Source organism: Mytilus californianus, unplaced genomic scaffold (genome assembly GCF_021869535.1).
Source record: "Mytilus californianus isolate M0D057914Y unplaced genomic scaffold, xbMytCali1.0.p SCAF_4, whole genome shotgun sequence".
NCBI lineage: Eukaryota > Metazoa > Mollusca > Bivalvia > Mytilida > Mytilidae > Mytilus > Mytilus californianus.
The window spans coordinates 67,131,101-67,272,548 of NW_026262690.1; the positions used below are offsets into that span (position 1 = coordinate 67,131,101).

The 141,448-nt window shown below is 32.8% G+C and overlaps 5 protein-coding genes across 6 annotated transcripts; 3 read left to right on the top strand and 2 right to left on the bottom strand.

Moving 5' to 3' along the window:
• Positions 1-3,597: 3,597 nt before the first annotated feature.
• Positions 3,598-40,355, bottom strand: LOC127738408 (methanethiol oxidase-like). Of its 2 annotated transcripts, none has more exons than XM_052249649.1 (11): positions 40,234-40,355; positions 25,009-25,175; positions 22,490-22,675; positions 18,316-18,436; positions 17,765-17,941; positions 10,126-10,307; positions 9,404-9,482; positions 9,047-9,168; positions 6,194-6,259; positions 4,825-4,970; positions 3,598-4,356 (listed from the first exon to the last, which is right to left on the bottom strand). In XM_052249649.1, the coding sequence occupies exons 1-11, from the start codon at positions 40,235-40,237 to the stop codon at positions 4,167-4,169; spliced, it is 1,440 nt and encodes a 479-aa protein (XP_052105609.1). In that variant the 5' UTR covers positions 40,238-40,355; the 3' UTR covers positions 3,598-4,166. The 2 variants fall into 2 exon arrangements, with proteins under 2 accessions (XP_052105609.1, XP_052105608.1); XM_052249648.1 differs by lacking the exon at positions 40,234-40,355 and adding an exon at positions 25,818-25,923.
• LOC127738413 (uncharacterized) lies at positions 29,282-34,218 on the top strand. Its single transcript, XM_052249655.1, has 2 exons — positions 29,282-31,110; positions 31,758-34,218. The coding sequence occupies exons 1-2, from the start codon at positions 30,768-30,770 to the stop codon at positions 32,408-32,410; spliced, it is 996 nt and encodes a 331-aa protein (XP_052105615.1). The 5' UTR covers positions 29,282-30,767; the 3' UTR covers positions 32,411-34,218.
• Positions 40,356-44,099: 3,744 nt separating the features above from the next.
• On the bottom strand, positions 44,100-78,838 carry LOC127738395 (cullin-4A-like). Its single transcript, XM_052249630.1, has 21 exons — positions 78,436-78,838; positions 72,429-72,649; positions 67,879-67,947; positions 63,871-63,944; positions 63,131-63,293; positions 62,524-62,613; positions 61,278-61,360; positions 59,577-59,644; positions 59,033-59,151; positions 57,894-57,969; positions 57,298-57,426; positions 56,613-56,650; positions 55,817-55,883; positions 55,343-55,453; positions 52,678-52,871; positions 50,739-50,849; positions 49,790-49,898; positions 48,506-48,579; positions 47,076-47,174; positions 45,025-45,177; positions 44,100-44,512 (listed from the first exon to the last, which is right to left on the bottom strand). Exons 1-21 carry the CDS (start codon positions 78,713-78,715, stop codon positions 44,417-44,419), a joined length of 2,424 nt encoding a protein of 807 aa, XP_052105590.1. The 5' UTR covers positions 78,716-78,838; the 3' UTR covers positions 44,100-44,416.
• Positions 78,839-82,781: 3,943 nt separating this feature from the next.
• On the top strand, positions 82,782-86,291 carry LOC127737013 (uncharacterized). The gene is made up of 3 exons (XM_052247566.1): positions 82,782-83,165; positions 83,770-83,866; positions 85,806-86,291. The coding sequence occupies exons 1-3, from the start codon at positions 82,826-82,828 to the stop codon at positions 86,284-86,286; spliced, it is 918 nt and encodes a 305-aa protein (XP_052103526.1). The 5' UTR covers positions 82,782-82,825; the 3' UTR covers positions 86,287-86,291.
• Positions 86,292-102,012: 15,721 nt separating this feature from the next.
• Positions 102,013-108,197, top strand: LOC127738418 (thymidylate kinase-like). Its single transcript, XM_052249660.1, has 5 exons — positions 102,013-102,414; positions 103,140-103,248; positions 104,162-104,252; positions 105,247-105,435; positions 107,032-108,197. The coding sequence occupies exons 1-5, from the start codon at positions 102,183-102,185 to the stop codon at positions 107,143-107,145; spliced, it is 735 nt and encodes a 244-aa protein (XP_052105620.1). The 5' UTR covers positions 102,013-102,182; the 3' UTR covers positions 107,146-108,197.
• Positions 108,198-141,448: the final 33,251 nt, after the last annotated feature.

A 141,448-nucleotide genomic window follows, 5' to 3' on the forward strand; every position in this document is an offset into this window, starting at 1 on the left:
ACGAATAGAATATATTTAATATATTTTCAAATAAATTTTATCATTCCTCACGGAACAAATGTGTCTAAATTAGCATATGTGACTCTAATAACATATTGTCAGTATTTGGGAAAAACTGTAATCAATGCATTTCACTCTTTAACAAACATTTTGGCGCTAAATCTGATACTCAGAATTAGAAAAACAGTAAACATCCATTAAGAACACTTATTTTCAAAAATTCGATATTTCATTTATGGGCGAAATATAATTAAACTTTCACAATATTTTGGAGTAAAGTGGAGGATTTGACAAATATTAAGTTTATTCGACATTTATCGATAATATAATTTTAATTGGAACTGAGCAAAAAAATTAAGTACTTCAACACTGGAGCACTATATTAAATATTTGGTGTTAATGCTGATCTAAATCTGTAGGAAGGAAAAATTGACAATTTGAATATCCAACTTGAAAATCTTACCAAAATGTATTGTAAATAACTTCCATTAGATGGACACTATTTCAGTCCCTCTAGTATTATAAATTTGATAGTCAGTTAATCTTTGGAACTGATGTAAATGACATATAATTAAAGACATGAGCCACTCATATCTTGACTTACATCTAGAAATTGACAATGAGGGTCGGTTGAAAACAAAACTTGACGACAAAAGAGATGATTTCAGCTTCCCAATTGTGAACTTTCCATTTCTATGTAGCAACATTCCAGCAGCGTCTGCATACGGAGTATATATCTCCCAATTGATACGATATTCCCGGGCTTGTGTTTCCTAGCATGATTTCCTTGATAGAGGATTGCTGCTCACAAGGAAGCTATTAAACTAAGAGTTCCAAATGGTGAAGTTGAAATCATCCCTTCGTAAATTTTACGGACGCCATCACGAGTTGGTTGACCGTTATGGAATAACCGTTTCACAGATGATATCGGATATGTTCCTTATGTCGTAACTACAAAACCCTTCCCTTTTCACGAATGTGACTTACCGAATTAGACTATTTACCGGATTTGTAATAACATAAGCAACACGACGGGTGCCACATGTGTAGCAGGATCTGCTTCCCCTTCCGGAGCACCTGAGATCACCCCCAGTTTTTGGTGGGGTTAGTGTTGCTTAGTCTTTAGTTTTCTATGTTGTGTCATCTGTACTATTATTTGTCTGTTTGTCTTTTTATTTTTGGCCATGGCGTTGTCAGTTTGTTTTCGATCTATGAGTTTGACTGTCCCTCTGGTATCTTTCGTCCCTCTTTTTCAATGAATATCAGAAGTTTTACTTAAGTTATAAACACCTTATAAAATTGAGATAATTTTGGTCCTTTTGATTATTCTGTTAACAATATTTCATAATTCATTGGGTATCAAAACAGCTTTATATAACTGTTTGTGGTCAAGGAAAACTTATAAAGAAAATAACATAGTATCTATAAGTTTTGATCAGAACCAAATTATAAACGAGGAGCTATTACTAACTCAAAGTTGTTAAATAAATGTGTTGAAAGTAAATGAAAGATTCAGCATTGCATAACATTCTAACGCAAGTTGGTGCAACCTTAGCTGTGTTATAAAAATATGATGTGGCATGACTTCCCACAAGATAACTTTCCACGAAAGACTAAATGACTTAGAAGTTAGCTCATCTGACACAAGACCCATATGGGCTTTTATCACTCATGAACGTCGTCCGTCTGCTGTCTGTAAACTTTTTTAAGATCTTCTCCTTTGGAAACCAGTGAATCAATTGATATACTTCTTGACTTGGTCGTTCCTAAAGGCAATTGGATTAAATTCAATTAATTGTATTTCTGTCTATAAGCATGAACAGTTGGGGGCAAAAATGGACACAATATTCAAGCTTGATACAGGTCTGAATTTGGATTGTAATTAAATATTTGACACATTATAGGTTTCTGACACAGAATAAATAGGGTCAAAGAACTTGAAATTGGTTGTATGATTTGAATTTATATTCAATTGAAGATTTCTTGCTGTTGTGTAATACACTGTGCTATTGTCCGTGGCTAAAAATATATCTCATAATGCTACAATGCAAGTCACTTTCTCATATCTTGTAAACCATGATGGAAAAAAAGGGGACAAATGTTAAGAATGTCAAGATCTCCAACATGTCTAAGCCTTTCATTTTAACAAAAATTATCAGACGTATAGTTACAAGATTTAATGCCTTTAGTTGACGATTTAAACCAACTATAGCGTTTAATTGCTAATAAACTTGAAAACTGTAATAGTAAGACAGGAACTGAAGATATCAAAAATGATTAGAAATACAAGATCTACTAAAGTCTTGGTATGACTGAAATCATTTGTTGATGTGTGATGGGACATAAATAGAGACACTGTAAATAGCAAAACTGATCAGCAATACAAGTTCAACAATTTTCCAAATAAATGAAACCTTAGCATTACCCCTGATTGGAGGTATTGTCCTTAAATGACATTTTTGTCGAATCTTTGCATTTTTGCCCAATAATTTGAAAACTAAAAAAGAAAGAACTATTATGCTTAGAGTAAACAAAATAAGAAATACACTCATGTGATACTCCTCTTTGAAATTTTTAATAGCCGCTATATATTTCTTTGGGAGAAAATATGCGAGATTAATCTATAAATTTCATATAACTTTTGTTTTTAATTTTCTCATTTTTAACTTTCAACTTAAAATACGTTCAAGCAACACTTATATAGAGCATCAGTTTTGATTTTACTGCTGGTACAGCCCTGAGGTGCAGTCTCCAAGGGTATCATTTGCCCAGTAATTAATGTTTCACAGTTGAATATTATCTATCCGGCACATCTTTTGAAAAGATTCCAGCTGATAGATTTTCTTGTAAAAATTAAGGTTTCAACTCATTTAGAATTTATCGTCAGGTGGTTTTGGATATTAATTTTAGGTACCTTTTGGGGACACTGAGCCCTTATGTATGTACCCCTTGTTTTTATAAACGGTTCCTCGTTATTACAGATTAAATAATTAGAATGAAACGAAAATTAACGTTTTACCTTAACTCGTTACAACTGGAGCCATATCACAGCTGTTGGACTGTTTAGAGCAAGACGGTTGCATCTGCTCATTAAAGTTTTGACAACGGTTATGATTTATATCTTTTATTCTCATAAACTCCAAGTAATTAGATAACAAAAAAGACCTCAGTAAAAGTTGACCTAATATAGTTTTGACTTTTCAGTTAAGATCCTTTTCACCAATATAACTCATCATATATTTATCCAAAGTTGGCCGGCTCAATATTTAACTTAATTTTGATTGCCAACTTAAATTTCTTCTATATTTTGTGTTATTTATTTAGGCAGCAAACACTATCACATTCATTGAACTTGTACCATGTCATATGTTTGGAAACCGAGTTAAACATTAATCTTTCTGATTCATTCTTTAGGCATCTACATGTATATTACCAGAAAGATTTTGTTTAGTTGAATATAAAATCTGTTCTTCTGATGTAATCTCCATTCTTTCGCGTCCTTTTGACACTTACAAGATATTCAATGACGTTTTGTATGACATAAACCAAAACTTACCATAGCACGAACCATGAGATATTAAAGATATATTTCGCAAACTGAAAATACTTCTTTTATGTATTTAAATGTACATGTCATATAATATACGATACAAACAACATCAGAATCTAATTGTATTTTTTATAAATAACTTTTTATGTTCAGTTACTTTGTGTTTCGATACAGTATAAAAATAAAATTTGTAATTTATGAAAAACATTATATCCAGTAAAGATAACTCTACAACAATTAGATAATAGAAGATGCATTGGCCACTAAATAAAAATATCAACAATAGACCTTACATAATGATATATGTTACAGGCAACATCAATTTCATTTCTGTGTCGTTTCAAAGTTAGTTATTCTGCATTTCGATACATAAATGTGACTACTGGGTTAAACAAAATGATAATTAATTTATTGAAAAAAAATACTTATCCTGTAAAGTTTTAGTTGCAACAAATACATACAACAACATACATTGGCCCTTAATTTTTAAAATATGAAAGCTTCTGTATAAAATATATATCTAACAAGCAACAGCAATTTCATTTTATAAATTATAAAAAGTAACTTTTGCTTCTAAACTATCAAAGAATGTCAGGTAAAATGTCTGCGTAAAATTTTACAGCTTATTTTTGCCAGCCGTGCTGGCCAACCAGATATCAGAACTGCAATCTCCTCCGGGATATCGGACTTCATGTGCCATAACAGGTCCGTTTGGTTCATCTCCAAAGTCAACCAAGAAATTCTTATCCAACGTCATACCTCCATTAACTGTGTCAACATCAATTTTAAAAAGCTGACTACCTTCCCTGTTAAAGAAAGGAATAGAACTTTTGAAAATATATTTTTTTTTAAATCTTTGATTGTTTTGTATTCATATATCGTCTCATCTTTCTTTGTTTCATCAAGGACAAATCAAATACTAGTATTAAGCCAGTTCAGAAATGTTTTAAATCTTGTTTGTTTTTAGTAATTTTTTGTGTTTGTTTCTTGGATTTTTTGGGTAGATTTGGTCCCTATGTCTAGTTTTAATTTGACTTATTTGTTTTAAGAATAGCAAAAGTGCCAAACATACAATGAATAAACAAAAACAATCAATCAGAAATGCAACACGATTTTGATTTAGTTGTTGATTAATAATAAATGTGTGGTAATTAAACGCGATTAGTTTGCATGTTATTTCGTATTCTCTTTGACTTTCTTATAACTTAAACATAAAAGCAACCATGAAATAAGCAAATAAGTGTGTTCAAATGTAGATAATAGTTATTTCTTACGTAATCAATTCAGGATAAAACTGTTGGTCCCAGGAACTGAATAAAGATGATGTTACGTACAACCTCTTTCCATCCAAACTCAATTGAATCATCTGAGGACCACCTCTAACCAAACGCCCTTTCACGTAGACTGGGTCTGGTTGTCTCTGTAAAATAATATGAAATTAGAACGAAAACGTTTTTGTCTTATTCACCCTAGAATTAATTTGTCCCATATGATTTACCTAAAAGGTCAAAACGCTTTTGTGTGTCTTTTAGTATGAATGAGTTTAGAATGCGATGTATATCAAAATTACTTACATTGAATGTTTAATACCAGAAATCAGTGTTGAAATTTCAATAAGATAGGTAATTTTTTTTTTAATTTAGAAAAAGAATCTGTTTACAGACGTACTTATATACTTTGAGGTCCGTTTTGGTTTTATCAACTCTTCAGGGTTTTTATAAGGAATTGAATTTTCAAATATTTATGACTCGAGCATCACTGAAGAGACAGAAATTGCCGAGATGCGCATCTAGTGCAGTAAAATTGATACTGTTGGTAATGTCATTATATGATTATGAAGCCATTTTTTTTGCTTAATGACATCTTACTTCTAGCAAACCTGATATGTCCTCCTTTTAGATTTTCCAATAATTGTTTAAATATATACTAGGTTTTTTTTATGACATTAAATAACCATAAGGGTCTCGCACGGTCGGCTTTAGATATAGATGCAATGGCTTTGACACAAATGATATTTTCTGTGTTGACATGAAATATCATTGATATAAATCAACTGTTTATAAAATTGAATTGTTCTAAATACTAAAGATTGTCAATCCCAAGAAAAGATTCCCTTAGCTGTATTTTTGCAATAATCTTTTGGAATTTGTAGGTCTTCAATGCTCTTCAATTTTTCACTTTATTTGGTCTTTTAACTTTGTTTGATTCGAGTGTCACTTATGAGTCTTTTACAATATTATAAACCTAGAAATTTTTGTTTTTTGCCAAATGATTTGTTATTCAATAAAAATGAGGAGATATGGTATGATTGCCAATGAGACAACTATCCACCAGATATAAAATGAAGTGGTAGTAAGAAATTATATGCCACCGTTGTTGACGTTAGTCAAATATCTTTTTTATAAGACTGTGTCATTCTAATCTTAACGAAAACTTTAAGTCAAGGACTATTTTTTTTACCAAATATATCAATTGTTGTATGTTTATTACGTCATAAGGATATTTCAAATAATATTTCTGCGCTTGAATTAAGACTACTATTTTTACAATTTTAGGAGCCAAATAATGCCATTTTAATAGTTTTTTTTAAAGTCATAAAACATTTAAATAGAAAATTCATTAAAATAATCACTCTTCACTTACTGTCATTTCTTTGTCCTCTGTAACTTTTACTTTGCCTCCATTCTGGATACTTCCACCAAGCCAAACCTTTATGTACAGCAAAAGTGATACTCATTATTTTGAAGAAGACAAAAAGACAGATATCCCTAAATAGGGGAAAATACTTTCCTATGATAACCATAAATGAACAATTTATTTTGATTGCCCCATGGAATCTTTCTTTCACACCTTTGTTAACTAATTTCAAAGCACTTGATTGTTCTTTAACAAATTTGTCGTCTGTAACTTTAACTTCAGATAGCTGTAATTCTTTTACTTTTAAGATATATCATTTGCGTAAAAATGTTACAATCGGTAAAGTTTCAGAATAGACGACGACCTGATATCTAAAGATCTTAGACTGTCCATCGATTGTATTTACATATCGAGTTCATTAAAATAGAAGTGCTTTCACAAAAAAGACTGCCCTAACAGAGTTATAAGAAAGAAGTAAAATAACAAAAATACCGAACTCCAAGAGAAATTCAAAACGGAAAGTCCTTTGTTAAATGGCAAAATCAAAAGTTCAAACACATCTAACGAATGGAAAACAACTGTCATATTCCTGACTTGGTACAGGCATTTCCTTATGTAGAAAATGGCGGATTTAACATGGTTTTGTAGCTAGCTAAACCTCTCACTTGTATGACAGTCGCATAGAATTCCATTATATTGACAACAATGTGTGAGCAAAACAAACAGACATAATAGGTAAAAACGTTAAAAATTGGGGGCTTGAAATCGATACAACATAAGTTTTACGGTTACCGTTACGAATGTGTGGGCCGATGCGATATGTCTGTGTCTTAAATCACTAGCGACATGTTTCTGCAGTCTAAGATATTAATATACCCTGAGAATATACCATAATAGTTAAATCTGTAATTTAACTGCTTGTGTGGTTTGTCAGATTGTAACATTTTGACTGAGTATTAATTCGCATTGTGGATGATACATGCATAGCAGGAGACCCTAACCTTGTCTACACAACTTGTCTTGCTCGTTATAAATTTCATGCGATTCCCTGCGTTTTAGTTTGTTACCTTGACTTGTCTTCTTAAACGATTTAAGAGATTTAAATACAAGAAAACTACTGTTGCCTTAATTTATGTCACTTTAGGAAATTGTTCAGGATATGAATAAAAAAAAACAATGTAAACCACATCGTTCTAACTTTCTTTTTTCTATGGATAATTATGTATTGTTATCTTGAAATAAATATAATAAAGCATACCTCTTGATTTTTTATAGAGTCAAGAATGGTTAATATTCCTTATCTATCACCATGTTTACAACTACATTTAAATAGTATTGCTTCTGGAAAACTTTTTGAAATGTTATATTCACTAGTTAATTGTAGTTATATATTTTATTTCTTATTTTCACAAATTTGCATATATTTTAGGTCCATTTTGGTTTTATCAGCTCTTCATCGTTTCTAATAGGTTTTGAATTTTAAAATAATTTGACCTCGATCATCACTCCAGAGACATTAATTGTCGAAACGTGCATCTGGTGCAGTAAAATTTGTACCTTTATTGTTATTGCAACATTTGTAATTGAAAGACATCATAATTTCGATCTCCATGAATATTGTTTAAAACAAAACAAATACAAACATTTTCAATTATAAATAACTGAGAAATTCAAAACGGAAAGTCCTTTGTTAAATGGCAAAATCAAAAGTTCAAACACATCTAACGAATGGAAAACAACTGTCATATTCCTGACTTGGTACAGGCATTTCCTTATGTAGAAAATGGCGGATTTAACATGGTTTTGTAGCTAGCTAAACCTCTCACTTGTATGACAGTCGCATAGAATTCCATTATATTGACAACAATGTGTGAGCAAAACAAACAGACATAATAGGTAAAAACGTTAACAATTGGGGGCTTGAAATCGATACAACATAAGTTTTACGGTTACCGTTACGAATGTGTGGGCCGATGCGATATGTCTGTGTCTTAAATCACTAGCGACATGTTTCTGCAGTCTAAGATATTAATATACCCTGAGAATATACCATAATAGTTAAATCTGTAATTTAACTGCTTGTGTGGTTTGTCAGATTGTAACATTTTGACTGAGTATTAATTCGCATTGTGGATGATACATGCATAGCAGGAGACCCTAACCTTGTCTACACAACCTGTCTTGCTCGTTATAAATTTCATGCGATTCCCTGCGTTTTAGTTTGTTACCTTGACTTGTCTTCTTAAACGATTTAAGAGATTTAAATACAAGAAAACTACTGTTGCCTTAATTTATGTCACTTTAGGAAATTGTTCAGGATATGAATAAAAAAAAACAATGTAAACCACATCGTTCTAACTTTCTTTTTTCTATGGATAATTATGTATTGTTATCTTGAAATAAATATAATAAAGCATACCTCTTGATTTTTTATAGAGTCAAGAATGGTTAATATTCCTTATCTATCACCATGTTTACAACTACATTTAAATAGTATTGCTTCTGGAAAACTTTTTGAAATGTTATATTCACTAGTTAATTGTAGTTATATATTTTATTTCTTATTTTCACAAATTTGCATATATTTTAGGTCCATTTTGGTTTTATCAGCTCTTCATCGTTTCTAATAGGTTTTGAATTTTAAAATAATTTGACCTCGATCATCACTCCAGAGACATTAATTGTCGAAACGTGCATCTGGTGCAGTAAAATTTGTACCTTTATTGTTATTGCAACATTTGTAATTGAAAGACATCATAATTTCGATCTCCATGAATATTGTTTAAAACAAAACAAATACAAACATTTTCAATTATAAATAACTGAGAAATTTTTAAGTAAAACCATGTCAAACCGTACCTGACCAACTAATTTTGGATTGCGTCTGTCTGTGATGTCATACTGCCTAATGTCACCATGTATCCAATTACTGAAGTATATAAACCTATCATCCAATGACAGCAAGATGTCTGTGATCAAACCTTTTAAAATAATTGTAACTCGATCACAACTTGTTCATGTATGTGCCAACTAGTGTTTCATTTTACCATATTCTTTAATGAGCACACTCATTATTTAAGGAATTATATATTATTATATACAGATACTTAAAATTAAGTTAGTTTTGTGAGACATAAATCAAAAATGTCCTATCTCTTTTTCAAATTAAAATTTCATGAAATCATTTAAGAAAAAAGGGATAAAATCCTTTCAAACCTGGCATATCCGGTAGGGCCCAATTCTGAACTTTTTTAGATGGAACATCAATCACTTTTTCAGCGTCCCATCTACCATCCTGTATATAACATTTTTGACAATCAATATTATTATGCAATGTTGTACTTGGATATTAAATATCATGGAATTACTTTTTGATAATTTTTCTATAAGAAATTTATAAAATAGGACATTTATTACTTTGTTTGTGTAAAACCACTACTACCTTTGAATAAACAGATCTGTGATTCACTCCTACTGTATGGTTGAATTTTTTTCAGCTTGTTTAAATATTCTCGTTCAATCGAATAAATGTACTTTTTCTATCAAGAGCAATTTGAATTTTCTTGTAATGTTTGTTTAAGATATATAACATTTGATGCTTTCATGAATATATGTTTTGATATCGCACACTTAACATTTTGTCATTACTCATTGATCTGTATATGTGTACTTGTACTTGTGCATCGGGAATACTTGTTGTGTACTAAGATTTTTTTGTTAGTCACTTTAATCTCGACAATGAAAATAAGAACCTGAAAGGGTTAACTCTTATATTAAAGCCGTTATTCCTAAAGGTATAGACGGAAAAAATGATAAAAATACGATTCAATCAAAGAAAGGGAATGCAATTAAAAGAAATTAAAAGAAAAAAAAAGATCATTCAACACGAATTGAAGCAAATAACACGACTACACTCATTAAAAACTATTTGTACTAACGGGTTTTCTCCAGAATCTAAATACATTGGTACTAAGAGCACATCCAACAAAACCCTCTGTTGCTTCCGGGTCATGAAGGAATCTTATCTCGAGTGGGATCCAACCTTCGTCTCCAAGGTCAATTCTTTGAATTCTTTCATGTTTTTGCCAATCCCACACGTTCAAACTTCGTCCATATAACCCTGTATAAAAAAAGCTTTTATATTTTACCTTAGATTACACTACTGTTTTAGTACAAGTGTATGCCATATCATACGCATCATATATGTTTGTAAATGAAAATTAATTTATAAATTTCGTGCATCTGAAGCGCTTTTCTATATTTGTATCCATAGGGATACGCTCAAACGTCAGGGTTGTATAAGTATACAGAAACGTTAGGAGCAAGATGACCTAAATTTATATAATAGATCATTCAAGCGATACAAATCCTGTTTTCGGATTGATGATTTGAAATTTCAGCACATTATGTTACGAATCATTTAGCATTTTAAACGTCTAGCTATGGATAGTACATGAAAAACGAAATCTGTGACATAACTTATTCTTACATAAATTTAACTTATTTGTGGTAATAATATGTCTTTGTTCATTTCACTTTCACACTTTCATTTTTATAAAGTTATTTAGCTTTATCGTTGATGAGTTTTTGTTAATCAAACTTATTAAAATAACATTACGGTCCCAATTCATAATGGATTTGAAATTTTCGAAAGCTAAACCTTGTTGTGCTAATAAATATTCTAATATGAATCTGATAGAAATAAACAATAGAGGACTAGAAAAATTTATACTAGTGAATCTTGCGCAGTTATCGATGGGGGCACAAACTAAAACACAAAGCCCTGTCTGAATCAAAGGAAGGTAAATTTTACAGTTTCAGGTGCAAAATCCTTTTCAATTTAATTTTCCGAAACAAATGGTTTGAATAAAAAAAAAGACTTATTTGTTTTTTTATGATACAAAAAAAAATAATAATGGCAATACGAATCGTCCTCTTGTATAGGCAACACCTGACCCATCTCATTCATTACTACATGCATACATTTTATGATTCAATTTGAAAAACAAATGTATTACATTTCTATGTTATCTTTCGATTTTTGTTCACTGTGGAAACGGTCTTTAAAACAGCCAGGAAAAATCCTTCTGGAAAAGGGCATACACGCAATTGACAACGTTTGGTCCCGACGGACAGCACAAAAATAGTATGTTAACCCTATGAAAAAAAGGAGAGTTATCTGGCAAAGTTTAATTCTACTTAATCAAAATGTGTTTTGAGAGTTTTCATGTGTTTTACGTATAATAATGTCTATTAATAACTACTCCCAATGCGACGTGAATCAACGTAGATATTTAAATACTCCAAATATCTGTTAGAATACATATAATCGCAGTCTCTTTCATCTTGAAACAGTATACAAACAATTGACATCTCTAAGTTTTACAATAGTAACACCAATTCTAAACTTCAAGACAGACTTAAAGAATTAGTCTTAATTTGTTTCATTTACAAGAATGGCCAACTTAGATACAAATATGTTTTAGAAAGGAATACGTCATACTTTGTTAAAAATAACTCTGATTTAAACAAAACAATTTCTGAGTCTGACATCATCAGGATGCTTGATTTGTTTCATTGACCACATATATGTCAAATTTGCAGGACGTGTTTTTCAACAAACGATCTGCATTCCTATGGGAAATAACTTTGCTCATCTTCTTACCGACTTATTCCTTTAATCATATTAGACATACTTCATACAAGATCTTCTTCGGAAATGAACTAGCATTATCCTATAACTTCTTTATCGCTATAAAGATGATGTACTATCACTAAATACTTTCTTTAAAGTCTGGTGACTTTGTTGGGCGCATCTACCCAATCGAACATGAAATAAACACATATTATTCCATTTTTCGTAAAAACAATTCTGTCCTCTTTTGTTCGGTTTCATCGAATGGGACTCTTTATTGAATTTGAACTAACCATGATTAACACAACGAATGCCACCAATGTAGCAGGATCTACTTACCCTTTCAGATCACCTTCGTGTTGCTCGGTCTGTTTTACTGTTTTATGTAGTGTTTAAGATTTTGTTTGTCTTTTCGTCGACTCCTTTTTTTCCATGGTTTTCTCAGTTTCAATCGACTTATGAGACTGGAATGTCTATTGGTATCTTCCGCCTCTTTTTTGAGGACGGTAAGACGCAATAAATTTTTATCTTTTTTTTTAGAGTTGCCGTCGTAGGCTGATTGAACATAATTAAATACATTTAGATTTTGTTTTTGTTTTTCACCTTAAGAGTCAATCCGATATTAAAATATGGTGTGTTTTTCGGGCAAAATGAAAAAAAAACAATAAGAACATGAATTATCATTCAATATCGATATAAATCAAACAGTAGCAACTCTGTTATTACGTCATGTCAAGTGACATTACCAGCATGTCGTCATTAAGAACAAACTAAATATCAGCGTTACAGCAATCATTCTAAATCATACCCAATTCCAATAAAAGCAACACTGAACCTCATATTACCGTATAAATCATGGTGTCAATTACTATACATTTGCAAAAGGAAACGATACTTTTTTAACACTTGATTTGTACATTGACCTAATTTTTCTAGAATCATTTTTCATTTCTGCTTCAAAATTTAAAAGGCAAGATGTGACCAACTTTAGTTTAAGATTCAATCACCAATTATTTTCTTTATAACAATGAAGTAAACCCCACATCCCTTTATCATGTAAATAAAAAAAGTTTGTTGATTTCCTGAGACTGTGTGATGGGAAATTATGTGTCTGCAGAATCTACAAGGAAATCATCATTAATGTAACAATATTCCGGCGCTTTTTTCCCGTTGCTGAAAAGAAGATGTCTTAGCTGGTAAGCAGGTAAGCGTTCGGTTCTTTTCAAAATTCTTAATTATCGGTGTACTCTAAATGTCACAAATCTAACAATGCTTTATACTGTTATAAAACCCGTAAAACACATGCACACACAACAAAACGTGTCAATAGAACAATAAAAATAGAGAAGATACGATAGACTAGAAATTTAAACGATTTAAAGCACACTGATTTAAAAACAAGTTTTCCGAAAAGACTTTTTAAGCCTGTTATCATTGATGAGTTTTTTTTAGATTAACTTAAAGAACACCAGGAAATTGAGTTTATTAAAACAAGTAAACGTAACCTGGCAAAAATGTTTAGAAATATATAAATAATAGAGATAATTTCCACGCAAAAACATTAAAAAAGGATTGCATTATTTCAAACCTTTCACAGATGATAGCGGATATATTCCAAATGTCGTAACTACAGTCCCGTCCCCTTTTCCCCGAATGTGACCTACCAATTAGACTTATTACCGGGTTGAACTTAGATGAGAAATACGACGGGTGCAACATGTGAAGCAGGATCTGCTTACCCTTCCGGAACATCTGAGATCACCCTCAGTTTTTGGTGGGGTTCGTTTTGCTCAGTCTTTAGTTTTCTATGTTGTGTTTTGTGTATTTTTTGTTTGTCTGTTTGTCTTTTTCTTTTTTTGTCAGTGCATTGTCAGTTTATTTTCTACTTGTGAGTTTGAATGTCACTTTAGTATCTTTCGCCTCTCATTTAGAATACGAGGCGAAGGGAAACATTTTTCCGCGTCTACGTTTTTGCTTTCGTTTGTCTCCCTGATCTTTGTCTGTTCCTTTCTATGGCCGTGCTTGCCTGTAAATCACTTCATTTTTGTAGAATTGTTTTTTTTTCAAATTCAGGCAAAAAAGGTGGCCAGTTGGCGACAATATTTGGTAAAAGAAAAAAACAAATATATACAATTGGACAAAAATTGCGATCAATACATTAATGGGCAATTCCTGCATAGTTTCCAAATTTTCATCGTATCATTATATATATTTATTTAAATACTCTAATAATCTTTTAGTATCAACCAAATTTGTTCGGGCATTCTTTATTCCCCTCTCTACAATGTTTCGGAAATATGTCAATATTAAAACAAACATTCAGATGTTTTAGCATGCATCCGAAAAAAGAAAGAAAAACAAACGAAAATCGTTTCTGAAATAAAGACTATAAAATACTAGATGTAATGTGTTTGCCAATGAGAGACTATCTATCAGAGAACACATAACGAGGATGTTAACAACTATGGGGCACTGTATGAGCAAAACCCTTAGCATATAGTAATCTATAAAAGGGTCAGCATCACAAAGTCTGAAACAATTTCACAGAGAAAACAAACCACCTGATTTATGCTTAAAACAGTAAACTAAAAAAATGATAAACAGCAACCAACGGAAACCACTGAACTGCAGGCTCTGGACTAGGTTCAGGCACCTAATGAATGAGGCAGGGTTAAACATATGTGTGACTCAACCATTCCATTACCTGGGAAAGTGGCGTAACAGTACAGCATATTAATAAACTGTTGACACAAAGATATGTCTCGCCTGGCAGCATATAATTCAGATCAAGACAATTTGATGAGCAGCAACATTGGTTATTAATTCAAAGTCACCGGACCATGTCCTAGGGGTAGGGCCTCAAAATAGTCGTCAAACTAATATGAACTGATAGTGATGCAACTTCCTACAAAATATCATTGATATATCACAAGTATATCCTATCAAACTAACTTAAGCAGAAAACTTAACATTGAAAATTTGTAATTAATTCAAAGTCACTGGACCATGTCCTAGGGGGTAGGGCCTCAAAAATAGTTGTCAAACTGATGTGTACTGATAGTATTGCGACTTCATACAAAATGCATTGATCTATCACAAGTAGATCCTATCAAACTAACTTAAGCAGAAAACTTAACATTGAAAATTGCTAATTAATTCAAAGTCACTGGACCATGTCCTAGGGGGCCAGGGCCTTAAAATAGTCGTCAAACTGATGTGTACTGATAGTAATGCAACTTTCTATTAAATTTCAATGATCTATCACAAGTAGATCCTATCAAACTAACTTAGGCAGAAAACTTTAAGTGGCATTAGCTGTCAAATTTAGGTTCACCGATTTAACTCAAATTCGCATATTTGATTTATAACAAACTAAAACGTTTATCCAAGTTATAAAAAGTCTAAAATAAACAATTAACAATGCATGGCTCGATAATATGTATCAGCATTTCGTGTGTATTTTAGTCTAGACTCCATCTAATTAACCATCGAGGTGACCTCCGAAGACTGCCGACGGTCATATAACCCGATGTAAACATAAATATAGATATAAATAGATAGCTAACTCGCGCAATTGGATTTTTCTAGGTCTATTTGATTTCATATTATTGGTTACAAATATATGTTAATCATCGTGTTAACCTTATAAGAATGAGTTTTTGTGGATCGAATCAGTCAAACAAATGGTTTACCCTTGTTTCATTTTCATGAACACGCCTAATTCATGCATAACCCAACTCTAGATAAGGGGTTTAATTGAAGGTCACATAAATACAGATTCAATGAGGTCGAATTATTCACTTGCAAGTGAATAATTCATCAGCGATGTTTCTTTACTTATTTTGACAAAATTGAACCAAACTGGCTGCTAAAAGCGAATTATTATTTCACTTTCATTAAAGATTGAACAACCATAATCATATTTTAATATTTTTTTTATATCTCGTAGCTAATGCCCCTTTAACATTGAAAATTGCTAATTAATTCAAAGTCACTGGACCATGTCCAAGGGAGCAGGGCCTCAAAATAGTCTTCAACCTGATATGCACTGATAGTAATGCAACTTTATATCAATGATGTAGTTTCTATCAAACTAACTTAAGCAGAAAACTTAACAATTGTTGACGCCGTCATCACCGCAGCCGTCGCCAGAAAAGCAATCCCTATGTCTAGTTCAAGTAATTAAAGACTTTGTTTCAATATCAAATTAAAAAGTTCTACTATACTACAATTAACCTATTTGTTTCATATACATCAATTATCAAGTTACATTATATACATAAAAGACTGATGTGTTCTAAATGATTATCTACTTTAGGAAGTTAATTTCCTCTATATACAACATTTGCTAATGTAATTACATATATCAAACCGAAAAAAAAGTAGAAATAAGTTCTACTAAGTTTCGTCACTAAGTTAATACATCAACGTGTAATTCAAGTTTAGAAGAAAAAAATTACAATTTCTACACAAGCTGCTGTGTAAGTGTGAAATACAACCCCAAGGCGGACGTATGCAGCAATAAGCTAAGGATGGTAAAATTTCCATTGGGATTACTAACGTAAAACTTGGAGATGTCAAATCAAAATGACAGTACAGTACGGTGGACTACACATGATGACAAACAATCTTACTATGTTAGAATGTTTCTTGTAACCATCTTTAAAGAGTTGCGTTCACAAGGTGCTACTTATAAACAATATTTTTTTAAATGTAAATCCATCAATCCCGCTAAAATTGTCAAATCGAAATAACTGAATAGTATGGTCAACTGCGCATTATGAGAAACACTCCAACTATGAAAGCATTTTGTCAGACGGTCGCAAAAGAGTTGCGTTCACAAGTTGTCATTATGTTAAATTAGTCCAGAAATTGTCGACGAAAAGTTTTCAAATCTTAATAATGGTCTGACAAGATATCCTATCCAATTTGAAAGCAATCTGGCATAAAATCTCATAGTAGTTATTTTGACAGTATTGCATGAGAGTCCAGAGGATATTATGACAAATTATCTTATTGAGTGTAAAAGTTTTCTAGAAAAAGCTCTCTTGGTATTTCTGTGTTTCGGACGGACGAATGACGACTATAATTGTATATGTTACTCTTGGCGAACGCAGCGAGGGACAGAAAGGGCTAAATCATATGATCATTTGTTATCCTTGTTTCAAAAAGATATTGTTTTCATTCCATATATTGAATATATTTAAAGCTACACCTTTTTGTACATTATGAGTGTGTGCATATTTCATCAAAGTCTTCTTCTTTTAAATACATTCGTATCAGCGATGTAGGACACGCTTGTGAAGAGGGATGGCCACTGTAAAGCTATAAATGCGTCCTAAATCGTTGAGCGTGTATATGATTTTATTTTTCCTTATAATTTCCTTTTTCTTGTCATTTCATTGTCATATTTAACACAAAAAAAAACAAAAGCCATCATAAAATACAAAGAAAAAGAGCATGGGGTATATTCAACTTGATAAAATCAGAGAATCGGGAAGAATAAAAAAATAACCTTTCGATGGCCTGAAATTGTTTATATCCTTTTCCTAATAATACCACACAAGGTGAACTTGTATTGTTCTTTGATAAAGTAAAGATAAGTAATTAAAACTTCTTCTGTAGACATTGTGGTATTCAGAAAATAGACTTGAACCTCCATCCTCTTTTCCTAAGCTCTTTGTGACATTTTGACTTAGTGTACATTCTCATTGCAGGAGGCGCTAATTCTGTCGACCACCCGGTCTCGTTTCTTTTGGTGATCACGCGATTTTTTCAGTTTTTGTTTGTTATCATGATTTGTATCTTCTGAAACGATTTGAATATCGTAAACTACTGCTGCCATAGTAGCTTGAAGTCATTAGTATGCATCAAAATAGCAATAACACATTTTAAATATTAAAATAGGAAATATAGTTGTATAAACAGCCCTTATGTCTTACCTTGTGTCACATGCGCAGGATTGAATCCGCTCCTAAATGCTTTTGGTGAACCCCACTCAGTACTGATCATAACGTTATGATACGGCTGATACCAAAAATCATAACCCATTTCAATAGATTCACGTTCCCATTTTTTCTTAATTGAAAAACTTTTGCCGTCGACCAAAACAAAACCACCTTAAAGTAATAAATAGAAATATTTTCAGAAAACACATACAGAAATATAGGGACCGAAACTGCCCTATTAGTTTTTGTTTTGCACGTCAAGGAAACTGCAGTTAGTGTTATCAGTTATGTAATCAGTTTTATCGTAATCTCTATACTTAAAAAAAACGACGATAGTTGTTTCATTGGCAATCATACCGCATCACCTTTTTTATAGTGTATTTTTTTATGTTACTGTTTTGTAGTTAGTTTTTTTCACGACAACATCCATGAATTTAATGTCCTTAAATAAACGATTTTAAAGATTTTTCATCTTAGACAAATAGATGCCATTAAATATGCAAATAAATTTTTGGGGAAAATCTATCTTGTTGTATAGAACATACCTTTGGCGTCTCCTTTTGGATCTCCCATACAGCTGATCATTATATCACCGGAACCAAGACAATGTGTTGTGTGAGGAGCTGACATGCCACATTTTTCTGTCATCTCCCATGGCTCAATACTCTTAATAAAATATAACACTTAATACGTAATACTTTATTTTTAAAGTTTGAAATCTTTATTTTGGTAAACTAAAATAAACTTCCGCTGATTTAAAGTCATATGGCATTTCAAATTTAACAAAAAAAAATGAATATGATTTATACACTTGAAGTTTTACTATAAAAAAAACGTGCACATAGACTTTATTTTAAAAGAAAATCTTTTATTTTATCCAAATATTCAGAGATGTACTGCTATCGATTTACTGTCTTCCCGTACTCTTATTCGCCGACAGCGTTTCCGTTTGCAGTGACCTATTCTTTGGCACATTTCGTTAGAAATTCGGCAACCGCACAGCGCAAGTGCGAGGGGAAAAGCCGTGATAAAATAAAAGGTAAACAAACGTGAAATAAATAACTATTAGTATTAACCGATTGTGAAAGAAAACTTCTTAATACACCGACTCTTTTAACAACTGTTGTAACAAAGTTTAATAAACAAATTGGAAAGCATGAAGTACATATTAAAAAGGAATAGATATCGCTATATTATTTCACTTATTTTTCACGTGCTCCATGATTCTGTGTTGGTTTGTATCAATAGTAACGATCGGTTAACCTCGACACCAAAACCCGAATTAGCAATTCAACAATCACAGAGTAAAATATTGTTTTGTCGATGATATCTAATGGATTCGTAATAATTGTATATGCATATGTTGTGTACAAGTTATCATTTTGTAATTGTAATTCGTCCAAAAAGTGCATGTTTACTTATTTTGTGTTATATCTCGTCTTACTATTTTTAATATGTACCACCTTTGATAAGTATTTAGTATGAAAAAAAAATATCACTTCTGTACTCGTACTATGAATAACAAATTTATTTTGTAAAAAATGTTTCTGTACTCCTAACAACGAAATTATTATATTTGAATTTACCTGTGTACGTTACTTTATTTAACGCCATTTTGTCCTAGGTTAAAGTTGTCTTTTTGACATTGAAACATCTTTTTTATTTATATTGTGTGATAGATCAAACTTATTCGTTCAGTGTATACTTACTTGTTTTTGTGTATTGTCTTTTTATCGAGTTAAGACTTTTAAAATTGATATTTTATTGTGTGTCTTTTTATGTTGTAATGTTATACCACTGTTTCAGGTTAGGGTGAATGTTAAAACGTTTAAACCCGCTGCATTTGTATGCACCTGTTTTTCATTGGTTGTCGTTTGTTGGTGTGGTTCATAAGTGTTTCTCGTTTTTTATATAGATTAGACAGTTGGTTTTCCTGTTTGAATTGTTTTACACTAGTCTTTTTGGGGCCCTTTATAGCTTGCTGTTCGGTGTGAGCCAACGATTCGTGTTGAAGGCCGTATTTTGACCTATATTACTTTTTACACATTGTGACTTGGATGGATAGTTGTCTCATTGGCACTCATACCACATCTTCTTATTTATATTGTACAAATTACCATTTGTACAAAAATTTTACTAGAATTCACTTATAACTTGTACAAAAATTTATAATATGGACTTGGTTAAAAAAAAAAGCATTGATACACAATATAGCATTTCTATAAAATGACCACACAGTAAACCTTACAAAATACAAAAATAGTTCTGTATCATTTCTTTGAAAATGTGATAGAATTGTGGGATCGGGAATTGCACAACATCTTTTACATTTAAACAAGGAATTATTTGAATCTGGAATAATTTTAATTTCTGGAAAATTGATAATAAATGTATGATGAAAACTAACCCATCTTTAGCGCATGGCTTAGGTTCAAGTTACTTTCACTGATATTTCAGTATGAACTAACTAACCCCCGTAACCTTAATTGGGTTAGTTTTTATCATACATCCCTTTCCTGGATCTTGATATCTATATCTTTAACGAGAAGCTTAATACCAAAATTTCCGATAAAAGAGATGTTTTTTTTTCATTTCCTATTGTTAATTATCCATTTTTAGATGGTGACGTTCCCTTGTCACCATCTTATGGTGTTTATATATCTCAACTTGTTCGATTCGCTCGTGTATGATTTTAACGAAAGAAATCTCTGTATTACTGAAAATAATTACACCAGGTTTTTCGATATCACAAACTAGTCAAAACATTTACTAAATTTTATCATCGGTACAATGACATCATTCGTAAATACAAATCAACATGCAGACATCGTATACGATCAGGTATTTCACATCCAATCTTTTATGGGAATGTTCTATACAAAGCAAAAAAAAAATGCCGTCAATCACCTCAAAAGCTAACCAAACCTAATAACAGACTTATTCAGAAGGGATATAGTTACGATACTGTCGTCAGGTCATTAAAGATCGCATAATTATTTTGGAATTAATATTAATTCACTCATAGTGTCTTTGCATCGGAAATAAACACATTTATTCTAAAACCAGTTGTTGACATGATACGGGTTATGTTCTTCTCATATATTTTATGATGGTATGATACTAAACCCCTAATGGGAGGCATTGTGCTTGATTTTCATATGATGAAGACGCAATCTTTCAATCAGTTTAATTGAGGTCTGGATCTGGCATGTAATTAACTGCTAGTAGTCCTTTGTTAATTTATGTATCATTGTCATTGTTGCTTAGTTTCTTCTATTACCTATTCTGACATCGGACTCGGACTTCTTTTAAACTGAGTTTCACTGTGCGAATTGTTGTGTGTTTGTTTATTTTACATTGGCTAGAGGTAAAGGGGGGGGGGGGGGGGGGTTGAGATCTCACAAAACATGTTTAAGCCCGCCGCATTTTTGTGCCTGTCCCAAGTCAGGAACCCCTGGCATTTGTTAGTCTTGTATGTTTTTTTAATTTTAGTTCATTTATATGTTTCGGAGTTTAGTGGGACGTCCATTTTCACTGAACTAGTACACATTTTTGTTTAGGGGCCAGCTGAAGCCCGCCTCCGGGTGCGGGATTTTCTCGCTGTGTTGAAGACCCATTGGTGGCTATGGGCTGTTTTCTGCTCTTTGGTCGGGTTGTTGTCTCTTTGACACATTCCCCATTTCCATTCTCAATGTAACTTATCAATAAATTTTCCAGAATTTTAAACTATTACAGAGAGCTGAACTCCTTTGCATTTATAAAAAAAGAAACCCCTGACCACCAGTTTTTTAATGGTTTTTAAATGCTTCACGTAGCGAAAGTTGAAGCTCATGAACCGTTGCTGCGAATAAACATGTGTTTTTAACAGCTTCAATTTGAATTGTAGACAAATATCCTGTAAAAATTCCTACATCTGTTCCAATGTGTTACAAATAATCCTTGGTGAATACAAGATTGTGCTTTCATGTATTATTCTCTACTAGGTTCAGAATTTCTAGGACAAATGTATCCTGCTGATCAACAATGCTGGCCATGTTTACACTATTTCATCAAATAAGTAAACGACCTTTTTTTAAGTGTTCACAAACACCGGCGATATATATCTTTGACAACTCATTAAAACAATTGACCCCAAATAATGAACATTCCAAAAGAGTTGAATGCAAAAAAATGTTTTCCTTAAGCCAATTAAAATGTATTACTGTTGAAAGTATATAAAAGGCCATCTATTGTATCATGTTAAATTATCATATATCCTTTGTACAAGTTATAAGTGAATTTTAGTCAAATTTTGTTCAATTGTAATTTGTACAAGCATTTTTTGCAGAAATTATAATTTGTACAAAATGATAACTACTTGTACACAACACATATATTGGTTCATTAACTTCCTTAACATTATAATTACCAGAAACTCGTCTCACATGACTTTTATTCATGTTTTGTTGCGACACACACCGCGTGATTTGCGAAAATGGTTAACAAATATCAGTTTTCAAATGTTTTTTATCTACATTTTTCTCCGCTAAGCAAGCGGGATTGATGAGTAAAAGCAAAGTTTGGTCGGCTCGGAGTCAGAATAATGTGTATCGGTAGGGTAACAAGTCTTCCTGCAAACTGTTCCCTTGTGAACTAGCAAGTTAAAATTCCGACTCCGTGTGTCGGTCATGTACAATTCAGGGTTAAAATTCATATCGCATTAACATGTTTTCGAATTACCGTGTCTAGTGAAGGTTTCCTTGGATTTGTTCCTGTGTCAACCACATATATTCTGCTACTGTTTACTGATGGCAGAATAAGTCGATTTCTAGATCTTGATGGATCGTCATGACAACTGGAACATGCATTCCATCCTGAATGATGAAGTTCGTCCGCTACATTTGGCATGTGCAGTCTGTGGACAACCTTAAAAAGATAATCAAAGATAAAATTAAATATCCAAGAAATTTTGTAACTGAAACATCGGTGCATGAATCATCCTTTAAAACCATTCATCTGATTTGGCATGGCCTTCTAGTTAATACTTTTGTCAGTAAAGTAGTTTTTATTTAAAAAGCCATTAAACGCCATCATGCGCAAGTGTTCAGTAATAATTTGTTATGCAATTGTATGCAGCTAATACTTTAGTAGATAGAAATAAGAATTGCTATTCACCCTTTTCGGGAAAAAAATGTTGCAAAATCATGTATCAGTTGAAAATAATTGAATAAATTAACGTAACAATGCCGAAAGAATGTGATTGGTATTCTCTAAATCTCAACATTGAGATTCACATAATGTTGATGGCAAAACAATAGCTATATATATATATATATATATTGCATATAATTACCAGAAACTGGTAAATATATATATTATATATATGAGTGGCTACAATTTAAAATATTACATTGCTACTGGCATACAGAATGATGTTTTGACGCTAAAAGACATCGAGACTGGACCGTGGGGCACTCGTTTAATCCATGAGTCGTTCGGTCACGCGTTGTCTTATTTTTGATATTCGAATACAGCGAATAGTTATACTATAATCATAACTTTACTTGAAGCTGTGTTTTTGTTGTCTATGACACCTGTATTACAGTGTTAAGCGTGTTTTTTTTTATTTAAATGATTCCATCGTAAGTTCTTTCGTGTACCTTCTGTGTTTCAACAGATTGTGATTAAAAATAGAAGGTTAACCCATAAAAGACTACTTTTACCTAGCAACATGTTCATATGCCTGTCCAAATTCAGACAAACTGTAAGTGTTTGTTTCCTTAATTATTTCTTTGAGTCGTTGGGGGTCGACCGCATATAGTCTCTGTTGACTTGTTTCGACACTTGTCTAGACCCTTGGTTAGTTAGAGCTTGACATATAGTATGGAAGTTTGTCTATTTTTGAAGACCGTATGTTGACCTCTTACTAGATGTCTTTGTTTTGTGTGTTGTTGGGTTACTGTTTCATTGACGTTAACCTAAATCTCCATTAATTTAGAGGATGGAATTATCTTTAATTGACACATAGAACAGTAAAACCAGTCCACAGCCTAAGATTTAAGTCTTGACATCGAATGACGAATTACTAGATAATTAAAATGGGTATTTCTCAAAGAGGAACGGAATCATACATGGGAATCTCAAGAATAAATTTCTGCTTTTTTCAGTGCTCTTCTCGTCAATTCTATTCGACACAAAAGGTCAGCAAAATAGTATAAGTTACAAGTCTGTATTGTGAATACCCGATCCTACATCTTTTACAAAACATTACACTTCGATAAACATCTGAAAAAAAGATTAACCTAATTTTGAGATACCTTTGACAAAGTATCATTAGAAATTCTATGAAAACAGATTAAGGTATTATTGTCACTTTCAAACTTAAAACTGGGAAATATACTAATTCATACTTATCATACTATTGTCCTACATAACATATGAATATTGACAATGCATTTCAATAAATATTGTGAACATTTTTAACCTTCATTACACTATCTCAAATCCTATTATCAGATATTAATAGGATCTTAGTTCCCGATTCCCACCAAAACAATGGTTTTGCTATCGTGAACAGCAGCTGTGTGTCTGCGTTTCCGATTGCCATTACAAAACAATGGATTTTGCCTTAAGTACAGAAGATTTTGTTCTGTGTTACCTGCATGTTGCATCTGCAGTATTGTTGAAGAAGATTCGTTGTCTGAACAATAGCAGGCATAAGAAATTTACCAAGTATTCATTTGACATTCTCGGTCGTAGCGCAGGTAATTTGAAACATCTCGATCAACCAGAAAGAGAGATGTGAGTGTAAAAATAAATTTACAAAACCTTGAATTGTCCGGTAATCAGAAAATCCTTGGTTTGTTTGCCCCTTTTTGGTCCCTTTTTCCTAAACAGTTAGAACAATAACCCCGAAAATCAATCCCAATCTTCCTTTTGAGGCATGGAATCTTTAGGTAAAATTTCGAAGAGTTCCATACACTTTTACATTTATATTGTCCTGAAAGAAGAAACATGCTTATTTTTTTGGCCCCTTTTTTGGCCCATAATTCCTAAACAGTTAGGACAATAACCCCCAAAATCAATCCAAACCTTTCTATTGTGGTATGAAACTTTGTGGTACAATTTCATAGAGATCCGTACACTTAGGTTCAAGTTATTGTCTGGACATCGCCATACCATTGTACGTTCGAAAATTTTTGCGGTCGTATAAAAAGCTGTTTTTTTTGTCGCAAATATGATTCAAAGTATGAATATACCTTGCAGTAAGTAGGTGATTTTGGATCAACATCTACTGTTACCAGGTAATCTGGCTCAACATTTCGTCTGCTTGGTGGGATGATACAGGGAATATATACCAAAGTTTCCCTAGCCCCACTCCGCATGGCAGAAAGTGGTGAGGCATATCCAGGTCCTCCACAACAAGCTGTAGGGAAAAATATAAATGTGTTAAAACGATATAAATTTAAGAGAAAAATGTATATTAGAACTCATGGTAGTGTGACTGTACAAAAAAAAAATTCTAGACTGAAGTGTAGAGCAAAGATAATTACCAATAAAATATCGATACATTTGGTTATATTCCATGTCTACCAATACTCCATACCATTCAAACAGTCAAAAAAGTAATGAATACATCAGATTTATTAATATATAAGCATTTCAGGACGTTGTTAAGATATGTATTTAAAATTATGTAATTTAAAATGTGGTTTATTTTACCTGACAGGAGAAAAAATAATACTGTTCAAAACACTATATGTGCACACCAAATTATAGCTAATACGATATAAATTATTTATGAATCATCTTTGTAACAATAACAGTAATCAAAAACAAAAAAACAAAAAAAAACAACAGAGAAACTTAGATAAAACTCATAAAGAAGATCGTACAGACGTATTTTTTAATATCATCAATTGCCGATTTTTTTTTAATTACGGATATTAAACGAAAACATCCATGTTATTCAATATAAGTGCTACACAATGATCTATAGACATTCGCAATCACATCTTATAGAGCGGTCTATAGAAAAATTAAACATTATATTTTAACTAGAACTCACCAGTTTCGTCTTCACAGTCCGACATTTTAAAGAAAGTGTAAATTCTTACAGGTAGCAGATGAACCAATCGTAAAAAAATAAATTGTGTTCCGGATGTAAAAATAATAAATGGTTGACTGGTTATGAATATAATATTTGACTGACTGGGTACAAATACAATGTTATTTCATTTTGTAATATTTTTTTTTTCGAAGAGGAACAATATGAGTAATAAACCTCTCTTCAAGTCTTTTTCTATCTTAAGTCGAACGAAAGAGGGCGGGTTGAAGACTGCTTTTGTCATAAATTTGCTTTAGATTTATACACCAAAAAAGTTGTTTAATAAATCCTGTGCAACTTTGTAACTTTCAAGGACAAACTATTTGCCATTATTTTTTAAGCATTTTTTTCAGAATAATTTGTTCGATTGCATAAAAAAAAGTTACGTAAATTGTGATAGATGATTGCCAAACAAACTTGTAGTTTTTGCAAAAAAATGGATTTATACATCAGTATTCTAAGCAAAACTGCGTAAAGTTGAAAACACTTGCAAAATATTAATCACTTTTTATGCCTTTCTACGATATGGGGGAGGGGCAGGGGGTATTATTTTCTGATCTTTCCGCACGTCCCGTATCGTGTTCAAGTTTAGTTTTAAAGTAGTTTCAATACAGTTGTGGTCACACAAGGCAGTTTACAATGATGTGAGCTTTTGAAAATATCTGCCAATTTGACACAGATTTCGTGTCGTTAAACGTGAAAATGTGATAGTACGAGTGGGGCATGATGTCCTAATGGCTATATACTCTTGTTTTTAATTCAAGTTCAGTCTTGTACAGTATTTAGTTATCATGGAGTAAAATAAAACATTTAATGTTTTTTGTGACAATACTAACCAGTCGTATCTATTTTAATCTACTTTCATAATTATGAGACCAGTACATTACACATTTCTATTTTGAGATAAAAAATTGACATAAATGATAAAACTATATTGCACTTTAGTTTGATCTTATTTGATATCATATATACACACTATTATATTTTCTACTCTTCTAATTTATTTTTACGTTTTTATACAGGGTATAGATCTAAAGGACAATAACGATTTACTTTTAGAAATACATAAAATTTTGTTTAAAATTAAAGCATCTGATACAATACAATAACTCTTTGCTATTTCTTTAAACTGTACTAAATTGTCAATAAAAGGTGATGTAGACTATACTTTTAGGGTAAAACAAACCAACGACACAAACAAAATCAAAAGACTCAATTAACAAGTCTCCAATCTGATAACCTTAGAATCCCTAGAATTCATAAAAACATTCATAGAATTGCCTTACTGACAAATAACTTTAAGATATAACAAAAGACAACCCCTGGCGTGAATCCTGACACGAAAATAAAAATGTGGCGTGGTATAACAAGTTTTCAGATACCAATCCTCACGCTTTTAAACTCGAGCACAGAGAACCCCCGTTTCTTAGATATTGTCCAATATACATTATTATGATTCATTATGCTTTTACGCATAAAGATAGACAACAGAACATATTTATTTGCACAAACACATTTACATTAAAGGGCTAGGGCATTAAATACAAACAATAAAATAGATAATTGTATAATTATATAGGAGTGATAGTGGCCTTCGTATTAAATTAAAAAAAAAACATGGCTACAGCTATTTGTGTTTTATTGTATTATCATACATGTGTATGTACAAGCATGTAAAAATACTTTAAATTCTGTCAGCTTTTCTTTAATTTAAAGAGAAAATCATTTACATGTATAAATATCTATGTTTTGAATTGACTTTTATAATGACTGGCAAACATATGCATTTGAAATATTACTGAATGCAAATTAATAAAATTGAAGTAAGTGTTTACTTTTTTGTATTTGGTTAGTGTATTTTAAACTGGTTCTTTAAAACGGTTTACAAACACTTAGGGAAAAGGATGTAATAACTATATAATTCATCCACATATATTTTATTAGTTTTTACAATACATGTACGATGTATTTATTAAACATTGCACACCAATGATAAATAACAACGTAAGTTTCAATACCTAGGTGTACATACTGTAACATTTGTTTGATTGATTGGTGGTGTTTAACGCCACTTTTAGCACTCTTGGTAATATCGTGGAGGCCATATTTCATTGGTTTAGGAATCCGGAGTACCCGGTGAGAACCAGCGAGCGTCGGTAGGAAAACAGGCAATCCTAGTTGTTACATAAGATAAATGTTTTCAACAGATTAACTTCTGTAAAAAGTATTACGAGCTGGACAATTAAAGTGCGTATCCAGTACATTTATGTTTGCTTAACAATAACTTCTTTATAAGCTGGCATATTGTGAATAAAAGAACACTGATTAAACAGGCTTTTCAATGAATTAAATAACTCGAGCTGATATCAAGCGATAGATAACCAATTCTCACTAGTTATGAAACCTTTAATTTCATAGTCCACCTGACAATCAAGCAAAGTTCAACGATAATTTAAAGCCTTTATTTCAGTGCTGGTCGTTGGTTGCTGTCTTTCATATTTGTTTATTGTTTGTCATAATTCGGACCCTTGGTTTTTCTCGTTAGATTTGTTTCACACTTTGTTATTTCGGGGTTATTTATAGTTGACTATACGGTATGTGTTTTGCTCATTGTTAAAGGTCGTACGGTAAATCCACTTGCGAGGCATTTGGATTCTGCATGGTGGTTTGTTGCCTCATTGGCTATCATACCACATCTCTTTATTTTTACATCAATTTCCCTTTTCAGCTAACACACTCCAGTGACCGTTGTTATTTCAAATCCTTCATTCTTGTCGAACCAGTTTGATAACTCACATATTGGATTTATAATTAATTTTTTTTCTCGTCCTGGATATGCCCTGAATACTTGCCACTGGACGCTAAGCAAACAACAATCAACAATCTTTGAACACATTCAGTTATAGACTGAGCATTTTCACACAAGCTTATTGTAAGACTGTTTAACGCTTAAGAACAGTTTCTTTAACAATTTTGTCGTGGTAATGAAATATTGTGTTAACTTTTTTAAGACTAGTAAAATCACGAGATTCGCAAACTTTAATTTACAATAACTTAGTCAAAATTTAAACAGATTTCCAAAAATTAATGTGAATAGTAAAAATGTATCATTCAAGTCATTCAATTAACGAAGCACTATAGTTACTTGGCGGAAGGTACCCTTGGGAATAACAATCTATCAGTGGTAGTTTTGATAAGCGCATTCATGATACCGATTTCAGAGCGCGATATATGTTTCTGGGAAAAAATTTCATAAAGTACGATCGATACCTAAATTTTAAAAAGCCAAATATATACATCACGTGTGAGCATTATAACAACATGGGAATAAACAGAATCACCAAAACAGTCATATGTTTACACGTTATGGTTTACAAGGCAATCTTATTTTTCAGATAACGTCGTCATATGTAAGTTCTGAAGCCAGGTTATCGTTTCACAAAAGATCGTAAATCGTACGATTTACGACTGGTCGTAGAATAATTTACCGACCAAGTTAACGAGTGTTTCACAAACGTTTCGGAATCTCTCCGCACCGACATCCGATTACCGACCTCTGTCCCAAAGCTCTTTTATGTGAAGGTCTGAAAATGGAGTCAACACGCACCTGTCAGTTCGTAAATAAACGATTTTTGGATTCTCGATTGTACAGTTAATAAAAGTAGGACGTGCTGGTTGTACGAGAAAAGGTTGAAATGATAGCCTCACGGGTAAATATGTGTTATGTCTCCTTTTTATTGCTGCTTTAATCATCTGGTAAAACAATCCCGGGTAACTTTCGTAGATTTCAAGCAGACGACACACTAAACCGGTAGCTGAAAAGGCCATAGGAGGGGGGTTTAGGGGGTCCTTTATTCCCACTTCTCCATAACCCAAGTCCCTCTTCCCTTCCCTTGCTCCCAGACGAAAATCGGACAGAATATTTTTTCCAACATATCCCATTTTTACCCCCCTTTTCTTCTCCCGCTGCCCGTTCCTTCATTTCCATGCCCAGACCTCCCATACGAAAGGTCAGTCTTTTGTCTCGATAAGGAATAGACATACTCATGATACTGGTTTTACTGATTAAGTTACAGAAAACATTCAAACTTTAAACATTTTTATGAAATGGAAACCCTATCATTTGCCAATCTCTTACCAATATTATATATACAAGACACAGAAAAGATACTGCATGGGATATGACAGTGGTGGACAGGATGATTTTTTTGCAGTTTAATCTAATGCTATGCAAGTTGGTTTTTTTTTTCGACTTGACTTTGGTACAAATCAACATACAAAAAGTTTTGTACACATAAAAAAATTCCTTCATTTTTGTGTTGCAGATAATTCATTTTTATCCGGTTTTGGGCAATATTTTATCAGGTCCTTCCAGACTGGGATATTCATTTTCAAAATCCTCCTACCCCCCCTTTTTTCCCACCCAAGAAAATCAATTGGTTGTCCCTTAAGATGGTGATGATCCTTGTAATCTAGTATTACTGCAAACCAGGGATCAATGCAAATATTAATGTTATCATTTACACCTGTAATATGATCATGTTTTATATTAAAATTGAAAAATCTCAACACATTCTATCTCTTAATAGATATAAGAAGATATGGTACGTATGAGTGCCAATAAGACAACTCTCCATCCACTTCACAATTTATAAAAGTAAACCATTATAGGTCAAAGTACGGTCTTCAACACAGAGCCTTGGCTCACACCGCACAGCAAGCTATAATAAATGGCCCCAAAAATTACTAACTGTAAAACCATTCAAACAGGAAAATCTATATAAAAAACGGGAAACGGGAAACATTTATGAACCACATCAACAAACAACAACTACTGAACATCAAGGCCATTTACTTTATTTATCTTGTTTTTAAAAGTGGAGACACGAAAGTATTGTTCAGTTAGAAATCATGGGCTTATTGATATCATTTATAATACTCTTCTCTCTTGTTCTTTGGACTAACGCGGGTGGTGTTAAAAAGGTGCTGCTGTTTGGTGGAAATGGTCTTATTGGTGCAGCCAGCGTAAATAAAATGCTAGAAAATGGACACGATTTGACTTTGGTTACCAGAGGAAACTGGTACTGGGACACTGACGATACTATCAAGCCACGGATAAAGCATTTGAAATGTGATCGAATGAAAAGTTTAATGGATTGCTGGAGTGCAGAACAGTATGATTTTTATGATGCAATTGTAGATTTCAGTGGTTTTGATCCGTATATGATCAAGGATACATTGAAACTTCTGCAAGGTAAGTCGACTTCATATTTTTACGGAGGTTCTGTTCGGATGAAAAGAACCTCAATACTATTTTAGGTCATATAATAAACACATTCCCCATTTCTGTTCTCAATTTTATCTTTTTTATAATGTATCATTTCACATGTGAAATTATCGGTTTTCATTTCACTGAGAAATCAGGCAAGGTAATTTATTGCAACCAATGTAATAAATATATCCAGTGAATTTCAATAAATAAAAAAAAAATAATAAAAGGATGAGGTGCAACACTGACTAATTCCGCCGGTAACTTGCATCGAGATCTTAGTTTGTTATGTACATGGCACATTTATCCTTTAATCTATATATCTATATTAGTTATAAAGACTCGTATCAAAGTCAATTAAAAACATGGATAACAAAATTTATGATAATTGCAATAAACCTTCAAACTTCAGGCGCGGATCCAGCCATTTTAAAAGGTAGGGGGGGGGGGGGGGGGTCCAACCTTAAGTCCCGTTACAAAAGCATTAGTTGTCAAACAAAAAGGAACCCCCCTTTTAATACATGCAAACCAACTAAATGCAGAAAATGTTGCCATATGCAAAGCATTTGACAAAAAAATAGCTATTAAATACGTGTCTTTGGCGTGCACAAATATGATTTTTTTAATTGCAGGACGAGTAGGGCGTTATATCTACATCAGTTCTGACTCTGTATACGAGGTCTGCACGAAAAACCATACTCGGCCAACGGTAGAGACCGATTCTGTACGACCGGGTGATATACCAGAGCAGGAGATTTTGAACAAGAAAGATGATTACGGACATCGGAAATTTTCAGGGGAAGAGGTTTTGGTAGAACAGAGAAAGCAAGGTGGGATGCCATACTTCTTCATCAGATTGCGTGATGTTATTGGATCACGTGATAACACGTACCGTTGGTGGATATACCAGGCTTGGTTGCGATTATCACCATACTTAGAGACAGAAATATCTATTCCGAAAAATCTTGTTAACTTTCCGATGAGCTTCGTTTATGTTGAAGACGTTGCAAAAATTGTATCACAAAGTTTGAATTATGACAAAGACCTTTTAGACGAAGCATACAACTTTGCTTTTGATGAGACGCCAACGCTGCCAGAAGTTCTTGAAATGATGAAAAAATATATGGAAAAGCAAGATATTGATATTCAAGTGTCTGACAATGAAGATGTTGTTCACTTATTTCCGTCCGTTACAAGAGGTCCAATATGCTGTGAAAAAGCAAAGCATAAACTTGGTTTTAAGCCCACGTCTTTCGTTCGAACAGGCTGCAAAGGAAACGGTTGATTTTTATGAACAAGCAATGTTAAGTAACAAGTTTGAAAGAGAACGGTTAAGTGTATTAACAACGTTGGAAACATTTTCACCTAATAATCCTAGAAACGTTTATATAGGACTCCGAAAAGAATATGGTTTAAATATAAAAAGTAGAGAAGAACTGTAGTATCGGATCCAGTTGATATCCTTGTTCATTCGAGCGTCACTGATGACTACTTTGTAAACGAAACACTCGTTTGGCGTGCAAAATGTTAAATTGAAAAAGGATTAAAATCGAGAATGATGTAATATATTTTTTTATAAAATACAAATTTCCTGACATATTGACAGCATCATGAAAAAAATTCCAGGATTTTTAAGTAGTATTATAATTTCAAATGCTGGAATTCCAGAAAATTCTGGCAATGGTGAAAAATATTTCCATGGATTTTTTTTTTCACAACTGATGTCTTCCATAGGGGGGTATGGTTTATTTCTGGAATAGCCCATTAAATTGACCACCAAGAAGATGTAGAGAACCACCTCTGGAGAACCTTAACATTAATAAGTAATACTCACCAAAGTTTCTCTATAATTAACGCTATTTTCTGTTGGATAATTTCAGAAAGATGCTGATAAACTTATTTTGTGACACAGATTATTTTCTTGTTTTGGCGCGAAATATATTCTTACTCTTAATGCTTGACGTAACAAAATTTGTATAGAATTATATTTAACTAAAGCTCAGCGTAAATATGCAGAAGCATGACAATACATTAATGATAAAATGTGTAAATATTTCTGTAAAAGAATATAATTTTACTTTACCAGTATACTTCACTTAGAATTACATTTGAGCGCAAGAAAATCTCTATGTGAATCGGCTGAAGGTTACCTCGGCTGAATCCCGGGGTCGAAGTTCAACATATCAACGGAAATTTTTGCGTGTGCTTGATCGAGGCCACAGTTATTCAACCAATCGGGGAATGTTTACTTGGGGCATACATCTATTTTTACTGCAGGTTTCGACATGTTTAAATCGGGATTATAGAAAAATGGAATGTTGTTGGTAGATACAAAACAGAAAATGATGAACACTTTTAGCAAAAGATAAATTGGATCGGGGGTCTGTGAATTCACATTATTTGTACAACTCTCCTTACTCTTGGGAAGCGTGTGCTTTACATCGAGGCTTGCGTTGCTTTACATCGAGGCTTGCATTGCTTTACATCGACGCCATAGTAGTTCAACCAATCGGGGAATGTTTATTTGGGGCATACATCTATTTTTACTGCAGGTTTTGGCATATTTTAATCGAAATTAGAGAAAAATGAAATGATGTTAGGAGATATAAAACAGAAAATGATAAATATTTTTAGCAAAAGATGAATTGGATCGGGGTTCTGTGTATTCACATTATTTGTACAACTCTCCTTACTGATGGCAAAAAATGGAATTTCCGTGACCTAAATGGTTCGCGAAAATTAATATTTTTATATATATATAGTAATAACTACTTTATTTCTAAAGAAAAATGTAAATGTTCATCGCTTAATGTTTTGACATGCATTAAATCTAATATTGGGTTTACAGACATACGTGTACTTTAAAAGATAACATAAGAATCTTAAGAATATTTAAACAAAATTATCAAGGGGTCTATACTTTCAAATGTTCGATTTAATTTTAATGTTATATATGTATACGTATAAAACAACTTCAGTCAAATCTAGACAAAACACTGGTCTGAACAGTGTTTCAAACTGGTCAGAGTTGTCTTTGAAAGTGGTCCGAGTTTTCTTAAAATTGTCCGAGATGTCTTGGTCCGATTTGTCTTTGGTCAGTTGTCCTGATTCCGACAACCTACTGAAAGGTGTTAAAAAGGTATTTACATCTACTGCATTTCATAGATTTGTAACATTTCTCCACTTTTTTTATTTGTTTCCAAAAGAAATCTGGGACTGGGACAAACTAACTTGCAAAAATTGTTTACTTTACATGTTTACTCATTATAAAAATCTAAACAAAACGCTCAGTTGTTTTCGGCGATGGTCTTTTTCTCAAAGTCTTCTGCAACCGGCCCGGTATTTTGTTCCGAACTTTTACATATTCTGAGTATTTTTTACTTGAAAAGAAAAATAATTTAATTATTAAAACTATTTGTCGCTTTGATTTATAAGGTTGACTCAACCGGAGGGACAATACACGTACCTTATCGCTACCTTTAGACCAATCCGGAAAAAAAACAGTCACTTAGACAACTTCTTGTTTGGGTCAAGTGTTGCAAAAACAAAGGTCATCAGTAACGAGCTAAGTGAGGAAAAAGTTTAGAAAGCAAACATTTTGAAACTTTGATAAATTATATTATGATTCACTTTTTTTAAACACAAATTAAAGTAATAAAAATGCTTTGTTTGTAATGTTTACGATTGTTTAAACATTTCTCTTTGATATTATCTGGCTTACCTAGTTAGTTGCATCTTTTTCATTGAACTTGCAATAAAGGACTTCGCCACAAAAAAGCTCAGGTCTGCGTCATACTGGATAACGAAAGTTGGTTGAGATTTAAACTTTACAATGCTTATAAAAGTGATGATTTGAAGCAGAGGCAGATTTGCAAGGGGACAAGGGGCCTGGGCCCCCATTATGAAGCTACACGTATGGTTAATTCATAGACTTTTTACATGGCCCCGCATAACGTTGCCTAGTTTGCACCCCCCCTGAATCCGCCACTGACCGGGCAATACCGACATAAAAATTGGATGCGAACGAACCTAGGGACAACGTGTTATGGGACCGAACGGAGTCGATACCATAGGGGTTAAACGTCAATAAGACAGCAATCAAACAAGAAGAAACCACATAAGCACACTTAGAGGGCAACATATAGTATTCAACATTAGACAAGTTCTAAATCGTCACGAATTTATATAAAAATTGTGAATAAATTTAATAGAAACAATTAAAGATCGGCATTAAATGCAATTCTCCAAATAATGTAACAATCTAAGAGAAAGCCTGAAATATAAAAAAAAAAGTCACTAGTAACATTTTAAAAGCTACAACCTTTTACAACGAAACTTTTTAAGCGTATTTTCCCCTTTATTTACTAAACAAGAAAACTTACACAGGAGCCGTGGAGTATATCCTTTAATCTGCACTGTCGGGATGAGCCAAAAAAAAAAAAGATCGAAGAAGACTTTTTGTAACAAGATTGCCATGATGTGAAATAAATTCAGTGGAAATTGTTGTCCTTACCTCTTCGCAATTTTGTTTCTAAAGTCTTCAAGACATATGAAAAATGTTGAAAAATGTATATACAAAATATTCCAATTTAACGATTTTCAGATGTTGACCTCGTGGGATAAACAAATACAGGAGATTTTTTTTTTTTTTAGTTTTGATGATTGTTGTATCTTTGACGTATCACCCACATCTCTACATTCTTATCTCTGTGCATTTTAAACTTAATTTGTTCAAATATCAATGTTCAAATTTCATTGTCTGGACCTTTCTCCGGCACTACTGAGCATTTGTTATAAGGAGTACAATCCATGTATTTTAAAAAGAGTAAAGACTTTCAACAAATATTCAATCGTGAGATGAATAACACGTTTCATAATACATGACCGTTTATCGTTTTGTTTCTTATTTTTGAATATAAAAAAGAAGATGTCGTATGATTGCTAATGAGAAAACTCTCCACAAGAGACCAAATGACACAGAAATTACTAGTAACAACTATAGGTCACCGTACGGCCTTCAACAATGAGCAAAGCCCATACAGCACAGTCAGCTATAAAAGGCCCCGAAATGACAAAGTAAAACAATTCAAACAAGAAAACTAGCGGCCTAATTTATGTACAAAAAATTAACGAAAAAGAAATATGTAACACATAAACAAACGACAACCACTTAAAGTCTTTCAAGGGAGATAAATTGTTTGTTGGGACAGAATGGTAGGAGCTCAAATTATTCAAAAATAAAAGGATGTAACAACCGCAGAAGGGCTGGAATTGCATGACTTCTTAATGTTAGACTGACAATTGAACATCTCGCAAGTCTACGAATTCCATTATCGTAACCCTCTGTACGTTCATCAATTTATTCAATTAACAATTTACTGTAAAATTTTACATCTCAAAAACTCGCGGTGTAATGATTCCTTTATCTCTTGAAGTAATTTTTCTTTTAGATGTTCGCGTAAAGCTAAAGTAAAAATGCAGCCATTGTTACATGACATGACACATATTTCCCCGCTATTGGCAAACTTTCCGATTTACGACTGCTTATACCCAGTCGGGAATTTGCGACCAATATTTATAGTAAATCGTAAATCGTAAATATTTGTGAAACGGTCGCATATCGTCAACATGGTCGTACGACCTATTTCACGATCTACGACCTTTTGTGAAACGGTGACCAGGATCAAGGAAACGTTTGTAATCAAACCCAGTCTAAATAGAACTAGCTCAGACAATAAAAAAGAATATGTTTGTTTGCCCTTACCCTACCTACCCAGAAAATAGCTGCCTACTCAAAATGTTTTATCGTCCTGATGTGAAAATTTTTAACGTCAAGCAGATAAGCATGAAGAGTAAAAACATCTGACACTTCAATTCAAAACTGCCAACCTACCTTCCCAGTGTCTCTACCTTTGGGTAGGGTTTGGGCAAACCAAAATATTTTTGAGTGTGGCCTCACTACACTTATTCAGATTTCCAATATTTATTCATCACAACGTGTAATAAATGAATGATAAAAGAAATTGGGTTTCAGTGCAATAAATACGATTGTCTACTTTTAACAAAAAAAATTATAAGAACAGTCAAGATCTTTATATAACGTTAGCATATACTAGATTTCAAGGTCACAGTATTTTTTGACGTGCTAATCTTGTGATGAAAAGTCCGATATAGACATTTCAAAAAATATCACAAAACAAAATAAATTACATTGATGCCCTACTTATTCAATTACGTCAATACACCTTATCGCTATTTGTCCGCACAAAGGTTCCCGTAAAATGTTGACATCATTATGGAAAATATCTGACGCCACATTGGAAAAGTGATTGTTGTATGACGTCAAATATATGGTTCAAGAGGCGCAGATTCTCGGGTCAAGCGGCGCAGATTTCCAAATAGCGATAAGGTCTATAGTTGCTAGAGTTTAGAAATATGGCTTCATTGATTACTTCCAGTGATTACCTACGATCCTTCGTTTACCTGTGAGTAAAATATACCAAGTAGAAAATCTCAGGCATTTTATGAAGACGCTATGATAACACAAGTTAAACGGAAAACTTAAATATAAACAAAGACAAGTCAACCATCAACATGACCCTAACTTAATAAGTGCATATAAGCATGGACATTGATAGAACTAGTGAGTACTCAACGATTTCCTTTTTCATCCAGATCTGTGTAATAACAAAAGGGCACACAGAAAAATGCACAATGAAAATAATCCAGAAAAATCTCTAAGTTCAATAATTCCGGAACACACATCTTCACGAAAAACAACAAAAAAAAAAAGAAAAATCCTAATAGCGTTTTAAAGAATGCTCGCAGTTACTGAAACTGTATCTACTGCATTAGTGGGAAAAAATGTTGTCATGTACTCTAATGTCAATCGCTTTACATCTATTATTTTGCTGTAAATTGGTAAATGAGTTTTAAACGAATAGCAATGTTTTGATATAACGTAAAAAATGAACATTCAAAAGCAAACTGAAGTAGAATGATATTAAATCCGTAATAAAAGCTAACACAACTAGATATCATTGAGATGAGAGCCATCTCTGTGGGTCCCGCTGTGAATAACGTGTGGTAAAAAATTGGTATCTTTACCATAGGACATGGGGTTGTCAACTGAAACCATAATTTTTGACCTTGACCTTTGACCTAGGAAGTTGTACATAAATTATAACACATCCTCTGGTGTTGGTTTATATACATGTCAAGTATAAACTTTGAAATCATAACGGTTCTCTAGATATAGAGCGGACACAATTTGTTACGGACGGACGGACAGACTAATCACCATAGGGCGTCCGCCATTCGGTGGGGCCCTAATAAGTTTGTGGTAAATATTTCACGAAGACTACATGTGACCGATGTTACGACTTGATTGTCCTACCCTTTCCTATCCTTGTTTGAAAATGTGATGTATCGACCACACCACACATTTTCTTGTCCCAACGAATATTTCTGTAATATTGACAACCGGAAATAACATGCCAATAAGCATTCAGTAGGATAAATTGAGTGCAGTCACCCCACTGTCTCAGATTAGGAGGATTGAGCACTAACAAACATATTTAACCCCACCACATCCTTTATGTGCATGTCCCAAGTCAGGATCCTGTAACTCTGTGGTTGTTGTTAATTATTTTGTCATACATATGGTTTTCTTGTTTGAATTGATTCACATTTTGTCATGTCGGGGCCAATCTAATTAAAATTAGTTCTCCGCACTTTTTACTCATTTTCGTTCGGTTGTTTATTTGTCCAACGCTAGAAATATAAACAACCAAACGAAAATCAGGAGCAAATGCGGAGTTCCAATGAGGTTGTTTGACCATCTAGGGAAAACTTGTTTTAATTAGATTGTGTCGGACCATTTTACAACTTACTTTATGACTATACGGTGTGGATGTTGCTCATTGTTAAAGGTCATACGGTGACCTTAACGTCATTTTGGACCCTGGTTAATAGTTGTCTCATTGGCAATCATACCACACTCCTTACTTTTATATTGTTCCAGAATGGTTGTGGAGAGTTTTTACTCTAGGAGTTAAATAAAACGCCGTCATACTAGTATAAAAAGGGTTCCCTACTTTTTCCATGATTCGGCTCTTTCGTAGTTTTCGTGAAGAAAAAGGAAAGAGCCTCGTATAATAGCTGTAGCAAAAGAAAGTTGTAAGGAATTTCTCGACTTTAAAATAACCTGTCGTTCGCTGTTTCACTGTTAATTTTATCGTTTCTAGTACCTTTCCTTCTATGTTATAAAATATAATTTGAGGGTCAAATTACAGGCATATGATATGCATTAACATGTTTTAAAATATACCACTCATAAATATGAAGAAAAGAGTATTCGTACTGTTAAAAGATTAGAGAGACGGAAATGTTGGGAGAAGAAAGTTAAGCCTTTTGTAAAGTTCCCACGTTGTCCATTTTAATGTAATTTAAATGACACAATATGATTTTTCGAAGTGCACAGAGCTTCTGTACTCTCAAGCGCTGATCGGTGACGATACTTTGTCGTATGCTAAAATAACGCCACACTCTTTGATGCAACAAGTCCCCCAACTATCCTCTAAGAAAACCTTGACATCTAGGCGATCGATAAAATTACATATGTATGGACACATTAGAACGTTTGCTTCTAAGAGGGTCAAATAACGACATACATATGGTGGATGCAAGATTACGCAAGGAATTATTTTTTCAGTGTTTTCCAATGCAAGGCGAAAAACGGGTTAATTCGGATGCAATATAGATTTGATGTTTACGAGACAACGGAAAGGAAATTCTAGTTAATAAAACGGAAAATGAACAGCTAATATGGTATCTAAACGCTGATCAATTGCAAGAAAAACCAAAACAGTCTCTTCAACTGTGAGGAATAACACCAAACGGCACATCCAGAACATGCAGAAGGGTCCCTATAAACCATCATACAATAAGTCACTCTTTATGCAGCTTCATTCAATAAAACACCAACAAAGAGTACGTGACATATTTGGCATATCCGAACTATGGGCATTATGATTTTATCTATTTTCAGTTCTGCAAAATGTAAGATATGCATGAATTAAAAGTTGCATATAATAAAGTATTACCTACCCATATTGTGCACTGTGTAAGGAAATATCTGTCTTACTACACACACGGACTACACGTGATTGTACATAGATCCGTGTATAGTTGATAAGTTAAAACTAAAACAAATATTACCTGTGTCGTTTTGAAAGTATGTTATAATGAGTGCCCTATTTCTCGACCCCGTTCTAGTTATGGTTATTTAAGATTTTTCAAATGTGCTTGTCCGTAAAAATAAATGCTGGTCATAATTTATACATTATCAAAACATATTTCTTGATCCCTTTTTGGTTGTTAGAGCTTTGAATTTGCTTGCAATGGTTACTATAATTTAAACATATTTATTATGGTAAAACGTAGATATAGTGTCCAGTGGCGCAGCCTTCATTTGCACGTCTAAATACGTCCGGTAAGAATTGACCCGAGGTCATCGATGACCTCATTCATTATCGCAGAAAACTTACTTCGTAGAAATATGTTCTTCAGACAACTATTCTTTCGTTTTCAAACGCCCTAGAATTGGATGAACCGTTTGAAAATATGATGATTATGCCAACTATTCTCGAATTTGGGAAATGAAAATATAGTGCCACCTATGAACATAACATGACCTATCATTTTTTGATTGGGGATAAGTTGAAAATAAATATTAAATTATTTGAAAATTATAAATCCCTTATATGATACATATATGAAACAAAAAATCGCATAGGACAGTCTCCTTCATATAATAGTGCTGAACCTTTGTGTAGGTCTTCCTTGCAAAAATGTAGAAAGCAATGACCCGAGATCTTCCCCCTTTGGCTTGGATAAATTCAAAACACATTCATCTGCTGAGCATTTCATGGTGTAAAATCCTAAAACTTATTTTGCTTCTTGCCTGAATGGGAGTTTCAGGACATGATGCATAAAAAATAACGATACATCAGTCGTCTTCTGCAATTATTGTTATGTTTGAAAGTTGGTTCATGCTGCTGCTGTCTCTGGATGTCGCACCTGTCTGTATAAACAAGTCTCGCCTGCTGAACTGATCATGATTGAATTTACGTTAAAAATCTTGGGAGAAAAATGTTAAACATGAATTCTTACATGAAATTTTATCAATGATCCGTGTAAATGACATAAAGGTTAGATGAACCCCGTCAGACGGTCATGACCAGTAGACAATAAAAATTAGGTCAAAGTCAAATGAAATCTACCAGAGAGACATGTACCTTTCAATAATTCAATACATCACATATAGTTAACCTATTGCTTATGGTATCTGAGAAACGGGCTTTACCATGAAACCAGTGCTGACTTTTGAACCATGATGAGGTCGAGGTCAGATGAACCCGGTCAGACAGACTTGTATATCTAACAACCATTCATACACCAAATATAGTTGACCTATTGCTTATAGTATCTGAGAAACTGGGTAAAACGCAAAAACGGAACAGACCAATGAAAGATGTTATGATTACATGGTCAGATGAAATCTGACAGACAGACCTGTATACATTGTAATTGTGATTGTAATCATTCAATACACCACATATAGTTAACCTATTATAACCTTATAGTAGCTGACACTATGATAACACTATAGAATTAACAATGAAAACATAATGCTCACATGATAGTGAGGTCAAGGCCAGATGAACCATGTCGGACAGACCTGTACACCTTGTACTGATTGAAACCATGAAAATAAGGTCTAGGACAATGGACAGACAGAAACTTAACAGAACACACCATATACAAGGTATGAAGCATCTAGGTCTTCTATCCTCTGAAATATGAAGCTTTTATCAAATAGTTTGCCCAATTGTTGCAGCAAGATTTTTTTTTCATCCAAATTAAGACATGAAATTGTTCCACATAAACTAAGTTTTCTATCTTGCCACACCCAATTTCAAATCTTTGATGTTGCTCTTTTTAAACCTTGAAGCTGGATTTTTATGCTGATATATCCACTGTACCATCTTCTTTGCTTTATTGGAATGCTGTGCAAAAACTTAATAAGGGCATTACACAAGATCATATTTTTCTTCACTGTTCATAACTTGCCAGTATCACATTCACTCTAAGGTGGCAATCAACAGTAGTATTAGAAGGATAACTTCAAGATCAGCAGATTATGAACTTCAACCTGCGAAAATTCTTTGATAACAGTTTATCTAGTACCTGTGTTAATGTTATCTGTAATATAGATGTTACAGAATTCAATGCTTTTTCTGGAGTGATATTTTCTGTACATTCTCCTGTATACCTTTTATTCTGGTTATCAGGATAAAAATGATGGATAAAATGAACAGTGTTATTTCAGAAATTGTTTCATGTATCTATTATTGCAATTGTCGGAAAAAGGATACAAATTAGAGATTAATTATTGCAATTTCATAAAATGTTGCTTATAAAAAATGTTATGGAAATTTTTTATTTTGCGAAATATATCAAATTGCAATTTTCACAATAATATCGGAATTTAAAGTTATCAAAAGCATATTAAAGTACCTTTCCAATGTCAATGTACAACAAGTTTTGGCAAAAGCTAACGAGGACTAGCCTTATACCCAAATCAAGATAAAATTATTTTAATACAGAAGTAAATGAAGAAATTTCTAAGGCAGACAGATAAAGAACAAAACTATAATCCCCTTTGTCTTTGCCAGATCTAGAAGGAGACAGATCACTTATCATTTCTTTTCTATCATTATATTTATGGAATATACCTTGAGTTTTTTTTCATCATTTTGTTGTCCTTGTTTTACTTATGTTTTCAGCCTTTATGCATCACTGAATCTAGGCTGCCAAGACTAACTATAAATAAATTGTTGGCTCGATTGCTTGATTTTTAAATTAAAATCTTAACAAGGAATTTGTCCTTAGCTGGTTTTTAAAAACAGATAAATAGCATAAGCACAGATTCTTAAAGGGGCATTAGCTATGAGATATAGAAAAAAATAAAATATGATTTTATTTTGTTCAATCATTAATGAAAGTGAAATAATGAAATATTAATTCTCTTTCAGCAGTCAATTTGATTCAATTTTGTCAAAATAAGCTAATAAACATCGCAGATGAATTATTCACTTGCAAAAGAATAATTCGACCTCAATGACGCCGTATTCATGTGACCTTCAATTTAAACCCTTAGCTGGAGATGGGTTACGCATGTATTCAGCTATTAAAAGGAAAAGAATGTCAACACTGAAAGTGAAACAAGGATGGACCATTTAGTTGACTGATTCTATCCACAAAAAATCTTTCTTATACAGGTAAAAACAATGATCAACATACTTTTTAACCTACAATATGAAATCAAACAGACTAAGAAAAGTCCAATTGCACGTGGTCACTATCTGTTTATATTTATATGTATGTTTACATCGGGTGAAATGACCGTCTGTAGTCTTTGGAGGTCATCTCGATGGTTAATTAGATGGTGTCTAGACAAAAATACACACAGAATGTTGATATATATTATCGAGTCCATGCATTGTTAGTTGTTTATTTTAGACTTTTTGTAATTTGGATATACGATTAAGTATGTTATAAATCAAATATGAGAATTTGAGTCAAATCAGTAAACATGAATTTGACAGCTAATGAATGCCCATTTAATACTTGTTTTTTTTATTATTTACATTGTACAGCAAATTTTTGAAAATTTTCACAATGACATCACCGGAAAAAAAAAGCAACACTATTACAAACATTTGTTTTTTCTTACAATTTATTTATCAAAAAGTTAAAAATCTCTCATTTAGAGTATCGGTAAAACAAAATAAAATTGTTATTCATGTAAATACTGTCTGTATGTTTTCATTTAATTGTATATTTCTATATCCTACCACTTGGCAGTGGGAAGGGAGAGGTTAAAGGTGATAAAAATAACAACAAAGACATAATGAAAATTATCACATATTTTACATCATCATACATAGTTAATTTAAACATGAAAACTGGTGTACAAATAGAGTGAAAATATCCAGGAATCCAAAGTCAACTCAAGCTAACTAATCAGCTTCAAATTCCTGCATTAAAAATATTCAAGAAGTCAAAACAGCACTGATGTAAATATAAGAATTCAACACAAATCTGTGCTGAAATATACAAATATAAAGTTTTTATGACACAGTCAGATGATAGCACTGATCTGACTTTGTCATCAAATAATCACAATTAGTTGGGAGTTTTCTTCTCTTCCTACTTTTACATTAAATCAAGCAACATAGTGATACTGATTAGAATCTTCTTTGTCTCTTTCCATATAGTCTCTATCTATTAAACTTTCTATTCTTTTCTTCAGATCTGTAGGCTGTAAAATAAAATAAACTATGTTGTCAAGATTGAATGGACTTTTTTTCTAAACTAGTAACTTTTGAATCCACTTCTACCCTACTACAGATTCACTAGGTGTTGGTTCACTTTCGTTTATAATTCTTAAATATGTACAGGTATTTAGATGTCAATAATAAAATGAAAACTTTGTCAGGTAAAAATGGAATCTACAAAATCGACAGCAGATTATAGTAAAATTAACTAAAGAAAACACGGCACATTTTTTTCCCCATCACCTTGATTAATTGTAATGATTAACATTACCTTGACAGGGAATTTGAGATGTTTGTAGAGTTCTGAGATAAGTAAGTTATGACTAAGTGTAATAATCAACATTACCTCGACAGGGAATTTGAGATGTTTGTAGAGTTCTGAGATAAGTAAGTTATGACTAAGTGTAATAATCAACATTACCATGACAGGGAATTTGAGTTGTTTGTAGAGTTCTGAGATAAGTAAGTTATGACTAAGTGTAATAATTAACATTACCTTGACAGGGAATTTGAGTTGTTTGTAGAGTTCTGAGATAAGTAAATTATGACTAAGTGTTTTGCGTGTTTTCATGATACGGACAATAGCTGCGTCAACTTGATACTGTCTGTCCTGGAATACACGTTCTGTTGTACTGGTGTTTTCTTCTGGCTGTAAAATATTAAAAGAACAAATAAGAAATGCGTACTTCAAAAGTGTCAAGTCATGTCACCCCTTAATTGTTGGACAGTAAATTTAATTATATACAGTGGAATCCCTTGTGTCTATGCAGCCAGTTATATTGCACAATACCTGATTTTGTCATATCTGCAATGTAACATTAATAGAAATGTTCTTGAAATGTTTAATCTTCTGAAGTGACAATAAAGGTTAAAATTTGATTAGTTAAAGCATAAATCTTTCATAGCTATCTCATATTTAACCATCTTCCATTAAAATTGTGACATCTTTAGTAAAAATTGTTTGAATCTAGGGCAATTTTTTTTTAAATGAAATACTGGTAACTTGTGCTTCACATCCTTAACAGTCTGAATGGTTCAAAATGAACAGTATTTGGTAGTATAAAATCTTTCAGTTATTCAAAATTAAACTATTTTAGCAGGCATGCATAATATCAATACCCATTTAAAGAACTGCCATTAGTTGGGTTTCATTTTAAGGGTGAAATCATAACCAAATAAGATTTCGTGAAATTTAAGTATGTCATGAATTTCATAAGGACCAAACTAAACACCCTTTTTTGATATTAAAACAATACATGGCAATATTAAGACAACATTCTCAAAATAAATCAAATAAATCAAATTTTCTTATGAAATTTATCAACATGAATCTACTTTTAATAGAGATATTTGCCCCCTAAGCATTTTGGTATTAGAATTTATTAAAGAAATCTTTATTGGTTAAATATCTTATACTAAAGGAGTATGTATGATATTTGACCCCTAAAAATAGTAAAATTTTTAAAGTTATGTTTATCAATGGATAAAATAATATAATCTAGATACTTCAGTGCAGAAAAAACAGTTGTGTAATCAATATATATTAACTTAAACAAAAATGTGTCCATAGTACACGGATGCCCCACTCGCACTATCATTTTCTATAGTTAGTGGACCGTGAAATTGGGGTCAAAACTCTAATTTGGCATCAAAATTAAAAAGATCATATCATAGGGAACATGTGTAATAAGTTTCAAGTTGATTGGACTTCAACTTCATCAAAAACTACCTTGAACAAAAACTTTAACCTGCCCACTCGCACTATGCTCAGTGGACTGTGAAATTGGGGTCAAAACTCTAATTTGGCATCAAAATTAAAAAGATCATATCATAGGGAACATGTGTACTAAGTTTCAAGTTGATTGGACTTCAACTTCATCAAAAACTACCTTGAACAAAAACTTTAACCTGCCCACTCGCACTATGCTCAGTGGACTGTTAAATTGGGGTCAAAACTCTTAATTTGGCATTAAAATTAGAAAGATCATATCATAGGGAACATGTGTACTAAGTTTCAAGTTGATTGGACTTCAACTTCATCAAAAACTACCTTGACCAAAAACTTTAACCTGAAGCGGGACAGACGGACAAACAAACGGACGCACAGACCAAAAAACATAATGCCCCTAGATGGGGCATAAAAATTACCATTTTACACATAATGGTTGAGCCACAGCCTTAAACTTATGAACATCTTTGTACAAGATGCTATAACTATTCAAAATGTATTTATTTTTAATTTCACTATTTCTGAGAATACTAAGAAGATAACCTAGATTGTCACATAAAGAGTTAAGAGGATAGCAAACATTTTTAGAAGATTGATAATTTTGACACAAGAGATATTGAGGATGCAATTTCAATAGTTACTAAGATGCCAATTTTTACAATAGAACAACAAAAATGTAGAGTCTTGGTCCTTCCAAATAAAAATTGTGTGTAAAGCATAAATTAAAATGAATATTGCATTTATTCTAATTCTGACAACATTGTAGTGACTGAATAAAAGACGAGAGGTATATAAAGATCAACTATTCTTTTACTTACTGTTTCTTTCATTTGAATCTGATTAATTTTGATTCTACATAATTTGTGCTTAAATCCATCATTAAACAAAAACTTGTCATCATCTTCAACATCTTTACTCTAGAAAAATAGAAAACAAAAATCCTTTATCATTGATTACAGGAAATATACATCTTTCTATTCCAAAGAGTTAACTGTTATCCAAGACATAAATTTTTATATCGATTCCATGTACTTTTAAAAGGCTTGTATAGTCCGCGGTTTTATTCTCCAAAATTGAACCTGCCAGACAGGGTGCGGACTATAGACTACGATAAGCAGGTAATAAGAGAAAAAATCGATTTCGCGAGGTGGTTTGTTTACATTCCGCCATGTTTGTTATTGATATTGTAGAGGGCGCTCTTATCATTTTCAAAACTAATAATTTTACCTAATCCATAGTTATATGTTTTTTTATTCAATATCAAATATATACTGATAGATTAAAAAAATAAATGCTTCACTACAAATTTCTCGTTTCTTTTCACTGAAAACTGGAATCTGCTTGAATTGAACGGAACGAAAAAAGTATATAAGTCAACCGAGAACCAGCTTATGATGTATAAACTACAAAACGTAATCGGTTATTCGTTCTGTTTTGGTGTTTCATACTGACGCATGTGTTTTGTTTTAACTTAAGATCCTTCAAACATTAATGTGATAGATATATTAAACATTGTTTTACACAAGGATGGAACTGTTTTACTTTCAAAGTCCTATTCTAGTGATATCTATTAAGTACGGATTTTCCGTACACTCTCACCGTATTTATTTTCTTTTACACGTGTATGTTTAAACCGGAAGTTTGAATAGCACAAGTTTCTAAATTGTTTTTTGTGTGATTTTGACACATTTTAACACTCGTGAAGTGTCTAGAATCATTTACAAGCAGTTTCAACTTCTATTTGATGATGGAAAACGGGTTTTTCCATGAAAATACCGCAAACGACCACACACGATTTGAAATTACCGGAGTTTCATTAGACATTTTCTAACAGTTAGAAAAAGTTTTTTTACCTGAAATTTCGTGGCAAGAAGGGGGTGGGGACAATACACCAGTGCGAACTATACAAGCCCGATTACGGTAACTTTTCCATAATCAAATCAATGTTTGTTTTTAAACAAATAGCTCAAGGAACACAAACCACAGATTTAAATTTTTTTTAAATAAGCTACTTAACATTTGTTTAACTATTTAAAACATTCACTTTAAGAAATGGTTTAGTTTCAGTTTTGAATTCTACAAAAGTAAAAATACTATGCACTGTGAAGGTACAAAATAAGCAGGGTCATAAAGACAGACTCACCATCTTGTACATACTCTGTAATATTAATTTGACAGTTGTTCACATAAAACATGCTTATGTTTTATAAATAATTCAAAATGATTATATAAATCAATCATATCATACCTTAGGCTCTTTTGATATGACTCTAGCTTTACCACATGCTAAAGACTGTAGAGTCCGTCTCAATTCACCATCCTCTGCAGATAAAAGAAAATGAAAAAAATCTTATCAGATATATGTATCAAATAAGTAAGTGTTTCACAGGGAAAAGCAGCATTTTGAAAAGTATCCCCAATCCATAATATTTTACACTTGTGTTTTAATTGTTCTGAAGAAAAATGTTATCAAAGTACTGGTGAGCACTGAGGGAGGTGCAAAGTATGAAGTATGCTTTCAATTTGCATTTGAACTAAAAATCATTCACTGTTTCAATTTTCAATAAATTAAAGAAACGTATTTAACAATATTGTGACTGAAGTTATTTTTCTTTATTGAAAGATCTAAAACCTGTACACTTTACTGAGCTGTGTTGTGTGTACACACAAAAGACAGGTAGAAAAGATGAAATGAAATTATCTACATCACTTTAATCTAATTCCATGTAATTTCTTTCATTTCTAGAAAGTAATCGAAATTGTAATCCTCAATATGGATTACGATAACGTCATATATAGTTTTCAAACTGCAACATTTATTATTAAAGCCTTAAAGTTCCTTAAAAAATGCTTTACAAATGGAATGTTTTGGTGTATTTACTTAAATGCACCTGCTTAAAAATACTTTTTTTTTCTCTTTAAAAATTCTCAAAACTGATACAAAAATGAGAATTCACTTTTGCTTTCATATAAATGCACACGATTGAGGAATTTTGATCTTTAATGATATATACTACAAATATCTCCTTTAAGAATAAATGAAATCCAATATTTTACCATGAGAGATAACTTTTCCTGAATTTGTTCAATTCAATATGAGATAATTAAACTGACATGACTGCAAATTAACCAATTTTTATATTACTTTGTGAAATACTAAGTATCAAAAATGCTTCCCATCTTTTCCGTTCCTGGAAATGACTGATTTAAATAATGTTCCAAAGTTTTTGTCACTTTCTAGTTAACTGAGTTTTAGTTTTATTTGCCCAAGAATGGATTCTCATATACAATTCACAATATGAAGTAATTTATAACTATGTCTAAAAATAAGACAAGGTGACACTTATTTTTTCAAATGAATTATACATTTTCAATATTAAACTATACTTTCCAAGAAACTTTTAGACATATCTATTGTACCTTAATGTAATTTTTCAAAAGGGAGAAAAATCTTCTAATCTTCAACATGGATCCATACAAGAAGCCATTTATCTTCTATATTAATGATGGGTATTGTTTTCCTAAGACTTACCTATTGCTGTAGCCAGTTTTATTTCTTTAAATGTGAAAACATCACCCTCATTAAATAAAAGAAGACATAAGGTTTGGAATAGGGACACTTGTAGTTCCTTCTTTCCTCCCTGAAAAAAATTGATGACTGGTGGTTAACTCATCATTTACAAAACAATATTTTATGATTATGGCTTCCAACATACTATTTCCATTGATTTATTTTGACATTTTTTAGCAAGTAGCAAATAAAATTATCAGAGAATTAAAACATGCAAAGTTACTGTATCTTTTCTTAAATTTGGTTAGAATATTTACTTGTGAAATATTTATCTTTATACATTATTATACACCTTGAGTATGGCTGAATTTCACATTTCATTTATGAAGGTTTTTTTTCCTTCCTGGACTAAACATACATGAAATCCATTATAGCTACAAAGTAATCATATTTACAGCAGGTGTTTTATGCAAAATGTGGAGGTCACTTGCTTTCATTCAGTATGAATTAAAAACAAGAGGCTGTCAGATTGACAGCAGTCCAGATAACCCTGCACGAAAATGATATTTGCAAGTCTGGAACCCCAAACAGGATCAAATAAAAAAAAAAAAAAATGATTTTTGTAGGGTTCAGAAATAGAAAGGCCAAAAATCAATTTTTGTAGTGTAGTAAGGAGCACACATTAACACTGCTTTCCTTCTTATGTGCCATATTTAATTTTAAGTTAGTAGACATCCTCTTGTTCTGGATATGCAAAGCATGAGGTTTGTGTATACATAAAAACTTATTTAACCCCAACACATTTTGTGACTGTACCAAGTCATACCAAGTCAGGCTATCTGGACCATTTTGAGGTGAGTCTAGATGTTGAATGTTGATATGGTCTGTTGTGCTGTCCAGTATTTTTGTGCTTATCATCCTTTTTACATATTTTTTTTTTCAAATTTAGTTATTTTCACAAATGACTTACTGGGAAGCATGCTTTCAGAACACAATGTCCCAGAGTTGACTGCCACTGAAGTTTCTTTCCACTGTGTTTACCTAAGTAAAACTTTTTGAAAATTTCTTGGTATTTCACCATCTGTAAAATAATTTCAATAAATTATTTTTTATTAAATCTACAAATTTCTATTGACAATAGTGATCAATTTACTATCTATACTGGTAACCTATATAATTTTCATTGTTTAAATAAAAGAGGAGCTAAACATGTTAAAAAAGTATCTATGTTAGTCTACTGAATGTGTTGTGACAATGATGATAGATAAATAAACTTCAACTAAAAATGCTAAACCAAGAATTTCAATGTAGAAAAATATTCAACCAGAGACCAAAACAGGCATTCATTAACTAATGACTAGAACTTTCCCTCCAAAACTGAATGAGGTTCAGTACAGGAAAATGATTGAGGACCAATAAAGGAAAGTATGAAACTGAATACTAAAGACTGAAAATCATAGCTGTATCAAATATAACAAGCATTCTGTGAGTATTGCCTAGCAATACATAGTCCCTACTGGCTAAACATTCATTGTACTGGAACAAAATTCTAGCTTGATCTTTAACTTGTCATGGTGTAAACTATATAACAAATATCAAGTCAATATCTTCAAGCATGACAAAAAAAATTGTGGAAAATTGATTGTTTGAGTTAATTTTCTATGTCCAAGGACCATAACTCTGCACAAAATCATCAGACCAGAACAAAATTGGAACTTGATCTGTAACTTGTCATGATAAAACTATATACCAAACATCAAATCAATATCTTCAAGCATGACGAAAAATAGTGAGGAAAACTGATTATTTGAGTGAATTTTCTAAGTCCAAGGACCACACCTCTGCACAAAATCATTAGACCGGAACAAAATTCAAACTTGATCTATAACTTGTCATGATAAAACTATATACCAAACATCAAATCAATATCTTCAAGCATGACAAAAAAAAGTGCGGAAAACTGATTATTTGAGTGAATTTTCAAAGTTCAAGGACCATAACTCTGCACAAAATCGTCAGACCGGAACAAAATTCGAATTTGATCTGTAACTTGTCATGATTAAACAATACACCAAATATCAAATCAATATCTTCAAGCACGAAGAAAAAAAGTGTGGAAAACTTTTTTGCCGGACTGACGGACGGACGGACGGACAGACAGACAGACAGACAGACGGACAGACAGACAGACAGACAGACAGACTGACTGACGGAGTGCAAACCTAAAGTCCTCTTGGACTTAGTTTGTAGGGAACTAATAAGCAAACTAACTAAATATATGACTACAACTATATTAACTAATACTAATCATATTTGATTACCAATCAAATATAACTCTGGCACACACTCCCCCTCAGTGTACTGTTCAGTCACCTCAAGGTGAATATTTTTAGATATTTGAATTCTTGAAGTAATCATTTTTTTCATCTAATCTTTTTTTTTATTGATATGAATTCACTATTCAGTCAACTATCTCTCCCTTGAACTGCAACTTCGTTGACATCTTGGCAACACCTATTGTTGTAACTTGTAGGACATCAGAGGAGTGAAAATACAGGATTAATTTCACACAATATCAGTTTTAATTTGACTGCAAACAATGTAATATTAATAATATCATAAACTGATTACATTGTCAGAACAATACTGCTACCATTACTATAAAAAAAGGGTTTTATTCATGATTAGTGCCCTCAAAATAACCAAAATCAGATCAGATGGCAACTCTATTTTATGTAAAAACTTACTTAGCTAAAACTCAGACCTTTTAGAAGCTTTGTTGTGAGATATATCAGGACAGATGGAAAAGTAACAACTTCTTTATATGGGTTGTAAATATCTATTTTCACGACCTTTGAATTTAGACTTGTATTCTAATCTACCGTTGTCTATACTGATACAATACTTACTTCAGCAGGAAGATGTACTTCCATTGGCATATACGTGGGCCAATAGCCCATAGTTAATATATTGACAGTTAAATCTATCCCACCAGGGGTATCAATATGCTGCATTTGTTGTTTAAATGTCAACATAAAGTCTTTAGACAGTTCCATGTCTTTAAACATGCCTTCTAATTTACTAGTAAATGCTGCTCCACATTCTGAAAGACAACGACAATGACTGATAAACTGCATGTAATATAACTTTACATTTTTTTCAATAGCTGATGGGAACAATAACTTTTTTCGAGTTAATTAATATTATCCTATTTGATTAAGCCTAATCTAGGTACACAGCAACTAAAATTCTTCTATCAAGAATCTAGTTATAGTAATTTAATGTATATTATACATATACATATTATATATAAAGATAATTAAACTACCCATATGTGTATTAAATCTTGATCAATATATTTCAGGCTTTCATAAAGGTACGATCAGCCTTGAGTATCTTGCTGTTCCTGACCTAGATGTTTTTCATTATTTTAAGTAAGTTCACAAATAAGTTTGTGAAGAGCTTTTATCTGCATTATTAGATTTCAATAAGAACAAGCATTCTGAGAGTATTGCATGGCAATACATAGTTCCCTACCGGGTAAAAATTCATTATACTGGAACAAAAAGCTAACTTGTTCTATAACTTGTCAGGGTGTAAACAAAAAGAAAATATCAAGTCAATATCTTCAAGCATGACTAAAAACAGTGTGGAAAACTGATTAAATGAGTGAATTTTTCAAGTCCAAGGACCATAACTCTGCACAAAATTATCCGAAACAAAATTTTGAACTTGATCTGTATAACTTGTCATGATAAAACTATATACCAATTATCAATCAATATCTTCAAGCATGATGAAAAAAGTGTGGAAAACACTTTAACATTAGATATGATTAATAGTTCTCTAAAATTAGATATGATGTAATCAGGGCTTCCAAAATTATTTTTAGCCAGCCGGACATTTTATATATTATCCCGAATTTAATCCCTTAAGACAAAATAAACAAAAGGCAATTATGGTAATCAGTTGCCGAGTTGGCCATCCCAATGATTGACATTAAAAAAAAATGATATTAAACTTTCTTTGATTCAAATTCGAAGTTCTGACGTAAACTGTTAAATTGGCAGTGCATCATTCGAAGTGTGCAACATCAGCGTACTTATATCTGCCTTAGACTCTTTATTTGTGCAAAATAACGTTGTCAAAAACTTTACTTTCGTTTTTAAATCTAATACCATATGTTATCTTGACAATGGTAAAACATGGACCAGAGACGATACGTAAATTCCGTGTACGTTTGCAAAGCATGAATGAGTGTAAGTAGCTCTTTCTACGTGATTTCTTCAAGAAAATATTCGAAATAAACGTAAGATAAAGGAATCCATGACAATTTAAAAAATTTTTGAAGAAATTAGGATGCATAATTAAATTTCACACCTGCGCACACGTGTACTAGTTCAAACAGTGTTATGTCTCTGGTTCAAACAAAGTGGTTATGACGATTTTTCATTTTCACCTTTTTAATTTTTTCATCAAATCATATTTGTAAACTTATATCTGATAATTTAAATCTTTTTGACTAAATTAATTAGATGCAAACCGCTGAAATGTAAGAAAATAACTTTGATTAGACTGATCAATGTCCGGTTCAAAATAGTTTACCTGTCACCTGAGCAGGTAAATTTCAGCTGTTCGACAACTAATTAGCCTTGTTTAAATGAGAAGGTATTAAAGTAGGGGTTGTTTTGATAGAACTTAATGATCATGTCACTTTTATGAACGGAAATGTGTCATTATGTATGGCTGTTAAAGGCAAAAGGTTGGGTCAAAAAGATCGCGAATTATGTTCAAATGACCGTCTCTTAAGAAAGCCTTGAAAACTAAAAAGTAGATGACCGTTTCATGATTTGCCCAGTCGGACTTTTACCGGACATTATACAAATGTCCGGAATAAATGACCGTTTTGGAAGCCTTGGATATAATACAGTGTATATCTATTTTCAAATTATAATCAAATATAATTAATAGTTCCAAATATTTTTTCTTTTATTTGTCACAAACTAATATAGATTTGTAACTTATCTATAAAATGTCAACAATTTTTATCTACACAAAGTAATGTAATATATACATTAATAAAAATAGATTATTATCTAATTAAAGGATTTCACTTCATAATTTTTTTTTATATATATATAGCATTCAGAAAATTAGTTTATACAAAATAACAAACAAACCTGCCAAAAAATTCTTCAAATAATTTACCAAAGAATTTCTTTTAAAAAATGAGTTATCTCCCTTTGTACAGAAATATGGTTTAACATAGTACTCTAACATTAGATATGGTCCTGAGTTATGGTCCATAACTCTGGACTTAATCATCAGACCGGAACAAAATTCGAACTTGATCTATAACTTGTCATGGCAAAACTATATACCAAATATCAAATAATATCTTCAAGAACGAAGAAATAAAGTGTGGAAAGCTGATTTGCCGGACTGACAGATGGACAGACAGACGGACAGACGACAGATTGCAAACCTAAAGTCCTCTTCGACTTCGTCGGTAGGGGACTAATATTCAAACTGCAACTATACAAAATACATGCTAACATTCATTTGATATTTTACCTTGTTTGAGCTTAGATAACATTGATTTCTCTGCATCCACAGAAGCACTTTTACCCACCAACAACCTTTTGGCTAAATCTTTTTTGTAGAATGCCTCAAATACATCTTTACCTGTTCAAAGTGAAAATGGCAGTGAAAAGCTGAACTTACTATACCCATTTATACTTTTAAAGCCATTTCAATGACCTATCAAGAGTAAAAAAATTGTTTAGCATGATACAATAGAACAATACCATCTGACATAAACTTGCAATCCAAGAAATGGCTTTGTTCATAATTTCTACATATATGCACTAGAATTTAAATGACATAAAAGAACAACAGAGTAAAACTATAAATATTATATCAAACTGCCAAATAATCACCTGTCATGAGTATTTAACAAAAATAGAATATGAAAATGTTTATCAAATGATCTGACCATAAAATCTCCTAAAATATTTCACCAAAAAGGTTCAAAATTATCAGTCTTACCATGAATAAACCTGAAAAGGACCATTATTTTGTCTAACAGTCTTTCTAGTTCTTCTTCTGTTGCTTCCTGAAATCAAAAATTAATACTTAATTTTCCAAATAATAAATATAGGATCCCCTTCCATTATATAGAATTAAGATTGAAGTTTTTTATATAAAAAATTTAAACAACACGTTATAAATTTTATGCATCTAAAGCGCTTTTCTGGATTTACCTTCATCAGGAATGCTCAAAGCTGAATAGTTGAAAGCCAATGATGGATAAGAACCGTGGATTTACCTTCATCAGGAACGCTAAAAGCTGAATATTTGAAAGTCAAGGATGGATAAGAATTCAAAAAGTTGAAGAGCTATATGACCAAAAAGGACATAAAAAATAGCCAATTCTATCAAAGGTCAATTTTGCCTGAGGGAGTATATAAATGTACTCTGGTTAATTTTTTACACATTATATACACATAAAACAATTCTAATTTTAAATATACATTAATCAATTATACCAGTATAAATAAAGGCATTCAGAAATACTGGTTTGTTCCTAACCATAATAATGTTACTTTTTGTGGAAACATGGATTTGCTGCAGATTGTAACAATGTAGAGCCTGCAATGCTGGAAATTTAATTCAATATTGCTTAGTACAAATATGCCCAACCAAAATAAAATTCCAGTTGCAACATCTTTTTTGATCTATGTTCTTCAATGAATGTTCTTGTCGTGAATACAATTGTTTTTGAGAAGTAATCTTAAAATGAATTCTACATCCACCAAAATAAACAAAAAAATTAAATTTTTACCTTGTTTCCAGAACGTAACTTGGAATCAACATATTTTGCTGAAAGATGTAAAATTATATTTTATATATAACTTGAACACATAACTACAACACACATAATAAAACAATATTTTCCTGTTTTTGGTGTTACCAATTATACAAACATTATTTTGCAATACACCAACATGGCAAATCTAAAATTGTTTTTAGGTTCCCATGAAATAAAGTTTTTAACTATGTAACATAGACTAAAAACTTTGGGATTATATATTGCTTTTGGTATATCTTCAGATACTTCTACCTAAAGGAATTTGGTGTGAAGACTCATCCAATTGTTGAACAAAATTTGACCTATCAATATCTACTTTTTTTTCCTTTGTGTTGCTCTCATGGATATATTCCCAAACTGATGTGGAGACTCATCTGACTGGGGAACAAAAGTTGACTTATACATGTCTATTTTATATTTAATTGTGTTGTTCTGTTGCTGTTTTGTTGATTATACCCCATATCTCCTTTGATCCTTCTATAAGAATTATGTTTATGAAAGCTATATGCTTAATTTGTTTTATTTTAAATAATGATTTACTGTTATAAATATTCAGTATATTTTCAAGAATTTTTTCTTTAGAAAAATAGTTATATTTCTATTTTTCACAGGTTATCTACACTTTGGCATATATAATATTTGTTCATAATATAAATACCTATAAGTTCTGCAGGTTTGTTCTGTCGCTGGTTAATAAAATGTTCAAAGCTTTCCTTCAAACCATTGATAAATTTTTCATTTTTGGCAAAGCAAATGTCTATCACATTATCTAATTTTTCTTTAAAATCTGAAAAAAAGTTTTGATATTTATAATACAAATTGACACCGCTTGCATCAGTTTTAATAAGACAAGTACAAAGTTCTGGCAATCTGAAAGTCTACATGACAAATTATTACTAACTATAAGACTGACTTTATTGTTTAAAAAATTCATAGCGGCAACTTACAAAAAAAGATATATCAAACCCAATATAGATGATATCTAATTATTATAAAATCAGCATTTTAAAAAATAACAAAATAAATATAAATTTTAAATTCTATAAATGAAATAAATGTCTTTTGATCTCAATCAATACATTTAAGTATAATTGATTGATTGATTACTCTTTGTTTAATATCAAGTGGCAATAATCCTAAAGATTATAAATGGAAAGATGTAACCATAATACAAATGTCATTGAATACTACGAAATAACTAATTTTATCAAAGAAACAGTGATTTCATTGTTGTTCTTCATCTAAGTGTCATACCTAACAATTTCTGAACCATATCTCTGTCCTTTTCTGGATCATTGTCAGTGTTTACCACAATGAGACGACCTGTAGTCTGCAAAAAAAAGGCAAAAGAATTAATTTCCTCCATATAAAAAATTATTACAAACAAACTTAAGCTTGCTTAAACTATATAATTTTATTGCTCTCTCTTTTAAAAAGTGAGACTGCCTATAACTGTCCTTCAGCGAAAGCACCATCCTTAAATCTTATCTAAAGCATTGTTCAACCTCTTCTCAGAAATAACATAGGTAGCTGTGTAAATCCATTAATAAATGCAATGTTTTTATTAATAGGAAATAAAGGGCAAGATGAATCATAAAAAGTTTCATTTTAATAGATATCACATTATTTAATCATGATCATCTTTTGTGGTGAAGATAATAAATGCATGCAGTATTCATTGTGGATTACAATTCTCACAGGGGATAATTCAATAATCAAAAAGTTGGTTCAGTTCATGTATAGGTGTAAGCAAAATTATATAATTTAAGTTTAATAACAGAGCTCAGCCTTGAAATATTCAGGACACAGGGCAGAAACAGTACAGTTAGGCAAGGTGTTCCACTCGCAGATTGTTCTAGGATAGAACGACTCCTTATCTGATTTACTTGTAAACATTTAAGATATAGGAGAAGTGAAGTCTTCTGTACATGATAGTTAAATTGCTGATTTTTTTTTTACTGTGGATTCATTATTATTCCTGGAATACCAATTTTCGTGGATTTCGTGTGTAAAGATGAACCATGAATTTTAATGTTCAATGAAGAACAAATTTTTCTATAGATTGTAATTGTATGCAGTCTTTTTCAAAACCATGAAATCAAATATCCCAAAAATTGTAATTTTCTTTAAATCCACAAAAAGTTGGTATCCACGAAAAATGAATGAATCAACATCATTCTGCATTAACATTATAGCCAACAAGCACATTACAAACTGGATTCTAAATGAAGTTTGTGAAAAGCTTAGACATCACTAAATCAACCTCCTGAGTTAATTCAAATCACTCACCTGATCAATAAGACAGACACAGTTATAAAGTTGAGAGTACATATCAACAAAACAGTACCCAAGTTAACATTTTATGACAATCAATATAATGATTTGGTACATACTTTGATATATGCAGCAAATGCTACGGAAAGTTCTTTCAACCCGTCCTTTACTCTAGAAAACAACTGATACATTAAACTGAGATCCTGTATTCTGTTCTCTGATAACAACTGATTCAGACCTACAAGTAACAATATAAACCATTTCAATAAAATGAATATTTGTAATTTTAACTATTTGCAGTATATTTAAATGCACATAACTCATGTAATATTAAATATCAAACTATATAACTAATATCATTTAATTTCAATCATACAATAAAATCCCAGTCTACCTACCCAACCCAACAAGGCATGGGTAGGCAACATCAAATTTAAAATTTTTTTAAGTGTGGCCTAATATAAAATATTCAATTACAGTTTTATGAGTTTATCCCCACATTTGCTAGTTTTGACTATCAGTTACATATTTAGATTTAAAGAATGCAAAAGACCAAAAACTGACAAATACATGTGACTTATTTTTTCTAAATAATATGGGTTTAAGGACTTCCCCCTTTAACAATGCTCTGGTCTGATTAGCATTTTACATATCTTTACTTACCTTTTTGTAAAATTGTATTTAAGTGTTGATCCAGTAACTGTTTTTCAACACAAGAAATCAAATTCTTCCTGAAATATAAAAGTAATCATTTTATATCTGTATACAGCATATGTATTCATGGTAAAAATAAATGTGGATAGTGTCCACATGTGGACACAGATGATGCCCCCGCTGGCATATCATATAGTTATAAAGGGACATAACTGAAGAACGGTGATAGTGACGCTACCCAAATTTGAACTTGATCTGAGTTTTGTGGTAATAAGCACTGTGTGCAAGTCTCATACCATTTGGTTGAGGCTAACTTAAGTAAAGAACAGAAACTAAAAATTCAGCAATTTTTCTATTTGTAAACACTCGAGAACGGTTGTGTATAAGTTTTATAACATTTGGTTGAGACAAACTAAAGTTAGAGAAGGGAAACGAAAAATTCAGCAATTTTTATGTTTATAAAGGGACACAACTCAAGAATGGTAAAAGTGTTGCCACCAAATTTCGTACTTAATCTGTATTATGTAGTAATAAGCATTGTGTATAAGTTTCATAACATTTGGTTGAGGCAAACTAAAGTTAGAAAACGGAAACAAAAAATATGTACTTGATCTTAGTTTTGTGGTAATGAATATTGTGTATAGGTTTCATAATGTTTGGTTGGGGAAAACTTAAGTTACAGAATGGAAACTAAAAATTTTGCAATCTTTCGATTTATAAAGGGGCATAACTCAATAATGGATAAAGTGACACTACCCAAATTCAACTATAATCATGAAAAAAGAAAGATAACTCCAATTTAAAATATAACTGGATATTTAGAAGAAAATAAAAATTTAGCAATTTTTCCATTTCTAAAGGGGCATAACTCTAGAACGGTTAAAGTGACGCCACCAAAATTCAAATTTGATCTGTGTTTTGTGATTATAAGCATTGTGTATAAGTTTCATAACATTTGGTTGAGGCAAACTAAAGTTAGAGAATGGAAACGATAAATTCAGCAATTTTCCATTTGTAAAGGGGCATAACTCTAGAAGGGTAAAAGTGACGCCACCAAAATTCAAACTTAATCTGTGTTTTGTGGTAATAAGCATTGTGTATAAGTTTCATAACATTTGGTTGAGGCAAACTAAAGTTAGAGAACGGAAACCAATTTTGGGACGTACGTACAGACGGACAAGGGTAAAACTTAATGCCCCCTCCGCTACGGCGGGGGCATAAAAACTCAAGAACTAACTTTTGCACTAAGATAAAGGTAAAATGGTAAAATACAACTGATGTAACACCATAAACATCTTTAAACCCAACAGAAATGTGAAACTTGGTTATGAGAAATAACATGCTAAGTCTGCATATATTCCAGTCACATTACTTTTTTCTCTAGGAGTTATAGCTGCTTGGATCTGAATCTTAACTTAAAATATATCCAGAATAAAAAATAAATATATATTGATCAAGATGATACAATATTTGGTAGATCCTTCTTTAAAGTTTCTATCTGACTTGTAGTTGCTTACATATGGACCTTAACCCAAATATACAATTTAACTTCATACTTTATTAATCTTCAAAGGTTTTGTACAAAGGAATAATTCAATCTGCAATATTTTCTCATCTGATTACCTTCTGATTTGTTCAAAAGGATGTATATATGCTTCATAATGAATGGCTGATTTAAAATTAATTAAGTTTAAGAGTAATGAAACCTACTTTGTTGACGGATCAAGATAATGGAGGAGTCTCTCATTCTCTTCTCCAAGTCTTTTGTCAACATAAGCTAGGTATTCTGGCACCTGTAAATGAAGTAGTTAAAACATTGCATATCACAGTTTATCAACACAAAAGCCAAGAAATCTGAAATTTCATCTACGAAGACTTGGTGAAAGTTCTTTTTTACAAAGAAGCTACACAACGCAAAAGGTTCTAATTCAATAAAAATGAAACAAAACATATAACAGTACTTTATCTTAACTCAACTGTTAAATAATAAAGATATAAATCTGACATCAAAAATCTTCTTTTCATATGGATATTTAATATGAGATTCTCTCGCTTGTTCCAATTGTCATATTTTCAAAACAACAACCATCAGATATTATTGATATAAATTATCTGTGATATTTGATTCCATTAAAAAATTGTTTGAAAAAAAGAGCTATTTTCTTATCTTAACATGAATTTCAATTTTCAACAAAATTCAAGAAAACAATTTCAATTGGTTTTTAGGACCAGAAGCATATAGGACACATGTCATGGTTAAAAAAAAAGGTAGTTTTAACATTATCCACATGTTTGTTATAGCAAATAATCTGTTCGACTGGAAACATTTAATTTGTTGAATGCTGCACTTGATATTTCCTAGGCCTAAATGTGGTTGAAATCTAGAGAATTTTATCAATTTTTCCAAATCTCTATTTATGGGGAAATCCAGAGAATTTCATCAATTTTTCCAAATCTCTATTTATGGGGAATTCAAGAGAATTTTATCATTTTTTCCAAATCTCCATTTTTGGTTGATTTGGAGGGTGTAAGTGACAACTCTTTACCAGAAGACTTGGCAAATATTGTTCTTCTTTACTGTTTTAGCATTAACTTGAAACACACTTCATTTGAAACAATTTATAATTACCAAACCTACGACTTATTGAGATTTCAGCAGACAGCTTATAAAACTTAATTGAAATCACTTGACAGGTTTTAAGCAGATTACTACAACATTCCAATGTATATGTAATTTTACCATAGATGTTACCGTATAATACTTGAATCTGATGGAATACAATAATGTCTTTTCAAGAAATTTAAACTTAATTTCAATTACTTTTCGTCAAAATTAGCAGTTCTTATTTTTTACTCATTGTCCCTCATTATATATGTCAATCTGTTAGAAATTTCACTGTTTTCAATGTGTAAACATTTTTCCTTAAATACAGTCCATTTGGACTTTCATACTTACATCCCTTTCTTGCATTAACCTTTGACCCTCAGCTGCATACAGTCTATCTGTTGCTTCTAAGAATTTCTTTTCAAAAGAGTCATGATATATCTACAATTATTCAATTTTATGTCAACTATATTCATTTTTTTAATTTAGAACAATGTATGGTTTTTGAACAGCTGACAAAGTTGCATGGTTGACTTAAATTATGAAACTTGAGATCTTTGTGAACATTCACGTCATGTTTGGACAAGTTGTCAGTCTAGGTGATTTGATGAAAATTCTGTGAATGAATAGTTCAGATATGCCCAAATGAAATGTTTTAAATACTTTTTATTCAATTTCTATTTATGGTAGTGGCTTCCATAAATATACAATGTATACATATCTGAAAGGAAACCATCCAAGAATAACATAATTGCAATGTAGTTCTTATATAATCTGCAGAAAAAATTCATAGCTTAAACACGAAATTTAGATTCAGATTTCTACCAGGCCCTGAAAAGAAAATTTTGAAAACACTTCAAACTGAATCTATCTCTTTTATATATATATATATAAAAAAAAACATTAAAAGTACAGTAGTCCATTAAAGTTGCATCTGTTTTATAGAATGAACAATTACCTGTAAATCTGACAACATCCTGAGTAAAGACTTCATTAACTGTCGATCCACAGCCTCTCCACTTCTCTCCCTTGAAATTAACTGTAACAATCCTTCCACTGTTCTGTTCTGTACAATGTGATGCCCAACAATATTTGATCTAAATAAATCTAGTCCCATATCCCTAAAAATTTCAATAAGTTTTTCAGGTATAAAGAATTTTAAAAAGAGTTGCATTGATTATAGGATATAAACATATAGCAAAAATGTTCATTGCAGTTTAATGTTTTCAATAAACAAGAATATATGCCTATAGGAAATCATGCCCCACTTGCACTATCTGAGATCGCCATGTTCAGTGAACATCTGGGTCAAAACTCATATATGATATACAATGTATTTTGTGTATATGAAACGTTTATATCATAATGAATACTTGAACTACGTTTCAAGTTCATGGTAAATCAACTTAAACCAAACTTTAATCTATCTTAAACCAAAACTTTAACTTGATAAGGGATCAACTTATGGAAGCAGACAGGAAAACATCATCATATTTTGTTATACTAAACATGTTAATATTTTTCATTCATATGAAATAAATTAAGGTCATATTGGATTTGTTCTAGCAATAAAGATACAGTTCTCATTTAAAAGTTCAATTGCTTCTTAAAGAAATCAATAATGCAATAAGGCTGTCTCATAATTTGTTAAAATTTCCCCCACATGCAACATCTATTGAAAATTCAAATAATACACACCATATAGACATCACTGATGAAGTCTGTAAAACATAAGTTCGGTCTAAAAACAGGAAAATACTTCTGATCATTATCTGAAACAAAATTAAATTAGAAATACAACTTATGATATGTTGACCTAAGAACCAATTAATAATTGTATTAATCAAAATTTCAAATCATGCAGTACAAGTCCTACAAGAGAAGATTTACATTATGTGCTTTTTTGCTTTGATTGAACTTCCAAATATATGTTACAAATGTTTACTGTCTGGCTGATACATATATATTACATGTATCTTGTTTTCTGCACTTTTGTAATCATAAAATATCACAGCTGTGAGCCACAATGTGAATCTTTATGACAAGTGAGTGCAACGAAGAGCGAAAAAAGCTCCAGTTTGTTGAGAGGCTGATATTTTATCTATGCTGAATACCTGATAACCTGTTTATTGTAGTATTTCCCATCATAAGGACAGTTTTTTGCTTGGTTGTCATAATGATAGGAAGCTTAATAAGTTATGCTCTCATATTGTGACGTTGCTGATAACTTCTCCTCACACATTGTCATATCATTCATAAGTTCTGGTCATTTCTAAAAGACTTGATATGAGAATTATGGGGTGACTGAGCAGTTGATATACATGTAGGCACAGGAAAGTGTGATAACAAAATATGTATGGCAAATATTCACTAAGAAGTTGATTAATTTACCAACATATCTTTCTAACCCTCGATACATAAAAACAATACCAAAACAAGAGGCTGTCAGAGTGACAGCAAACCGGATTTTCCTGCAGAGGTCAAACCCTGAACAGTTGAGCAAGTATGGACTCAACATTTAAGCTTAAAACAGCTCTGAATTTGGATTGTGATTGAATATTTGACACAGCATAGGTTTGTGACACAAAATGAATGTGGTCAAAGAACTGAAAAATTTGAAATCGGACATTTACCTATTATGGTCCAATATTCAAAATATAAGTACATTGTTAGAATCAGCATATCAAAGAACCCCAAGAATTCAATTTTTGATGAAATCAAACAAAGTTTAATTTAGGACCCTTTGGACCTCAATGTGGTATGATCGAATTAATAATAAAAATAAATACAGGTTTAGATTCAGCATTTCAAAGATAGGTTGAAATCAAACACAGTTTAATTTTGGACCCCGATTTGACCAACTTGAAAACTGGACCCAAAATCAGAAATCTAAATATATGTTTATTAAAAGACAATATAAGCTTAGTTTTTAAAGGAGTTTGCTTCATCAAAAAATAAAATATATATAGCATTCAGAAAATTAGTTTATACAGAATAACAAACAAACCTACCACAAAATTCTTCAAACAATTTACCAAAGACAAGAAGAAAAAAATCCAAAATGTCATTTATCATTAATACAATGTCTTTTAAAAATCTATAAAACTTATCTGTAATTATCTTCAAAATGTCTAATAATGAACAGTAAATACAATATTTAAACAGTCCTACAGAGTTTATCATCAGCAGCACTTAGGAAACAGAAAATTTTCAAATAAATCTGTCACTCCAATTATAATTGTGTGATTGATATTTACCACATACTTTGTAATCTGATAACAGGTGAAAATTATTTAAAAACACTTAGTGTAATCAAACTTTATATATATAATTAATAGTTCCCAATATTTTGTCTTTCATTTGTCACAAACTAATATCGATCTGCAACTTACCTATCAATGTCAACAGCTGTATCTACACAATGTAATGTAATGAAATATATACTTTAATAAAAATAGATTATTATCTGATGAAAATGATTTGCCATTTCTGTTCAAAGGGAAAAAACTCAATCATATAATAAGTACAACTTTTGGCTACTATAGATTAAAATAAACAATTAATTTCCCCATAGGCGACAATGATAGCCTTTTTCGAGATACAGACTTTAGAAAGTTGATTTTTTTAACGAATCCTTGCTAGAATTAAAGAAAAGTTATTAGGACAGTATTTTTTGGTCCAAAAAATATAGGTTCGCGTTGCTTTTCTTAGCGTAATTTGTACTTATCTCCCATGCCTATCAATTTTGCACTTAAAAATACGTGTCTCATCCTAGCGTTTAAAAGACATCTCAGTTCCGTTAGGGCTAAGGAAAATAATTTATTAGGCCTTTGGTATAATGCAGAATGCACGAAGTCTCTAATAACAAAAAATAACGGGCGCACATATCAACCAATCAGGATTAGCTATACTCTTAATTCTGAATACCATGTTATGCTCATAAAATGGCTGCGCCCATAAAATCTAATGGTGTATTGTAACCTATACGGTATTTAATACTTTCTAGAATCATGCAATTCATAGTTCGTTAGATGAACTAATATATATGCCACACAAAAATCATCTTCAAAACGTTTTGGCATTACTCTCTGAATTTTTACAATTTTTTATCAGAGGTGACCCCAGTCAAAAAATGTGAAAAAAAAATTTCTGATTTTTTGAGTAAATGCGGTACTGCTAAAAAGGGCCTGAAGATAATGTCCACTTTCTCCAATGATTATTTATATGTCATCAAGTACTGATTATATTGATACCAAAACCGATCCAATATGTAACTACTACGGTGAATTTTGAACAACAGTTTTAAATGAAACCATTTTCGTATAAAAGTACATTTTTGAAACAGACTATAGCATTTCAAAATATGAAAAATGTGTAAATATTTGTGTTTAAACATCGAAAACTATTCGTTAACTACAAAATTTCATGCCTATTCTAATTTTTATAGTCTGCCATTCGAGTGAACATTTCAATGTTCGAAGGGGATCATTTCTGTACATTTTCACTGAATTTGGTAATTTCGATAACAGCACTTGGATCGAGATTGTCATGTTTAAAAATCGATTTGTATATTGAAACTCTAGACGTGTACGTGCTTTTTTCAAACAAATCAGCAGAAGTTCAGAAAATGACATATTCTCTCCACAGTAAGTCAAAAGTCGAACCCACCCTTGTTTCTAAGGTAAAACGCAATACAAATATGAAACAGACTATAGCTTAAAAACTAGTTAATCAATAATTCATTTGTCACCAAAAAATACGGTTTCACATCAAATATCAAGTAAAATTACTGTTTTTGACACTTTTTGAGCACTATGATAAAGAAATGTCGACATTGTATAGATTAAAATAAACAATTAATTTCCCCATAGGCGACAATGATAGCCTTTTTCGAGATACAGACTTTAGAAAGTTGATTTTTTTAACGAATCCTTGCTAGAATTAAAGAAAAGTTATTAGGACAGTATTTTTTGGTCCAAAAAATATAGGTTCGCGTTGCTTTTCTTAGCGTAATTTGTACTTATCTCCCATGCCTATCAATTTTGCACTTAAAAATACGTGTCTCATCCTAGCGTTTAAAAGACATCTCAGTTCCGTTAGGGCTAAGGAAAATAATTTATTAGGCCTTTGGTATAATGCAGAATGCACGAAGTCTCTAATAACAAAAAATAACGGGCGCACATATCAACCAATCAGGATTAGCTATACTCTTAATTCTGAATACCATGTTATGCTCATAAAATGGCTGCGCCCATAAAATCTAATGGTGTATTGTAACCTATAAGGCATACAACTCAACAACGAGAAAAGCTAAAATCATGAAAATTGACTTGACCTTCATTTAGTCACAGGAAACAACATATCAAAATTTGAAAAAATTTCGTCAAAGAGTTTTCATGTTAATAAACGGATACTGTTTGGCTGTCGCCCTCCCTGTCCGCTGTACATCCCCAAATCAATAACTGATTTTTCGTTAGAAAATACGGTAAAAAATGAAGTTAAAAAGATTGCTTATTCTTCATTTTCAATAAAAATAAATACCAGACTATCTTATTATATCTAACAGACACTTTTTTTGCTGTCTAAATTTTTTATCTAAATTAAGTTGTTAACAGCAGAAGTGCAATATATGTTATTGAATAATAATTAAAAAAAAAGTCTAAACATTTAACAAAAACCCAGGTCAAAATAAATGAATCTATTTACCATCTGTCTACAGTGAGATTGCCAAATGTTATCCATCTTCTTTAGAAACTGTTCATATCCAATGTTATCTGTATGGAGTGTTAAGGAACATACATATTTACAACTGATATGTTTTAATGTAATAGTTAAAAAGTGAACATGAGCTTTTGATCGCTTGAGATTTTTCCAGACAAAGTCATTGTTGTTAAACCAAATACCAACTAAGGAGTTATCTAATCATGAATATGTTTTGCATACAACAAAGTAACACTACCTGTCAAATATTGTACTCTCTGCATTAATTTTGGCTGAGACAAATTCAATAGACATGATATTTTAAATGGTAACGGTCCAAACCACAACTTTGTTATAAATTCCAAAACCTAATAAAATGCTCCGCTGGGGCGCATCTTTATACGACCGCAGAGGTCGAACCCTGAACAGTTGGGGCAAATATGGACACAACATTCAAGCTTGATACAGCACTGAATTTGGATTGTAATTAAATATTTGACACAGCATAGGTTTCTCACACAGAATGAAAGTGGTATAAGAACTTAAAATTTTTTAATTTACCTATTCAAACCATATCATTATTATTTGCTTTTATATATAAAGCAGAAATAACCAATTTAAAATGGAAAATTTTAAAGAAAAAAAAGGAAAAAAAAATCCCCCCCAATTTTTTGAACCCCCTTATGATTCATCACCCCCAAACTCAATCCCAGCTTTCCCTTTGTGGTATGGTACCTTGCAGTACAATTTCAGAGAGATCCATACACTTGAACACAAGTTATTGTCTGGAAACTAGAAAAATGCTTGTTTTTTGGCCCCTTTTTGGCTCCAAATTCCTAAATGTTTAGGGCAATTACCCCCAAACTCAAACCCAGCTTTCCCTTTGTGATATGGAACCTTGCAGTACAATTTCATAAAGATCTATACACTTACATTCAAGTTATTGTCCTGAAACTAGAAAAATGCTTGTTTTTTTGCCCTTTTATGGCCCCTAATTACTAACATTTTCATGGGAATTACCCCCAAAATCAATCCCAGCCTTCCCTTTGTGATATGGAACCTTGTGATACAATGTCAGAGAGATCCATACACTTACACACAAGTTATTGTCTGGAAACTAGAAAAATGCTTATTTTTGGCCCCTTATTCCTAAACTTTTTGGGCAAATACCCCCAAACTCAATTCCAGCTTTCCCTTTGTGATATGGAACCTTGTAGTACAATTTCATAAAGATCCATACACTTGAACACAAGTTATTGTCTGGAAACTAGAAAAATGCTCGTTTTTTGGCCCCTTTTTGGCCCCAAATTTCTAAATGTTTAGGGCAATTACCCCCAAACTCAAACCCAGCTTTCCCTTTGTGATATGGAACCTTGCAGTACAATTTCATAAAGATCCATACACTTACACACAAGTTATTGTCCTGAAACTAGAACTAGAGGCTCTAAAGAGCCTGTGTCGCTCACCTTGGTCTATATGCATATTAAAAAATGGACACAGATGGATTCATGACAAAATTGTGTTTTGGTGATGGTGATGTGTTTGTAGATCTTACTTTACTGAACATTCTTGCTCCTTACTATTATCTCTATCTATTATGAACTTGGCCCAGTAGTTACAGTGGAAAATACTTTGTAAAAATTTACAAAATTTATGAAAATTGTAAAAAATTGACTGTAAAGGGCAATTACTCCTTAAGGGGTCAATTGACAATTTTGGTCATGTTGCCTTATTTGTAGATCTAACTTTGCTGTCCATTATTGCTATTTACAGTTTATCTCTATCTATAATAATATTCAAGATAATAACCAAAAACGGCAAAATTTCCTTAAAATTACCAATTCAGGGGCAGCAACCCAACAACGGGTTGCCTGATTGGTCTGAAAATTTCAGGGCAGATAGATCTTGACCTAATGAACAATTTTATACCATCAGATTTGCTCTAAATGCTTTGGTTTCAGAGATATGAGCCAAAAACGGCATTTTACCCTATGTACTATTTTTTAGCCATGTCGGCCATCTTGGTTTGCGGGCGGGGTCATCGGACACATTTTTTAAACTAGATACCCTAATGATGATTGTGGACAAGTTTGGTTAAATTTGTCTTAGTAGTTTCAGAGGAGAAGATTTTTGTAAAAAATTACAAAAATTTACGAAAAATGGTTAAAAGTTGACTATAAAGGGCAATAACTCCTTAAGGGGTCAACTGACCATTTTGGTCAAGTTGACTTATTTGTAGATCTTACTTTGCTGAACATTATTGCTGTTTACAGTTTATCTCTATCTATAATAATATTCAAGATAATAACCAAAAACGGCAAAATTTCCTTAAAATTACCAATTCAGGGGCAGCAACCCAACAACGGGTTGTCCTATTCATCTGAAAATTTCAGGGCTGATAGATCTTGACCTGATAAACAATTTCACTCCATGTCAGATTTGCTCTAAATGCTTTGGTTTCAGAGATATAAGCCAAAATCTACATTTTACCCCTATGTTCTATTTTTAGCCATGGCGGCCATCTTGGTTGGCTGGCCGGGTCACCAGACACATTTTTTAAACTAGATACTCCAATGATGATTGTGGCCAAGTTTGGTCAAATTTGGCCCAGTAGTTTCAGAGGAGAAGATTTTTAATTAAAAATTAACGACGACGGACTCAAGTGATGAGAAAAGCTCACTTGGCCCTTTGGGCCAGGTGAAATAAAAATGCTTGTTTTTTTGCCCTTTTATGGCCCCTAATTACTAAAATTTTGAGGGAATTACCCCCAAAATCAATCCCAGCCTTCCCTTTGTGATATGGAACCTTGTGATACAATGTCAGAGAGATCCATACACTTACACACAAGTTATTGTCTGGAAACTAGAAAAATGCTTATTTTTGGCCCCTTATTCCTAAACTTTTTGGGCAAATACCCCCAAACTCAATTCCAGATTTCCCTTTCTGAAATGGAACCTTGTAGTACAATGTCATAAAGATCCATACACTTACACACAAGTTATTGTCATGAAACTAGAAAACTGCTTGTTTTTTGCCCCTTTTTGGCCCCTAATTCCTAAAATTTGGAGACAATTACCCCCAAAATCAATCCCAGCATTCCCTTTGTGATATGGAACCTCGTGATACAATGTCAGAGAGATCCATACACTTACACACAAGTTATTGTCATGAAACTAGAAAAATGCTTTTTTTTGCCCCTTTTTTGCCCCTAAGTCCTAAAATTTGGAGGCAATTACCCCCAAAATCAATCCCAGCATTCCCTTTGTGATATGGAACCTTGTGGTACAATGTCAGAGAGATCCATACACTTACACACAAGTTATGTCTGGAAGTTACAAAAATGCTTATTTTTGGCCCCTAATTCCTTAACTGTGGGTACCATAACCCCCAAAATCAGTCCCCACCTTCCTTTCGTGGTATTGAACCTTATGGTAAAATTTCATTGAGATCCATTCACTTAAACTAAAGTTAGAGTGCGAAAAGTAATGTGTCTTCGGACGACGACGTCATACCAATATACGACCACAAAAATTTTTTTGCGGTCGTATAAAAATTACACACAAGTCTGCTTTACACAATTTGTATGGTTTTCAAACACTTTTCATTCAATTGTTTTAATGTGTTTTCACTTTTTCCATTCTTCTATGGCTTTTCTTAATACATGCACAGACTTATTATAAAGGTAACTTGAAGACTTCTACTAAATTGAATAAAGCCAAATGCCTAACGTTTTAACAATAGCCATCTGTACTAGAAAAAGCCAAATGCCTAACATTTAAACAATAGACATCTGTACTAGAAAAATCCAAATGCCTAACATTCAAACAATAGCCATCTGTACTAGAAAAATCCAAATGCCTAACATTTAACCAATAGCCATCTGTACTAGAAAAATCCAAATGCCTAACATTTAAACAATAGCCATCTGTACTAGAAAAAGCTAACTGTACCTTATTATGCTTTATACATTGTTTATTATAGAAATATCAAATCATGCAATGAAATTAATAGCAGTATTTTTCAAATGATATGAAATGTAAATAAGTTTGTTTCTGATCTGTACACTATCTGAATTTTTGTATTAATCCTCTACCAAACCTCACGCCGGGTTTTGCGAGAAACATTTTGTTCTATTTCATTATAAACTTTGTCTGCTAAACATCTCAAACCGTATTTTTAAAATTGCAAAGTTCAAGGCTTGCTGCGAGACATATTGAACATTTACCTGTTAAAAAGTAACATCTTAAAGGAACTACACATGGTATAAAGCATTTTTTGTCAAGTTTCTATCCATTATATTTTAAATTGTATAAAATTTCACTTTGATAAGCTTTTATCACAAACTGCAAGGCAATCAGGAGAATACAATTGTAGGATAATGTTGCATTAATATAATAAATGTTACACACTATATGCAAGTATTAAGCTTTACAATGTTCAATGACTGACTGCAGGTTTACTACAAATTGATAACATTATGGAAGCATTACTGAAATTTGTATACTTGTCCCATACAGTTATGATACACCATAGGCTTTAGTTTTGATAAAAGGATATTCCAAGAACTGTGTAATATTTGACTTTACATGGTTTTCACAAATCTGTTTCAGCTGATCATACAAAGCTGCAGACATCTTGTGAGAACACATGTTCTCTACAGCCTGGTATAGCTCTTCTAAACTGGAATTTATAGAGCGGCTTGTGTGAATGGCCTGCACTGATTCTGCCAATTTGTCCCATGTTAAAGCTTGGAAGTTGTCTGGAAGTCTAGGCTTTTCTGAAGTAAAACATTTAATATCATTTAACATGTTTAAATATGATAACAATTGTTTTAGGTGTTAAATTTAGTTTGTTACATGCAAATTAACAAAGCTTTTACATCTGAGAACAATAAAATTGAATAATCAGGTAAAATATAAAACAATTCCTAAAGTTAAAGATTATGTAATTACTGCTTACAAAACTCAATTTATGCCCATCTCCCAAGCACATGTTGTAATGTTTACATTTCACGGCCTGTGCACTCATTAATATTCATGAGTTGTGTAAATCAGGTCAACATTTTTCAAAGCGCTAGTTTAAACTATATATAACATTAACTATTTCTTTATACCAGGTCATCAATTTCTGTCCCAAAAAATAATCATTAAAAGCACTTTATAGAGCAGAAAACATATGCATAGTTACGTTAAGCCTAAAGCAAAGAGAGACAATTCAATTTTAAAAAACTATGGAAAGCCAAAATAACAATAAAATGCTTCGCTGGGCGCAGCTTGATACGACCGCAGAGGTCGAACCCTGAACAGTTGGGGCAAGTATGGACACAACATTCAAGCTTGATACAGCTCTGAATTTGGATTGTGATTAAATATTTGACACAGCATAAGTTTCTGACACAGAAAGAATGTGGTCTAAGAACTTCAATTTTTTTAATTTACCTATTATGGTCCAATTTCCAAAATCAAAATACATGGTTAGATTCAGCATATCAAAGAACCCCATATTATATTCAATTTTTGTTGAAATCAAACAAAGTTTAATTTTGGACCCCACCTTGGACAAACTTGAAAACTGGTCCCATAAACAAAAATCTAAACACATGTTTAGATTCAGCATATCAAAGAACCCCAAGAATTCAATTTTTGTTAAAATCAAACTAAGTTTAATTTTGGACCCTTTGGACCTTAATGTAGACCAATTTAAAAATGGGACCCAAAATTAAAAATCTAAAAACACGGTTAGATTTGGCATATCAAAGAACCCCAAGAATTCAATTTTTGATGAAATCAAACAAAGTTTAATTTTGGACCCTTTTGACCTCAATATGAACCAATTTGATAGCGGCCCACAAATAAAAAATCTAAATACATGGTAAGATTCAGCATATCAAAGAACCCCATATATTCAATTTTTGTTGAAATCAAACAAAGTTTAATTTTGGACCCCAATTTGGACCAACTTGAAAACTGGGCCAAAAATCTAAAATCTAAATACATGTTAAGATTCAGCATATCAAAGAACCCCAAGAATTCAATTTTTGTTAAAATCAAACTAAGTTTAATTTTGGACCCTTTTGACCTCAATGTGGACAAAGTTGATAACGGGGCCCAAATATCAAAAATCTGAATACATGGTTAGATTCAGCATATCAAATAACCCCATATATTCAATTTTTGTTGAAATCAAACAAAGCTTAATTTTGGACCCTTTTGACCTCAATATGAACCAATTTGATAGCAGGGTCCACAAATAAAAAATCTAAATACATGGTTAGATTCAGCATATCAAAGAACCCCATATATTCAATTTTTGTTGAAATCAAACAAAGTTTAATTTTGGACCCCAATTTGGACCAACTTGAAAACTGGGCCAAAAATCTAAAATCTAAATACATGTTTAGATTCAGCATATCAAAGAACCCCATATATTCAATTTTTGTTGAAATCAAACAAAGTTTAATTTTGGACCCCAACTTGGACCAACTTGAAAACTGGGCCAATTATCAAAAATCTAAACACATTTTTAGATTCAGCATATCAAAGAACCCCAAGAATTCAATTTTTGTTAAAATCAAACTAAGTTTAATTTTGGACCCTTTTGACCTCAATGTGGACAAAGTTGATAATGGGGCCCAAAAATCAAAAATCTAAATACATGGTTAGATTCAGCATATCAAAGAACCCCATATATTCAATTTTTGTTGAAATCAAACAAAGTTTAATTTTGGACCCCAATTTGGACCAACTTGAAAACTGGGCCAAAAATCAAAAATCTAAATACATGTTTAGATTCAGCATATCAAAGAACCCCATATATTCAATTTTTGTTAAAATCAAACAAAGTTTAATTTTGGACCCTTTGGACCTTAATGTAGAACAATTTGAAAACTGGACCCAAAATTAAAAATCTAAATACACGGTTAGATTCGGCATAACAAATAAATAAATGTGGTCAAAGATTTTACAAATCTAATGCGCATACTGTCCAATTAAAGATTACTTCTTGAAATTTTTCAATATTTGAAATTTGAAAAAAAAATAATATTTGAAGAATAATTCTTTTTAATTTCTGAAATCTGAAATGAGAAAAAATTGACCCCCCACAATTTCTTTAAACCCCCCCCCCCCTTTTTTCCCCAAAAAAATTCTTTCCCTCAAGATATGGTCATAATCTCAATTCAAATTTCCAATGGAGTTTGCAACTATAATTACCCATTTAAATCTACCATAGTGCTAACTTAATCTATTTTATAATAGAATTTAAAATATAGTGTCAAATCTTTCATATGGATTTTGTTGTAAAAAAAAAAGATGCAACATTTGCAGATATTTTTACTGGTCTTCCTTTATAAATATGCATTTCTTTAAACATAATTTAAAAGCAGTGTAAGGGAAGTAACCAAAACGTTGTATTTAGATTACCTCCCTTACACTGTTTTAAATTATCTTAATTGTTCATTAACCATTACTTTATACATAATTTAAAAGCAGTGTAAGGGAGATAATTTCAATGATGAATTTGATTTATCTCCCTTACACTGCTTTAAATTATGTTTTGTACTAAAGTATTTGTCCATTAACCAGGACAACCTTGTTTTTCCCCCTTTTTTGCCCCTAATTCTTAAACGGTTTGAGCCATAACCCCCCAAAGCAAATCCTAACCATCCCTTTGTGGTATGGAAACTTCTAGTATAATTTCAGAGAGATCCATACACCGTTCCACAGTTATTGTCTGGAAACTAGAAAATGCTTATTTTTGGCCCCTTTTTGGCCCCTAATTCCTTAACTGTTGGTACCATAACCCCCAAAATCAATCCCCACCTTCCTTTTGTGGTATTGAACCTTATGGTAAAATTTCATAGAGATCCATTCACTTAAACTAAAGTTAGAGTGCGAAAACTAATGCGTCTTCGGACGACGACGCCGGACGACGACGACGACGACGCCAACGTCATACCAATATACGACCACAAAAATTTTTTTGCGGTCGTATAAAAATAAAATTGGGTTTTTTTTCAAAGTTTCTGTATGTTTAATAAATATCTATGAAAAAGTTTGACATAAGCATTCATGATATTCCCAGATCTACTTTGAGGGACTGTTTAGCTGACCCTTTAAGGTCTTGATGTAAACCATGGTGCTCCAACAATATTTACCAGAGTTCAGGAGCAAGAACTTGCTGCCTATTGCATCAAGATGACAAATTTAGGTTACGGGTTCACACGCTGCCAGGCAAGTAATTGATTTAGCTTCAAATATGTGCAAAGCACTTTATATGCAAAAGGAACCAACTAAACACTGGTTTTATGGGTTTATATCCAGATTTCTAGAGCTGACAATGAAAAAACCAAAGAAAAGAGAGAAGGCAAGAGATGACTCGGTTACAGAAGAAGTAATAGCTAATTACTTTGCTGAATTGAAAACAATTCTTGAAAAGTATGACATTCTTAACAGACCATCTCATATTTGGAAGGTAGACGAGTCAGGAATATCTCTTGATCATAATCCACCTTAGGTACTTGCTATCAAAGGTAGTAATCCACAATCAGTGACACATGGTCATTCAGCCAACACCACCATAATTGCAGCCATATAGGCTCTAGGTGAAACCCTTCCTCCATTTATCATATTTAAGGGAGAAAGAATTTCTAAAGAAATAACATCAGGTGGTTTAAAAGGCACAGAATACAGAACCTCATTTACAGGCTGGTCCAACTCTATCTTATTCCTTGACTTTTTCAAGAACCACTTCCTACGCCATGTAACAGTTAGACCATGTTTACTTCTTTATGATGGTCACACTACACACATAAACTGTGACATTATCATGATTATCCAAGCAGCTAAGGAGGTAGATGTTCATTTATTTGTACTTCCTCCACATTTAAGTCACTGTCTTCAGCCATTGGACGTATCTGTGTTTGCCCCATTCAAGCATTGTCTGGACACAGAATTTCACAAATATCTTCATTTCCATCCAAATAATGTTATCACCAGAGAATTGCTCCCACACGATATCAACAGCATACAAGAGTTCACTTACAGTGCCAACCATCATGTCAGGCTTTAGAAAAACTGGTATTTTCCCACTGGACCAGTCAACAGTCAGCACTGCTCCACCATCTATTATTACCATAGAAACAAGTAATAAAAATGTATCAAGAAAGGACAGACATAATAACAGAACAGTGAAAATACTTTTCGAGGAGAAAACAGAACAGTTTAAACAATCAAAAGAAAACATGGTAGTAACAACTAATAGGAAACCAAGAAAGAAACTCATTCCACCATTTGGAGCTGCAATAACAAAAGACAGTTCTCGGAACAGAATACAATGGAGAACATGGCACCGAAACCAGCTAAAGTTCCGGAGAAAAAAAACAACAAAAAGAAAATTCATTCCACCAGTAAAAGCAAGTACAAGTAAATCAGATGGACCAACCCCAGCAAAAAAGGGAAAGAACACCATTACAACCAATTCAACAAAAGGAAAAGGTCTTAAACAAAAGAAACAACACACTCAGCAAATCAACGATGAAGAAGATAAAGAAGAGGATACTGAGCTTTGCATGGCTTGTACTGTTGTAGCAGGAGACAGCCACGTCAGATTGATCTGAAACTGTCAATAAAATTTGTGGAGTGGTATCAGTGTGTAAGGTGCAACGGTTGGGTGCACAAGACCTACTGCACAGACTTTGAACCCATCGACAAGGACGATGAATATGTGTGTTAAAACTGCAGAAGACTGACCAATGGCCATTTCATATCACAAAACTATACTCCATGCTATTAACATTTTTGTCTATTTCTACAGTCACATTTTTTCTTTTCTTAATTTTTTTCTTTATTTATTTATTTCATCAATTTCTTAATAATACTGACTTGAATTTTTTTTTTTATTTTGCTCATCTGGAATTCCTATCTTAGTTGTCCATTAATAAATCATCATTTCCTTACTTTGTTGTTCTTAAATGTGTGATAAACAGGCCCTCCATACATGTTTACTATGGATGGGCGGACTTATTGGACAAACGTACTTCTGTTAAAAACACAGGTGACCTATTTGTTAGGTTGATTTTCAAAATGATATACGTACAAAAAGTGTTCAGTGAAGAGATTCAAATAAAATTTGATTCAATTTTTAAATTATTCAGCAGAAATATAGACGATCAAAACCTTAGGTGGTGCATTTACCGGACTGCATCGTAATCATTTAAAAAGCACAAACTCTATGTTTATACTTTGTCTGAGTTTTGTAAAGAATTGATACCCAATTTAGAAATATTATGCACATTTTTGAGTATCTTCCCCAACACGTTGACTGGGGATTCAGTTCAATGTTGAGAGATGAATCAGTATAAAAATATCTTCCAGTAGACAATGGTAGAGTGAATTTGATCACGACACCAATGTGCAGATTTTATATTAAAAACAATCTTAATTGGGCTTTTAAGGCATCAGTTGTATTAATAAAAATGTTGAAGTGTGTGCATCAATGTTTGTTCATAAGTTCCAGAGAGTATATGCTTTGGATCTCTGAACATATTCTTACATAATTAAGTACCTTTGAAATTTTTTATTATCAGTTTCTTTGTGGATCCAGGTTTACTATTGGCAAGAGGGGAAGCATGCCTATTTATTCCGTTTGAGGGATTAGTTAACGCTGAAAAGTTTGCACGTTTCTGAGAATCTGTCATTGGGGATAACTCAGAATTCTCCCTAGATCGTTTATTGTTTTGACTTGAACAGTTATCACTCAGTCGCCTTTTCTTGGAACTTGTCAAGTCGTTTTCTTGGCTCTGCTGTTCAGGCAGATTGCGTTGGTTGGCATTTGAGAGTGGCATACACCTCTCTTTAGGCCTTAAGTGGCCTAAGGAGCCAGAACTGTTAAATTAAGTGTACAATTACACTTTTTCACAAGGCTGTCTGCCTTTCTTTGTCAAAATGGCGTAAATCTCGTGTGTTGTCTCGTGACAAGGGAGATAATTCATTTGTTTACTGATACATGTACTTTACCGAAGAAAAGTTAAGAGATAAATAAATAATGAAAAATAAGACAGAAATTACTTTAATCAATAAATAGTAGGAAAAAGTTTTTAAAACATTATACTGATGATGGGAATTAAACAAATAGAAAGAACATTATATACTATAATATGCATATGTTAGTTATAGTAATCTTGGGTCTTATATCTGATTATACGAATACGATTACGAAAGTTTATTTTGATTCGGTTCACATATAACAATGCAAAAATAAGCTCTTAAGAGTTTCTACGGCCGAATACAAATATTATATTATCTATGAAAAACATCTTAAAACATTCGTATAAAAAAAATAACCTAATCGTAAAAGAATATACACTTGAAGATCTGCATCTGACATTGATCTCAGAAAACTTATTAATAATGTTTTTTTTTTTACTTCAAACTTATTTTTTTTTAAATTCACATGAAAAAAAATTTACTTGATCTTGCAGAGAATTTCGGTTTTCAAAATAGTAGAAGATTGTAACAATTGAAACATTCAAATTTATTGGCAGTTGTTCTAGTTATAAGAGGAAGTCCGACTTGAGATGTATTCTGGACATTTGTCGTGAAACATTCAACACATGATTCAGACGGAGATTTTAACAAACATTCAATAATCCTAATTTTTCAAATTCATTTACAGTAATACGTTTTCTCTGAGGAAGATATTGTATGATAAACCTAATAACTTTTGAATAACCGCACGCAGAGACATCTCGGGTTCAATTTATGGTTACTCTGTTAATTATACAACTCCCATCTGTATCTGCATTAGTAAGTCGGAAAAAACCCCACATATTGACTTTTTATAACGGGGATGAATATGCGCTCAGTCGAAGGCCCTTCCAATTTTGATATTGCGCACAAATCTATTTTCCTTTGTCATGTTTGTTATTTTCTGCAACTCTCATTTTTAATTGAGTATACAAATTAAATTGCATTTGGAAGAAGAACTCAAATTTCTATGATATTCGGTCCGTCCAAAAGTGCCAATTTTCAAGCCTTTTCTACCAGCACGGCTTCAATATCTCTCAGACAATGGGTTAAACGCGATAAAGAAGACTCTTTCCGAATGGCCAAAGGCTGTAAGGTCGTTGATATAAGGTCTATGAATACCCATTCTACATCAATCTTTAAAGACCCAAATGTTGAAAAACACTTGTCCTACCTCCATGACAAATATGTTGTTGTCCCCGCAGATAAAGCCCCCAAAAATATCGTTTTTGTGTGTAAATCACATTACATAAACTGCTTGATAAATGAATAAGGTATTGACAATTAACTTGGAAACTCAACATATACCCCAACGACACTTACCAAAGAGGAAATCCTTGATAATCATAGGTCTGTTCTATGTTCTCTGAAATTTCAATCCAAAATGAAGAACTGGATCTTCCATCACTGTATTGGATACCTAAACTACATAACTGTCCTTACAAACAACGGTATATTGCTGGGTCTTCCAAGTGCTCCACGAAACCTCTTTCTAAATTATTAACATCAATTTTATCAGCAATCAAAGCCGGGCTTCAAAGTTATTGTGAAACTACCTATTCTAGAGGTGGCGTGAATCAGATGCGGATACTGAAAAATTCCAAAGATCTTTTAGAGTACATACAATCTAATAAAATTGAGAATGGAAATGGGGAATGTGTCAAAGAGACAACAACCCGACCATAGAGCAGACAACAGCCGAAGGCCACCAATGGGTCTTCAATGCAGCGAGAAAGACTCTTTCAACTTGCAATAATATTAAAACATTTGACTTTTCTATACTTTACACAAGTATTCCCCATTCCAAACTAAAAGACAAATTGAAAGAGTTGGTCCTGCTTTGTTTCATAAAAAAAAGAATGGCCAACGTAGATACAAGTATCTTGTCTTAGGGAGGGATACATCCTACTTTGAAAAAAATAACTCTGATTCAAACAAAAAAAATCTCTGAAACTGACATTATCAAGATGCTCGATTTCTTGATTGACAGCATATTTGTTACGTTTGGAGGACGTGTTTTTCAACAAACAATCGGCATTCCCATAGTAACCAACTGTGCCCCTCTTCTTGCCGACTTGTTCCTTTATTTATATGAGGCTGACTTCATACAGGAACTTCTTAGAAAGAAAGAAAAGAAGTTAGCAGTATCCTTTAACTTTACTTTCCGCTATATAGATGATGTTCTCTCACTAAATTATTCAAAATTTGGTGACTTTTTTTTAACACATCTATCCCATCGAACTTGAGATGAAGGATACAACAGATACAGTTAAGTCTGCCTCATATCTTGACTTACATCTAGAAATTGACAATGTGGGTCGGTTGAAAACTAAACGTTACGACAAAAGAGATGATTTCGGCTTCCCAATTGTGAACTTTCCATTTCTATGTAGCAACATTCCAGCAGCGCCTGCATACGGTGTATATATTTCCAGTTGATACGATATTCCAGGGTTTGTATTCCCTATCATGATTTCCTTGATAGAGGGTTGCTGCTCACAAGGAAGCTATTAAACCAAGAGTTCCAAGTGGTGAAGTTGAAATCATCCCTTCGTAAATTTTACGGACGCCATCACGAGTTGCCGTTGACCGTTATGGAATATCCGTTTCACAGACGATAGCGGATATATTCCAAATGTTGTTACTATAATCCGGAGAAACTGAGATCACCCCCATGTTTTGGTGGGGTTCGTGTTGCTCAGTCTTTAGTTTTCTATGTTGTGTTTTGTGTACTATTGTTTGTCTGTTTGTCTTTTTCTTTTTAAGCCAAATCAGTTTGAATGTCCCTTTGGTACCTCTCGCCTCTCAATTTAAGAGTAGAGCTTTGTGTAATCCTTTGTATGCCATAACAGTGAACCACAATTATTAAAAGGCTTTCAAGCGTCAGAGTATGTATATCTGTTTGAATGTTATATGTAAATTTTTACTTGTATATTATCATTGATGTTTTATTTGTGATTCCGGCTATTGAGCGTATACAGGATGGTATAAGTTAATGTATTCCATGTATTTATAAACGATGTCCAAGGCTAATATATGTTATCTTTGTATTTAAAACACTAGCGCTACATTGACGTGTTTCCAGTTTTCTATGATATGTCCTTTATATATAAAGTCTGCGTCATTACACGTTATTGTTAGTATAAGCGCAACTTCCTAGCTTATATTGTTGAGTATCCTTCCATTTGATATATTGTCTGGTATACATATATTGTTTTGGTATACGTACTACTTACCTTTCACGCATTTTATTAATGTTATCTTATTAAAGAGGGTAGGAATGGGGTACATGACGAATGACGGTAAAATATTTGTTAAAATAATGTTAACGATAAACATTTTACCCCATTTGACGCTAACGGTAGCTTCAAAATGAGATTGGACGAATGACGATAAAAAAATTAGGCTAAAGGTAGCGAAAAACGGACGTTTGACGCTTGGAGTTAAAGGGAATCCCTACCCTCATTAAGATATATTATTAATTGGTAAGATGAAATTTGATAAATGTTTTTCTAACTATTTATCTTCTAGGCTTTTAAGAATATTTACACTATAATTCAATTTTATGAACAGTCACAACAGGCGAGGAAAAGGGAGCAGAAAAATATTCAAGAGATATTTGTAGTCCGATTTGATCTTTCGTGTCATGTCCTAGGTTCATTTTTTCAACATGCATTATTTTTCAGTATTTCAAAAGATGTTTAATGGTGTGATTACCAACTATGATGAAATGGACATAAAGTTTGACATGAAAGAATTATTTCTTTAAGAATTTCTAGGAATTCTGTATTTTATCGGTTATCGATGACAACAAATCGGCTTTCCAATGCATTATGACGTTAACAATCGAACGAAATCACGTGATATCAACAGTTCTATTGCAAACTTGCCTTGCGACGTTCTACAAGAATACATTGGTTGAATCGACAATGCCGACATCAAGTCAGACAATGATTGTTATGAAAGAACAGGGAGAAGATCCAAGAATCCCAAGGCGGCAGTTTTCTTCTTCTGTGTCTGCCTTTCCACCAATGGACAGCAATCAGTATGATATTCAAGATACTAGTAAGCAAAACAGAGCATCTTTGAGGACTGGCAACTCATCTGGATTTCCGAGTGTTGCTGATGTGAATGGATTCAGAGCAAAGATGTATTTTGATAGGAAGATGCAAAGCCTACGTTTGAAAATCACTAACACGCATTTTAATCAGCTTGCCGAAAATAAACTATCATCTGCGGAAACCAAACAACATGCTGAAACAAATGAAGGTAGATATAATTGACAAAATCTAGTAAAAACAGTTTCAAATAAAAACAAATGCCATCATCTATATTACATTTTGGGGTTAAAATTATTCTATTAATCCATACAGACTTTTTATATACATTTTATGTTCATTTTAGTCACATATAGATCTTCAAGTGTTCAGGTCATTGTGCATCCTTGGCTTTCAAATTTTTGGGTTTGAGTTTTTTTTATGAAAGTTGATCCAGAAAAGCGTTTCGAACGCATCAAATTTATAAAGTATTATTTTCATTTTACTATAAATTCGTTAGCTGTAAGCAACTACAGATCACCACGCCATAATTCCAACAGCAATGAGCAAAACTTAAACAACACACAACAAGCTATAAAATACCCATACATAAAATGTGCTCGAAGCAATTCAATATAGAAAACCAACGGGCTGGTTTATGCTATAACAATAAACAAATAACAAATATGACAGACAGCAAACCAGCGGAAACCTCTAATTAAGGTTTCTAACTTGGGGCAGACAAACACAGAATGTGCGGCAATATTTAGTTCTGTTTGTGAGCGCTCAAACGCCCTCATCCTCACAAAGTGTAACAAAACAAAACTAAAAATCAGTTGAAAAGAACTTGCCTCATTTTTTTCGACAAGAAGCACAAACAACAACTAACAAAAAGAAAAATGACAAAGAGTACCGATCTAATAGTACTTGCAGGTACTAAAAGCTAGCTCAAAAAAAATAATAAGGAGAAGTGATATGATTGCCAATGAGACAGTTATCCACAGAGGCCAATTATGATTTGTTTACCCTTTAGTTGTGTTTCGGCTATAATCTCGAAAACTGTAATAAATAGAAAAAAGTTAATGCATGTAATAAATAGAAAAAAAAAACATATTATAGCATTTTATTAAGACAAACAAGACAAGATTTGCAAATAAGTCTAATAATCGAAATTGTCAGGCGTCTTCTTACATATGAGTGCTGCAATGACGATTGTTATCCATTTTGGTTATGAAGTTTTATACAATTAAGTTAAATAGTTGAAGTCGTCTCTCCGCTCCCTATAACAGATATTGCCCTCAAATGATGATTTTGATCAGTTTTGGTATCTTGAAAATTATGATACACTGAAATTTATAAACTGATCAGCAACAAAGATCTACAAATAAGTCAACCTACGACCTGAACAGATTGATTGATTGATTATTGTTTTTTGGCGAAAAAGGCTTTACAGCCTAGGGCGAGGACTTCTTACAATTTAAAAGTAGTTTTCAGGAAATCACAATATTAATCAATTTGTTTTTCTGTTTTTGAATACTATCTTGAAAACTGTAATGAATAGACCAAAAAACCTGTCAACAAAAAAATACCAACTAGACATGATTTTGGCCCACATAGTTTTCATTCATCAAAAAATTCTTGTAGCATAGTATCAACTTTATACAAAAAGTATCAGGTGAGCAATACAGGTAGCTTTGAACATTAAAGTTAAAGACCGATGCCTTATTGGAACGTTTTACTAGTTCAAGGACAGATTCAGATTTGAGTTGTAATATTATTAAGTGATTTAATCAACATGTCCATAAAAAGATATATTTTGCAAAAGCACTATCTTATTATTCTGTTTCTTAACAAGATCAGCTCTGATGAGATTTCAAATAGAAATGCTCCCAAAGTTCAGTTAGTTATTTACCAATTCAAGATGTTCTTGTTTTATATTTTTCCAGAAAACCAGGTGCGTCTTGAAAATTTAGGCTTCAGAAGACGCCGAGATATCATCCATGGGAACCGAATCGAAACTGTTAGCACGAGATCAATCTCTTCAACCCTACCTAAAGACGCAAAATATATGCCAACATCACCAGGAATAAAACCACGTCCTATTCTTCCTGCTATTGTTCCATCTGCAAATAATTTCAACTCTGGTGATAACTTATGTTGTAGTACTAACAAAAGCATAAGGTAATTAATTATATATGTGAAAGCAATTGTTTCACTTCAATGAAATGCCTAAATTCTATATCTGTCGTAAAATATGTCCAGTTAAACAAATACTTTTGGTGATAATAATTACGTAACGTTAGTTACATAGTTTTCTTCATTTGACAATATTTTATAGTCTTGCATGATAATCTACCAATTTTTAAAGACACTGATATTCTTTAAAGTGGTAACTATGAAATATCATAAGCATGTCGATCTCTACCCACAAACGATTGACATAATTTGATTTTTTTACTTTGCATTGCTGTTATTTAGTTCCAACTGTTTAAGTTTTATGGAGATTTTCTTTTCTGTTTTAATCCGACATAACTTGGCTTCTTTAACAAAACTGTAAATCTCAAGTAACTATTTGCGATCTTACAAATATTAGAATTGATCACACTAACAGCACATACTAAGAAATATATATAGAACACCTAATGAAGGTGTAGGCGTAATCAGTCAGCAGTATTTGAAGAATTATTGCCGGCCGGGTTTGGCATTCGTATGTTATTGAAAAGTAGTTAATTTGGTGGACGTTTGATTTTAAAACCTTTATTTAAAACACGAATTTATGAGGAGCTCTATTATGAAGCACATTTTAAAATTTAAATAACGGTCTTACTTATTTACTTACAAGTTTATTAATACAATCTTTATTTCTTTTCAGTGTACGAGACAGACCTAAATCTTTGTTGGATGAACTGAAGGAATGCGTATCTTACGATAGTAAATTGTTCCCCTCAATGGAGATGAGGAAATCTTTACCACCAAAGTCTCCAAACAGTGTCGTTTTCACCCTGAGAAACAATGACGGTTATACGGACAAGGCAATTTTAGATTTGATAGAAAGGGAAACCGGTTTGAAGGCGATGTCCCTTCAGTATGATCCAGTGAATGTCCGAACTGGAAATTCTAAGGTTCCAAGTCGATGGATTGCTGAATTCGGTTTCCAAGATGATGTTCAGCTTATTTTACAGAACGGACTTGAGGTGAATGGTGAGAAAGTTGTTGTCAAATTGCTTGACAATGTTCACAAAATGGAATTTGAAGCCTACAAACAAAAAATGGAAGAAGAAAGAAAAAGAAATGAGAGAGAATCGAAGGCTAGTGTAAAAAGAAAACCAAGTAGGAACAAAAAGAAAATCTAGAAGAAACAGAGTTGCCGCTCAGCATAATGATGGTCATGTAAAGTTATAAATTATACTATATATTGCTAATGAAATAAAAATATTTTTGAAAAATAATGATTTTATTTTTTGCAAAACCTTTTTTCTGAAACTTAGGAAATTTTTTGTTCAAACTGGTTTGTTTGGTGTTCTTTTAATATCAAAAGATCCGGATCTTCCACAGCTACACCAGGGCGTTTCAAATAAAGTTTCAACTTCCTCCAATTTTTTATCTTTCGTTTCTGGTAAGGTGAAGAAGAGAAAAATAAATCCTAGCACCACAACAGCAGCAAATAACCAATAAGTTCCTGGAAAGACATTATAAAAATACATCAATTAGGCTACACGAGAGTTTATTCAATACTATATATATATAAAGGTATCTGTCCAATTCAGGGAGAAGGTTACTTGTAGTACAGTGGCTATTTTTCTTGTACATGTATGATATTGTTTGCTTTAAAATAATTGCTGTAATGTAAACGTTGCTTTATTTTTAGAGGACTATGGAAAAAGTCTTGAAATGAGTGGATATAAATGAGCGATATTTTTCTCTATAAATAACCAATTATCTATCAAAGAAATGGTGCTTCTATTGCTTTCTTTATCTTAACAGTTTCTGGAATTTCTTCCACAATGAAATAAAGAGCTTACAGAAAAGTGCCTTAATTTGATATTGATTGATGACCATTGTTTATATCTTTAACTGACTGCTATTTGAATGGATAAAGAATCTACTCTTAAGTTACATTAATTTTCAATATATTGCAAAAAGTGAGTACCACAGAGTATCATTGAATCATATATTATACTATGTATACATTAATCAACATGGAGAATAAAAAAACCTTGGAAAATATCAAATCTATTTCACTGCATGCCAGAGCTCAAATGAATGGATGTCTATTTAGGCTAATGACCTGGCTGTGAATTAAATAAAAGGGAAGACGGATTTGAGAGTAGATAAGAATAAATGTATAACAGCTGTCGGTAAATACAATTTAAACCAACACTTATTTTAAACAGTTCATTGCAATAGTCAGAACCATCATTTGCTTTGTATCAAAGTTAACAATTTAAAAAAAAAATGACAAAAAAAGACTTACTCTTAGAATTTTAAGTTAAATTGTATCCAAATTATTAATTGGATAATTTCAAACAAGATTGTAATCAGTAGTTGGCGAAAAATCAAGTTTATGTGGAATCGTTAGTTAAAAATGAAGCAAAATCTATAGACTTACCATAGGCTCCAACACTATCCGTCAGAGACAAGAATGACAATGAAATGACCAGAGAAAATAACCAATTTGTTGACGATGCAATCGCCATACAAGTACTCCTGGCCCACAAAGGATATATCTCTGAGTTAATAGTCATCGGTAAAGGACCAATGCCTGAAATATGTGGGGTACACGTTAAGGAGACACCAATAGCCAAAAGACATATAAATATCATGTTTGCTTAAAAACCCGTTTGAACCGCATAAAATGATTATTAAAATTTTAAATATCATTAATGATAGCTCAGTTCATCATTTTGAGCTTTGTATGCTTTTTGCGGTTAATGTTTGTTTTCCACAAAAGTCGAAAATAATAGAATATATTAAATTTTTAGCAATCAATTTCCTTAGACCGAATTGTAAAGATTGATTTGGTTGCCACGTTGATAACAACCTTATTGGTAATCAAGTCAAAGTTTTAAGAACACAAACCTGGAGAAAACGTTATAAGATATAACAAGAGTCCTAATAAGCACATCCAAAAATATTGTGAAGGACATGATGTTGTTCCCCAGACTAACCCATCTGATAACTCCGTGGAGTTGCATCTACCATACTTAGCTGCCATATTATCTAACTTGTGTGCACATGAACCATTAATTGCAGAATAACCGTCTTCTATGTAACAAAATCCACAGTTTTGATCTTTGATACATGTTGCACAAGAACTGCAATGACAACAATGCAATTCAGAAATTGTCTTTAAATACTTCGGTTATTTATACACTTTTCTTCGCAGCTGATTAGCTCTGATCAGATTGAAAAATATGGCTATGTTAGAGTTGAAATAATATAGCATGCAAATCAAGAGTTTACATGCCTTGCTTGCAAACTTTGTTTGGTTGTTTGCTCAGACATTGTAATAAAGATTGACACCTAAATTCAATGGGTAGGCGGAGTAAAAGTCTGTTTACTATATACAAAGGTTTTTCCAGTTGGGCACTTGAAAGATAAAAAAAAAGCATGGGCTAAAGGGGGTACAGGGACGGTAAAGTTAACCAATTTTGACATGGATTAAAAACGTAAAGCATGAGCAGTTTTAATGTCATATTTTAATTCAAACTATAATGTTGACATGAAATATTATTTCTTATTACTTATTACAGAGACATATAATACATGTGTCTCTGCTAATTACGTGAAATTTTGCACTTTAAACTACTGTATATATTCTATAAGAAAAAAATAACTTCAGATCACTTTGTTGAAAACTGTTTGAGAAATCAGTGCATGGCTCGCAATGCTCTAATAACAAACCTTTCTAAAATTGTCCGTTTATAAATTTTGAAATTATAAAGAAACTAAGGTTTCAACACCCTCAGGCAAAGTTGACCTTAAATGGATTTGGCTATTGTTTTAGGTACTTTTTGGTCATATAGCTCTTCAACTGTGTTTCGGTCCTTATACATCCTCGGCATTCAAATATCTGGCTTTGAGCGTTCCTGATGAACTTCCAGAAAAGCGCTTCGGACGCATGAAATTAATAACGTGTTGTTTTTATTCAAAGGGTCAATGCAGTAGTAGTAATAAAGGGAATATGACCATCAATATTATAAAGGCACTCGTCGACAATTACAATAATTGTATATTTAATAACTTTTATTTAAAAGTTACTGAGTTTAAAAATAGTAACACAATTTTTAAACTCATTCTCTTATTTGCTTAGTGCATTCGAATTTGACAATAATGCAACAAGAAATGAAACCATATTCCTGCCACATTATTAATTATTTGATATCCAAGTTTCCATCTAGAAAATTAATGGTTCCCAATTCCCATTTCAATTTTTATGACGATCTAATTCTGTAAATATTTTGGCGAGAAATGAAATCTATATTATTTCGTCATTACGATCCAAAGAGAAGCGAGAAATCCGAAACCACTCAAAACTTTAAAAATTATTTCCCTACAGCACTTTGTATTTTTTTTTTTGTGGGGCGGGGGGCTCATGCAGTAATATCTCTTTTATCTTTTCGTGTAAATTGTATTGATAATATAAAAAAAATAAAGTATTTATATTAAACATGATGACAGAGACATATAATTATATGTCTCTGATGATAATAAATGATCAAGTTTCATCTTCCAATATTAAGAATAAAGCAATCGTGTGCAGAAAACTTTTCATTTTCATATCAAATAAAAACAATCAAACCATCAAATCTTGCTTTACTGTAAAAATTGTATTATTATTAATTGGAGTTCAATATTGGTTCACATTTAACTAACTATTCTTTTTTCTGTACATCCTTTAAGTGTCTGACTGGAAACAATATGATATCCATTGTCCAATTAAATCATTTTATATAGTAAACAGACTATTACTCTGCATAACCATTGAATTTAGGTGTCAATCTTAATTACAATGTCTGAGCAAACAACCAAACAAAGTTTGCAAGCAAGGCATTTAAACTCTTGATTTGCATGCTGCATTATTTCAACTCTAAAACAATTGCAGAAACATGTTAATTTAACCCCGCCATATTCTATATGTGCCTGTCCAAAGTCAGGAACCTTTTAATCAGTGGTTGCCGTTCTGATGTATATCATATTTATTTTTTGTTTATTGTTTAGGAGCTAGTTTTCTCGTTTAAATTGTTTTGCATATCTCATTGCTATGCGGTAGAATGACGTAGAAATTGACAACAATAGGTCACCGTTCGGCCTTCAACAATGAGAACAACCCATACTGCGTAGCAAGTTATAAAAATTAGTCCTTTTACTGTAATGATTTTACAAATATCTTTTTCTTAAAACTATTACAAAAATAACTAAACTCAAGGAAGATTGTTGAGACATTATTTTTTTCACACGCTTTGGCTGAACACTAAGAAATAAGATTTTGAAAAATACAATCAGCAAAACTCCCTAAGTAACTGATTGAATGGATTTTCTAAATACAATAAACATTTTTAAGTAACTACAGCATGTTTTACCTGTAAGATGAACAGGTATTGTTAACGTCCTCACTATAAGTAACTCCTGGTGAGCTGATATCAGACAACTGGAAGGCCACAGCTAAAACAATCAAACTTAAAAGAACACCTAAAAAAATGTGGAAAAAAGGCCATATAAGACAATCTTTGATGTTTTATCATTCCAGCGACGAATATGAGACACAAGTCCCTAAAAGATGACCAAATGTGAAGGTTTGAAATACATTTGTAATACCACGAATCTTATTCAGGACTTGAAACGTAACAAGAAATAATGAGATATAATATTGCCAAAGAGACAATAATTCAACAAAGACCAAACTAAAAGGATACAAACAACCATAGGTGACCACAAATTCCGTACCATGTAGCTATATATCAAATCCCATACCATGTAGCTATATATCAAATCCCATACCATGTAGCTATATATCAAATCCCATACCATGTAGCTATATATCAAATCCCATACCATGTAGCTATATATCAAAAGTCATAGGCTGTTCTAACTGATTGTGAAACGATTGACAGAGAAAACTACTACTAGTAACTTGAATTAAGCTCATACCACCAGACGGACAACAATTATAGCAGACGGTAACCAACGAGTATTACTGGACTTCAGACTCCTGGCTTGGGACATGTACATAATGTGGTGGGGTTAAAATATTTGCAAGCACTCATGTCTCCCCTAATCCGGCATGGTGATGTGGCAGTGCAACATGATATTAAAACAAACTGAGAAAAAAACAGTAGTCCAATGAAACAACAAAGGCATTGAATTAAGTCAGCGGTTGTCGTTTTTTAAATGTATCCGATGATGCAGGATTGGGTTGTTATTTAATTTTTACATAAGTATAGTCTTTATTTGCAACAAAATAATGCTAAATTAAGCGTCAGGTGACCGATACCAACTCCCCTTGGAGCCTCTTTAACGTTGTAACATAAACATATTTTACCTGCAAGGCTACTTAAAATGAGTTTCCTTCTGCCCACTTTTTCCACAAGATATATGCCTGACAATGTAAAAATGCAGCTCACACCTGCAGTGACAGCCGTCAGCCATATTGCTATTATTTCATCTCTCACACCTGACATTTGGATGATAGTACCACTATAGTACCTGTAGAAAGAGCCAAGCAACCTTGAAATACAAGATTATTTATAGAGAGTGCTCTTTGTCAACTCAGTTTCGAATGGTACTTATTCTAGCAGGCACACAACGCTGTTCTCACGTAAAAATGGTTGAACAAAGTTGGTTCAATTCAAACTTCCAACTTGGAAATAACGATTAAATGATTATGCTTCCCTTGCAGCAGTAAGTTCAAACTTGAATTTTACTTAATCAATGAAAATAATGGTGAACGTCATTAAAACAGTATCTAAAACTGTTACATTAACTGAATGTACTCGTAAATCGTAAATTAAAGAATAAACTAAACCGTCTACCGGTATTTTAGATAACTACAAATTCAACTAATGAAAATATAGATTTCTGATTTCGTTATACTCATATGAGTTACGATAGATCAATATTTTAATTAAATTGCTACAAATTTTTAATAGCAAATGCATTATTTAGTACATACTTACATCACTGTATTTATGCCACTAAGTTGTTGGATTAAAGATGTAGAAACTCCAACTATAAGTGCCCTACGAACTGATGGTGTGAGCATCACCTTCTTCAATGTCCATTCGTTTCCTTACAAAATAACCTTTCTTTTAAATTTTACACAGTATCAACCTAACTGACTAAGCTTTAAACAGTATCACTAAACAAATACAAAATTCGTCTTTTATTTAAGATATTTCATTATTTTCTTCTCTTCTTTGTTTTTCTTTCTGTTTTGGGGCAATTTCAGTTAAATTCGGATTTTTCACAAATTAAACAAGACACTTAACATTTGTTCAAATAATATACATTAAATAACCTTGGAGTTCTTTGAGTTTTATTTCTTGTTGACAAATCTCTTTAATTTGTTGGATTTCGTCTGAAACGTCAGATCTTCCTCGAATCCTCTGTAGAATGTGTGTCGCCATGTTTTCCTTGCCACTCCGCACTAAATAACGAGGGGTCTCGGGCAGGCATAAGAAACCTATGAACTGTATTAATGATGGCACACCAGTCAGACCTAACATATACCTAAAACAAACATATAAAAATAAGAAGATGTGGTATAATTGCCAACAAGAGACCAAATGACACAAAAATTAACAACTATAGGTCACCGTACGGCCTTCAATAATGAGCAAAACCCATACTGCATAGTAAGCTATAAAAGGCCCCGAAATGACAAATGTAAAACAATTCAAACGAGACAACTAACGGCTAAATTTATGTACAAAATAATGAACGAAAAACAAATATGATACACAGAAACAAACGACAACCACTGAATTACAGGCTCCTGGCTTGGGACAGGCACATACAGAATGTGGCGGGGTTAAACATGTTAGCGGGCGCCTCCCCCTTCCCCTAACCTGGGACATTGGTGTATCAGTACAAAATAAGAACAAACTATAACAAGAGGCTGTCAGAGTGACAGCAAACCGGATTTTCCTGCAGAGGTCGAACCCTGAACAGTTGAGCAAGTATGAACACAATATTTAAGCTTAAAACAGCTCTGAATTTGGATTGTGATTGAATATTTGACACAGCATAGGTTTGTGACACAAAATGAATGTGGTCAAAGAACTGAAAAAATTGAAATCGGACATTTACCTGTTATGGTCCAATATCCAAAATCTAAGTACATTGTTGGAATCAGCATATCAAAGAATCCCAAGAATTCAATTTTTGATGAAATCAAACAAAATACCACATTTAGGACCCTTTGGATCTCAATGTGGTATTATCTAATCAATAATGCAAATAAATACAGGTTTATTTCAGCATTTCAAAGAACCCTATATATATTCAATTTATGTTGAAATCAAACAAAATTTAATTTTGGACCCCGATTTGGACCAACTTGAAAACCGGGCTCAAAATCAGAAATCTAAATATATGTTTATTAATAGACAATATAAGCTTAGTTTTTAAAGGAGTTCGCTTCATCAACAAAATATATATATAGCATTCAGAAAATTAGTTTATACAGAATAACAAACAAACCTACCACAAAATTCTTCAAAGAATTTACCAAAGAAAAGAAAAAAAAACCAAAATGTCATTTATCATTAATACAATGTCTTTTAAAAATCTATAAAACTTATCTGTAATTATCTTCAAAATGTCTAATAATGAACAGTAAATTTCAAACTATATTTATACTTTCCTACAGAGCTTATCATCATCAACACTTAGGAAACAGAAAATTTTCAAATAAATCTGTCACTCCAATTATAATTATGTGATTGATATTTACCACATGCTTTCTTATCTGATAATTTTAAAACACTTAGTGTAATCAAACTTTAATAAAAATATATTATTATCTAATGAAAATGATATTTGCATATCTGGACCCCCAAACAGGATCAAGTAAAAATTAAACATTAACACACACAACAAAAATAAAATACCACATAACAACTGTGACATCTACCTTCAAAACACATGACTTAAAACAAATAGTTATAAAGAAATTTTTGACAGCTCCTGACTAAAATCAATTGAACAGATACAATCATTGATAGGCTATCTATACATAACTAAAAACTTATTAATTACACCATTTCTGTTCAAAGGGAAATAACTCAATCATATAATAAATATCACTTTTGGCTACTGAAAGGTCTACAACTCAACAAAGAGAAAAGCTAAATTCGTGAAAATTGAACTTGGCCTTTATTTAGTCACAGGAAACAACATATCTAAATTTGAAAAAAAAATCGTCAAATCGTATTAGCGTTTTCATGTTAATGAACGGACACTGTTTGGCAGCCGCCCCCCTGCCCGCATGCCGTACATCCCCAAATCAATAACCGATTTTTGCTTCGAAAATCCGGTTAAAATCAGTTGAAAAAGGCTTGACTAATTAGATTGATACAAACAGAAATACATATAACAAAAACACAGAGTGGACCTGGCAGGGTACTTATACATCCACACAACAAAAAGACATTAAGTACAGATCTGAGAGTACTCGCAGTTACTGACAGCTAGTTCAAAGCCAAGAACAACTAATAAAAAAATCATGCATCTAAGACTAAAATATCAATCAGTACACATCCAACATCCAATGGATTAGTGTAAAGACGTCATTAACAGTTAGAGAAAAAACATGACCTTGTGCAATGCCAAGATACAGGTATCGACAGATTGTACAGCCATGAATGTGCATATGCATATAAAAATAATATTTAGTTTGATTTTTACTGATAACAAACTCAATATTAATACCAATAAAAACAATATTCAAAGATCTAATTACAGTGTTAAATTGGTAACCTTTTAGAATAAGTTTATTTAAAGGATCGATAAGTTTACCCGGATCGTATCTGAATTTCCGGGCTCGGTAAACAACCTCTCCGTAAAAATTAGGATATGCTATCCCGTTTGAAAGAAGTTTTCTACAGGTACAACCAAATTTCAAAACCAAATCTTTATATCGATGGAAGAATTTAGTAAAGGTTTTGAGTAATTTGTGGTAACGAAATCCCTGACTTTATTATTTACCAGTAATGCATAGATTACGTTCATTGAAATCCAAAACGTCACAACAGACACGGGCATATAGCGAACGAGTTGTGATATATAAACACCGTAAGATGGTGCCAAAGGAACATCACGGCCTAAAAAGGAAAATTTACAATAGGGAACGAAAAATCGTCCCTTTTATCGTTTTAGTGTAGAGTTTCCCGTGTAAAACTGAAATATCTAAATCTAGGAAAGGACCGGTATTACCGTTTATATTTGATTTATTTAAAGTAAGTTCCTTTGGGTAAATTTCGGCAGTATATTTAGAAAATTCTTGATTATTTAACGAAAACATATCATCAAGATAACGGTAAGTGTTGTTGAGTTTATCAATTAAATGCAATTTAGACGGGTCTTTACTGAGTTTGGTCATAAACTGTGATTCATAACAATACAAGAACAAGTCTGCTATTGAAGGGGCGCAGTTGGTGCCCATAGAGATACCTACAACCTGTCGATAAACTTTATAGCCGAAACGTACATAAATATTATCAAGGAGAAAATTTACAGCTTCAATCATCTCATCACACCTCCAGTAAGTATATCTAGTATATTTACCTTTCTCATTAGAGAAGAAGGCTTTAAATGAGTTGCGGCAAATATATTTGCATTCAGATCTACCAAACGACCATTTGATTAAATAGGAAAACTTTTGTTTGATAAGATTGTGTGGTAGTTTAGTGTAAAGAGTTGAAAAGTCAAAACTGTCAACAGAATCAAAAGGACCATCAAAAGAACGTTATTTATCCAAAACATCCAAAGAATTTTTTACACTCCAAAAACAGTTAATTCCACTATTTTCATACATTTTATTACAAAAGTTAATATAGACTATATATACAATCATGCATATAATCATTGTTTGCATTGCCATTCTCTTTTATCAATGATTCTAAAAAATTCTACTTAGATCTTTGAAAATTTTATTGTTGTAAAAAGATCCTTAGAATTGGTAAATAACAGTAAATTGTAAAAATATTAATGATGTGAAGAGAGTTCATTTTACCTCCATCCAGTCTTATCATAACTAAACGCGCCATCTACAATGCTGGCTACTGTCCTTCCTATAGTCATCATACCAGTACATAGTGTTACCAATGGTCCTCTATACTCTACTGGTGAACATTCAGCAATATAAACTGGAGATATCATCAAAATTACTCCTGTTAATCATATAAACAAGTTAGTTTTATCGTCAAATATATCCCTGCTTACTGGTTGTTTTTGTCGTGCGCAATTCCTTTCGTTCGTTCATAATTTGTAACCGCAACCACATGGACTTGAAATTTGTTTTCCATATATACCTTGTTATATTAAGGTGATTTTTTATCAGAGACAAGTGCCTGAAAACAACTCCTTCTAAACCTTAAGCTTTTGATCCAAATGATTGTTTGTCTCCCATATAGCGAACAAGGACCATGCGATGTCTTTAAATGGAGTATACATCAATCCGCAACTCCTTTCATAGAATCCTTCTAACATAACGCCATTGTACACACTTTTCGATCAGAATATTTTTTTAGTCTTTACGCAGCAGACAAATGGACTTTGTCACAAATTTATGCAATGCCCGGGGGAGTGGGCCCCGTGTGAATTAGTGAACTCTGCGTGCATGGTCACAGTTTTCTTGTTATCAATATATATTGAAACCAAACATTTTTGCTGTTTGCAAATAGCAAATATATCTTAGTTTCCCTGTCATTCACTTGGCATATACATGGGGCTGATCCACTAATTCGTGTAATTTTTTTTTTTTTATATATTCAAAATGGACATTGCAGCAAAAAAAAATAATCTTGGGATTTTAGTTGTATACGCCTGTATATTGGTAGGACAAATTGAAACTTGGCATCAATGAAAATCGCTAGAACCATAGTAAATAATTACAAGTCATGCCAAATAACAATGTGATTTCTATAAAACTGTCACAGGATTAATGACGTGTAAACCACTTTCTTCAGGGTGTTGCTAAACTGCGGAAACGGAATACGGAACGGAATACTGAACGGAAACGGAAAACGGTTATGTATTTACATAGGCATGTTTTATACAGTATATCACATGTTAACAAGAAAGAAAACAGAGTAATGAATTTAAGAAAAAAGATTTTAAAGCATAAAGTATTGAAATAATTGGCAGGAGATGATGAGACTATGTTTTTAAAATATTTGATAAGGGCATGCATATTGTACGTAATTGAATTGCGTAAACCACTGCAATTGTTCCATTGGTTCATTTATTTTATATTCTACTTGGGACCACGAACGTATGTCGTTCATGTGATTTATTTTTGTCTGCTTGAGTTTACTTATTTAAAAAAAAATGAATAATGATAATACAAAGAGAGGTTGGATAAACGTCAATAAGACAGTAACCCAACAACATAAAATAAAAATATACATAGATTATTAATTTCTAGGTTATGAGATGATTCGTACTGTTTAACTTTATAGTGCTTTTGAAATATGAACTTTATGAGATAAATTCCTTAGTATATGTTTTATACTCCACGTGTTTAAATGGCACACTACAATTTTAAAATAAGACTATAACTTCAATACATACATACATACATATCTTTATTTCATCAACGAATAAAATAATTTCAAGTCAAGTAACAAGTATGTTATTTATAAACACGTGGAGACCTAGATGAGATACACATACTCTTTATAACCTCTAGTTTTTTAAAGCTGTTATGTATTTCCAAAACTGTTTGCTATTTTCCTTGATATATCCTATCCTATTTTCAACATACTTGTTGTGTGATTTCGTTATTTCAGTCTTTATTGATTTTCGTGGTTCTCGCCATTTTTTTTTCTTCATATTCCGTCCAAATAAATATTTCTTTCCTTTTCCGTTTCCGCCTTTTAGCAACACCCCTTCAAGCAGACTCACCTATCCCAATGCCTAGTAAACCACGTCCAAGTAATAACATCCAGTAAGTTTTAGAAACTCCATTTATTATTGTAGAAACTGTAAAAACAAAACTACCAATTAACATACAGGGTCTTCTTCCGATTTTATCGCCAAGGTATCCAGTCATGAATGCTGTTATCATTGCTGTTGCTATAGTAACACTTACTAATACTTCTTGATCAAATGAATCTAATTCGAATTCTGTCCTTATAAAGAGTAATGCTCCTGAAACAACTCCGGTATCATATCCAAACGAAAAGCCACCGAGTGCTCCAAACACTGCTACAAAACATAAATAACATGTGAATTTAGAACTAGTATTCGTGGAGTCATATACGGTTTTACCATTATTATTTGTAATTTTGTTACTGGAACTAGTTGAAACTTTCTCCATTATTGATAACTTGGTTAAATCTCTGTTTTCGTGATATAGATAAGTCAGTTCAGATTTCACTATCTCAAGACTAAATATGGAAAGAGTTTCATGAATACATCAATAGATAGTTATTGATAATGGCCCTATACACCCTATTTCTATTATTTAAAAAAAAACTAGGAATAGACAAAGCAACGTGTAAGAATGACGGATACTCGGGGGTTTCTACAGAATAAACACCGCAGTCTTCCAGAAATACCTTTGTTACAATTTTATTAAAACCAAAATACTTATAAAGTTTGTATGAATATCTTTGTTCGATCATCAGTCACCATACTGAATAATCAGCGAAGTAATGTTTACATGAATATCTTCACTATTCGCGCCGTTAGTTTGAAATTACTATAAAAATATAGAAATTTATTCAGAAAAATCCTTTGTCCGATTCATTCTAGTTCAACTGTGACATAACAGCATATCAAAATAATGGAATTAAGTATTTTGGCTTGTAAAAAAGTCTTTGGATGCTTTATAGATATATATTACATGTTTTAATTATCCTTTCTATTTGGTTGACAGTTCTGACTTTTCGACTCTCTACACTACACTTTCACACAATCGTATCAGACAGAAGTTTTCGCCAAAATATTAAGTCATATACGACTAAAAGAAACATCATAGCACGAAGGCAATTCTGACGGTGCAACTGAAATAAAATAGAAAGATACACAACTTCAGTACCAAGAATCTATAACTCAAAACCATCTTATATATTTGAAAAGGTCTTGGTACTTTCCGATTAACTTTTTGAGAAAAAGGACGAGACGTTCTTTAACAAAACCCTTGCTCATTAGTTGTTTGCTTAGACACCGATGATGTTTTACAAAGTCTGAGTAGCAGCTGCTCTTGAATATCGTATGAGTTGACAAATGTATACTCCATACGCGGGTGAAGTTGGTATATTGCTGCTATGGTGAGGAAAATTTATATAATTTCAAAATTGAAATTGTCTCGTTTTTCATAGATTCTGGTACTGAGATGACCGCTGTTGTCAAATTCGAGGGAAATGTCTAGAAATGATGCAAAGGAAGCTGTATCTGTGTTTTTTTTTAATCTCTAGTTCTGGAGGATATCGTAATGGGATCCAAACAGAAAAGTTTTGATTGTTAATGGGAATGAACATCATCAATATACCTGTATGTGAAATTATATAATCTAGCTTCTTTGATCTTTTTGTTTATACAAGTGTCTGAAGGGACTCCGATTCATACGAAAATAAGAAAAGGTCGGCCAGGAGAGGTGCACAGTTGGTTCCCATAGGAATGCCGACAACCTGCTGGAAAATTATATCATACGCGGCTACAAATTTTTTGTTTTGGGATATAATAAAAACTGATCAGTTGTTCTTCGATGTAGCATGTTTTATTTTCTGGTTCATATTAACAAAATGTGTAGAATTATATCCCAAAACAATAAATTTGTAGCCGCGTATGATACCATTTCTATGGAGGAAAGCATTGTGGATTATTTCTTTGATATCGCTTACCGTCCCTTTCTTGATATCATGAAGTTTCCCACTTTTAGATTGTGAAGTTCCTTGAATTCTTAATTAGGCGTATATATTTCCATACTCGTTCATTGTGTCAGCCTGTGTCTGTAGTGATGTTTTAGATTTCAATGAACCTAACCTGTTGAGTCAGGGTTTTCGTTATCACATCTTGCTTTAAAACATTTACTGATTCCTTATAGATACAAAGATATTTTGTTTGGAAGTTTGGCTGTACCTGCAGAAATCTTTTTATATAAGGATAATCAAATCCTAATATGTTACGGTATAATTAGAGTTCGTTATTTTTTTAATAAGCTCATTCTTAAAAGGTATCAATTACACATTGTAGTAAGATCTTTGAATATTGTCTTTATTGGTACTATATGTCTCTATTGGCACTTACATTGGTATTATTTGTATAAATTCATTCATAACTAAACATGTATTCTTATCCAGGTATTCATACTTATGGTCCTATACATCCTGTCGATACTTATATTTTGACCTTACTCATGATCCTGCTTTTCTCAAGCTTCTTATGAAATACAAAATGTATTAGCACTTAATCGGTTCTTTGGGCAAAATAACGATCTGATGAGTCAATCCCTTTCAAACTAATTGTGCGTTTTTAAGTAGTGTTGTTGAACCACTGTCCCAGGACGGTTAGGGAAGGGTTGAGCTGTCGCAAAAATGTTAAAACCCGCCGCCAGTTATTGTCCAAAGACAGGAACCTGTAATTCAGTGGTTGTCATTGGCTACTCTATGCCATATTTGTTTTTCGCTTATTGTTGTAGTATATACGGTATGTGCTTTGCTCGTTGTTGGCGGCTGTACGGTGACATGTAACTGTTCACGTCTTTGTCTGTTGGTCTACGGATATTTGGCTTATTTTCAATCATATCACGCGCACATATCCTTATTTTTATACTGATGGAATTATTCTCTCATAAATGTGGGTCGTTAGGGTTATTCCAATGAATTTTGGTCATCTTTGATACGGAAAAGATCCATTTACCATTTTTATGTCATCATTTTATTATCCCCCACGCTATTCGGATATATTCGTGCACATGTTCACGAATTTGAACATGGTTTTCTTTTGTTCTTGGTTGCTTTCTCGTGTATGTGTTGGGGCCAATAGCACCCGAAAGGCATTCAAATGTTTTAAAAATGTTTTTTTAAGTAATAGAGAGTATTTGTTGAATGAGAGTAACAGACAAAAGTAAAAAAAAACGTCAAGATTTGTCATTTTTTATAATTTTTATTAGTTTTTTTGTTGTTTCCGCTTTTTCATGTTTTATTGTTGTTTTTACTTCTTCATGAGACTCTTTTTTCTGTGGATGTCCTGAAAATCATGACACGACAACTGTAAATAAGACTGAAGTACAATAACGTGGCGGAGGGTCGAATTATTATTTTACTGAAAAATATATCCTTTTTTAATCTTCCAGAATAGCCCGGTATTTGATTTACTTGCAATATGCAAAAGGGTGATGCACATGAAGGACCCTGGTTTACGCTTATTAAAAAAATCAGAATTTGAAATAGAGCTTTAACTGATCTTAACTAATTACATATAAATTATTATGTTACTTGTTGGTAAGACAAATGATAGAATTAAAATATATATGTTGTGCTCACTTTTTGTACTGTTTATCAGTTTACAACTTTGTCACCTGATTAAGAATGGCAACAATACATTTGTCACCATAGTTAAGGACAATATCAATGATAATACTGTTTCAAAGCAACGAACATAAAACCTGATTAGACATACCAAAAATATCATTCTGTCAATGTCGGTTATCATTTTTTTTTTATAATGAAAAATAAATTATACTGTTTACTCTCTCATACAGCTATTTTTTCCACATATAGACTTAGATTTTGAAAAAAATCTCGTAGTAAGTTTGTTTTTTATCTTAATTGTTGGATTGTTTCAGAGTTAAATTTCGCGATATTTGTGGCACATATCCGGGACTGTAGTGTTGAAAGTAGACTCCCCATTAAAAATTTCCGAATATGTGACATTACCAAAAGAAGATTTTCTTAATCTTCTGTTATATAAAGTTTTGGAACCATTCAAACAAGACAAATTAAAAGCTTTGATTTAAAGAATAGTTTATGATGTAAAAATACAGGTTTTAGTATGAAACATTTCTTTTAAATGCTTCAATATGAGACTAGCAGCTTTGCTGCCTATCCAGGCTATGGTCAAAGTTAGAAGTGTTCCGATAAATTTGGCGCAAAATTTTAAACGAACACTGACAATGCAATCGACAGCTAAGTGTAGAGGAGCTCTCATTGTATTTGAAGGATGTGACCACAGTGGCAAAACAACACAATGTAAAAAACTTATTGCAGCTTTGATTGAAAAAGGAATAAAAACGGAAGCCATGCGTTTTCCAGGTGTGTGAGTCGAAAATAACTTAAGTTTCCCACCATTTTTCAAATGGAGATTCGAGAATGATTGGGCAGCTAAATCTGAAAATTAGTCTGTGAATCCTAAAATGGAGTAGATTTTAGGAGCTTCTTTTTACCATAGAACACCCATTGATGCCACAAAAGTACAAAAATACAATAACACTATTAATCACTAGCCCATGCCAGAACATCAAAATTATACTTTGAAAAAACAAAACTGAAACAGAATTAAGCATGGCAGTGGCTACGATTACCCGCAAAAAGTAACAATAAGAAATAATTATTGTTACAGTGTTGAATTGGTAACCTTTGAGAATAGTTTATTTAAATGATTGATAAGTTTACCCAGATTGTATCTTATTTTACTGGCTCGATAAACAATATCACTGTAAAAAATTTGGATGTGCTATCCCGTTTGTGATAAGTTTTCTACAGGTACAGCCAAACTTCCAAACCAAATCTTTGTATCTATGAAAGAATTTAGTAAAGGTTTTAAGTAATTTGTGGTAACAAAATCCTTGACTTAATAATTTACCAGTAATACATAGATCACGTTCATTGAAATCTAAAACGTCACAACAGACACATGCATATCTAACAAGTTGGGGTATATAAACACTGTAAGATGTTGCCATGGTGGTAAGATGATTATTTCTATATGTAAAATTTAGGATGGCCTTATTGAGCTGTTTGAATTGTTTCCTTTGTAGACCGAACAACAACAATTGGTAAAATGATTGATGGTTATCTTAGTAACAAATGTGAAATAGAAGACCATTCAGTTCATCTTCTATTTTCAGCCAACCGATGGGAAATGGTGTAAGTTTAACATTTGCATGTTAAATTTTGTCAAGTTTCTATATTTTGTTTTACTAATTGCAATGGTTAAATAATAACTTAAATTTGTACAGTAACAATCATGACAATAGAAATGAAGAAGCATTGTTATACATGTACTTCTTATTAAATAAATAAAATATATATATATTCAGATTTCTTTTTTTAAGTTATATGTTTGTCTCTATATAATTTTTACAAACAAGGTATTGCATTTTTAATTGTGGTCAATTCCAATAGGCACCATAATATTTCTGTTTAATGATCATGATCATAATGTTAAAAGTTGTATCAAACATGTATATACAGTGTCAGTAATGTCCTCCATTTAAAAAAAGAATCTGGAAATAAAAAAAGTCATTTACCAGATAGAGAAACTAGCTGATTACTGTCATTTCTTGATTAAATTTGACTCCTATGTCCTTTAACCAACATTGTTTTATCACCAATGATGTGTGGATGTAAACAAGTAGGAAAATTACATGTAAATATGATTACCCATTTGAGCACAGGGAAAATTAAGGCAGTCAGACCAAAAGGTTCATGTTCTTTGAAATAGCAGTCTGGAAACTAAAGTTGAGAGGATTTTCAATACACTAAAGTAACAGGTTATTACAACAATTTATCCTGTTAAGATCATTTATTTTGTGATATGTTTAGAAATTGACCTTTTGTTTCTGAAATAAAGGAGTTCAAACAGAAATTGATTGAGAAAATAAGCATGAAATTGATTTATTACACATGGGAAGCCATATGTGTATATACATGTAAGTTTACCAGAGTAAAATTAAAAATACCTTGTTGACACAATTTCTGACGATATTATTAAATGTCCATGAATATAAGCCAAAATTAGTTGAATCTACATTACAGAAAACTTGTACATTTATTTCAGGCCCAAAATAAAATCCAAGTTAGAAGCAGGAATTACATTGATAGTGGACAGATATGCCTATTCTGGTGTGGCATTTACAGCAGCTAAAGAGGTTAAGTAGTTACTCTGTTAATTTAATTCAAACATGCAACTGTAAATTAAGATCAAACATGCTATAGTTTCAATTATTATCTCAAAATTTGGTATGTAGACACATACATGAGTACATATAAACTTTGGTCATTATGTCATTAATATTTTTGTGGGGGTTTCGAGTTATAAATTTGTTTTCTCAAAAGCACAAAAATAGTTTTTTGTCTTGTCTGCGACTTTCGTCACAGAAAGCGAGACAGGGATTGCTCTTTCGGCAACGGCATCAACAATTGTTAAGTTTTCTGCTTAAGTTAGTTTGATAGGAACTTCTTGTGATAGATCATTGATATTTAATCTAAAGTTGCGTCACTATCAGTACATATCAGTTTGACGACTATTTCAAAGCACTGCCCCCCCTAGGTCATGGTCCAGCGACTTTAAATTAATTAGCAATTTTCAGTGTTAAAGGTTTTCTGCTTAAGTTAGTTTGATAGGAACTACTTTGTGATAAATCACTGATATTTGATATAAAGTTGCATTACCATTGGTACATATAAGTATGACAATTATTTCGACGCCCTGTCCCCTAGGTCATTGTCCAGTGACTTTGAATTAATTAGCAATTTTCAATGTTTAGTTTTCTGCTTAAGTTAGTTTAAGAGGAACTACTTGTGATAAATCAATGATATTTTGTATGAAGTTGCATTACTATCAGTTCATATCAGTTTGACGACTATTTCGAGGCCCTGCCCACTAGATAATGTTCCAGTGACTGAATTAATAAACCATGTTGCTGTCCATCAGATTGTCTTTTTCTGAATTTTATGCTGACAGGCGAGACATCTTTGTGTCAGCTTTCCAGTTATAAATTTGTTTTCTTTAAAGCAGAAAAAAGCTAGTTTTTTAATTCTAAATAATGAAAATCTAGTAACAAAATGCATCTTATGTGTAAACATTTCATAATATTTCAGTGACTTTTATGACATTGGCAAAATAAGAATTATTTATAACAGGGGTTCGACATAAATTGGTGTAAACAGCCAGATGTTGGTCTACCCAAACCAGACAGAGTTATCTACCTTACATTAAGTACAGAAGAGGCAGCAGCTAGAGGAACATTTGGAAAAGAAAGATATGAACAAACAGAATTTCAACAAAAAGTCTCAACAAATTTTGAAAAGTTGAAAGATCCAACATGGCAGGTAATATATTTTCATGTGCTGGTAAGCAGCTATAAATTTGAATTCCAGATTTTCTCCATTTATATTATACCAATGCTACCAACAGAAGAACGAAAGCAGTGTTTTGCTTGTGTCTATGATAGCTTTTCATCTTTTAAAATTAATTTTTGAATTTCAGTCAGACTTACCTCATGATCAGTTATGCTCTTCATACTGTATTTTAAGGCCACAATTAAAAGAATCTTTGTTTCCCCACACCTCGACCCAGATTTTATGCTGGTGGGTCGGTAGGTCGTTTTTTTTTGTGTATTTTTTTGAAAATGTATTGTCAGACATATAGAAACCTAGCTGCGGGACAGTAGCTCTTAGGTCCCAATGAAATTTCTTTATTTTTGAGGACCATAGGCATAGAGCTACAGATTTCCTTTGTTCCAACTTTCGGTATGCGACCTAGGTTCAGGTCGCATTTATTTGCAAGAATTTCATTATTTTCCACCTTTACGTAGCTCGTACCTATCTATGTTTGGATATTCATATCCTTGACACAATCATTTAATTATTTCCGTTTATTTATTTCTATGTCTATTTCGTTCAGTTTTTTTGGGGGGGCTTTTTGAATTAAAGTATATTTAATGAATGATAATTACTAATGGAAATACTATATATAAAGTATACTTCGCAGTAATTTTGTGTTTATAAGTGTTCCAAAGAAATAAAATCACACGATTCCTACTATCCAGTTAATCGTAAACAAACCAACACATGTTATCTTTTCATGGAACTTTAATGACATCACGATGAAATTCAATATGGCTGAACGAAATAGAGGGAGAAATAAACAAACAGAAATAATTAGTTGATTGAATCAAGATTATGAATATTCAAACATAGATAGGTACAATTGCAGGCCAATACACATTAAGTGAGAAGTCAAATCCGGATAGCTATTTCCGGAAATCAGAGATCAGATGAAAACAAATTTTTTTTTTAGAAAGGACCCAAATTTTTTTTGAGTCAGCAACCTTTTTTCCAGTAAGTCGGGGTGAGGGGAAACAAACCTATTTTTTTATTTTGGCCTAATTTATACATATACAGTGATATCCATTCTCAAAATCAGCTACTCAAAGACTTGATTTTAGATCATCTCTAGAAAGACCAACTTCCAACCAATTTTTACATCTTAAGATGAGCATGCATCTACCATGCAAAGAGAAAGGTGCTAACTGCTTGCTTTGCTTGCTAAAAAGGGAAGTCCCACTAAAATAGTGTGATCTTTGCCCTTCAAGAAAGCATTTGAATGGGGACATGTCTATTACGTACATAGCTTTTGATGCAGTTAGAGGTTTAAATGCTCTTGATTTCAATCTGCTGTAGGCATGTGGATCTATAAGTGATACATGTGTATATATATTCAAAAATACCCAATACAATTTAGAATTATATTTAGAGTGTGTATGTCTATGATTGTGTATTAACAATATTTATATGAAAACCTTAAATTATGTATAAAGAAAAGAGATACATGTATTAATAGAAATAATGAACTCCAAGGTAAATTAAAAAAGTGGAAGTTCATAAAGCTTATATATTGTTACAAGTTTATATTATTTATTGTAGGAAGTTGCAGCTGACAAGTCTATAGAAGACCTACACAGAGAAATTTTAGTTATTACTAAAAAAATTATTGAGGAATCTGGTGATAAACCTTTACAACAATTATGGTCAGATTAATAGGCTTTAATATTTGTTCAGGTTGCAAAAATATAAAAAATCATGTTTATAGGATATTTAATGTTGGATGGACAGGATGGGACAAAGATAGTATCTGTTTTGTGTTTTTCATCTTTCTGTAATTAAGCATACCCCATAAAGCGATTTGTGATGTGGCTTCTTGAGAAAAAAATAAAACTTTTTTCAGTCAAAATAAAAATTAATTTCTTTGCATACATTAACAACAAAGTATTTACACCTTTATTTTAATGGTCCTCTGGTCTTAAAATCAACACAGATGGTTAAGCTCAGTCACTTGTTAAAAATTGAAAGATGTCCAATATCTCTGCATAGATGTTTTGTTTACATATTATATTTGAGTACCTCAACTTGAGCCTTAGGTGCATTAGGGATATTGACCCATCTATGTGTACATATTTATATAATCTTTGCAGATTTTCCTGGTGGTGAAACTTAGTCAATTTAATCAGTATTCTAGATGAAGGGTATCCATTTCATGTTACCAAGCTTCATAGATATAGGAAGATGTGGTATGAGTGCCAATGAGACAACTCTCCATCCAAGTTACAATTTATAAAAGTAAACCATTATAGGTCAAGGTAATGCCTTCAACACGGAGCATTGGCTCACACCGAACAGCAAGCTATAAAGCGCCCCAAAAAATTACTAGTGTAAAAACATTCAAACGGAAAAACCAACGGTCTATATATATATAGCTAATCTATATAAAAACGAGAAACGAGAAACATGTTTACAACTTAGTCTGCAAACTTCTAAAATGTTTATATACACATTATAAATATGCCCCTCACATTGTATACATATTTTGATGTTTTTGCAAATTTGGAGATATCTTAGTATTGCAACCCAGCAATTTAAGTCTTTACCTCATCTATTCCATTATAATGTAGTATATAAATTATTCTAATTATTCAATTTATTATAACCATAAGTTATTTAGTCTGATACAATAAATGTTTTCTGTGATATTGTGTATGATCTTATGCTGATTACATTATTATACTTCATAATAAATATTTTGTAGAATTGTATTGTTAACTATACTTTATATTTGGCATGGTGAAGGTTCAGATATTCTTACATACTGCAATTTAATCAAACAATTTAATTTGCATGGAATTGTCTTACAGGGATCTTGACCTAGATGTTTATATATATATTTCCCTCTCTCCACATGTTGCAACAAACTGTTTGTACTTGTACTTACTAAAATTGAAAATGATAGCAGAGTTTGGATGGAGTATTATGAATGATGATACTTTAGCCTGTGACAGGGATGGGCACGATTACTAACAAATATAATTGATTGATAATCGATTATTTGAATGTTTTTTGTGTAATCGATTAATAATTGATTACTCAGATTTCTGTATGTAATCGATTGTAATCGATTACTTTATCAAAAGTAATTACATTACTTTTCGATTACTGTCTATTACATGCTACAAAAATATAAAAACATAAATAAAGAACTTTAAACACAATTATGATGCTTAACCTATTTATAGTGGAAATGTAGATCTTTACAAAAAACAGCATTTAAAGCTTTGTTTCCACATTATGTTTTGTTTAAAGTTTTTTCTAGATGGAAGCTCTAAATGAGGATCCAAGATATTTAATTTTCAACATGAGTGAGTGGTAGTTTTGAGTCCTTTTCTCCATATTTTGCAAATTATTGCTGTCATACAAGCTTAAGTTTGGTTTTTAGTTTTTATTCATTATTAACCGGTATATTTGAATATTACAATGTTGGAAGTTTCCTCTGAATATCAAAATATAAAAAAAATAGAATAATTAGTTCAGCTTATTTTAAGGAATTAAATCTATAATTTATAATTACATACATGAATTTACCCTTTTGTTTGGATAATCTCCATAATTACAGGTTATAAAACAGTCAAAGGAGTTCACTTTATAACCTGGTACAATATAATGTAAATCTCTCACCTAATTTGATATAATTGAAATCAAAACAAAGTCTGCATCTCATTGATTAGAAGTCTTTGATCATCTGATTAGTAAAGACAAGAAAGTTGTTGAGAATTCTTTATTCTCGTTTCAAAATTATTAAACAATATATATTTTTATTGTGAAAATGGGATACACGTATCTATTACTGAACAAGATTTTTAATGCATTGGTTCATTTTCAAAAGGATTTTATATACTTTCTGAATTCTTATATCATAACATTACGATGAATCAATGGTTTATCTATTCTAAGCTAAAACTCCAACTCTAATTAAAAATTATGCTTTAAGGAATTTTAATACAAATAAGCTTACTATTTCAATGCAGTACATAACTTAACTTAAGACGATTTTCATATTTTTATTCTATTTTTTTTTGTTTTTAATTAATTGGTCATAAATTTTTGACAAGCATTGAAATTGATTTGTTTCAAAAGCTGGAAATACAGTAAAATTTGTTAGATCTGGTTGAAAATAATGCAGCTTGAGACAACAGAGTTGAACAGACCTGAATAATGCCTTTGATTAATTCTCAAGTCATATTAATACATTCTATTTTATCTGTACTGTTAACTGATGAATACATGCAGTTGTCTATTTTCATTTAAACTAGGTTATATTTCATCAAACTATTTTACTAAAGTAATCGAAATGTAATCGAAAAGTAATCAATGATTACATGCTATTTTTTGCTGTAATCGATTAAATTACAATTACATGTAATCGAAAATGTTGTCAATTACTTGAAAAAATGTAATCAATTACAATCGTTTACGATTACAGATTACAAATACCCCATCCCTGGTCTGTGAAAAAATATTTATTTATTAGTTGTAATTGGCCTTGAACAAGCTTTCTGCAACTGCTACTACTCTTATATATCTGTACTTTGTGTCTATTGTTTTTGTCGAGCCTGCGACTTTTATCGCAAAAGCGAGACATAGCGATCCTTTATTCCGTCGTCGTTGGTGGCGGCGTCCACAAATATTCACTCTGTGGTTAAGTTTTTGAATTTTAATAACTTTCTTAAACTATCCTGGATTTCTACCAAACTTGGACAGAAGCTTGTTTATGATCATAAGATAGTATCCAGAAGTAAATTTTGTAAAAAAAAAATCCTGTTTATCTGTATTTTACTTTAAAATGGACTTAGTTTTTCTGCCAGTTAACATTGCATTCACTCGTGGTTAAAGTTTAAACATTTTTAATAACTTTCTTAAACTATCCTGGATTTGTACCAAACTTGGACAGAAGCTTGTCCATGTTGTTTATGATCAAAAGCTAGTATCTAGAAGGAAATTTTGTAAAAATTTATTTCCTGTTTTTCTGTATATTTCTTTTAATTGGACTTAGTTTTTCTTCCAGTTAACATTACATGATCTTACATACAGTCTGCAGTTAAAAGATTTAAAACATTTATTAGATTCATAAACCATCCTGGATTTTTACCAAACTTTGACAGAAGCTTCTTACAATCAAAAGATAGTATCTAGAGGAAAATTTTTAATAATTTTTTCCATATTTTTGTTGAGCCTGCGACTAACAGCAAAAGTAGGCGAGACACTGGGTTTTGCGGAACCCTTACAAATTTTTATTGTGTTAGTTGGTGTGCTTGTGCTTGTGCTTGCTACCGATTTATTGAGTTGAGCCTTTGGTAACTGATTTTTTACAGTTGGTTCATATGTTGTGCTGTTGACAACCATACCAAATCTCATTTTTTTGATTGGATGATTGGTGTTAGAAGTTTGGTTTGAGTAAATAAATTACAAATTTTGAGAAACATCTTTTTGTGCTAGAATTTCAATGAAAAAATTATATATGGGTATAATATGCTATTCCAAATTTATTGCAGCTGTCAAAAGTTTTGTGCATATTATTTTTTTCTGAAAATTGTTTTTGGTAAAAAATTATTTTTTGTTGAAAAATCACAAATGTTTAATAGGAATACTTATTCAGTCTTCCAAAAAAATGTGAAGACTCTAAACACAGTTTTTGTTTCGCCTCAACAAAGTCATGCAGGCTAAACAGGCTTGCTGTTTCCTGTGGTAGCATCAACATTTTGTTTGTTATTATGTCAGATTAAACTCAAGTGGAACCACTAATGGTAAGTCAATGGTATTTGGTATGTAGTTGTATTATCATTGGCAAATCTCATTTACGGTCTATTGACTGAAAATTTTGCATAGTTTACTTGTTAAAAATTGTGATTAGGTCACATATTTTGGTTATGAAATCACTTTGTCTAAGGTCAAGGTCATAGTAACTATAAATAGACCAAAATTTGTGCAGAAAAGTAGTTTCCAGTTGCTTTATAAATATCAGATTGCAATCTTATTTGTGTGTCGGGATAACTTCCCTAGATAATTAGCAAGCCACGAATGGTGTAGCATGTGAAGTACTTCTTTAGCTCAGTAGGTTAGAGTGCTGATTTACGACACAGGTCCCCGAGGTAACAAGAAATTAGAATATAAACTTTAAGTATAAGGGGAGACAACACTTAACACCTGTTTTTTATGCCCCACCTACGATAGTAGAGGGGCTTTATGTTTTTCGCTTCAGGTTAAAATTATTGGTCAAGGTAGTTTTTGATGAAGTTGAAATCTAACCAACTTGAAACTTAGTACACATGTTCCCTATGATGTGATCTTACTAATTTTAATGCCAAATTAGAGTTTTGACTCCAATTTCACGGTCCACTGAACATATAAAATGATAGTGCGAGTGGGGCACATTCTTGTTTAGGTAGTGAATAGACTATTTTCATATTACAGTCTTTTGACTCTGGGGTATATAATTTTTCGACAGGTTACCTACTTTGTGGTAGAACATTCTTGTTCTTGGTCAAGTAAGAGCAACTAAAAGAAGTAAAATCAAGCTTACGGTCAAAAATGAACTGTTTACTGTTTTTCAAACACAACAAAATCATTGGAAAACATTTAATATTTTCCCCCAAATTGGTACTGGCTACGGTTACATTGAAATGTAACAATAATAAAAAAGTTATTGTTACATTGGAGACAAATTGCCGAAATGCAAGGTAAACCGTTGTGTAAGGAACCGAATAATTACGAATGTAACAATAATATTTGTGTCTACGGATACGTTGTGTTATTGTTACGTTAATATGGCGTACGGAAAGGGTCAAAAGTAAATTATTTCGCATATGCTACAGTTAATACAGCATATGCTATATAAACTACAGCTTAAGCTATAATTTATGTACCCTATGCTGTAATTAATGTCGCTTAGGCTATAATATATAGCATATGCTGTAATTTATACAGCATATGCTATAATTAATACAGCATATGCTTTATTAAATGCAGCCTATGCTGTAATAAATAGCATATGCAGCTTAAGCGTCCAGTTGACGTACCATAAGGGTCAAAAGAAAATACAGATTACGCTATAATTGTTGAAACATGTACATTATTTACATTTAAGTTATAACAGTCCCGAAAGGGTCAAAAGTAAATGTAGCATAAGCTGTATTGTGCCATATGGTTATAAGGTGGGGTTACTGTCAATCACAAATGATTCTATTATATATTTACTGTCAATCACTCTTCAACTTTGAAGGCTTTTTCACAAATTAGGATAACGCCCATCAGAACCACATTTTGTTAAGGATGGGTGAAAATTAAAGAGCATTTCGATTTAAGTAATTGATAGTCGAGTTCAGAGAGTTAATGAAATATTCGGAATATTTACATGAAATTATATCATGCTTATCTTAGAATTATATTTAAGGTAGCACAATACAAAAGCAACTAAATTTTATCAAAATTTAATTTTCATCTGTTTTTGTTACTTCTTTTAACAATTAATGTTGCTGATGTTTATACTAGAATTTCTTGGGGATAATGTAATAAATATGAATTCTTATTAAAAGAATTAAATATTTCATTTTCAAACTGCAAAAATAAAAAAAAATATACTTGGAGTAAAACACCATATTGTCATTGTACTATACAATATATATTTCTAGAAATCCCCCATAAAGATCATCTAAACTGACCGACTGATCATTTTGTATACACATGCGTAACTTACTTTTTGTAACAAAAATGAATGCAAAAAATCAGAATATATTATTTTATGTACTAAGAGGAATAAAATCAATATTGAAAATGCAATGTGTAATTAAGCTTCTGATATTATTTATTGTAACTGTTTATCATAATAAGCGGAGTTTTGACCATATCAGTAGCAACCGTGACTTACAGCAAGGTCAATGATGATATAACCTCTCCCGCCAGATGTATATTGATGCGTAGGTGTGTGCATTTTCTTTGTATATTTAGAATTGCTGAAATGAAATGCTTTCTTACTGGTCAAAACCTAACTGATTTATGCTGAAGTATTCAAATGGTACATGTGTGAATTATATTGAAGTAAATGGGGTACAAGTAGGAAAATTCTTATTTATGCAATTTTGACACATTCATTTTTGACATTAAAATGTAGTTTTAAATGAAATTAGCTACAGTACTAGAAGTGTGCCCCTATATGCCTGATTTTCACACATGTTGTTCCTTGAACAGTTATCTTCAACATATAGTCTCAGATCCAAAAAGCATCAATAGAACAAATGTTTTACCCAATTAAATTTAGTGATCTCTTATAAACTGAGGTTGACATCTTCATTGAAGGTTTATGAGAGAAGGAGGGAAAATCTGAGACATGGTTTCGGAGTTCAAACTGTGTTGTACGAGAATCTTTAAAATATTTTGGGATGGAATGAAAAACAAATTTAGAAGCTTATTTCATTCAAGTGTGGACATCACAATATAGCAACTAATTATGTAATAATTATGTCAATGAAATTCTCATCATTTTAAATACACAGAATTTTGAAATCGGGTTTTTTTGCAATCGATTCCTAAATTTATTTGAAAGAAGTAAAACCATAAAAAAATAGTTCGACATTTAGACTGATATGGCACTTTAATCTTTCTTCTTTCTTTTGGTACCCTATAAAATTTAAAGCTGGATGAAAGAGATTACATCCGTTTAAAGTTGTCTGATTAGGGGTAAAATAATCTTAATTTGTATTGTGCTACCGAGAGAAAGAATAGTGTAGACAATGATACCGAATCCCTCAACATTTCAGGCAAACAACCAAGATAAAGGTACGGGTACGAAAAACAATGCCTTTGAACGTCTTAAAGTCGCTGTGAGACTTTACAAAATTAGTAAAAATCACACCATACAGCAAGCACTAGTTATAAATTGTCTATTGTATGATGAAAAATACAAGAATGAGATTGATGTACTATTCATTTTATGCTGAATTCAATCATCAGAATTTATATGTTTACATGTCTGTTTTATAGCACAGATTAGCGAAATGTGTGTTCGTTATAAGTTTTATTATAGTACGCACGTAGTCTATTCGACTACATGTATATAAGAATTTTCAAGAAACGATGAAATATTAAACTGTTCGAAGTCATGTATTAATTACTAAATATAAATAAAAGTAATCGAAACAAAAAAGAAAAACAAGTTTTATGAACACATCCACTTTGTATCCTTACAATCTAAATACAAATAATAGAAGGAACACGTAGCAATTTCCGTAAAGTGACATACGTGTTTTCTTATTTCGCTAAAATGGGATGTATACTGTCCTTTTTTTTCACCAAATTAGGTTACCGATTTGCTAATGTGTCCCAAAAAGTTTAGCCAGTCTTTATTTCACAGTCAATATATATATACAGCCCCTGCCGGGGAGGAAGTAAATAATCAAATCTAACTCTTAACATTGGTTGATATTCTAGGCACTTTTTAAATTTTTCTAAAGCCTGGATTTTTTACTCATAAGAAATCCGATGGACAAGGTATTATTTACAGTTCTCACTTTATGGGCAGACAACAAGTTTGCATAATAGTTTTGCCACTTCAATATTATGCAAATACCCAGCTAGATTGAATGTCAAATTGTATCGAAAAATATGGCATTACAAATGAACAATACGTTTTATAAAAATATATACAAATTTGGTATTTTTAATAGTATGTAACGTAAAGGAGACATATATTTTTGTAATTGCCAAAGAATTCGTGTTCGATATTCAAAGTTTGTATTTGTCAGCATTTTCGAAGGATTTATGGTGACCAGATTCACCTGTAAAGAATAAACATTATCTTCCGATGTTCAGACAGTTTTAAATCGATACAAATTGACCATGATAATTGGTAAACTGAATTTCAACATTCCTCAGTTCTCTCTTGACTGTTGTAAAGCAGGAAAGAAATGTGAAATAGAACAACAAGGTGGTAGCACAGTGGTAACATCGATTCATCAAACTGGATGTAGCTGTATATTGTCACTGCCATAAAAATGTTATGCCATAGTAAGACATGCTTACGGTGACCTATAGTTAGTTGTTAATTTCTGTGTCATTTTGGTCTCTTTTGGAGAGTTGTCTCATAGGCAATCATACCACATCTTCTTTTTTTATAATTATAATGTCAAATTGATTATCAACAGAAAATGTATACATGCATCAGGGCCAAGCAGGCAGAAAAGATGCAGATTACCGAAATCGGACTACTCTATTAAATGTATGTCCCTACTTTTCCGTTTGTCTATTATACCTGTTTTCCCTTTATTTTCGTCTCATGACCCTGTAACTAAGGCAACTGGTAATCTTAAGAAGTGGTATGAGTGCCAATGAGATAACTCTCCATCCAAGTCACAATTTGTAAATTTAAACCATTATATGTCAAAGTACGGCCTTCAACACGTAGCCTTGGCTCACACCAAACATCAAGCTATAAAGGGTTCCAATAAGGACTAGCGTAAACTCATTCAAACAGGAAAACCAACGGTCTAATCCATATAAAAAAGAAACTAGAAACACTTATGAACCTCATCAACAAGCGACAACCACTGAACATTAGGTTCTTGACTGTGCCATTATTTTTGGTGTAATTCAAACACTAGTTGGTTACAATATTGACATCTTCAAAAAACTTTGAATAAAAAATCAGACAATGAAAGAAAGTTGGAAGTTGTAAGCATTTTGAAACTTAAGGCGATTATGACCATTTTGATTCATGATGAAATTGTGTACACTATTCTCAACGATATTCCTAAACACTTAGAAGTAACTCTTTCTTCTGATGCAAAAAGGAACGAACATGTTGAAAATAGATACAAATATATATCGAAACACTTGGCCAGATTTATTGTGAAAGTTAAAGTTAAAAATGAATATACAAAATCTTGAAATAGTAACTGATAATCTTGCTTAGGTGACTCAAGGAAGTACCGCCGGACCTTAGTTATGAAGAACACTGCAAAAATGTCTATAATTATATTTATCAGAGGGTCTAAAAGATACCTTATTGTCTAACTTTGAACATTACTATACTATGCTGTATACATCATCATACTCCGTGACGGTATCCATATACTTCACTCACGTTTTTTCGTCTATTTTTGTAGCTTTTTCTTCATCCTGTGTGCTTCTTTTTCTAGTTATGCTTTAAATCTATCTCCTCGAAATTATCTTTTGTACAACATTAGTGCATATATATTTTACATATAAACTAAATTGTAGTATTGTTTCCAGGAGAAGACTTCCTAAGTTCGAAAAACGTGCGTCTTAACCGTTTTGACTCTTTGAGCAAATAAAATAATTATAAACTATAAATTCCAACAAAATGTACATGGAAGATACTTGATTTCATAATTGACAGCATATTGTTGATTTTGGGGTCTGTGTTTGAACAAACATTGGTACAATTTGTACACCGCTTTCAGTCGATTTGTTCTTGTATTCGTGTGAAGCACACTTCAGCCAAGCCTGGAAGGGTTTGGTTATTCCAATAGTGAAAAAATTCGGGGACTATTACAGAAAATGATAAGAAAATTTTATAGTTTCAGCTTTCGTTACATAGATATTGTATTGTACATGTGAACTTTCAACATACCAAAGATGTCAATTTACAAAGACATATACTGACATTTCACCAAATATAGTACAGAGCCATATTTTGACACTTCCTGTGCTTGCATCATCAACCGGGGAACACACATCACCGTTTTTTTCACATAAAAAGTTTGAAGTTCATGCATTTTAATTTGGTTCTGTCCGTCCTTTTATACCGTCTAATCGCTATACTGACGTCATCAATTTTGTCAGCTATGAGGTTTCAAATCTGAATGTCTCATATTATACTAGTATTTCATAATACTGAAGGAATCTTACAACTTTTTTGTTTTTTTGTGAAAATACATAAAGACCATTTTCCCTGGTATTCAGAATATAAATTAATTTAAATGACAATTTCAAAAGTCGCTTAAATGACAGTTCCTCAACATGAAGAATTTTTACAACCATGAAGAAGTATTATTGTTTAAATCTTAAAGTTCCTGAAAAAAGAATGTGATTTATGATTAATCCAAGTATCAGCATTTTGGTTTTATCTTTTATTTAAAAAGCACTGTTTAATAATTAAAAAAAAAGAAAAAAACCTCATTACATGTTTGATTGATTTGAGATTGTCTATCTCAATTATCGAACTACACCAGTACGTATATGCACAAATAGCGGGAAAATTGGCCCAAGTCCTTTTCTTTGAAGGTTCAAACAGTTTTAAACATTTAATGGCAGAAGTTCAAAAAAAAAATGTACACTTTATGTTTGGTTTTGCACATTGACACGTGCGTATTATTACAATATGTTACGTTAAATCATACTCGGGGTAAACTGAGAAGAGAAATTGCTTAGACAAGTTAAGAAGGGTTGAAAGGCCTGAATAAACACTCTAAGTGTGATAGCGGGACAAAAATAAGAATATTTAAGCCCTTGACTTGTATAATTATGAGTCACCCTGTCGGATTATCGAACTGTCGGACTATCGAACTGTCGGAATATTTAACTGTCGGAATATTTAACTGTCGGACTATCGAACCGTCGGACTATTGAACAGTCGGACTAAAGGGGCGTTGGACTGTCGGACGTACCCCCACACACACATGTTGAATTTCGCCAAATTCTTTATGTGCCGGTGTCCTATTGCTATTCTTCCCCCATACTTTTTTCCGGGCGGTAGAACTGGATCGATCTAGTTCCCCCCGGAAAAATTGGCATAATCCTACTTTTCCCCCTCAGCCTGATGGGAAAGGGGGGACAAACCAGGATCAGGCCAATTTTCCCCCCTAATAGCACGAGAAGCTAATTTTTCCCCCTAGCTTGTAAATTATTAACATCGGCGATGTCAGTTAGAAATCCAAAAAAATAATAGTAACTTCTTTTGATTAGTTTAGCGGTACCGAACCTTTGGCGTATTAATATACATTTGATATCAGAATACTTATATATATATATATATATACATGAAGCACATTCTTATGTGGTGATCACATCCATTTTCATTCGTGAACCCTTAGTATCATATGACTAGACGAATACAATTAGTTAAACCACTTCAGGTCAGTAAGAAGACATTCCCCTGGACAGACATGTTTATGATGTCTCGTAATACTAGTATGGTAAAATGACTTCATATGAATCATGCAAAGAACCTATTCTATCTCTACCCAATTATGTCACATCGGTATATGTACTAGCTGTACAAGGAAGTACAACTGCCGACTGGTCTTTAACCAGGAGGAATTGACAGTACACTCTACCAGTTAGATGGCTGCCATTAGGAAAGATAACAACTAAAAGAGAGATGACAAAGAAAAAGAACACACCGAAAGCTGGATAGAAAAAAATACTCGCCGCCTGAAAGCTTTCTTTCAGAAGAAGTCCGATACGGATGAAACATCATCAAACCCAGTGGTTATCGGTATACCCGCTCCAACCAGCATGGGAGACGTGGAGGTACAGGAATTACCAGAAACTACATCAATCGAATAGCAGATATCTACCCCATCAGTTGTAGCTGTACAAGATCTACAAAAAGATCCCGCATGCCCTAAACGTGCACAGGGTCGACTCTATCCAGCATACATGAGACAAATATCCAACGTATTAAACTGACGTGGCAATAAGTAACTAGAGGCCACCGTACGGCTTTCAACAATGAGAAAAGCCCATACCATATAGTCGGCTATAAAATGCCCCGGCAATAAAAATGTGAAACAATTCAAACGAGAAAACTAATGGCCTAATTATTAAAACAAAATAGTTTACGAGAACAAAACGAACCAACAACAACCACTGTACTACAAGCACCTAACATGGGAATGGCGAATACAGAATGTGGCGGGATTAAACATATTCGTGGGCGCTCGACACCCCATCCCCCCCAAAAAAAAATCACAAAAAAGCTCAAACCTAGGACAGCACACAATAGGAAAAAACTGTAAAATATCAATTACAATTTGCTTCACTAAAACTGTAGAGGTACGGGTTACAATATTGTTCATTTTCATTGCGTTACTGTATTATATGTATATCATGTGTAATGTTTGTAAGCCATATGTCCACATTATGGGAGTATAAGTGCTTTTTTAATAAACAATTAACTTACAAAAAAAGCACCGAAATAGGAGCACACTCATTTACCGAAAGCTATGTCAAAGCCAATTTCAACTAATATGACTATATTCTTCCAGACGGGTTGTTCTTTAATAACGAAATAACTGCTAACGAGATATATATCTATGAAAAAATGCTAAATTTCATATAAAAAAGGACACCAATCATGCAGAGACAGACATTTACTGCGAAAACATGTATAATTATTATGGTTGTGAAACGACAGTTTGTCAACCGGATATAAGTAGGCTTTTTAATTTTGATGCTTTAATTGCATCATTGAAATACAGGTTTACTAGTTATACTAGCCTGTTGTCAGAAAAAACTAAAATTGCAACGTGAATTGTTTTGGCGATACATATTAAAATTTTCCTTGACTTATAATGAACCCCAACGAAAACTGTTTGGCATTTGAACGCAAACAAGAATTGCCAGTAAGGAATAATTAAATAAAAAAAAAACAACGATGAGAAACCCGTGCAGAGACAGAAAACCTACGTAATTAGAAGTTGGGATATTGTTTTTTGTTTGTATTTATATAAAGTTATGCCTTTTTCCATCTTGAAAACAACAAAATTGAGAACGGAAATGGGGAATGTGTCAAAGAGACAACCATCCAACAAAGAGCAGAAAACAGCACAAGGTTACCAATGAGTCTTCAACACAAGGAAAAAATCCCGCACCCGGAGGCGGGCTGTAGCTGGCCCCTAAAAAAAATGTTTGCAATTTTCAGACCTGTGTTGCACAATACAAAGTTAAAGATCGGATGCACAAACATAAATGAGCACGAAGATTGACTTTGTCATTTACGGACACCTACGATGTGAAAAAATTATATCAAGACGATAAAAAAAATTGAGACCAAATAAGTTGTGCATCTTGCATTACCTGAAAAAAATACTCACCAAGAAAAGCTTTGCATACATTTCATTGTGAAAAATCATGTTAATTAAATGAAAGTAAAAGACGCCTTTTCCCTGGAGTTTGGAGTTCGGTGTAAACAAAGGGTGGTGTGGTGAAGGTATTGGTATGGAGAATACACCCAGTGAATTTTCAGGTGAAAAGAATGCATGTAGCTGTTAGCAAATTGATGATTTGGACGATCAGACGAAACAACACAACAAAATGCAATTACAAACGGTTAAACATGTAGACAGACTTGTGAACATGTTACAGACTGATGGACATGTAGACACAGCTTGGTAGACATAATGACCGACTGGTAGACATGTTGACAGACTGCTGTGTTACATATTTGTTTTTCGATCGTTTTTGTACATTAATTAGGCCGTTAGTTTTCTCGTTTGAATTGTTTTACATTTGTGACTTTGGGACCTTTTATAGCTGATTATGCGGTATGGGATTTGTTCATTGTTGAAGGACGTACGGTGACCTATGGCTATTAATTTCTGTGTCGATCATTTTATCTCTTCTGGAGAGTTTTTATTAGCAGTCATACCAAATCTTCTTTTCTATACATACACAGACTGGTGGACATGTAGCAGACTGATGCACATGTAGACACAGCTTGGTAGACATATAGACCGACTGATAGCCATGTCGACAGACTGTTGGACATGTGGACACAGCTTGGTAGACATATAGACCGACTGATAGTCATGTCGACAGACTGTTGGACATGTAGACACAGCTTGGTAGACATATAGACCGACTGATAGTCATGTCGACAGACTGTTGGACATGTAGACATAGCTTTGTAGACATATAGACCGATTGATGGCCATGTTGACAGACTGTAGGACATGTAGACACAGCTTGGTAGACATATAGACCGACTGATAGCCATGTCGACAGACTGTTGGACATGTAGACACAGCTTGGTAGACATATAGACCGACTGATAGCCGTGTCGACAGACTGTTGGACATGTAGACACAGATTGTTAGACATATAGACCGACTGATAGCCATGTCGACAGACTGTTGGACATGTAGACACAGCTTGGTAGACATATAGACCGATTGATATCCATGTCGACAGACTGGTGGACACATACACAGAATGGTAAACATGTTAATAAACTATAGTGAACACAGAGACAGACTGTTGGACATGTAGCCAGAATAGAAGACACAAAGAAGGATTGGTTAATATGTAGTCACACTTTTGAACATGTAGACACAGACTAGTCGAGTGGACACATAGACAGAATGGTGAAAATGTAGACGGACTAGTGGACATAGTCAGACTTGTAAACATGTAGATAGACAGGTGAACATGGAGACAGATTTGTTGACACATAGACGGACCGATGAGAATGTAGACAGACTTGTGTAAATGTAAATGGGCAAAAAATTTGTCAACATAAAAATCTATGTCTAACACTGATTTTAATTTTTAGACATACAGTCAAACCTGCTTAAGAGACCACCTGTATTAAGCAAAAAACTGTGTTAAAAGACCACCGATTTTAGATCCCTCTGTATAGTACATTTCATAAATATCGAACCTTTATTAAAAGACCACCTGTCTTAAGAGACCACTTTTTTGCTATCCCATAAGTGGTCTCTTAAAACAGGTTTGACTGTATATAGTGAAATCTATACTGTGGGGGAAAGATTTGCATGGGGGAAAGTGACTATATGTATACGTATTGCCAATTTTTCGCTGGGGGAAGAATGGCAATGATACAACATTTCCCCGGGGGTAAAATTGGATCATGATAGTTTTCCCCCGGGGGGGGGGGACTGGCATGGGGGAAGAATGTCTATATAACACCGGTAGTTCAGTGGTTGTCGTTGGTTTATGCCTGTCATATTTGTTTTTTCTGAATTGTTTTGTTATAAATATGACCGTTTGTTTGCTAGTTTGAATTGTTTACATTTTACATGTCGTTGCCTTTCATAGCCGACTTTACGGAATGGGTTTTTCTTATTGTTGAAGGCCGTACGGTTGTCTATAATTGCTTACATCCACTTCATTTGTACTCTATTGCATAATTGTCCCATTGGCAATCATACCAAATCTCCTTAGTTTTATATAATCTGTTAAATTTAAAATTGATATCACAACCTGTATAAACATCGGTCATTTGATAAAGTTATGACGTCATTGCAGCAAATCAATAAAGCGTACGTCGATTAGAGAAGCTAAAAAGTGGACGTCGATTTGAGAACAACAAAAAAGACGTCGATTAGTAGGGTATAAAATTGGCCGTCGATTTGGCATGTTATTTTAATGTCGTCGGATTTGGACGTCGATTTGAGGAACGGCCGTCGATTAGAGACCGATGAGTCTTACATATATATGCAAATAGTTTATATGACAGTACCATTTGGGTTTTTTTAAGGTTTTTTTTTGCTATTATCAAAAGAGTTATTTTGTGTGATGCTACGTTTCAATATTTGGTGTCATGATATATAGTGCGACTGCAGTTTTTCTTATATTTGTTAAGCATCTTACGCCGAATACATTGTAACGTACATAAACATATAATCCCGTTGGTACTTTATATGTATAAAATAACTTGTTTTGGGATTTTGATTGCGCGACCGTAAACGTATTATACGAGCGAACTACATTTGCGCGAAATTCAAAATGACAAGCATTTCGTTTGCGCGAAGAAATTGTATTAATACGCTTGCGCGAATCTACCTGTAATTCACCTGAGTTTTCACCTGACTTTTTATTGTGAGAATAACCTGAATTTTATGGATTTTTATGATTTTTTTTTTTAGGAAAATGAGATAACATGTTGGTGGTTGTCTATCCTATTTGTTAAGAACATAGTTTGCATACCACATTTTCAATTCTTATATTTAAGAAATAATTTGTGGCAGCCGTATAGATTTGTTTTCATTTTACAATGGGTTGGGCATTTATATTGGATTATTTCCGAGCGATAGCGATGGGTATAATACATGTGGTAATAGCTGTAAAAAGACTGGACCATTGTTGGTACGATTTGTTACTTCATTAGACACAGTCGTCCACACTGTAATTTCAGCTCACTAGTTACGTAAATTTCTTTTATGTAGTCGGCAAATTTATTTCATATTTTATTATCAGGAACATCTGACATTATATCGTCAGCAAAACCGTCCTAAACTTCCTCCGCTGGAAGAAATGGCAATCAGAAAATCTGCGTTAACCATTTTTCTATTTCATTTGACCTATCTTTGTCCTCATTAGCTAAACCTAAATTTTGTATTTTGTCCAAGATGAAAACGACAACCTTTGACTGTAGTATTTGGATGAATTTTAACAAAAAGTTCAAATTAATTCTTTTTTTGTGAACTATAAGTAAACTTTGTTAACCTCAGAATTTCTTTAACTCGACCATTCACGACTCATTAATGTCTCCATCAAGACTCCCACCCGACCACTAATTGAAAACATATTCGAATTCCGACCAATTCACAATCTCTAGACGTTCTTTACTCAACTAGCTAGACCAAATCAACTATACTCGATCTCAGCCCGATCTTGACCAGACCAGGTCGACCTGGTCGTATAGGGGTCGTAGGGATAGTCGGGAATTTGTCGGGTATGTACAATTTCAGTATAAAAAATGTCTGAATTTGTTAAGCCCCGCCGCAGCGTAGGGGGCATTAAGTGTTAACCTTGTCCGTCCGTACACGTGTACGTCCAATCAGTTAGTTTCCCTTCTCTCTAAATTTTGCCCCAACCAAATGTTATGACACGTATACACAATGCTTATTACCATAATACACAGATCATGTGCTAATTTGGATGGCGTCACTTTTATCGATTTTGAGTAATGACCCTTTATAATGCTATATATATGCAAGCGGGCCATTATTTGTGTCCCATGGACACATTCTCTATTTTATTCATTTGGTTAGATTCAGTAGTTCACAGAAGCTCTGAGTAAAATCAGACATTTAAGATATCTACGTCGAAATAAAACAGTTGGATTTGTAGGCAATGTGGTTAATTAGTCCTCCAGAATGTCAGGTTAATAGCTGTGAAGTACCTTGAAAAGGGCGTAGAAGACGAACAAAAAGTCGTAGACAGCAGCGTGCGCCAAAGAATCTAGGTGAGACAGAGGTTGACACGATGACAGCTGTATGGGCAAAATGAAAGACTTGCAGGAGTTCAACAAAGAAGACCCCAAATGTTTATAAAATAGTCCTCAAAGTAGAGTAGGAAGCTGATATGTTAAGGTAGCTTTCGTTGCTCTTTTCTTGAAAATGACATCATGAAATGAGATTTGTCCTCATATTGGTACTTATGTTAGATAACAATATACATAAATTTTACCAGCCCTTTTTCTTTCCTTTCTTACAAATTAAGCTTACTGTTTGTGTCATATTTGTGTATATGTATGTAATCAGTATTTTGTATAGATTTGATATCCAGAAGTTGAAAGGTTAAAGCTAGAATGTATTTTTGACGTATCCATGGCACAAACCTACATGTGTTTGCTAAAAGTGGTGTAAAGGTGTCACACATTTCCTCAAAATTTGGTCAAAAGTTGAAATTTCAATCCCTTGGAGTGATACCTTTTCTCAAACTGTTGACATATATCCATCAAGAGATCAAATAAAAATCATTTGACTTTCGTCTCATTTTTTTGTAAAGTTGCGTCAAAAAGATCGTGTGAAAAATAAATTTTGTAAACATTTGGCCCCGCTGCATGTTTGTGCCTCTCCCAAGTCAGGGGCCTCTTCAATGGATTAGTACACATTTTCTTTTAGGGGCCAGATGTAGCCCGCCACCGGGTGCGAAATTTTCTCCCTGTGTTGAAACATATACATTTTGTACTACAAAAATTTCTGGATCTAAGGAAAATACGGACTGTCAAAAAGAAAATAACCCATAAAACGAGTGAAAAATAATCTTGATGTTCATTTAAACAAACTTTGAAGGCTTTCTAAAAAAGATTGTTTTTGCACAATTACTTTCATATTTGAAAAAAAATCCTCCGTGGCCAAAATGCAGGATCTAATTTCCTTCCGGTGCATCTGAGATCATCCCAGTTTTTAAATGGGTTTCGTGTTGCTAAGTTTTTTGTTTTCTATGCTGTGATATGTTGGCTGCTGTTTGTCTTCTCGTCGGTTTTCGTTTTTCGCCATGGCTGTGTCGGTTTGTTTTCGATCTTTGAATTTGATTGTTCCTTTGGTATCGTTTGCCTCTCTTTTTAAATATTAACCCTCCTTGTAGAAGTACAGACAACGTATAACGTGGAAATAGATGATAGTATTACTGATGCTTTATCAATTGACAGTACTGAATTACTACAACAAAACAAATCAAAAGAAAAACAAAATATTCCATTAGTTTTAAATATATTAACTAAATATAATCCATATATATATACGTAAAATAAAGAAACGTATTATGAAACACGGCCATTTATTACAGTTAGACGAAGATTGTGTACAAATATTCAATACAGCACAATTGTTGCGTATAGAACACAAGAGTGTTGGAGATATGCTTAGTAGATCAAAGTTAAAGACTTTAACATAAAATTGACAGTTGGACCCCTGATGATGGCAGATCTGTCATAATAACTAGATCTATTGAAGAAGAATTAAAATATAAATATATCAATATATACATGAATAACTTTCATATTTGATTATATTCAAATATAGCATCTTAAAATGACCATCCCAAGCTTAACTGCCGAAACACTAAATAAAAGTAGTGTCGGGTCCTATCATGCAATATGGGATGCGTGGTTGCATGGGTGTTTTATTATAACAAAACATACACGAACTTTTTCACTTTTAAATTATATATTAATTTTCCCCCATGTTTCTGGATTCTGTCCGGCTAAAAACTTCAAAATTGTGTAATATAGAACTATGACCTCTTGCTCTCGCTCTAAAGCTGAAATTCTGTTTTATTGCTTGTGCTGATTTTCAAGGAAATAGTTAATTCATTCTGTTCTGGTTTTTTTGTGTTCTTTATTTGTCTATTGATGTTACAGAGAGCTCTGAATATTTCCAAAAACTATAGAATTATGTATGATAAAACGTAGATATTGGTATCATTTCAAAAAAGAAAGTAAGTTTCCTGGATGCAATTTTTCTAGAATTAATTTAAGGAATAGCTCGTTAAGACTCTTTTCTATATTTCTTGTTCAAATTAAGAACTTGGCGTCGGCAGCTGAAGAGTAGTCCCCAAAATGTTCCTGTAAATGTCTTATTAAGAGCAGTACTATAGCCAGTGAATATTTTTTAAAACTTTAAAAAAATGTTTTATGAAATTATGAACTTAGTCCCATTTTAAAGCTGAAATCAAATTCTCCTGCTGCATGTACGTACTTTTTTGTTTCTGGCATATCTGTTCGTGTTTCGGCCTTAGCCAAAAGTTCAAGGATTATTTGGACAATGTTTCAACAGTCTTGATAATTTTATTATCAGGTTTTGAAAATTTTATTTAAGAATTGAATGCTTCTTTGTGTAAATTCAAAGGGTTGACCGAATAACATTTTGTATGAAGCGCGGTCAACGCTAATACATGTACAACCCTATGAAATTACTTAAAGAAACATTCATTACTATACTTAGACCTATTGATCTGAATATTTACTAAATGATACTGCAGGTACTTAAGGGCATACGTTACAGTTACAGGGGAGGTAATGACGTTGTTAACGTAAAATTTATTTTCGCGACGTCAAACTGTGACATATCGGGAAAAGATGCATTTTTCGACTGATTTTTATCATTCAAACTGATTTAACTTTTAAACGAGTTCATGGACCCCTCTTTTTTAAAATGACCTTCGGTCTGATTACGTATTAAGATTATTTGTACCAAATTTCATGAAAAAGTCAATGATGCAATTTTTTTAAATTTGATAAATATACAGCAAAAAATGATGTTTTTTTCTACATTCATGAACCTTTGGTATATATACAAAATGTCCCGTTTCTGTTATTCATTATTTTTGTTGTTTTAATACTATTGCAGTTTGAAAATTTCGTAATTCACATGGCTTCAGAAGGGGTCATAAACCTTAATAAGTCCACTGTTTAAATACATATAGATAAAAAAAAATTCCAATTTTTTCCAAGTTTGAAATATTAAATCACATTTGTTTATTGTAGTTAATTTGAGAATATTAAATATTCATCTTTTAAAACAACATGCACATTTAGGTGCACATTTTCGCTGGGTTAGTCATTTTCTCACCCAGCGCTAAACTCGTGAGACAAACGTCGCCTCGGTTGTCTTGTGGAGGCGTCTTCACCTCGAGTGTCAGATGTCGTGGGTTCTGACCCCGGCCGGGTCAAACCAAAGACTTTAAAATTGGTATTTGCTGATTTTCCGTATTACGTTACATTAAGGGGCAAGATCAAAGACTAGTTGGGTCGGAGTCAGAATATATAGTGTCCAGTTAGGGTGATATGTCAGCACATTAAAAATAGTGACACAAACAACCCATGCATTAACACGATGTCCAGTAGTCAGCACTTCTGTGTAAACATGAATTATCATTGATATGGTCAAATTAATAAATAAACTGTTGAGTAAAACTTTGATTTGTTTGACAAACTACGAATTTTATATTCAGGAATAGATAACCTGATCTGTATTTGGCAAAACGTTCCGGAATCTTGGGCCTTTTATGATCTAATGACTTTTTTAATCGACCTTTTGTACACGAAACACACATACAAAATTACAAGCCTGATATCTTTGACTATGATGCATTTTTTTCCTTTGATATTCAATATTCGTTTTTTTTCTTTTCTTTGAAGTATGAATATCTGATTAAAAAAATAACCATTTTTATTTATTTAAGTATGTTTAAAGTCATTATAGTACTGCAAATTAAGAGGAGATATGATTGATTGAATGTTGTTTTCTGACCGTCCAGTGACAAATACTTCATGAATGTTTATGACGGAAAGTAATGTAGAGAACAATTTTCAGACAAGAAATACGAAGTTACACGCGTTGTCGTTGAAAAAGAGCAGCGGGAAGGCGGGGGACAATTACAAATCATAAGTACAATAAATACAAACAAATGTTTTTGTTAGATGTATTTCTATTTGTATCCATCTGATGAGTTAAGCCTTTTTAAACTGATTTTTATAGTTCGTTCTTATGTTGTACTGTTACACCACTGTCCCAGGTTAGGGGGAGTGTTGGGATCCCGCTAACATGTTCAACACCGCCACATTCTGTATGTATGTGCCTTTCCCAAGTCAGGAGCCTGTTATTCAGTGGTTGTCGTTTGTTACTGTGTTACATATTTATTTTTCGTTCATTTTTTGTACATCAACTATGCCGTTAGTTTTCTCGTTTGAATTGTTTTACATTTGTCATATTGGGGACTTTTATAGCTGACTATGCGGTATGGGCTTTACTCATAGTTGAAGGCCGTACGGTGACTTATAGTTGTTAATTTATTTATGTGTCATTTGGTCACTTGTCAAGAGTTGTCTCATTAGCAATCATACCACATCTTCTTTTTTATAAACATCATGGTAAAAAAATTACACAATATGAATTCGCAATAGTGTTGGATAGTTTTGTTTGATCTTTATTACTGTTACAGTTTCACAATTAAATAATTAAAATTATCACATGGTGTCGTCTTATGTCGTATGATACAATGTATGTTATTATTTACTGTTCTGTAGTTCTGTAATTTATTTTCGCCATCCGTAATGATTGCCTAAAATGTTAACTTGGCATGCCATACATGAAAGAAATGCGGACGTGAAAGAAAGGACTTTTCACAAAAGCGTCAACGGAGATTAATAGATTCCAGGGCCACGATTTCGTCATTTATAAAACAAAATACGTGTTTCTGACGGGTAAAGTTGTACTAACATTTAATGTTGACACCATTCATTGCCATTATCAATCTGTTGAGTATAGAATTTATAGGCAAAACTTGTTTTTGTTTAGAATACACCATTCCATGGATAACATGTTTAACAAATCTGTGCAGTTTTTACACTACAAAGACATATCATATGTATGCTTCGACATGCCAATCAACGTATGTGTCACAGTGTTCCAAATATTGAAATTTAGTCAAAAAGGAACTGTTTTAGCATGAACCAGTTATTAAATAACTTTGGTTTCAGTTAGTGATTTACATTCCCAAAATTTGTCTGCAGTTTGTCACAGTTCCTTCTGATTTGTGTCAAACCCCGACAATCTGCTATAATCTCACTTTAAATTCATACAATAATAAATACAGGAATATTCTGTGTTCCTTTCTCGTAGATGTAAAATTTGTCGTAAAAAACTAGCCATTTTAGCACGAAGAAAAGTCTTTTTGTCGAATCCAGCGAATACCGGAAATCATCTCCGGTCCGCAGTTCGTTTAAATATTTCGATGTTTCAATGAAAACTAACGATTTTTTTTCACCTTTTTTTAATTTTTAACTATGAGCGTACCTACGGCCCACTAAGATATTTGAACTGCATCAACATTTATATTCAAGGAATGTTAGGTTTAAATATTATCGTGGGCCGTAGGTACGCTCATAGTTTAAAATGCAGAAAAAAATTTGGAAACTGCCATTTATCTGCCGTTTTCGCGAATCTTGAGGTGTTTACAGCAACAAAGCATGAATAATATCAGCTAAAGTTGACAAATCTATTGATGTTTACAAAAATATAGGTTTTAAACTTTAAAAATATAGTACTATAATTTATGGCATATCACTTTTAATTTGAATCGAAATCGGGGGCCGTTCTTTGATGCTTATCGTACCTAGCTTGTCCTTTTAGTTATTTCATAAATTTATAGGATACTTATATAAAAGAGAACTTATAAATAATTTAACAAAAAAAACAGCTTGTGTTTATCTGTTTATCTTTTAAAACAAAAAAGTTATGCACATCTGTCGGGAGGAAAAATACGTCCACAAATCCGAATTTTGAGCAAATATCTGAAATTTTGACCTCATTTTACCCAAAAAGTAGCACATGAAGGTATATTTTTTATTACATATTTGATTTAAGCAGGTAAAAAATAGCCTATATATCTTAAAGGGAAAAATTCTCACCGTCAGAAATAAACTGTTGGATATGCCCTTAATTGCCACGACAGGGACGTACATGTGAATATTTGTTAGCGAAAAGGCTCTGCTGGGTACATGATTAATACATCACCCGAGACAGAGATGATATAAGAAAATTATTGTTCATGTATGCCGCGTTTCCATTCCACTTGTTTTAAAATTACCCGATGCCAGTGTGATAAAATCCACTAATATACCAGGCAAAACATATGAATATATAAAATGTAATAATATTAAAAAATGATTTGTTTTTCAATAAACTCGGACTTGATCATTAAAAAAGTTTTTTTTGTTTTCAAATTATCGCATTATACATTTCATTTCTATAAGTACTGATAAAAAAGGGCGGAGACTTTAGTAATGATAATTGACTAGATTCGTTAAACACGCCTTCCAACAGTAAGATATACAGTATAATCAAAATAAATTATACAGCCTATGCTACTTTCGAGTTTTGACCCTTTAATGATGTGTTTAAAATAGTACAGCATATGCTACAATTTAAAAATATAGCATAGTCAATGTTTGTGATATAGCATATGCGATAAAAATGCAGCATAACCAGACAAATATATATTGACCCTTTTGGGACGTCAAATATAGCTTATGCTACAAAGCAGCATAAGCTATATTTTATAGCTTATGCACCTCTTTTTACTTTTGACCCTTTCCGTACGCCATACGTTAATGCACTTCAATGTATGCTGGAACTAGTAATATGTATTAAAATAAAACTTGAAAACTTTTATTTGAATTTTACAATATTGCATACATTTTTAAAATTTTTTATTTGCAATGGCATTTTCTACACATCAAGGATTTGTATAGTAAGTCTTACTATACAAATCCTTGTACACATCTTGTATGTTGTTTTGGGAGCATGTTTCAGTCCGACGCATTTGTGGTGAAACCACTCTAGGCAGCCATCATAAACGAGTGATGCAGCAATGTGCACGTCGGTTATAGACTTTTCAATTCCACTCTGCAATATCCTTTTTTGAAGTTATAGAAGAGGGGGTGGACAGCTTTTGAGGGGGGCGGGAGAGAAAAAAAGATTCTAAAAGTGGGAGGTGGGAGAAGGGTACCCCCTGTCCACCCCCTCATAGAAACTTTCAATGTCTGCCATGCTTCAGGTGAAAAATATTTTTCTTAACATCGAACCATTGAACTATATTTTTCGCCTTTGGCACTACTAAACTGTAATAGTATCTGGAAGAACATTTAAAATATTAATACTTAAAACTATTTAAACACTATTTGTTGAATAATGATAATAATAATAATTATAATGATAGTAATAATAATAATAATAGTATTTTTATTATTATTATTATTATTATTATTATTATAAAGTTCATTTGACATCAAGGGTTTACCATAGGCATAGTTAAAAATTGCATTGAACAATGGTCCATGAATAAGAGGTCAAGGTATGGTGAACTCTTGTCAAATAGAATGTACACCTTGCAACAAATAAGGTTGACCTACGACTTATAGTAACTGAGAATCTGATGTAGTCGAGAACACTCAAGGGTAAAGTGAATCCTGTTAGATAGATCAAATACATTTGAGTTACTGAAAATCTTCACGTTGATCCATGGACAAAAAGATCAAGATTGGACAAGTCCTGTCAAACTGACAGGTACAGTTTGATAGGTACATCATTATCAATTTTCAGTGTTAAAAATAAACGTAACGACTTGCAAGTTTTACTTGAATCTAAAAGACCAGATGTCGTACTTGGAACTGAAAGTTGGCTATCAGACAAGATTCATAGCAAGTAGATTTTCCCTGATTCCTTAGGTTTTAACATCATCCGTAGGGACAGAAAAGGGGACCCACATGGAGGGGTGACCATAGCAGCACGACATAACCTTGGCCTCACACAGAGTTTTTGTAGCAATAAAACAGAGCTGATTTCAGGAAATATCAAAATAGGACCTAGAAAATCAATATCACTCAACTGTTTCTATAGACCACCAAATAAACAAGACCCAGAATATATAGATACAGCATTGGCAGAACCCCAAAACATACGAGAGAAAAATAAGAATAACATTTTCCTATTAGGAGGTGACTTTAATCTTCCAGACATTGCTTGGACCTCATATGATACACACAGCAATCAAGTACCAGCACAGGTCAACATAGCTTCCATTAGGATGACTGCAGACCTAAGCGTCCAACAACTGGTGGACAAACCAACAAGAGGAGAAAATACTTTGGACCTTTTGTTTACATCACATCCAAGTCATCTCGAGAGATGTAAGACACTTCCACCAATTGGAAACAGCGACCCCGACATCGTACTATTAGACCTAGCAGCAAAAGTAACAAGACCAACCTCTGGAAAAAAGCCGATATGGAGGGAATCAAGAAAAGTCTTACTGATAACCTCACTGAATTTCAAAACGACATCGACACAATGTGGAATAATTTCAAAAACATCATCAAGAATGTAATGACCACATATGTACCAACAAAACAGACTCAGGAGAGATACAGTCACCCTTGGATGAATGCACAGCTACAGCGAGCAAACACCAAGGTTAAAAGAACCAAAAACACTAAAGATTGGAAACGATACAAATTCCTCAAGACAAAGTTACAGAAAGAATCCAGGGTTGCTCATGGAAAATACATGGAAGATATCATCAGCACAGAGCACAAGGAGCAGCCAAAACGCTTCTTGTCCTACATCAAGAGCAGGAAGTAAGAATCAACAGGCATTGTAACCCTAAAAGTCAAAGATGGCCTTCTCAACATCGACACACAAACAAAAGCTTCAATATTAAACCATCAATTTCAATCGGTCTACACAAAAGAGGACATGCATAACATACCACACATGAGACCAAGTCCATTTCCAACTATGGACAATATCACAGTCAGACAGGCCTGAGTTTACAAGCTACTCCGTGGACTAAGACCGTTCAAAACCACTGGGCCTGATGAATTTCTAGCTTATATACTTAAAAAAGCAGCGGAACATATATCACCATACCTGACTACTAGTATGCTTTACCAGAAATCTTTGGAAATCTTTAAACTTACTGTTGGAACAAATTGTTCACAGCACCATATGGATCACTTTGACCATCACCTGATCCTATGTGTTAAGAATTGCGCTAACGTTAAACGTACCCTTTTGCGGTGCGGCCGCTATCTTTGTGACGTCGCGTTATTGTGATGTACGATTATGTTTATTTGAATAGAAAGTTGTAATGGCAGACGTATTTATATCTATAACGCCTTAGTCAAGCTTACGATCACGATTAATAATACACAACGCAATCCATTAAACTACATTGGTGCCGTTACAAACGGAGAGAATGGACATCAGTCGATTTAAATCTTTGAGAGCGGGGAACAGAGCAGCGGTGACAAAAGTTTTTAAAAAACTGGAGGAAGCCATCGGAGATTCGCAAATAGACACGGAGGAAGTATCAACATTGCTCGACACAGTTGAGAAGAAAAAGAAGACGTTAGCCACAATAGACGAACAGATACTTAATACAGTCGAATCCGAGGATATTACTGATGAAATACTAGAAACAGATGAGTATTATCTAGAATTAGAATTTTTTAAAATTCAAAAATTCAAAAAGTTCTTGAAACCCGTAGCACAAACCACATCTTCAATACTAGATTCCAACACCCCAGAGTTTGTTCCGTATTCAAACCCATTTACACATGCAAGTCAGCAATCATCACAATCAAGTTCGACCTCAAGTAACAACCATCGCCTACCAAAGTTATCGATTTCCAATTTTAACGGAGATATTTTACAATGGCAATATTTCTGGGATTCATACGAAACCACGATACATCACAATCACACTTTAAGGCACGTTCAGAAATTTTTGTACTTGAAGTCTTTGCTACAATTTGATGCTGCAAACGTAATTGCAGGATTAACCATGACAAATCCAAACTATCACAAATTTAAGCAATTGAATAATTGATAAATTGCTATGGCCAACCACACAAAATCATTAATGCATATATGAGAGCACTACTTGATATACCTGCACCTAGTGATAATTTTAAAAAGTTTGAGAACATTTCACGATAAATCAGAAGCATACATACGGGGACTAGAGTCTCTCGGACAATGTCAGGAAATGTACGGATCGCTATTGATTCCAGTGATTCTCGGGAGGTAACCGCATGAAGTACGGAAAAATATTACACGCGAAAACGGGAGCGACCGTTGGAATATTCAATCGCTTAGAAACGCAATAGTTTAAGAGATTTCTATTCAAGAGTCCGGATAATCGGATTATACACAAAAGTATTCAACCGCTACCCCTAGCGCAAATTTCATAACAGGCATTAAACGAGTAAATACAGATAAAACCCGTCCGATATACACAACAGACAAATCATTAACCTCGAATCGGAAGAAACAGTGCACAAATTGTGACGGAAACCACTGGCCAAACGCATGTAAAGAGGTCATAAATCACGATGAAAGAGTAGCCATTATAAAAGAAAAGAGGTAATTATGCTTTAATTGTTTAGGTAAGTACAAATTAAGTAGCCGATTGTAAATCTAAGAATACATGTAAGTGTTGCCACCGGAAGCATCACTCTTCATTATGCAAAAAGAAATCGTACTCAAATAAACATCCTTGGCTATTGAAGTTGAACAACCGCAAAATAAAATAGACACAGAAACTTCTATGTTTTATACCGCCAGCGAAGAAAGGTCCACTTTTATTGAAAACCGCATTCAGTCCAGTCGTTCACCATAATACATGTATAGATGCAAACATACTCTTTGACGAGGGAGCTCAACGCTCATTTATAACCGAACTAGCAGCTAAATTGGACATTAAAAAAGAGGGATCCGAAACTTTGAGTATATAGCTACATTTGGAAGCAATACAAAAAAGGTGAGAAATCTTGACAAAACAACAATTAATCTAAAGTCTAAAGAAGGAGCATTAATTCCTATTAAAGTTTTAATTGTACCAACCATTGCTTCACCACTTCAAAGTCACAACATAAGAATGACGCAGAATTTTCCATATTTACGTGGTCTACAATTAGCACACCCAGTCATGGAAGGAGATCAATTTGAGATATCGTTATAATTAAAATCGTCGCTGGACGAGACAAGATCGGCGACAATGACGCCATTGTCAAAATTCTAGGCATGAGATGGGATAGGGAATCCGACGATCTGAGATTTCAACAGATTGATTTTATGGAAAAGGATAAAATGGTAACAAAGCGTGAGGTTTTGCGCACATCGTCTAGAATTTTCGACCCCCTAGTATTAATCACACCAATGACGGTGAGAGCTAATCTATTTATGCAGACTCTATGGAAGGCAAAGTTGGATTGGGATGAATGTTTGTCTGACGAATTGAGAAGTAAATGGCAGGTAATCGCTTTGGATATCGAGGAGGCTACCAAAATAGTATTTCCACGAAAGGAGTTAGTAACGAGAAAACGTCGATACATATTTTCACAGACGCCAGTCAGTTCGGACGCATGAAATTATTAAACGTGTTGTTTTCAATTTTTTAGCATACGGAGCTTGTGCTCACTTAGTTACAGCAAGTTCATCGGTCATCGTCATGGCTAAAAACAGAGTAGCACCCGTAAAACAGATTTCACTACCACGTTTAGAACTATGGGCGCGCTTATCGGAGCCAGATTAGCCAAGCATCTCCTTAAAATCATAACAACAGAACATGTGTATATGTGGAACGCTAGTCAAATTGTTTTGAGTTGGATTAAATCTCCAAAAGACTTGAAACAGTTCGTAGCAAATCGACTTAACGAAATAAGAAAAAAATTAATAGAGAATGCTGAATGGAATTACTGCCCAACAGATGACAATCTAGCTGATTACTTAACTCGCGGAATTTACGCTAAACATCTTAATCACAACAAATTGTGGATGAACGGTCCACAATGGATTTTAAACCTTGCAAATTGGCCGACATGGACGAGGAAAATAGAAGACTGCAACACGATGGTAACTGTTAGCGATGACTATACAGACGATGAAAGTATAAATGCTTCAACACAAACAATTCCATGTATAGACGTACAACGATACAGATCTTTAGAAATAGCAATTAGAGTAACAGCATACGTCTTGCGTTTTATACAGAACCTACGGAATTCAAAAGATAAACGGCAAATAGGATTTATCAGTGGTGAGGAGCGATATAAAGCATTACAAGTTTTCATAGGAGCAGTACAACAGGAAACATTTAAGGATGAAATTGATAGCTTGTATTCATCTTCACAGAAAAAAGTGCCACTTGTTCGACAACTTAAATTATAGACAGACAAAAATGGACTACTACGATGTACCGGGAGAATACAAAATGCACCACTGGAGGAGAGTACAAAATATCCGTTGTTATTGCCAACACATCATAGTTTTACGTCCTTAATCGTAATGGATGCGCTCACCAAGACTTTACATGCCGGACTTAACAGTACAATTGCTTATATTCAACAGAAATATTGGATACCCAGAATAAGGCAGTGCGTAAAATCACTAATTCGTAAATGCGTTCAATGCATTAAAATATCAGGAATGCCTTACAGCGCACCCGATCCGCCACCGCTACCTAAAGACCGAGTCAACTACGATTATCCTTTTTCAGTAACCGGCGTTGATTTTACAGGAGCTTTGTACACGAAAGGAAAACAAAACGAATTAAACAAAACATATATTTGTTTATTCACATGCGCCGCTACACGAGCTATACACTTGGAGATTTAACCGAGGAGTCTTTTATACTTGCATTCAAAAGATTTGTTGCCAGAAGATCTATACCAAGGATTATGTTGTCCGATAATGCAACAACCTTCAAGACAGCCGCCGAAAAGATAACAAGATCAAACCAAGACAACCGTATACAAGAAAAACTTACCGATCAAGGAACTGAATGGAAATTCATACCCAACAGAGCACCGTGGTTTGGAGGCTTCTGGAAACGCCTTATTGGACTCACGAAAAAGTCAATTAAAGCAATACTAGGAAAGTCATGTGTCACTACGGAAATGTTAATTACAATTGTAATCGAAATCGAGGAACTCTAAACAATCGTCCGATAACTTACATTTCTACTGACATTAAAGATCCCGAACCGCTGACGCCAGCGCACCTGTTATATGGTCGCCGACTTGACACCCGATCGGAACAGAATATTGACAGTGTTACATCTGAAGATTTGCACGTGAAACTGAATAAAAATTTACAGAGACAAAACGAACTAATCAACCACTTTCGACCAAGATGGAAACACGAATATCTGACGTCACTCCGTGAATTCCACCGTACATCTGGAAGAAACGAACAAACAATACAAATAGGAGACATTGTACAAGTACACAATGATACAAATCGTATAATGTGGAAATAAGCAGTTATACAAGATTTAGTTCGTGGAAAAGATGGACTCATTCGATCCGCTGTTATCAAGACCGACACTGGAAATACCAACCGTCCAATTATGAAGCTCTATCCGTTGGAAATACGCAGTACAAATGGTGACAGTGAATGAACTTTTCTGCCCAGGAGAAATTAGTTTATGTATAGACTGTTCTATTAACTACGGTTATTAGATAGACTTGTAAAAGTGTTAAATTATACAAACGTGAACAGTGAAGTTTAAAAAAAAATATTGAGAGACTTTAACTATGATTTTATTTCATTTTGTTACGCAATTGATTAGAAACATTTAATTTTAAACTTAAGTATTTTTCATATTGTATTGCACATTTGAGTTAAATATCATTTTCCGCGGCCCCAGAATGTTAAGAATTGCGCTAATGTTAAACGTACCCGTTTGCGGTGCGGCCGCTATCTTTGTGACGTCGCGTTATTGTGATGTACGATTATGTTTATTTGAATAGAAAGTTGTAATGGCAGACGTATTTATATCTATAACGCCTTAGTCAAGCTTACGATCACGATTAACAATACACAACGCAATCCATTTAACTACACTATGTGACCATCAACACGGGTTCAGAGCAAAAAGATCTTGCGAAACCAAACTCCTGATAACCCTAGATGAAATTGGCAAGAACTTAGACCAAGGAGAACAGACGGACATCATCATGCTAGATTTCTCCAAAGCGTTTGACAAAGTGACCCACAAGAGACTCCTCCAAAAAATGGACCATTACGGAGTACAAGGATTAACCCTCCAGTGGATACAATACTTCCTGAGCAAGAGAACCCAATCTGCATTGCTTGAAGGGCATAAATCCGACCCCCTAGACGTAATCTCAGGGGTGCCACAGGGGACAGTCATTGGACCACTCTTATTCCTGGCCTGCATAAACGACCTGCCACAATCTACAACTTCTGAGGCATGGTTATTCACAGACGACTGCTTAGTTTATAGGACGATCAAGAACAACAATGACAGTCAGACACTACAAGACGACCTAAACAAACTCCAAGAGTGGGAGTCACGATGGCAGATTAATTTCCATCCCGAAAAGTGCATAGTGATACGGATTACCAACAAGAGAAATCCACTGATTAAGAACTACCAACTACATGGTCACACCTTAGATGTAGTTGAGCATGGGAAATACTCAGGAGTCACCATTAATCACAACCTATAGTGAAACGCACATCAACCAGACGGTAGGTAAGGCATCAAGGACACTAGGTTTCCTGAGAAGGAACCTAGGGCGGTGTAAACCTGAAGTCAAAGCCAATGCCTATATCACCATGGTTAGACCAACTCTTGAATATGCTTCCACTGTATGGGACCCAGGCGCGTAGCTACGTTTACGTCAAAACGCCCGGGCATACACATGAATTTTGAAAAAAAATATTTAAATCTAAATAAATTAAAAGAATTGGTTAAAAGCACATTAGGCTTGTAATACTTTCTTCAATGACGACATTAACTTTATGAATCAAATGATATGATATTACATATTTGTTCATTTTCTGTCAAAGTCTGAATCTACTGTGAATTCTACTCAATTTCCTATTGTTCAAAGCAATTTATTATATATAAAATCTTGTTAACAATGAAAGTGGTGGTGTCTGATAGTCTGAAGTCAAGGAGACAGCATTAAGGATTTAACTAGGCAAAACGTTTATTGTACTATTTTTGCCAAACGACATGTGATATGAAAATAAAATAATTTCGAATTTTGTCTCCTGTAAATGACTGGTCAAACTTGTCACATGTAAAACAACACCTACAAGATGATTCTTCTCACCATGATTGTGTAAAATTGGGACAAGACTTTTTGGGTGTTGCAAATTCAATATCCAAGTCAATAGCTTCTCAAGTTCTTCACTGTCATCCTTTCATCATGAGATTCTAACAAAAAACCGACATATACTTTCAAAAATAGTTGATGTAATCATCCTTTGTGAAAAACAGAACATACCACTTCGTGGCCATACTGAAGGAAAAAAGTAACTTTATGGCAACACTTTTAAAGACAATTGCAAATTCGGATGACGTCTTTGCTATGCATCTTGAGACTGTCACTTTGGTCAAATACACATTCCCAAAAAACCAAAATTAACTCATTGTCATACGTGCAGACCAAATATTAGACCAACGTATATAAGGACTCCTGTTGTAGCTCATCCTTTCTTGTTCTACTTGCTGAATACAACAACAGATAAAGCATCTCAAACCCAGCTTTCGGTTTGTGTTACATTTAGGGAGCTATCATTTGATTTTTATGGGGGACTAGGATGAAATTTGGAAAAAAAAGGCAGGACAGGAGTTTTGAGTAAAAAAAAGGCAGAATGGGCAACTTGGCAAAAAAAAAGGCAGGATGACAATTTATGTAAAAAAAAGTCAGGATAAACTAATGTTACACTATTGTTTCAGAAAAAAGGGTGAAGGTTTGGTACCATTAAAACGTTTAAACCCGCTGCATTTGTTTGCACCTGTCCTAAGTCAGGAATCTGATGTTCAGTAGTTGTCGTTTGTTGATGTGGTACATAAGTGTTTCTCGTTTCTCGTTTTTTATATGGATTAGACCGTTGGTTTTCCCGTTTGAATGGTTTTACATTAGTAATTTTTGGGGCCTTTTATAGCTTACTGTTCGATGTGAGCCAAGGCTCCGTGTTGAAGACCGTACTGTGACCTATAATTTTTTACTTTTATAAATGTTGACTTGGATGGAGAGTTGTCTCATTGGCACTCATACCACATCTTCTTATATCTAATAAAAAAGGGCAGGACCGAACAGAGTGAAAAATAAAAAGGCAGGACAGAGATTACAACTAAAAAAATACAGGACAAAGTTTTTCATCCTAGCCCCCCTAAAAATCAAATGGTAGCTCCCTTACGTGAACTATTTTTAGGATTCAATCACGCCAAAGCTTCAACAAAAGAAGCAATTGCAAATCTGCTACTTGAATTTATGAATCAAAATGGTATTTATCTACAAAAATTGAGAGCACAGGGTTATAATGGTTCTAGCATTACACTGCATATACAATGATTTATACAATTTGGGTAACTTTTATTCACAATATCGTTCAAACCTTATCATTTGATTTTTTGATAAATGTACCCATTTCTTTTTTATATTTCTATGGAAGCTGAAATACGATATGTGATTTTCACCCCACATCTCCTGTATCTCTTTCTCGATAACGCGTGAGCTTCCGTGGGGGGGGGGGTCTCCCACATGAGCCCCTTTCAGAGCTACACCCTGGATCCAGACCCCTCGCTGAGGTTCGGGCGTACACTTAAAAAAGGCCTTGCTACGCCACTGGGACCCCTACCATAACAACCTAGAAAAAGAAATAGAACAAGTGCAGAGGAGAGCAGCTAGGTTCGTGTACAA

Excerpts from the sequence above, each read along its gene's own strand:
- LOC127738408 (XM_052249648.1), bottom strand. The coding sequence starts at position 25,842 with ATGTCGGACTGTGAAGACGAAACTG. Across the intron at positions 22,676-25,008 it reads AATCACCTACTTACTGCAAG|GTTGTCCACAGACTGCACAT; the intron begins GTATATTCATAC and ends TATCTTTTTAAG. Across the intron at positions 6,260-9,046 it reads ATCCAAAATTAGTTGGTCAG|GTTTGGCTTGGTGGAAGTAT; the intron begins GTACGGTTTGAC and ends CTGTACATAAAG.
- LOC127738413 (XM_052249655.1), top strand. The coding sequence starts at position 30,768 with ATGGGCTTATTGATATCATTTATAATACTCTTCTCTCTTGTTCTTTGG. Across the intron at positions 31,111-31,757 it reads TACATTGAAACTTCTGCAAG|GACGAGTAGGGCGTTATATC; the intron begins GTAAGTCGACTT and ends TTTTAATTGCAG.
- LOC127738395 (XM_052249630.1), bottom strand. The coding sequence starts at position 78,715 with ATGCCACTCTCAAATGCCAACCAACGCAATCTGCCTGAACAGCAGAGC. Across the intron at positions 67,948-72,428 it reads ATATTACACAGTTCTTGGAA|GATAACATTGGATATGAACA; the intron begins TATCCTTTTATC and ends ACACTCCATACA. Across the intron at positions 57,970-59,032 it reads CATTTGCTGCATATATCAAA|ACTACAGGTCGTCTCATTGT; the intron begins GTATGTACCAAA and ends TTTTTTTTGCAG.
- LOC127737013 (XM_052247566.1), top strand. The coding sequence starts at position 82,826 with ATGCCGACATCAAGTCAGACAATGATTGTTATGAAAGAACAGGGAGAA. Across the intron at positions 83,166-83,769 it reads ACATGCTGAAACAAATGAAG|TTGAAAAGAACTTGCCTCAT; the intron begins GTAGATATAATT and ends ACTAAAAATCAG. Across the intron at positions 83,867-85,805 it reads CGATCTAATAGTACTTGCAG|TGTACGAGACAGACCTAAAT; the intron begins GTACTAAAAGCT and ends ATTTCTTTTCAG.
- LOC127738418 (XM_052249660.1), top strand. The coding sequence starts at position 102,183 with ATGAGACTAGCAGCTTTGCTGCCTATCCAGGCTATGGTCAAAGTTAGA. Across the intron at positions 103,249-104,161 it reads GCCAACCGATGGGAAATGGT|GCCCAAAATAAAATCCAAGT; the intron begins GTAAGTTTAACA and ends CATTTATTTCAG. Across the intron at positions 105,436-107,031 it reads TGAAAGATCCAACATGGCAG|GAAGTTGCAGCTGACAAGTC; the intron begins GTAATATATTTT and ends TATTTATTGTAG.